This window comes from Pleurodeles waltl, chromosome 9 (assembly GCF_031143425.1).
Source record: "Pleurodeles waltl isolate 20211129_DDA chromosome 9, aPleWal1.hap1.20221129, whole genome shotgun sequence".
NCBI lineage: Eukaryota > Metazoa > Chordata > Amphibia > Caudata > Salamandridae > Pleurodeles > Pleurodeles waltl.
Window position 1 is genome coordinate 448,052,725 of NC_090448.1, and position 144,179 is coordinate 448,196,903.

Consider the following 144,179-nt stretch of genomic DNA (forward strand, 5'->3'; position numbering starts at 1 on the left):
TGTGGTTTATAAATCACAAATAAGGATACCTTATTTGCGATTTCTTATTTCGAGAATCGCAATTTGTGATTCTCGAAACGGGCTCGCAAATTGAAGGAATCGCTATTTCAGCGATTCCTTAAATTTGCGTTGCGAATGCCTTTCATAAATACTAAAATGCATTTTTGCATTCGCAAACGGGTATTCGCACCATTTGCGAATGCAAAAAGGCTTGATACATCTAGCCCTTGGTTCTTGAGAAGGTGGGGCTGTCCGTTTGTGGCAGATTTTGTTCACCCATGCAGGTCGTTAGCCAACAGATAATGCCACAAAGATGTGCAGGAAAAATCGTGCCCTGCTAATAAAAAAAAAGAGATCCAAATTATATTGGAAGTGTATGTTTTGTCAAGGTTATTTGGTGCACTGCGTAGAGGTGTATTACATTTTCTAGAAAGTTCTCGCTATGGATACCTTTTTCAACCTTACATGTTCGTGCTAAAACCGCACCAGTTTTAAGAACAATGAAGCTCAAATTCCAAAGCATTTATATTTCTCTTTGTACCAATGACCTTCATTTCCATCTCTCATCCTTGCCTGTCATTCTTTGTTAGTTATGATTTAGTCTAGAGAGTATAGTTATTGTTCTCATTACTTGATTATTATTTCTAATTGTCTAAGATTTTAAAATCATAGGATGTGTCATTTAGATGCACTTGTTGTATCATTAATTACCCTTTGAAATGACTATAATAGGATTTGCAATAAGATTTTGTTTTATCACGCTGTGTAGCAAATCTTCAGGTTTGAACTCCCCTTGCAACTACAACCACAAGGTTTCAATGAAAGTGTAAGTATGAAAAAAGTGTAGTCTTTTACCTTTCATCTGTTGTATTCTGTTCCTCTTCCTCTTCCACCCCATGTTCCCGGCACTCTTTAGTTCAAAGATACAGTGCTCTTTTGGATGTTGTTACCTAACAAAATGTGCCTTGACAAAATGTGTTTACTTTGGCAAGTAGTTCCATCCCTTTGTTTATCCCTGTTTCACTAAAATAAGTTAGGACTCACGAGTAACAAAGAGCTGGTGGTAACTATTTTTCATTTGCATTTAATTAAATGTTAATGTATAATCATTGCTTTCATGTTGTTGGACTTGACCCTTTCTATTGTGTCACCCCCAACATTTTTGCCTTAACCCTCCTGTTTTCTGAATCTTTTTTTTCGGGCTTTAAGGACTCCTTGCACTTTACCACTGCTAATCAGTGCTAAAGTGCTTCTGCTCTCTCCTTTAAACATAGTGAAATAAGCTTACGCACAATTGGCACATCTCATTTTTTTGTAAGTCCCTAGTAAAGTGGCAGTACATATATCCATGGTCTGTAACTTAAATAATACCATTAGGACTGCAGCACTGATTGTGCCACTCACTTAAGTAGCCTTCAAACATGTCTCAGTCCTGACACTGCAGCATGTGTGAGTAGTTTTAAGCTGCCATTTTGACCAAGCATAATAAACATTTTGCCAGTGCTAAACCTTTCCTTCTAATACATATGTCAACCTAGGATAGGTCCTAAACAGTCCACTGGGCAGGGTGGAAACGACTATTAACATGTACATGTCCCAGTAGTGAAAAATTCTTATATTATGGTTTCACTACTTCAAAGCCTGTCTCTCCCATAGTATAACATTGGATTAACTTATTGCATTTAATAAGTGATAACTTTCAATTGGAAGTAGGTAAGAATGTTCAATTTGATTTCTATAGAATTGTAATTTAAAACCGTCTTTCATGCTAATATGAGATTTTAAATCAAAGTTCTGAAAATGAAACTTCTAGAAAGTTGGCGTTTTCTTGTTTTAACCATTCAACTAAGTGTAGCTGGCAGGTGGTCTTTGTGTAGGCAAAGAGGGATAGTAGCTGGCAGAATGGGCCTTCCCTGACTTGGGGAAGGAGCTGTCACATACCACACTGACACATCACAAAGGCTTTGCCTACCACATTCACAAAGATTGTTGGCACTAGTATTTTGTGACCCCAGACAAGCTGGGGCCAGGACAGGGATGTATCACATTCCAAACACCTCTGGGGTGGAAACCTCCAGAACTTTCTCCTACTTCAATGCTGGCACCAAGCAAAAAATATTGGACTCTCAGACCCCACTCTTCAGTACACCTCTTGACCTGTGGAAGTCTCAGAAGGACTGCTGTGCTGCTACTCTGCTGCCCTTCTGCCCAGGTACTCCTCTGCCTAAGTAAGAAAACTGGACCTGCATCTTGATACCAGGACCACTTGAGTGATGTAGGGGCTAGTTGGCTGGCCTTCTAATCAAAGATCAAGGGACAGAAAAGGCTTGATCCATCTTGAACCCAGCACCTGAACTCTGCTTGCCCTGAGTCTTGCACCCCAAACAATGCTATATCAGTCCTGAACCCTTGGAAGTAGGCCTCACGGTGCTGTGTTAGCCCAGCTGTGGTCCTGTGAGCAGAACTGGTGCAGCTCTACATATCTCTTCATAGCAACTTCAGAAACGTCACAGTGGGATACATCCAGATGCTGGACTTTGCATTGCAGCCTGAAGTCTCCTAGGAACGGCCGATGCCCGATGCATTTTCAATGCAAGACTTCAGATCGCAAGCCCCTTGTGAAGTGTATTCCTAATGACGATGCAGGACTGCGCATCGCAACCCCACAGCTTCCTCAGAACCACCACTGATTGAAGCATCCTCAATGAGAATAAAAGGTACTTTGTTTAAGGTACTTTGTTCAACTGGTCTGGCTTTGTCCCTCGATCTGACCCTCCTCTATAACTGGTGGCCTGAACTTGTGGCTTTGTCCCTGTCGGGGGCAACCAGATAACCACAGTTGGTGCTGTGTGCTTCAAAGCACTATTTACCTATAAAAGTTTGAAATTGCATGTTTCCTGTCTAGTGGTTGGATTTTTGGCATTTCGATCTCAAATCATTTATTCAAGTTTCTTCTATTTTTCTAAGCTGGTTTGGGATTTTTCTTGTGTTGTGCTTTCACTTTATTACTTTTTGAAGTGCTGCATAAATACAGTACACATTGCCTCTAAATTAAGCCTCACTGATTTGTGCCAAGCTACCAGAAGGTTAAGCACAGGTTAATTTGGGCTTTGCTTTTGAATCCATCCTTAGGGAAATTGTGGCTACTGCTTAAGTAGGCTTGAGTAGGATTTCACCTCCTCAAACATTCAATTTCCTAGATCTAGGAATTATATAATTATTTTTATTATTTGGTGACCGGTTGAGTGTAAATAAAGTTATGTGTACACCAAAAATACAAATAAATACAATTCAAAAAATGTGTTTGACATGTTACTAAAATCCATGTAATGTTGATGTGTTACTAAAATCCATATAATGAACTCTGCAAACAGAATTGTGAAATCATTTTAAAACATATATATATATGCAGCAATTATTGAAGCTACATTAGTATGAAGACCTAATTTACTTTGGATATGAAATAGCCGAGCCTGTTAAAAGATGCAACACGCCACTCTGTAGCCAAATCTACCAATAAAAAACAAAAACTGCAGTAAGCAGGGGAGTCATAAAATGAAGTAAATGGTGAATTTTACCAATAAATTCCAGATTCGTATGGTGTAATCTCTCAGAATTGTCACTAGCAACCAGTACTGATTTCCGCTTTCAAAGTTGTTAATTTTTGTTTGCATATTCATTGGGTGTGGGTGTGTTTGATCCATGGGGACTTTACTGCCATTAGCTACTTGACCTGCACACACAGCAGAGATGGTAGTGGCAACTGTTGTCAATATTACATTCCACTTGCAGATATGGCCTGAGACTGTTCATTGAGCCCTAGTTAGTGTAGGGAGAATACTAGCTGTCGTGTGACAGCAGGCCAGTTTTCTGTTGAACCCAACCCTCTTGGACTGGCTTTACCTTTCCAACATCCTTGGCATGGAAGCATACCCCCATGCAAAGGTTGTTGATGTCGTGTAGTACTGTGCCCCAGGTTTCCTCTGAACAGCCCATGCCCCCGTGCTGTACCCCTTTACCCATGCCATTCCCTGAATATCATGACTTACAAGCATTGTGTAGTAGGTAGGTCCCCCCGCTTACAGTTAACATTTGTGCATTTTAATTCCCCATGCGACTTTCCCTGAATCTGTGTTGTCTCCTGGTAGCCTGCACTGTCCTTTCCTTGATTCCCTGTGGCGATCTCCTCAGGGATGATGGCTGCCACCATCTCCTCCGTCTGGTCCAGGGCCTCCTGCGGTGCTGGACTTCCACCTCCAGTCTGCAGTGCTGCCTTCCTGTTCCTAGCCATCTTTTCATTGGCCCTGCGCTTGCATTCATGCCAGCATTTCTTGCACTCGATGACTGTTCTCCGTACTTCTGCCACACTGTTTATCTTGTCAACAATTTGTTGCCATATTGCCTCTCTCCTACTAATTGGCAATTTTGAGGTGACAAAAAGTTGGTGCTGGGTTTCCGTTAAACAGAAGACTTTTAAAAAGTTTTCATTTAAAGATGCCAGTGATATCTATTCCAGCTCCACCTTGAGACTTGTCTCTGGACCTGAATGTTTTGCAATTACCTCGCTATGAACCACAGGAGGACTCCACTCTGGGTTGGTTGTCTGCAAAGATGGCATTCTTGGTGGCTACTAACTCTGAAGAATGTTTGGGGAGTTGTCTGCACTGGTGGTATTTTTTCCTTATTTATGTTTTTTTCTGTTTTGAGGTTGGATCATATTCTTTCCTGAGGCGACATCTTCTTTTCATCTTCCTCTGGAAATAGTTCTCCCTGTCTTACAGTCAGAAGATGATAGCACAATTTCTTCTTCCATAGATGTAAAAAGGGCTTTTTCAATGTATATGTCATGTACAAAAGAAGTTTGAAGATCTCAGTGACTTTTTGCTTCATATGGCACTGCGAATAAGGGCATGAAGGTCACCTCTTTTGCGGAACCCAGTCCGATGATTTCTGAGGGACCTACCGACACAGAGGTGATTCCTGAGAGGCCCAACCCACAGCTACTAAGCCCGGTCTTTGAGGAAAAAGGCATATCAATTATGACATGGAATTTAGCTGGCCTTGGGAGGAAATTAGACGATACTGACTGGTGTTCGTACATCAACACCCAAGACATATGTCTTTTTCAAGAAACATGGGCTGAAGAGCTGACTACCCTAGATGGGTTTCTTTCCTTTGATGTGGCTGCTCAACCCTCCACAAAATTGACGGGTCGAGCCAAAGGAGGACTTTTGATGTTAATAAACAAAGCTGTGCAGTGCACATACAAGACTCTAAAGTTTGATAGCCCAGACCTGATGGGGCTACAAATCACGTTCCAACAGGATTTTACCATAATTTTGGTCAATGTTTATGCCCGTTCGGTTTCGCGAGGGGTTGAGTCCCAAGTTTTAAAACAGCTTCTTCATTTTCTAGACACCTTACAATCAACCTCCTACCTAATAATAGCCGGGGATGTAAATTGCACCTTTGAACCCTCTGTGATACTAACCGGTCTCACAGAAGATGAAGATCAAACATGGGGGATTGCACAACTGACTAGTGATAACAACTGCTCTAATTCCCGTGTAGCTATCCAATTGGCATCCCTTTGTTTGAAACATGGTCTCAGGGCATGTAATGGCCGCATGCCCTCTGACCTGGATACTGCACCCACTTTCAAACGTGGTTCAATTACAAGCATAATCGATTATTTTCTAGTGGATGTGAGATTGTGGCCCTTTTTGAATGATATGAAAGTGGATGTTAGAACCGAAAGCGACCATTATCCCTTGCTACTCTCTATGTCAGGCGATGTTTTTGGTAGGACCTTGAACAAACAAACTACTTTGGTCCCCATTCCTACCATGAACATCACATCTACAAAGGTCAAGTGGCCAAAGGTCCAGTCAAATCCTTATCTGCTAAGCGAGATTTATCAGGCTTTCATAGACATCCTTGCTCCATACAGTGACCATGATTCCAATGATATCCCCTTCTTATCCATACATGAAAATTTGATCATTAGATTACAACGTATATTTTATAGGAAGGTTGGTGCAAGACACCAAGGAGCCACTTCTAGCTCATGGTTTGACGAGTCCTGCCATACGGCCAAGAAAGGATTAAAAGGTGCCCTCATGGAAGGAACCCATGGGGAAATACTACTAGCTAGACGTATCTATAAAGAATCCATTACCCGAGCAAAACAAATCTGGGAAGACACTACCTGGCTGGAGTTGTTGGATGCTACTCAATCCAACAACAATTAATTGTTTTGGGAATTGTTACGGAAGCGAGAGAAAGAGGGCAAGATTGGTGTGAGAAGCCATATACAGCCAGAAAGACGGGTCGAGCATTTTTCGGGCCTATATGAAAAAATTGAGACCCCTACAATTTCAGTTACAGGGGAAGCACGCCAAGATTTTCTCTCTACTCTTGATGAGCATCACGGGCCAGCTCCCCTCGTAGGGGGCCCACAGGATGCTAAGAGCCATATCCGCTTTACTACCAAAGAAACAGCCAATGCTATTAGTACGTTAAAACTAGGGAAAGCTCTGGGTCCAGACAAAATTCCGGGGGATCTTTATTCGTCAGAACCAATAGTCTGGACCTGGTACATCAACACACTCTCCAATAAAATTGCTGAAGGGGGGCAGATTCCCACGACATGGAAGGGTGCAGAAATTATCCCCATCCATAAAAACGTGCAAATGTACACACAAATGGAATTACCGTTTTTTAATAGTAAGTCAGGCCATGTTCAATATAAAACAGTAAGATAACGTCCAGCTGGTAGCCCTGGAGGGTTGGGGACTCCGCACCATAGGGGCTGCAGGGGCCTTCATTACTCCTCTGGTATCGTCTTGGGTCGCTATGCTAAGATGCATTTTCTGTCAAAAAGACTCTTTATTTGAGAAGTGTTGATTTTCTGATATTTAGTTCAGTTTTCCCTCTATCTTCCTCTGTTACTCAAGCCGGCGTTATTACAAATTAGACTTTCAAAGAACTGATTGGCGAAATAGTGCTAACTACATCAAGTTGGTATTTCAGTCCCTGTGCATTTTATACCATTGTGGTTTCATGCTTCACATGTGAAACATGCACAGTTCTCGCGTGCATATGAGCATTCACAAGATTAGCATAGAGCCCAGTAGTACTTGGGCGTCATACTGATTCATCACTTAGAAGAAAACAGGTTGTTAGTCTCAGCATCTTGGAGAAAGGCATATGAATGGAGATCGAGGGAAAGATCCTGGATTATCTTCTTAATAAATGGTTTCTCTGATTTCCCCAATCATGTCTGAGCCTACGCAGTCAATCTACCTGTTATTCATATTTCATCATTTTAATGGAAGCATGGTTCACCTATTATTGTCCAGTGGGTGAAATATTTTTGCTTCCTGATGACAGAACAGAGCATATGAAACACCAAATGTAAGGCAAATATAGAATGAAAAATAACTCAACTTACTATAGAATTAGTGTACGTTTATGTTCATAAAAACTGCTATTTGTTCAATGTTGCTTTTTTGATATCTTGTTTTTAAAATATGTTACCCATACACTTTTAAATGGTTGCGTAGTTTAAAATGCCTTCTATATTGCTGTATTCCAGACCATGTTCGTGTGATCATCAACAAGCAAACAGAGACTTCTGGACCTCAACCATGAGGGTTAAGGTTGTTTCCCTCTGATATCCTGCAGTACATCCTAATATGGTTCTGCAAACAGGGACAAGCACAGTCCCTTCACTTTACTCTCACTGGTTCTGATGACAAGCAGACATAGGCTTCTAGGGATGGAATGTTGGTGGGGGTCATAGTGAGCAATGGGAGTCCAGTCCATTAAAGAATAATATAAAGCAGGAACATTTGGAAAACAGATTGCAAGGGAAGCTAGGATGGTGAAAGGCCAGGCCATTCATTACTACTGCATTTGATTAACGGAGAACTGTCAACCCCTCATAAAACCTAGGCATCATAAAGAGAGAAACAGAGACTGAACTACAGAACGAGGTTCCTTTAGTCACCCTAACAAGAGTACATTTGTACAAGGAAATCCACATTCATGATACATGGAATTAAATGGGCAATCCCTTTCAATTTGTATTTACCTGGAAGGTGTGAAGCACTCAGGTAGTTGCATTGCAGAAGCAAAGGCCTTTTTGGGGTTCGGAGAATCAGAGGAAGACAATAGCTAACCATGTAAGAGATCCACCACGAGAGGCCTGAAACCTGTTGGCAGAAAGTCTGATATTGGCAGAAAGGAATTCTATGACCCAGATTTAAGGGGGCCTATCTCTTTCTTGTGCCATATTAGTGTCATGTTTTTTAAGCTAATGTGGCCTAACGAGACCAAAATCACCACGCCAGATTTACAAAATGGCACAATGCATGCATTGTGCCACTTTGTAACCCCTAGAGCCACATTATGCCTGTGCCAGGCATAATGTAGGCAAGGGAGGCATTCACCCTTTTTGGGGGCCGAAACAATGGTGCAAAGAAATCTAAAAGATTTCTTTGCGCCATTTTTTCAGCATTTTTAATGCCTGTAAAAGGGGGCACACCATTGGTTACAATGAGCCCTTATGTACTGTTTAGGGTAAGCGCCAAAGTTTTGGAGCTAACCCTGTACAGTACATCAATACCGTCAAAAATGTTGACTCTGATGTCCCATCCATGTGCCATGGTGCACCATATTTTAAAAACGGCACACACATGGTGGTGGTACGGGCGCTCTAAGGGGCGCAAGAAAAGTGGAGCTGAACTGGGGCAGCACCATTTTTCTTAAATCTGCCCCTATGTCTTTAGATTCTAACAGTGAAGAAAAGCAGTGGTCTTATTCCTGATAACTCAGTGGAGGAAGACTTTAAGTTAGACAGCACCAAGGCTTACAACATGACGAACAGCAAAGTACATATTATTCTTTTATAATGATTACCTTGGCTGAACTGGATAGTGCTGGGAGTAGTGCTATGGGGGAGTTTAGTACCTCAATAGACTTCACCGCTCAGAAAAGCGGAGGAGGAAGCCATCTTGAGGTGGTGATGCTATATATTTTTTATATTGTGGATTTGTTAGACTGTTGGAAGAGTACATTTTAACTCCATTATACATGATTGTATTGGAGAAATGCATGTCCATTTTCATTATGTGGTACATCATTAGTGAGTGAGGATTGTGATACTCAATGTTGAAGGGCTTACTATTCCAGTAAATGTTTAGATATCGTTCATTTTCTGAAGGAATGCAGCAGAAAATCAGCCTGCTCCACGAAACACACAACTACATAGATGAGACTGGCCTAAGCTGTACTCAAAATTGTTTTTATAGAGCACTCTCTTCAGCCTCATATAAAAAAGGTGGGAGTGGGTATGTATTTCAAGAAGGGAAGAGCTGACCAAGCTGCTAGATTTCTTAGTGTGGTGATGTACATAGTGCTTCACACATATACACTAGTGGCATTATATGCCATCAAAGCTAACAAAGAATACTTCCTTAAATTTGTCATTCTTGACATCTTCACCTTTGCAGAGGGACAGGTGGTGGTAGGAGGTGATCATAATGTGCTTAAAGATGGTTCTAAGGACCTCTCCCATCAGAGGTTGAGAGATGTATGACAGCAACTCCCCTATTTAGTGATTGGCATGATTCTGTAGATTTCGAGTATGTCTTATTGTGTCAAAACAAGAAATCTTTGATTTGAAAAGTTGCTTAGCTTCTGGCTGCACATACACAGACCACTTCTTGATAGAGGGTAAAGAGTTCCCCCTTCTCCGAATGATCCCTGAATAGTTCTCCCTGTCTTAAATCGGGAGGACATCAGGAAGAGGTGGAACGACCTACTCCCCCACAACTAACAACATGGGAGGAGCAAGTCTTGACCATCATGCATCCAGAGGGCCTCGGAGGAGTCAGTGGAGGAATGGACACTGGTAAGACAAATCTTAACTATCATATCCCCCACCCTACCTGCATACTATCACACACCCCCACCCTCACACCCTCCCATATCACCCCAAATCCTCAATAATGTACTATTAACACAAACCACTCATCCCAACACCAAGCCCTGCATAACACAACTAAGCATAGTCATCCCTCACCAAAGCATGCTCACTGCACATACCCAGAACAACCCCCTAACCATCATCACACAAGCCCCCACACAGGAAAGCTAGCACTGGGGTACACAAACACCCACCTATTGCACACCATCACACACACACATGCAATAATCATGCTCTTATGCCCCTGCAGGATCACGAAGGACCGTCACCACACCGGAGGGTCCAGACATCTCCACTCCACCCACAGAAGAGGCCCACAGTGACGATAGCAGCTCTGCCCTACTGGATCCAGATGACCAGCCCGGACCATCGTGGGCCTCGGGACAGTCGGTTCCCCTCGCACAGGCACAGCCCAACACTGACCTTCCACCCTCTGGTAACACCAGCACAGCACCCACCCAGCGGGCCCAAACCTCCGTACCCAGGACAGGTCAATCAGCTGTGTGTCCACCACTACAGGGAACCCAGGATAACCCACCACCCCAACAACAACAGGGACCTGGGGACAGTGGTAGTGGGCACACAGTCCAGGGGACGGAGGCACAGGAACACAGGGGGAACTGGGAGGACTGCTGTGCGACAGGGGGCAGACAGGCCAAGGGAACCCAGTCTCCACGAGGCCCTCTCCTCCATCATGGGAGCATACCACCACTCCCAGGAGACAATGGCGACGGTCCTGGACAAGTTTCAGGAGACCCAGCGCATGCAGGACGAACTGTATTTGGGGTTCAGGGAGGGGCTCAGGACCATCAGCTCCGCCTTGGGCACCATCGTAGGGGTGCTGAAGAACATACAAAAGACCTTGAGGGACACCGTGGCACTCCAAGGGGCCCCTGACACTAGCCAGGACGATGAACTGCCCACCACCTCCGCCGGCGCCGGCCCGCCACAGGACCACCACACCAGCACCCCACCCCCTGCAGACGGACAACCACCACGCAAGCCGTCCCTGAGATCCAGGAAGAGGACAGAGCAAGATGGCAAGACCCCGCCAGGAAATGAGACCACCCTGATTGTCCCCCCACTGTCTCACTTTGTTACCCTGTCCATACTTAAACTGACCCAGCTCCACTTCCTATGCCCAGATGGGCAGTGCACCTGTGAGACTAATAGACTGGACTCTGCCATTGACATTCCTCCACCATCACCCATCACCATTTTACAACCCCCCTCCATTTTTGAGCACTTAAATAAACACCCTTGAACCACAAAACATTCTGGAGTCAGTCTATGATATTGTAAAATGTATTATCAATGACATTGTCAAAATGCTTTTATAGTTGTTAAGGCAACATACCAATGTCACACATCACAAGTCCTTGAAGGATGCATGCAGATGACACACATTGGTAACCACACCTGTGAAACCGTAATGGAAAGTAACAACTCAGTTACCAAATAATCCCAGTACATTACACACAGGATAGAGTAAGACGTGTGACAGTGAATGTAATGTAAAAAATGAAAATGTTCTCACCTGTGTGTCACTGGAAATATTGCTGTATGACTGACTCCCTGTTGTCTATGTCTTCTTCCTCAGCTTCCTCCTCATCACTGTCCACAGGCTCCACAGGCTCCACAGCTGCCACAACACCGTCATCTGGACCATCCTCCTGCAGAAAAGGCACCTTGTGTCGCAAAGCAAGATTTTGAAGCATTGAGCAGGCGATGATGATCTGGCACACCTTCTTCGTGAGTAGAATAGGGAACCACCTGTCATATGGAGGCACCTGAACTTGGCCTTCAGGAGGCCGAAGGTCCGTTCGATCACCCTCCCAGTCCGCCCATGGGCCTCATTGTAGCGTTCCTCTGCCCTGGTCCTGGGATTCCTCACTTGGGGTCAATAGCCAGGAAAGGTTGGGGTAACCAGAGTCCCCTAATAGCCACACACAGTGCCTCTGGAGTTGAGCCATCATATAAGGGATGCTGCTATTCCGCAGGATGTAGGCGTCATGCACTGAGCCAGGGAACATAGAATTTACCTGGGAGATGTACTGGTCTGCCAAACATACCATCTGTACATTCATCGAATGATAACTCTTACGGTTCCTGTACACCTGTTCACTCCTGTGGGGGGGGACCAGAGCTACATGGGTCCCATCAATGGCCCCTATGACGTTGGGGATATGTCCAAGGGCATAGAAGTCACCTTTCACTGTAGCCAAATCTTCCAGCTCAGGGAAAATTATGTATCTCCTTACGTGTTTCAGCAGGGCAGCCAACAATCTGAACAGCACGTTGGAAAATATAGACTGGGACATCCCTGATGCCATGGCCACTGTTGTCTGAAAAGACCCACTTGCAAGGAAATGGAGCACTGACAGCACCTGCACGTCAGGGGGCTTCCAGTGGGATGGCGGATTGGTGATATCAGGTCTGGCTCCAACTGGGTATATAGTTCATGGATTGTGGCACGGTCAAACCTGTAGGTCACGATTAAATGTCGCTCCTCCATTGTCAACAGGTCCACAAGCGGTTGGTACACCGGAGGATTCCGCCATCTTCTCAAATGTCCAAGCTGACGGCGCCTAGGAAGGACAACAGCGAGGATCGGGTCAGCTTTTTTCCAGGTATGTACCCACTGTTACAAAGAACACGACACCAAACACAAAACCCTTCCTGTATGTGTGTTGAGTGTAGGCCTAGCTATGTGTGACGCAGAAGTAAATGAAGACATGTGGGCCCCTGAAATGGCGGCTGCCTGACCTCTAAACTGGGACAATGGGATTGTGGGGTAACTGCGTTGCTGTTGCACACCGTCGCGGTAGGCGGTCGTAGACCGCGGCGCAATGCTGCATTGGTTAACATTGGACCCTATGGGTCCCACGAGCTAATGAGGAAGTGCGCCGGCGGTGATGATACGCACCGCCGCGGACGTCACCGCCGCGGACGTCACCGCCATTTTCTACCCGTTGAATCACTAGATACCTGATCTTCAACAGGAGAGGACCTACACTGCAAGTGCTGTTGTGACCTCGGTCTGGAAGAGACAATGGCTGCTGCGTCTGGGGAAAGGGCCCCTGCCTTCACTGCTCAGGAGTTGGAGAGACTGGTAGACGGGGTCCTCCCCCAGTACACGCTACTCTACGGTCCTCCAGACCAACAGGTTAGTACACAGGTAGCACGTTGTGTGGGCTAGGCCTGGGTGGAGAGGGCTGGTTGTAAAAGGGAAGGGGGCAGAGTTCAGGGAACATTAATGCATGTGAATGAATGTGCCACATGGCTAGGGTAGGGAGGGGGGCCACGCACATTGACGGTGCGGTTGTTAATGACTTCTCTTCTTCCCTTGTGCATGTCATGTAGGTCAGCGCCCACCAGAAGAAGGACATTTGGCATGCCATCGCCAAGGACGTCCGGACTCTGGGGGTCCACCAGAGACGGGGCACCCACTGCCGGAAAAGATGGGAGGACATTCGCCGCTGGAGCAAGAAGACGGAGGCTCAGCTGGGGATGGCCTCCCAACGTGGGAGGGGTGCCCGTCGCACCATGACCCCCCTGATGTTCAGGATCCTGGCGGTGGCCTACCCTAAGTTGGATGGGCGCTTGAGGGCATCACAGCAGACACAAGGGGGTGAGTACAACATAATTCTGCGGACTTTGCGCGCAGTGGAGGGGTCTGGGTGGGGGAGGAGGCCTGTGGGTGTACCTAGGCCAGGCAGAAATAGGTAGACTAGGCCCCTCCATAATGCAGGCCATGTGGCACCCTACCCCACCACAGTAGAGTGCCATGTACAGGTATAGATGCCCCCGTGGCATCCATGTGTGCAGATGTCCACCATAGCCATGTAGGCCAGATCCCAGGAATTGCATCTGTAGAGGCCAGGAGCACGGCGTAGTGCAGGGGGCTGCTGTGTCTGTATTGTCCGCCAACGGTCGCGGTATGCCGTGCACTCAACCTGTCTTTCTTCTGTCTGCCCCCCCCCCCCCTTTTTGTGCTCTCCCTGTTCTTTTGTGCATCAGCATCATCAGGCGGAGGTACAGTGGTACCAGGGCACGAGGGAGCTGCATCCCACATGACCATGGAGGGCCGCACCACGGACTCAGAATGCACCAGTGGGACTGAGGGCGAGGGGAGCTTCACGTTGGCCACCGGATCTCCAAGCAGCGACACGGACTCGTCCGCCGATGGGAGCTCCCTTGTGGTGGCGGCACCATCTGTGCGCCCCACTTCTACAGGTACAGCCTCCATCTCCCCTACCAGCACCACCCTCCCAGCAGCCCCTTAGCGTTCGCCCCGTGCCCACTCACCCAGGAGGGTGGGCATCACCTTCGCCCCAGGCACCTCATGCCCTGCCCCAGTCACCCCTGCTGCCCTCAGTGAGGAGGCCATTGACCTCCTCAGGTCACTCACTGTTGGGCAGTCTATCATTGTGAATGCCATCCAGGGTGTAGAAAGGGAGTTGCAACATGGTAATGCATTCCTGGAGGGCATTCATTCTGGTCAGGCTGTCCTTCAGCGAACCCTGCAATCTCTGGCCTCAGCACTGATGGCAGCCATTTTCCCTGTGTCTAGCCTCCCCCCTCCAACCTCCTCCACCCAGACCCAGTCCCCTGTACCCCAGCCTATCCCAAGCACACCATCAGACCAGCATGCACACACCTCAACACACAAAAGTAGCTCAGGCAAACATAGGCACCACACAACCCACAGGCACACACACAAGCATCACCCACGTGCAGACACAGCAACATCCACTGCCTCCACTGTGTCCCTCTCCTCATCATCTCCCTCCTCCCTCCCAGTGTTGTCTACACTGTCACCTGCATGCACTACATCTACAGGCACTAGGACTCGCAGCAGTACACCCTGCACCTCACCCCGCTCACCTGCACTCACCACCTCCACTCCCATTTACACGTCCCATGTGTCCTCTCCCAGTGTGTCTGTGACGCCCCCTCCCAAAGTACACAAACGCGGCCACCCACACACCCAACATCCGTCCACCTCACGACAGCCTCCAGTACCTGCACCTGCACCCAAAACACCTAAAGTGACACCTCCTACAACCACCTCCTCTTCCTCCACTCCCAGACCCCCTCCAACTACCCACCCCAGTGTTCGCCAGAAACTGTCCCTGTGTAAAGTTGACCTTTTTGCCCCCCCCTCCAATTCATCAGTCGCGTTGTAGCGCCTCAGCCAAAAAGCCTCCAAAACCAGTGGTGCCTGTTCAAGGTGTATGGAGTGCACCGGCCACCAGGGCAGGCAGTGTGACCCGGAGCCAAGGCACTGGCAGCCCTCCCCTGTAAAGGCTCTGAAATTGGAAAGTGGGCGACGGGACCCTGTGAAGACTCCTGGAGGCAAAACAACTCACAGGGGCTCCAGGGGGATTGCAGAGTCAGCTATGACTCCTCCAAAGGTGGGGAACGGCCAGAGGAAGTCTGCACAGCCTAGTGTGAGCAGCACGGCGGAGAAGGGCGGCATCCTTCCCGGCGGTCAGGACGCCACCACCAGCACCGTCCTCACTGGTCAGGAGGCCATCGCCGGAGTCAGTGCCCAGGAGGGCCCAAGTATCGTCACTGGTCAAGAGACCACCGCCACCGCCGGAGTCAGTGCCCAGGAGGGCCCAAGTATCGTCGCTGGTCAGGAGACCACCGCCAGAGTCAGTGCCCAGGAGGGCCCAAGTATCGTCACTGGTCAGGAGACCACCGCCACCGCCGGAGTCAGTGCCCAGGAGGGCCCAAGTATCGTCACTGGTCGGGAGACCATCGCCAGAGTCAATGCCCAGGAGGGCCCAAGTATCGTCACTGGTCAGGAGACCACCGCCACCGCCGGAGTCAGTGCCCAGGAGGGCCCAAGTATCGTCACTGGTCAGGAGACCACCACCAGAGTCAGTGCCCAGGAGGGCCCAAGTATCGTCACTGGTCAGGAGACCACCGCCACTGCCAGAGTCAGTGCCCAGGAGGGCCCAAGTATCGTCACTGGTGAGGAGACCACCGCCGGAGTCAGTGCCCAGGAGGGCCCCGGCTGCCACAGCTCCGCTGTGCAATGAGGGAATGTCATGCCACACACCAATGCCCAGTCCAGAGAACGTCATGCCACACACCAATGCCCAGTCCAGAGAACGTCATGCCACACACCAATGCCCAGCCCAGACATCTCCATGGTAAAGCACCGCTGAACAGTCCAGACACCGCCATGGCAAAGCACCGCTGAACAGTCCAGACACCGCCATGGCAAAGCACCGCTGAACAGTCCAGAACCGCCATGGCAAAGCACTGCTGAACAGTCCAGACACCGCCATGGCAAAGCACCGCTGAACAGTCCAGACAAGGCCATGGCAAAGCACCGCTGAACAGTCCAGAACCGCCATGGCAAAGCACCGCTGAACAGTCCAGACACCGCCATGGCAAAGCACTGCTGAACAGTCCAGAACCGCCATGTCAAAGCACAGCTGAACAGTCCAGACACCGCCATGGTAAAGCACAGCTGAACAGTCCAGACACCGCCATGGCAAAGCACCGCTGAACAGTCCAGAACCGCCATGGCAAAGCACCGCTGAACAGTCCAGACACCGCTGTGGCAAAGCACCGCTGAACAGTCCAGACACCGCCATGGCAAAGCACCACTGAACAGTCCAGACACCGCCATGGCAAAGCACCGCTGAACAGTCCAGAACCGCCATGGCAAAGCACCACTGAACAGTCCAGACACCGCCATGGCAAAGCACCGCTGAACAGTCCAGACACCGCCATGGCAAAGTACCGCTGAACAGGGCATGCACCGGGGCAGAATGAAAAGGCCGCCACTTCAAGCATCGTTATCCCAGGTGCAGGTGGGACAGTGACGGGACAGGAACTTCCACAGGGAGACCAATCCAGTCTGGGCACCAGTCCCCCTCCAGAACCAGTGGAGGCTGTTATCTACTTGCGAAACTGTGGCTTTGCACTCCCCAGGATGGTACAGTGGGCACACCACCCACTGTAGAGACTTGAGAGACTGTGGCTTAGCACTCCCCAGGATGGTACAGTGGGCAAACCACCCACTTGTGAGACTTGAGAGACTGTGGCTTTGCACTCCCCAGGATGGTACAGTGGGCAAACCACCAACTGTAGAGACTTAAGAGACTGTGGCTTTGCACTCCCCAGGATGGAACAGTGGGCAACCCACCCACTGTAGAGACTTGAGAGACTGTGGCTTTGCACTCCCCAGGATGGAACAGTGGGCAACCCACCGACTGTAGAGACTTGAGAGACTGTGGCTTAGCACTCCCCAGGATGGGACAGTGGGCAACCCACCCACTGTAGAGACTTGAGAGACTGTGGCTTTGCACTCCCCAGGATACATCAATGGGCATGGAGCCCCGTCGTGGATCTGGCTTTGCACTCCTCCGGCTGAGGTGCCCCCCCTTCCCTTCCCCCTGAGATGCCTGTAGTATTTAGATCTGATGACCCAGCAGTGTTCTCTCCGTGTGTGGACAGGTATCTTTTGTGGGCCTCGCCCATGCATTTTTGGACTAGTGGTGCACGGACATTGATATGTGCATATCTGCACTACTTCTCTGAATGTATCTACTTTTGTATGAATTTCTAATATATGTGTATATTTTTGAGACATGTATATTGATACATTACAATGTTTGGACTGATTTTGTTTTGTCTTTGCATTCTTCCGGGGGGGTTGTGGGTTGTTACTGTGATTTTTGTGAATTCATTGGTGTGTGTGTTGTAATATGCGAGGGTGGGGGTGGGGGTGTTGCGTGTGTGTCCCCCTGACTTTTGCCTCCGACCTCCCCTATGTCATAGGTGCAGTACTCACCGTTGTCTTCGGCGCCTACATAGGTGGTGATCGTAGAGGAGCAGAAAGACAAGCGCAGGGAGTATTTGGAGTTCCGGCACCATGGAGTCCTCCTTCCTTGTGGGATGTGTTCAGGTGAGCATTTTCCCATTGAAATGGCTGTTTCCGCCGTGTTTTTATCCACGGTGAATCCGCCCCGGAAAAGGTGGCGGATTTGCGGGTTTTGATACTATGGGTGGTACATTGTCTTCCGCCTGTCTGTTGGCGGTAACCGCCGCGCTGTTTGTCTGTACCGCCGTGGTGGGCGGTGTGTTAAAGTGGCTGTCTTTGTTGGCGGTTTCCGCCAGGGTCATGATTCCCTTTTTTGCTCCACCGGCCTGTTTGCTGTATTACCGCACCTTTAACACCGTCCGCCAGGGTTGTAATGACACCCTGAGTCTTCTTCAAGGGATGTCTAAATAATATTGCCTTCAAATTATTGTACTAGACAATCTTTACGTATGTGACATTTGTCACAATTTCTTCCACACACACCATACAGGAATGGATTTGTATGAGTGTATGTACAAATAAGTAACCTGGCCCTACAATGAAACAAAAGATAGGTGTGAGTCATGTATACTGCGCTACTTGAGAATATACCATCACTCACCTTATAAGGCTTCACTTGAACATCAGGCTGCAGGCAGACGTAACACATTATCCTCAATACCAAATCTGGTCCCAAAGTATGTGAGATTGAAAACAAACATCATAAATTAACAACACATTGGGATCCATAGTAACCTTGAATGGTGGGTGCAATGGATGGCAGATTCTTAGCAAAGTAGCTCTGGTGTAGCTACCAATGTGACAGCTCAATTGGGATTTGTTTGCAGGATGGGACACAAATGCAAATACTAAAGGGAGACTGTTCACCCATGCCAAGGCCCTGATCCCCAAGCATATGACACTTACTGTAAAGGAGTACCTAAACATTTATTTAACAGTAAAAAAGGATAATAAAACCTCAGGAAACACCTTAACTAACCTAACCTATCCTAACTACACATTACCCACAACTGGCCCTAACTAACCTAAGCTAAACTTACTTATCACATTTAACTAAACACTGTAAACATCAACCCCCACCCCCCTTATAAGACGTGACACATGAAGGACAACATATACTAACCTAAACACATACTATCTTATACTAAACAAATATATATTTTTTTGTATTTTTATAGTTTTTAATTTTTTTTTAAACACCAAAACCCCAACATCATATGCACACATAATAAAATAAAATTTCTAAATATCATACCCCCACCCCCATCCCACTACTACTAAGTAAACTAACAGCCTTTTCTAACCTAAAACTAAGCCCACTAAACGCACTAATTAAAAGAACCAGGAAAGAGGAGGGATGGGAGGGAATCATGGCAGAGGGTATAATTGTTACAAATTCGCCCTCTTCAGGGTCTTCTTGATGGCACGCACCCTCTTATTAATTTGCAACACCTCCTGCTGCAGCCTGTTCAGTCTCCGCAACATAAGTTTAATGTCACGTTGCATCACTCTGAAATCTGCAGGGTCAATGACTGCAGCTGGGGTGGTCTGAGTGCCAGTTGTAGATGTGTGTCTGATTGGTGGTGCCATGCTTGTAGGGGGAGGTGCAGGTGCTACTGTCAGTGGTCCTGGAGCAGTGGAGGTCGATGGTCCTGCAGTGGTGCCTGATATCCTTGGAGCCACCTGGGTGGTAGTAGTGGTGCTGGTGGTGGCGGCTGTTGTGGACACCGAAGGGCCCCATTGGGCAAATGCCCTCCACACTCCTGAGGCTCTTTCATGACGATAACGTCATGCCATGTGGCGGAACCCAGACTCCACATCCAAAATGTGGCGGTAACGCATCGCCTGGCGCTGAAACTCATGAATCTGTATGGCATTCATATTGGCAGCTGTTAATAAAGATAAAGCCCAACATTAGGTACTTCATTGTGTGATATAGCTACTGATGAGAATCAGACAATACATCTAATGTAGCTTAAACAGGCCATATCACCATAGAGATCACAGATTCTCCCTGAGGAAGTACATGCCAACGCAGCCTACACATGTCCTATCTAACAGCACAGCAATGCTCTAAAAGATGTGTAACAACTTAAATGACCCATGCATCATTGTTCAGCCATTAGTCACGTCAAAAATGCTGCAAGTCCTCCACACATGATAGGCCAACTAATGACTATCTTCTGGATGACAATCAAGGGCCACAAGATCTGTGGTTTGTAAATGGTATTGCCAGGATGGAATGCAGTTGCTAATCATGAGTGGGTACCCTAGGTTTGGACAAGTGATTTACAGATTTACATGTCTGTGTGCTAAACTTGGACCATCACACCTAGTACACATTTCATAATCCTAAGCCTGTTCCTCGGGGGGTGGACAAGCAACACATACTTTCAAACATGAAGAACACGCAGGAAGCTTTGGACAACTGTACATGGGTTTGGGCAGTCCACCACAGGTAAGGAGGATGTCCAAATAGGATACACCCAAACCTTGGACAATCCCATCCACAGTTATGTTTGTAAATGCAGTCAATTGTCAACATCATTTAATACCACTAATACCTGTCTTACAACAAGCAGATAGATGCAAGCACACATCTGGCCGTGAGCTGCATGCACACCTATGACATTGTATTCAAGTGCCACATACACGTAGCATAACATGTAGAGCTAGATGCTGATAGGAAGTCAAATATACAGTTGAACATGTTCATTAGTGAACAGGGAAGCTCAAGTCTGTGGGTAAAACTTTGGCATCCCTATTCTGTGAGATTCAGGGTCTGACTTGCCGACTAAATCATGAATATGGGCCTCTGCTAATTTTTCTTTATAAAAATTGCAAATACAAATTTCACCCTCTTCACATGGCCATGCCTACATGGCTGCACTACAATCCCAAAATATGACTATACGCTACTAATTGTCCAATTCAAAGATGGAAAAAAGTGATACTCCACTCAAGTAACATATCCGATCATTGACCAGCACATCATACCTTGCTATGTGTCCAACACACAGGAGTCAGTCACACAACAGCTGCAAACACAACACAGAACTGAAATATCAACACTTACTGGATGTGTCTTGGTCCGCAAATCGAGCCACGTCTCCGATTGTGTAGGGGGCAGGTCCACCTGTGAAGCATGGAAGGGAGAAATGCGCTCAGTGTTTGTGCACTGTACAACACTTTCAAATAAAATGACTTTGTGTAACATTAAATCTGAAAGTTCAGCCTCTCAGGCATGATGATACTCCAACAGACATACCACTGCGAACATGTACAGACCCGGTCACTCCAGTGAGTGATACACACATATCTGCACACATGCAGTGGCCCTAACTATCATGTGGTGACAAACATGCTCCATCAGTTGGTTGCAGACTCATTTATGGAGTGTACACCTCTCATCATTTGTAGTAATGAGAGACATGCAAAGCCACTTTCTGGGAGCACTGCAATACCAGTCACTCAGGTATTGTGGCTTGTGCATCCAGGGACAATCATTTACTGTGTGACGCACCTGTGGGTTGATTTAAGGTCATGATTTATCATGCTTTCTATGGTCCCTTACATGCAGGGCCTGTGTTGTGTGTAGGTTACATATGCTACATTAACAGTGTATCCTGAGCCACATATGCCCCCTATGACACCATAATGGCAGGGATCCTGTGCATTAATTGGTGACAGTTTGAGGCTAGCCACGGATTGACCAGTTTTAGTATTTGGATACAACAAGGAGATATATGCTGACAGTGTATATTGTACTCATCCATGTCAGACTGCATGGGCACAGGTGTAGTCATTGCACCTGAAATGTGTCACTCATTGCCCTGTGTACCCATTATGGGTTTTGGAAATCACAGTGAGACACATTCATCATCTTACATTTGCCAAGTTGGTTGATCAGCGGCTATGCAGCAAACTGACACTGTCATATTATTAACACATGGTTTAGCAAATGTACCACTGTGTCAATCATGATGATGAAGGTTTCAATTTTTATGTACCTTCGGAATAGCAGCAGTCACAGGAATGCTGGTCTTCTGATCTTAGCATATACCCACGTCTGTGATAGCCTCCATACTGGGAAGTTAGTTATTAAACATATACTGCACTAGATCAACAGGGGTGTACCAAACAATACTAGCTAAGTATTAGGGAACTTTATATGTATGATGAATTTGGTCAGGGGTCCCTTGCACAACATTATGCACATAATACATTGTAACCATGCATTCCTCAACGTCAGGTATCCCATGATGATCCCATAACTTATGAGAAGTTCATGGCTATAGAGTAACACAGATGGCAAATGCATTACCTCTGTTCCAGCTATTGTGCCCAAGACCAATGTAAAACACACAGGTATGATGAACAGAGGGCAATGGACAGTTGTTATCCCTCAATAAGTGTAATTTGCTTCATTGTATGTGCTACAGCTATGGAAAGTAGCACCAAACATTTAGATATGAACCTGTGTGCATTACTTTGGCATCTATCCCTAATTTAATTGCGGCACAACCAAGTCAAGCTATCAGCCTAACATGTTACCTGAGGTTAGAAAGAACTTGGTACGTATGGGTCAGAATACAGTTCGGACATGTATCAGAAATAATTGGGGGACACATTAATTCTTGAAAATATCTGGTGAAAAACAAGTCTTTCCTGGTACACTCACAGAACATGCCTAAAACATATGTTAGAGCCACATTTGCATCATCTATTGACGTGAAGGCATCACTAATTTACAGGCTCCAGTTGTGTTTTGTAATTCAGTGCAGCTGTAGCGTCAACAAATGACGGTAATGTGTAGCAGTTATTGTATAACTCAGGACCACTGTATGTTTAACATGCATTCCACATGTCCAAATACATTGCCTGCAGAATATGAACAAATCTGCTACTGTCACTACAGAGCATTTAAATGTGCACATTACTCTGAATTGTACTCACCAACAGGGCCACCAATCACAATCCCCAGGTGGTCCAGCAGGTCTTGCTCCCTGGCAACAAGGTCAGCCCAGCGGTGCTTTAGTTGGTGGTCATTGCGCGGTGTGTTGTAGATGCGTTGCAGATGGTACAGGACCTTTGACCACCGGAGCCTCCTTGCCTCTGTGTGATACCCCTGTATCACCCTGCCACCTGCTTCGATCATCAATGGGAGGAAGTGGTACACCAGCCATATGAATCCCCCTAGTTCCTCCTCACCCATTACAACGACAGAATTAGATACCAGAAATGACACAAATACACTTACACAGGATACCACAGACACTTAGAAAACACCAAAAGACAATATAAAGAGCACACAGGAGCCAAATTCACAATATTCACAGAGAGAAAAGTCCAAACACAGCCAAACAGTCAAGAAAAATCAGACTGCAAAGTGAAAGTTAAAGTACACCCATTGTACCAATTATGTAAACAGGATATCCTATTACATCACTTCCTGCCTCAAATGCGGTGCGTTTTTATTAAGATGCGTCAAAATATTATAACACTTACAGTCTGTGTGTCATTTTTTTTTACGAACATGCTTAGAAATTACCCCGCATCCATATATTCAAATATTTTTCATTGCTAACCAATTTAATGCGGTACAGTGTGGGAATTACCGCTCAGGGCCAATGGATGTATCATGGCAGTGAGTGTCATTTTTCTACACATATGCGGTGTTTTTTGACCCATGTGTGTCTTTTTTGATGAGTATGCATCAAAATTTATGTCTTTTACAGGGTTTGTGTCATTTCTCACAATTTTATAGTACATGACAGCTGTAACTATACAGAGATAGGCTGTTTACACCTACATTGTGCATTCCAGTGTATGGGCACATGTGGCAGGTCACACTACTGCAGACCATGATCCTCTAGTTGTTGTACCAGATTTGCACTCTTCACTGACACAATAGATCCCCAAACTTTTGGAATACAAATTGGTATTACCCAGTTTGAGCAGGTTGTGCGTCAATAGAAGATAGCAAGGCTACGAAACTTAATACAATAACTCATTGCCTGTGTGTCAATGTGTGTGAATTGGCTATTACAATTTTAGTTGTCCCACTGTGTGAATATTACAAGACATGTTTTCATAAATGTGCTATTATGCATGTGTTGTCAATATGGATAACCATCAGATGGTATTCAGTGTGGAAATGAGAAAGGAAATGTGTTTGTCATACACGTAGCAACAAATGCTGTGTGAACTTCCCAGATTTTTAGGACAAAAGTTTCTCCCATGACAAACCATGCAAAGGATAGATAGCGGACGGTTGATTATGGCAATGTTCCAAGACTAAGCCATCACATGTCCCTGAACGTTGGATACCACTGTCTGGCCACTTGTTTCGATACTACCCATAAGTCAGGCATTTGAAAATGCTGTGTGGGTACGGTGTTTGTGACACAGAGTCCCAAAACTAATCCACAAATGTAATGTCACTCCACAGTTTGAATCATATAAATGACCTTTCTTTCTCTTGTGGCAGTGGAGGACCAGCAGACCAAGGAGCACGTGTTCACATATTTCCAGTGGTTAATTGCACAGGTGTCCAGTTCAAGTGTGTGAGCCCATGTGTAGCCTGTGTCATTACTGGGGTCCATGTTGTCACAGTTACGTGCAGGTCTAGTCATGAGTCTGTGGAGCCATTCCCTGCATTAACAAAGTATCCTTCACAGCTGAATTGAATGAAAGCCAAAGAGGAATTGACAACACACATGGGGATAGTCCAGCTATGGCACTGCAGACGTTTTATGAGACTGACAACAGGGCAACCTTGGTGTGCTCACAGAGTTAATGGATCAGTCATTTTAAACCAGCAGGTTTCCTCACAGCATTTGTACACAGGGTGGCCCCTAAAATTCCCACTGCAGCTGGGAACATCAGTGCCTCTGTGCTGATTAATCTCACAGCTATTCACCACGCAAGCCCAATCAATAGGTTGGGGGTGATGTGAATCAGTGTGTCAGGGTACAAACATGTGCTGACATTTCATGCACATTATCAAACGTTCTTTGTTGTGCTGGAGCCACCATACCCAATCCATGCATACAGCCATGGTACATTGTCAGTATTTGTCACTCATGCATACATGAAACCCAGACAAAGGATGGGCCGTGATTAGGCTATTTGAAGACATGTCCCACCCCATGATACAGTAAGTAAACTGATTACGCTCTACAATGTATTAGAGTATTCATTGTAGACCTACCTGACACAATACCCCAGGAGGAAAGTGAGGGCATGAAAAGCAACTATGAGACAAATGTAGCCACGGGGAACCTTTATGGTAACACAAAGACAGGAACCAGTCAGGCTAACAGGTTGCAGGGTCGGTCAGGAACAAAAATGAACAAGGCAAGTACACAGTGAGCAGACTGAGCCTGGTCAAAGCTGGAAAAACACTGTGGAAAATGTAAACTGTATTTGTCCTGTGTGCTGCAACGTTACACAATAACCAAAGGCCTGTGTTACACAAGTGATTTATACGGCAATGCATAACAGGGATATACATATAATGGCAGCTTCTATGCAGTTCCAGGCAGCAGCATGTTCAAATGGCTGGTCTGCATGGAAGTGCTCACAGGTGTGTACAGCTTCAGTCTCTCACCAGTCATGTAGGTGTGAATCAAGTTCAAAGGGCCAACAGTGCCTTTCAGATAGGAAGCTATGGACTGGTGATTACAGTTCCTACAGACTACCAGGCAGTGCATTATCTGACCAGAAGTCCATGCAGACAGATGAACTATGACTATGGCATACCATACTAAAGAGGGAAGCACACTGGAGTCAGAATGTGATTCTGTGTGTGTGTAGATGAAGGATTATCTGGATACAAACAGTCCATTTCCAGGGCCCCCTAGAGAAGGGTGAGGAAAGACAGAAAACATGGCAGTGGCAGGACTTAAGACCTGGGATGGCATGTGCAGGGGATGTCTTGTGAGCAATGCTCGTCATACCTGAGGTAATTGTGCTATCCATTTGCAGCTTACATGGACTTGTTGTCACACATACTCCTAGCAAAGATAGCTGATGTCACACTTATTGCTGTCAAGGGTCTGGTCATACATTCCTGTTAGTAATACAATAGCACATCCACTGCCTCATGTATGAAGCATTTTTTTTCCTTATTGAATGATGGTGTCTTTGTTGTGTGCCATATGCTGCAATGAACCATGTTGCCAACATGTATATGTGAAATAGCTGTGGTCCTTTGATATTGCCCATCAAATGTGAAATGGACAGAATATATGTCATTTACAGTGTGTGTGAAGTTGGGTGTACATTCATAGCCATCAAATGTGATGTGGATTTTTCAGGATCCTAATCTGTATTTCTGCAATGCTCCATGAGGCTCCACTCTGATTATGAATCTTAGGAATAATGTGATGCATAAATGATTACCCAGATCATGATAGAGTGATTGGAATAGGTGTTTAATGACATACAGTAAGACAGTGGTGATGGTGACTATAGTTAAAAGAAGTTTTGGACAATGTGTTGTCTCCGACGCAATCCTGCAGCAGTGTTTGGATGGTCCCCCTCATGTTGATGGACAACTTCCTCCTCTTCAGCCATTTGTGGGTCTGGTTCATAGACGGGAATGTTCCTCCTTACACAAATGTTGTGCAGGTTGGCACAGGTCAAAATGATCTTGCAGACTATTCCTGGTGAGTATAGGAGGCTGCCTCTGGTGATGTTGAGGCACCTGAATCTTGACTTTAGGATGCCAAAGCTCCTCTTGACTATGGTGCATGTCCTCTGATGTGCCTCATTATAGGCATGCTCTGATGCTGTGCTTGGGTTTGCAAATGGGGTCATGATCCATGGCTGGATCCCAGACCCATGATCAGCTGAAAGAGAAAATGAGTGAGAAAATGTTGATGTTGCTTGCACCATGATTATCACTTTGCATGGCAGCTGTTCTCTTGTGTTGTCTGTGACTCATCTGTATTTGTGTTATTGTGTGGAATCCCAGGCTTCTAGGATGTACCATCAGCATTGGGTTGTTTCATTATCTAAGCTGGTGTTTGGCTGATTGACCAGATGTCAGCGGTATTTTTGTAGACTTGCAGTACATTGTGTACTCCCATGCCTTATGTCATGTGAAAGAGATGTCCATGTGTCTTAACTTGGGGCGATATGATACTTCCATACAGAGAATCAATTCCACAGTGGTGGTTATACGGTTGCATCTATATGGCCTGGGCATCCCATCCAAATTAACATATGCAATTGAATTTGTTAAACATCAGTGAGGACCTTTGATTTGGCTAGGTGACAATGTACAACACATCTCCATAAGTTGTCAGCACTGACGTGTTGACAATTGACAATGCACAAATATCCCATGTGTGACAAGTTCTCTGCAGACCTATTTATCTGCCCTTACCTAGTTGACTCATGTTCAAACGTGTACCTATACTACTGAACCTGGTCCAGGTAAGATAGCTAACTTGGTTGTGAGTTTGACGGTTTGAGTGTCAGAAGGTCCATATGCCTGTACATCTGTTGTGTATATGTGTAATTGTCTCAAACCATATGTGCAGGAATGTGGAGTTTCAATATTGTCACATCAATATGTGTTCTGAACACAGTCCACCTGCTTATTGGTAGTGGGCAATGTCAGAGCAGGAGTGATGTAAGATATTGGTACTGCCTCAATGATTCCATGTCACCATCATTAGAGTTATCATCATCATGCTATGTGTCTCATGGTGTTTGACCTGCAGCGAAACACATTACACACCCCTTACACAGTACTTATTGCCTGGAAGGGTGTTTGATTGACTGTTATTGATGTGATATTGAAAGACTCATCTTCCAAGTTGTACTGCCAGTTAAGGCCATGTCATTGTCATTGTGTTGTTTTAAATTGGTCCCTTGGGTCTCTGGATAGGCATCTGTTGTTATTTGCATCTGTCATTTGTCCATAGGTGTGCATCCAAATGGGTCAGGATATCACACATGACTAGCAGTGTCACAACCACAGTGTCTTCCTGGCCACGTGTCAATGTAATGGTGTATGTGTTGTGTGTCCTACAGGGTTGCTGTGCTGTGTGTATATAAGTAGGTTTATGTACTTACCCACAAGTAGGCCATTTCCATATCGTCCATCCTGGAAGTGTTGATTGATGGTGCAGTAGCGGAAGATGAATGAATCATGTACACTCCCAGGATACTTTGCCACGATGTTGGTGATCAATCCCCGGTGATCAACAATGGCCTGGACATTGAGGGAGTGTGTGTGCTTCCTGTTGCGGTATAGATGTTCGGTTGCAGCAGGTGGCACAATGCGTACATGTGTGCAGTCAGTGGCACCAAGCATGTGTGGGAAGCCGTTGATTTGGTAGAAGCCCTGTTTGGTCTCCTGCTGCTTCTGCTGTGTGTTGGGGAAGCTGATGTGGCAGGGAGTGAGGGAGATGATGGCATCCAATACCTTGGGTAGGAAGTCAGAGAATGAGGCCTGTGAGATCCCGGCAACCTGGGCACCAGTGGCTTGAAACAAGCCACTTGCCAACATGTGGAGGACAGCTAGCAGCTTGGTCTCTGGTGGAATGATGTTGGGTGTGTGCAAGCTGGGTGCCAACTGTGGCTCAATGCTGCGCAACAGCTACTGAATGGCTTGCCAGTTGAGTCTGTACCTCTGGATGATGTCCTGTTGCTGGAGTCCCAGAAGGGTTGTCCTGGTCCTGAATATCCTCTCCTGCCTTCTGCATTGCCTTTGGGGTCCCTGCTGGTGATGTGAAAGCTGCTGGTGTTGGTCCTGTGCTCTGCGTCTTTGTGCATGCTGGATCAATAGCACCTGCATGTCTTCCTTTTTGAGCTCTGATGTTGCTTCTGTGTGTTTTCCTTAAGTACTGGTGTGTTTGCCCCATTTTAACGCCTGCCCTGATCCAGGTGTTATTTTTTGAGGCAAATCGGGCTGTGCGTCATTTTCTGACTCCACCTCTCCGCCATACAGGATTTTTGCATGGTAGCATAAATATGGCGCACAGGTGTTTAAGTCATTTTTTGGACGGGAACGCCTACCTTGCATGTCATTAATGCAAGGCGGTTTCCCAAATCCAGAAAATGACGCACACAGAGGAATTTTGACGTTCGTGGGGTCGGGCGTCATAGTATAAATATGGTGCAAGGTTTGCGCCAAATGTGCGTCAACATTTTTGACGCATATTCGTCGCAGACAGAGTATAAATATGCCCCTACTATGGACTGGGATGAGAGGGCAAAATGAAGGGATAATGTTAAATTTTTCAGTTTAAAGCAATTTACTGAATGGAGGTTGAGGCTACATTACCCAGGTCTGTTAGAAGAGTTTAATTAATCAAATTATGTTACATTGGTCTGTTAAAGAAAAAGGATCAAGTAGGGGCCTATGTTTTGGTAAGCAGGGTTTAATGTTAGCAATCCATGAGGCCTAGCAGAGCGGAAACCAAAATCAAGTGGCATATGATTCCAGTATTATCAACATGCAGTATTTAGATTTCCCTGTCAGACAGCTATCTGTTGTTGAAAACACATATTTGAACTTTTTATCCTCTCCTGCCTTGCGTCTCCAGTGCTGACATACCCCTGCCAGCACCCTGTGTAACTCCTTCTTTGCTACCCCACTCCTACTTTTGCAGTACCTAATAAAAATGATTTTTTCAAAAATGTTGCTGAAGGGTCTGGCAGCCATCATTTGCTGACAGGCTGCTATATTTTTTAAAATACACTTTTTTGCACATTTAAATTCATTTGTTTTATTTACCACTCGAAGTAGGTCTTTCATCTTGGCATCGTAAGTAAAGAAAAATGGTGGCTGTGTCATGCCTTATGCACACACATGCACGGTGATGTCATCACCCTCTTTTTCATTTGTTTCTTTTATTAACTGATGCTACACAACATCAGAAAATAGCGTTGCGAAATCCAGTAGGATGAAAAGGTGAGACTTATTGGCTCTGCCAATGCTTGTTTAGGTTTGGCCTGAAGATCAGCTTAAAATATTCAACAATATAGAGAAAAATACATACACATGTGCATTAATAAAGGGCTTTTGTTCGGCCTTTTTATGGTCTGGCAAGACAGCAAATATGTTGCCAGACAATAGGATGAGCATCACCAGAGAGGGGCTTTGTCTCTGATCACGTTTTGATAGAGCAGAGGTTGTGTGCTTCCAGAAAAATTTACTTGCCTGCCACAAGCAGTGGTCATCTTGTATATTTATCCATCTGCTAAGCTTGAACTTTCAGGGCACACACATGACATGTGGATGCTTTTAAAGAGTCTTACAGAACTGGATAATGTAAGTTGTTTTTCTCTGGCAGCAGCACTAGCACAGATGGGAGGTGGACAGTCATTAACCCACTTGGATTTCTAGGTCTGGCTTCTTCTTTTAACCTACACCAATATTATTATACGGTTCTTAGCTTCTACACAAATACATATCTATTCCCATGCTATTTACTTGTAATTAATTATATTACTATAGTATTATATATAAAATCCATGTCTGTTAAATTATAGCCTAAACGTTTGTGGTCTTCGGTGACGGACGGTGGGCCATCTCTTCCTTAATTTCTCTTTTTTTTTGCTAATCTACATTTTTGGATTTGCCAATTTTTCATTAATAGAGACATGGTCTAGCATTTATTATGTGCAATTATTTTTTTACTTATAAAATCTTCATTATGTTTGCATATGACAAAAAAAAAGCATTAAAAAAGTTTCAGGTGTATCAGTGCCACACTTACTGGCTTTGCCTTTGCTTCTTTGGAATGTTTAATATTACACTCGATGTGTGCTCTATAAATGTCCCCGCATTCTTTCAAACGGTGCAAGGAAGAGGTGCATTGCAAAAACTAAAATTTATTAGGTGAGCATGTTGACTCTAAATGATATATTTTTTTTCTGCTCGTGAGGTGTTAGTGGAATGGAATTGGCTGCACCATGCTGTCGGCCATGAATAACATATTTCAGGGTTTTAAATGACCAGTTTCAGTCGTAAATAAATAGAAAATTTGAGTAAACATAGTGCGTTTTAATCACATTAGTAAACCTTTAAAATACAGCTGTGCAGGCAGAGAGGAGATTGCATTTCGAAAATTGTGGGATATATTGCATTCATTAGCTGCTTTATTTATATTGTATTTTGTGATTACCACAGCAATTGCAAATCAGTATTGTATTTGTATTAAAAGCGGTATTCATTAACTCTAAGTCATTTTTATGTAATGTTCTATCAATATGCCTGACCTCTGAATGCATAAAGCTGTCATTGATCTTTACATACTGCTCAGTGGTACCTAGATCAAAGGCATGTTAATTGAAGTTAACCAGGCTCATGAATTATCAACTATCCAGGGTGCATTCTGCTATTCCTAATCACTGGAAAAAATAAGCACATATTTTATCATTTAAGTTAATTGCCCTTGATTTTTCTCAGCTATATGTGCATTATTACTGTTTTGACACAAGCTAGCGAGTGTCAATAATAATAACTTTGCTTATCAAGGAAAAAAATTGTTCAAAAGGGAATCTCTCAGCAAAAACGAAAATAACTGGTCCCATGCTCATGAGAGTTCAAGGAAAGATGGGCCATTCTTCCCAAGGCTATGTACTTTTTTTTAGATGCCCCACGCTCCTCCTGCAATATATTTATAATTTTTTTTTAAAATAACATGTTTATCGATTTTAATCACAAAACTTTCATGATCGGTACATCACACATATAGAGACAGTGTATAAGTACGACAGTACACATCTGGAAAAGAAACCCATGGCCGTGACTTGACAGATGTAAATAAACAACACAATGGGGGTCATTCTGACCCTGGCGGTCATTGACCGCCAGGGTCAACGACCGCGGCAGCACCGGCAACAGGCTGGCGGTGCTCCCAAGGGACCGCTGCGGTCAGAAACGGAAAACCGGCGGTCTCCCACCGGTTTTCCGCTGCCCTGAGGAATCCTCCATGGCGGCGGAGCTTGCTGCGCCGCAATGGGGATTCCGACCCCCTCACCGCCATCCTGTTCCTGGCGGTTGTGACCGCCAGGAACAGGATGGCGGTGAGGGGTGTTGTGGGGCCCCTAGGGGGCCCCTGCAGTGCCCATGCCAATGGCATGGGCATGGGCACTGCAGGGGCCCCCGTAAGAGGGCCCCTAAAAGATTTTCAGTGTCTGCCATGCAGACACTGAAAATCGCGACGGGTGCTACTGCACCCGTCACACCCTTCCCACTCCGCCGGCTCCATTCGGAGCCGGCTTCCTCGTGGGAAGGGGTTTCCCGCTGGGCTGGCGGGCGGCCTTCTGGCGGTCGCCCGCCAGCCCAGCGGGAAACAGAATAACCGCGGCGGTCTTCTGATCGTGCAGCGGTATTCTGGCGGCTCCCACCGGCACCGCAGTTACCGCGGCCAGCGGGAGTCAGAATGACCCCCAATGTGTCTATGCAACTCTGCCCCAAAGAGTCATCCAGCCTGGCAGTCGCCCCAATCCACCCTGCCATAGCGCACATCCCCATTCATGGACCAAGATTTAACCGTGCAGGGTTCTACTAATATCCTCCTGTGGTCGGCCCAGGCCTGTCATATCTTGTGATGTTTCTGGGGGAAACCTCTCGCCAAGTATATATGGTGCTCTAATCCCAAACAATAGTCCCTTCCTGTGGCCCATTTATTGATAGAGGATTCCTTGGGATTTTTCTAGGCCTGCACAATGTCACATTTGGTGACTATCAAGCCTAGCATGAGCAGTGCCCTCTGGTACCTATTCCCCTCTGTGCCCTCTGTAATGTGTAGGAGAATTCATTTCAGGTCACTACGTATCAACAATCCCAGCACTATCTCCATGATACCCAGCATTACATATACGGTGTAGCTGTTTCAGTTGGATTAAACAGAACTGGGAGGCTATCACTGCCTCCTTTGGAGTGGTCACTGCCTCAATCCAGTCCTTGTTAAGTGATCACAGATCTCCCTCCCGCAGGACCCTCACTCCAGCCATCAAGTCATTCTGATTGTGAAGCAACATTCGATAAATGGCAGACAGTTTGTGTTTGTTAATGTTAGTGAGTAGGATCTTAGCTTCCAAGGGGAAAAATTCAGGAATATCTTCAGCGGACTGCGAGTACAATGCAAGTGCATGCCGGAGCTGAAGACAATGGAAGAACTGAGGGGGTCATTATGACCCTGGCGGTTGGTGGAAATGTGGCGGTAGTACCGCCAACAGGCTGGCGGTACGTACTGCCACATTATGACATTGGCGAGTTGGCTTCAGTGTACCACACCGCCGTCATGACGGTAGCAGCCGTCGGGCTGGAGATAACAATCTCCAACCCGACGGCTGCTACTGTCCCGGCGGCGGCATTATGACCCTGCCTACCACCATGGTTTTCGTGGCGTTCGTAATGCCACGAAAACCATGGCGGTAGGTCCTACCGGTAGCAGGGAATTCTTTCCCTGTCACTGGTAGGAGGCCCACCCCGTCACTCCCCAGACAACCCCCACCCCCTCCATCCATGCTGCCCCATTCAAAACCTCCATTTAAAACCTCCCCCCATACTCGCACACTCACAGGCACAGACCATGCATTAGCACACTGACTCACACAGGCATACACGCATTCATACATGCATGCATCCATTCATTCATTCACACACACATCCGTACACACATCCAAACTTACACGCAGAAACGCATTCACATTTTCATTCATACACACATTCTCACACATGCATACACACATGGAAGCAACACTACACATTCATTCACATGCACGCACACACTCACACATTCATAAACACACACCCCCACACACACACAGCACCCCCAACCCCTCCCCTGTCAGAAACCCGACTTACCTGAATCCAGGGGGTCTTCGGCAGGGGACAGGGCACTGCTATCGCCAGCACCGCCTGCCAGCAGAACACCGCCAAGCCGTATTATTTTTCATAATACGGCTCGTGGCAGTCTACTGGCGTGGCGCTGCTGGTGGTAGCAGCACCACCTAACACCATCCGCCAGCATGGCCAAAGCCAGATTTCTGCCCTTCTTGTGGCTGAAATCCAGCTGTGGTCAAATCATGGTGGACAGATGTTAGCCGCGGCGACGGTCTTTTAGGGGCCATTGCCGTGGTGGTAGGCGGTACTTACCACCAAAGTTTTAATGTGGGCCTGAGTGTGGTGCTTTTTAGTTCCTCCTGGAATTCCCGAAAGGACTTCATTGAACGATGGTGAAGCATGTCTCCCAACAAGGAGATGCCTATATTGTCCTAGGTGGAGAAGCCTTGGAGGGCTACAACCTAAGGGACCTTTTTTCTCCTCCACAAAAGATTTTCCAAGTTAAGACTGCCCACCCAGCCCATGGATTTCGCCACCTCCATCCTTATTGTCAGCATAGCTCTTGTTGCAAGTGGAAGGAAAGCCAAAAATCTCCTCCATAGAGCAAGTGCAGGAAGTTGGTATGGCGCATGGTCCAACTCATAGTCGCCTAAGCCAGGTCGCACTGGTCGTCAAATCTCTCAAACCACTAATTGTTCAATAAAAGGAGGTGTGCAGGTCTTTAATAAAGGAACATGTCAGGGGTAGCAATCCCGCCATCAATGGTGGGACAGCAACATTTAAAAGGGCTATCCGGGGAACTTCTTCACCCCAAACAGATTACGTAGCAGGGCACTGATTTTAACAAAGAAGGACCAGCCCATTGGGAACAGGTTGCTTTGGAGCGGGTAAAGAAGATGAGGCAGAGAAACCTTTTTAAAGATGGCCGATCAGTCCAGGAGGGACAGCAGGAGACTAGACTAAAATGTGATATCTTTAGTGAGACCATTGAGTTCAGATAAGAGGTTGAACTAGTAAGTCCATGGCCTATTGTTGATGATGAAAACTCCCAGATATTCAAAACCCAGTGAAAGCACCCACAACTTAGGTGCTCAAGATATGGACATTGTGCACGGGGCTATGGGTTATATGGAATATTTAGTCCTATTCATGAGGAGTCTGGAGTAACACCAGAAGACCTGAAGGATCTGAAGCACCCGATGTCCTAGTTCCTGGACATTTTCCAAAAGTAACAAGAAGTAATCGGCATACAGTGAGATCTTATCACTCACCCCTGAAGACTTTTTGGGGCAGATTTAAGGAAAGTGGCTCTGCACCCAGTGCAGCAACACTTTCCTTGCGCCCCTCGGCACCTCCCTACTGTCACCATGTGTGCACCGTATCTAACATACGGTGCCCTATGGTGCAGCTAACCCTGAACAGTACATAAGGACCTATTGTAAACAATGATGTGCCCCCTTTTAACACCTGCTCTCTTAGATTCCCTTGCACCATTTTTTTGCCCCATTAACGGCGGAATGCCAGCTTTGCACACATCATGTCTCGTGCAGGCATAATAAGAATTACAAAGTGGCACAATGCATGCATTGCTCCTTTTTGTAAATCTGGCATGAGGAAAAGGCCACCTTAGCATAAAAGAAAATTATGGTAAGGTGGCGCTAAAGTAGCGCTAAGCCCTCTTAAATCAGGGCCTTTGAATACCTGGAACAGGAGATGCATATGCACCCATTCTGCCAAAGGCTCAACGGCCAAGGCAATCAACAAAGAGGACAAGGCACACCCTTGACTAATGCCCCTTTCGACCAGGAATCAGCCTGATAAGTTCCCTGCAACCCATACCCGGGCCTTAGGAATAGTGTAAAGAAGGTGCACAGTATTGATAAAATTAAGTCTAAAACCAAAATGGACCAAAAGTGAGAACAAATAGTCCCAATGAACCAAATCAAATGCCTTCTTAAAATCTATAATAAGCAAGGCTAATGTCCACTCAGCTGTATGGAGTTGTGAACAAGGCATATAGGGGCAGATTTTTACTTTTTGTCACAAACCTTCGTTAGCGCAGGTTTGTGTCAAAAAGTATAGCGCAGGCTAGCGCCATTCCTAGACGCCGGCCGGGCGCCATATTTAAGGAATGGCACTAGCCGGAGGTAAGGCCCTGTTAGCGTCCTTTGAAAGGATGCTAACAGGGCCTGGGAGTTGTAGGCACCGGAGCTTGTGCTTCAAATTATGGCACTACACTGTTTAGAGACAAAAAATTGCCTCTAAGCAGTGTAGCACCATTTTGTGGTGCACAAGCTCCATGGACATGGCTCCTGTCTTAGTAAAGATAGGAGCCATTCCCACCGCCCGAATGGCCATGCCCAGGGGACCGGGAAGGGCACCTGTGGGCAAATTCCATGGTCTCTGACCATGGAAATCTGCCTACAGGTCTCATTACGGCTGCCCATACCCAGGCATTAAATAAAGGCGCTAGGCAGGCTTGCACCATTACTTAAGGCCCCGGAGAATGAATAAGGTGCTAGGGCCTTTGAGGCATTTTTTGCCTGGGAACGCCTAACTTGCATCTCATTGACGCAAGGGAGTTTTCCACAAGCAAAAATGTCATTAACTCCAATATTTTGGCGCTAGACATGTCTAGCGACACAATATAAAAAATACACAAATCCGGCACAAACAGAGTATAAATATGGGCCATAATGTGCTGCATGGCGCAGCCAGGTATAAACCTTGACTGTTCTGGGTGAACCAAAGGTGTAATCACTCCTGTAAGCCTATTAGCCAGCACTTTAGCCCATATTTTAATCTATTTTAAGATCTCGAGGTAATTTGCCTCTTGTTATGCCTCCATTTAATGTTCTCAATAACAAGGGGCCCACCTGTGGTGAAAGTAGCTGGCAGAATAACCACTGGGTCCCAGGTGCCTTACTCACTTAAAGTCATGCAAGAGCTGCACTGAGTTTCTTGCAGGGGATCTCAGCCTCCAAGGACATGCGCTCCATTCAAGAGGGACATGATATCAAAATTTATGAAGGTCCAGCCGAAGGCCCACAGGATCTGTGCTATAAAAGTCCTTATAGGAGGCTGCATTGGTTATGACTTTGACACCGGTTATTCAAGAATAAGAATTGTTTTCTAGGTATGCATCAGGAGAACCTGTGGCCTGCCGGGTGCAAAGCCAGTGTAATGTCTTGCTGGTCTTGTCGCTGTATTGGCGCAGTTTTGCGTCAAAAAGTATAAATATGGGCCTAAGGGTCTAATCCGGGAATACCATCACAGGGGAAGATGGACATGTTAATGAACCTGCCTTAGTGCTGTGCAAAGAATAGCATCTCTGTCTGCATAAATGTGCACTAGAACAATGAAGACAGGGCACCCACCGGTGGCTTCGCAGTCAGAGCTTGGTATGCCCACTCAATTATGCAACACGCTGAGACCTTGATCATGAGCAACAAGCTCTTTAACCAATCAGAAATAAAGGATGTGGGTGGAGACCCATCTGCCCCCTCGGGAATGCCCACGTTGCGTAGGTTGTTGTTCCTTGATATGCCCTCGGCATCCTCCACACGAGTCTCCAAGTGACCCAACAGGGTCTGGAGGTTCACAAGGCAGGTTTTGTGAGATTTTACTGCATCCTCAGTCTCAGAAATCCTATGTTTCACCTCCGTGACACTGTGTGCAGTGTTTCGTAGATCTTGTCTAATGAGAACTAAGTCCACTTTCAATTCTCTCGTCTTCCCCTCCATTGTGTCTTTGAAATCTTGAATCGCTTGTAGAATGGAGGAAGTGTTAGAGCCCTCCACCACAGATCTCCACTCCTAACCGCACCAGCATCATCTGCCGGGGCTGTCTGTTTAGTTAATTTACCAATCTTCTGTTGTGATACAGAGTAAGGAGATTTGTCTCTTGCCATGTTGTGATTCAGTGGGGGCCCCAACAGGGCCAGGCATCAGCAGAGAATCGGAGTGGGGTCAGGTAGATGGGAACACCGCCAATGTGAATGCCACGCAAGAACCAAGTACTCAAGGAGACTCCCCCGCCAGCTGCGGAGCTCACTCAGTCAAATGTCTCCCCTGCCATCTGCGGCAGGATAATCACAGGGTCATGCAAAGTATTTGCAGTCCACCAAATCATTACAACCTGAAGACTAGGCCCTACAACTCCACGGCCCACTCAAAAAAGTCTCTCAGTGGCAATCCCACAAGGAGAAGACCCACAAGACTCACTTCAGATGGGACCCCCCCCAGCTAAGACAAAGCACCACACATCCCAAATGTACCACCAACTATGGTGGATCTCAAGTGGGCCCACAGGAATCAGGAATCCATCTAGAGGCCACCTCATGCCTTTGATGTACCCATCACAATTTGCCTATCTATGGAGAGTAGAGAGGGGGGCCACATGCAGCATGAAAAGCAGTTCCAGGCCACACCCCAAGGTCCAACTATTCGGCGCACAAGCAACGGTTTCCCCTACGCTAACAGGACATTAGGGCTGGCTACCACCATTCTATAAATATGGCACCTGGCGGGCATCCAGGAATGACGCTAGCCGGTGCTATACTTTTACAATCAAAATTGCACTAACGCAGATTGCATGGAAAAGTTTAAATATGGGCCTATATTTCTTGTTGGTTGATATCCTTCATTTAAAATCACTGCTATAGTTGTCTAACAAACTTTAATTGTAATACAGACTGACAGATACTTGCCATGCAAATGAATGTAGTAGTACAGTAGATAATAAATACAGACCTAGCAGTTTTTTTTAAGAATACAAAAAGGCCATGCATACATAAATAAGGTCCAAGCACCGCATTATGACCACAGTGGTCGTGCCGTGGTCGGACAGCCAGCACCACTAAAATTAGTTATCCCAGCTTTCTGGTGGTTGTGGCAGTCTCAATCCACCAGGGAAGCTCCAAGCAGAGCTTCCGTGGAGATTACGACCTCGTTCTCCCCCAGCGATTTCATGGCAGTAACACCGCTGTGAAAAGGCTGGTGGAGAACAGGTGACGGGGGTCCATGGGGGTCCCTGCTCTGACCAAGCACTTAGCATGGGCAGTGCAGGGGTCCCCCTGGCCAGCAGACAGTGAACACTGCAAGGGTGCTGGTGCACCCTACATCCTACAGCATTGCCGCCAGCTTAATTACCAGCTGGAGACAGTGCTGTAGGGTGTATGCCGCTAGGCCAGCAGGCAGAAACTCATGTTTCTGCCCACTGACCGAGCTGGAAACTCTTAATGGGTCCAGTGGGGACATAGCCACTATGGCGGCAACCTCCCCATCAGAAGTTCAGTGGACGGGCAAAACAGTCCTCCGAACTCGTAATGAGGCCCATAGTGGGCAAGTAAATTGCATATTTACATTCCTAAGCTCTATAAAACGTTCTTACAATTAGCCTGCTTAACAGTACTCACCTTCCCAAGTTCAAAAGGATGAAAACCTAACTTGCTCTTTAGACTGGTGACCTGCATATAAGTGTATGATAATCAAATCAAATAAAATGTTTTTTTCAGATTTACAATTTAGAACTTTGATTTGGTAAACATGGACAAGAAGTATGAAGCACTGTATACTCTCTGAGTCAAACACAAAATGTAGAATATGAGGTTGCAGTTTACCGATAAAAACATTTAGGGCCATATTTATGAAATGTTTGCGCCACCTTTGCGTAATTTTTTTTGCGCAAAAGTGGCGCTATCCTACAACCACATTTATATTTTGACGCTAGACCCATCTAGCATCAAAATATCTGAGTTAGCGTCATTTTTTGAGACCACCAACTCACTTTGCATCGTTTTATGACAATGATTGGCAAGGTAGGCATTCCCTTCCAAAAAATTACGCTAGCCCTCCAGTGCCATATTTATACCCCAATGCTAAAATGACACACAGAAATGAATGGTCCCAAAAAATGATGTAAAGCCCGATTTGTGTTACAATGGAACACCTCTACAGGAACCGCAAATACACCCATTCAATAAATGTGCAGGCCATTGTGGACCACCAGGGGCTCCTCAGAAACATCCTAGACAAATATCCTGGCCATGTCCACAATGCCTATATATTCCAGCATTCCACCATCAACAAGAGGTTCCAGAATTGTCAATATGGCAGTGGGCTACTCGTAGGTAAGCCACCATACCAATCAGTACACAGACAACATACCAACCTTGTAGGGCAAACAAGACATACACCACAATAAACACACCTGGGCAAGGGAACACATATGTACAGACAACACATATGCCACATGCCACACTACACTGCATTCATTGCACATCACACGCACACACACACATCCATATATAAATAATACAGCCACAACCTGACTGGCACACGACATGAAGGACAAATGGAGCTATGGCCTCTTTCCATACAGAAGCTGGGTCCAAACCACTACAAGTGTCCTCTGGTTGACAACTAAATACAGATCCCACACACATTACACCGAACAATGAATAGCTCAGCTATGTGAATGGCATAGGTCATGTCAATGTAAAGAAAGTTACATATAGGCACAGTCCCACATTTGTCCTTGTATTCAAGTCTCTGGCAGGACCCATATCAAATGTCACCCTAGTGTTGCCATTACCAATTACATAGCACCTACACATACCTGTAGTATGTACCTTCACCTGTGTGCTGCATTGTGCCGCACACATAGGAATACAACATCACCAGCCATGAAAGACCATGGTGCAGATAAATGAGAAGTGGTGCAGCGCCCAGTCCAGTGCCACTCCACATGCGCCACTTAACTCCCCCTAATACCACCATGTGTGCATCATATACAAGAAATGGTCTAACATGGTGCAGAGTAGTTGCAATACTATCAAGATAATGGATGCCATAGTAGGACTCCTTAGGAGTATTGAGAACATACCTGGCCTTTCATGCACCATACATAGGGACCCATACAAAAATATGGTGTTCTCCCTCCCAACGCCTGCACTGTGCATGTGTTGAAAGTGTGTGTGATAAACCATGTATATGAACCTTGGAACTTCCATTGCACCTATTTTGCTACAACTCCAAGTGTGTGAATCACACCCTTCCACACATGATGGCTGGCAGAGCCATCATCTGCCACAAAGGGTCACTAATTTTTTCACTGAACTCCTTAACCTTGTCTCAGGCCTGCCATTGCAAGGCCTGTGTGTGCAGCTTCACTGCCAAATCGACTTGGCATTTAAAAGAACTTGCCAATCCTATAACTCCCCTTTTTCCACATATAAGTCACCCCTAAAGTATGCCCTAGGTAACCCATAGGGCAGGGTGCTGTGTGGGCAAAAGGCAGGACATGTACCTGTGTAACTTACATGTCCTGGTAGTGTAAAACTCCTAAATGTTTTTTTACATTGCTGTGAGGCCTGCTCCCTTCATAGGCTAACATTGGGGCTACCCTCATATATTGTTTGAGTGGTAACTGCTGATCTAAAAGAAGTAGGAAGGTCATATTTAGTATGGCCAGAATGGTAATACAAAATCCTGCTGACTGGTGAAGTTACATTTTATATTACTATTTTAGAAATGCCACTTTTAGAAAGTGAGCATTTCTCTGCACTTAAATCCTTCTGTGCCTTACAATCCACGTCTGGCTGGGTTCAGTTGACAGCTCCCTTGTGTATTCACTCAGACACACCCCAAACACAGAATATTTGCATAAATCTGCATTTTGAATGGGTCTGGGCGGGTGGGGGCTTCTGACACTTACATGTCAAAGGACAGTAGCCTGCCCTCACACAAAGGACTGCCACATCCCCTAATGGGTCCCTGGCAGACAGGATTGAACTGAAGGGGGACCTTGTGCACTTCTAAGCCACTCTTTGAAGTCTCCCCCACTTCAAAGAAACATTTGGGTATTTAAACAGGGCATCTGCCCCTACCATTCAGACACTTCCTGGAGAAGAGAACCTGAACCAGAACCTGCATCCTGCCAAAAAGAACTGCCTGGCTGCCCAAAGGACTCATCTGACTGCTTTCTGTGAAGGACTGCTGCCTTGCTGTTGCCCTGCTGCCTTGCTGCTCTCTGGCTGTGGTGAGAAGTGCTCTCCAAGGGCTTGGATAGAGCTTGCCTCCTGTTCCTTGAAGTCTCACGACCAAAAAAACTTCATCTCTACATGAAAGACTCCTTGTGCAGTGAAAATTGACTCACAGCCTGCCAGAAACAGCAGTGAACAATTCACCGTACGCTGAACTGGAACAACGCAGCCCGACTTCGCAAAAAGAAGATCGATGCAGCGCCAGCGCAGCAACCGTAAATTTGACGCACAGCCCACTGGATCGATGCACAGCTGAGCCGGAACGACGCAGGCATACTTCCAGAGATTAATCGATGCAACGGCTGTCGTGTGGTAGAAATTTCCATGCAATGCCCACTGGATCGACGCAGCCCCTGTGACTTCATCCTGTCAGCGCCGGAAATCCACATATCGTCCCCATGGCATCTGAAAACCCCACAACCCGAAGATGATCCACAACCAAGCAATGGAAATCAATGCACAGCCATCCCTGTGTGAAAACGAATTGACACATCGCTGTGTGTGGCCCGAGAAATCGATGCACACCTCCTTGTTTCCACGCTTCTCTTCCTCTGCGGTTCTTTGCAGAGATTTTGAACACAAACCAGGTACTTCGTGCTTGAAAGAGGCATTTATTGCTTTTAAAAGACTAAAGACACTTTATATCACTTTTACAGTGATATCTCAACATATACTTATTGCATTTTAATTGTTTTGTTTTGACCTGCAACTTAAATATTATATATTTTTCTAAACATTGTGTGATGTATGTTTGTGGTGCTATACTTATTGCTCAAATACTTTACACATTGCTGTCTAAGTTAAGCCTGACTGCTCAGTGCCAAGCTACCAGAGGGTGGGCACAGGATAATTTGGATTGTGTGTGACGTACCCTTACTAGAGTGGGGGTCCTTGCTTGGACAGGGGGTAACCTGACTGTCAACCAAAGACCCCATTTCTAACAGTAGTTATATAAATTTATTTTTTTGGCATCTTACATTTGCAGTTTGCTCATACTGCATACTCTTTGGGAAAGGGGGGCAAGGTAGATGACAGCAGATGAACTGGGAAGGTTCATGTCGCTGGTGCAGCATTACCTTCCTGTGATGCTAGTTTTGGGTGGCCGCATAATACTGGGCTACCCCACAGATGCACGGAAGCTGCGGTGGAGCAAGGTGCTCCACTACCTACACAGAATATTCGCAGTTGTGTGCATCCCCACCAGTTGAAACACCATTGGGCTGACCTCATAGCATAGGAGCAAGATCTACTGGATCACCTGGGGATTCAGATTGGTGGACCAGTTCGTAATTACCCCATTTGCATAGCAACATCCTTATTTGCATGTGCATGACATGCAGACATAAGCTTGAGTGCAGCATGCTTGATCAAGGGTCAGGACAGTTTGTTTTGGGCAAGATTTAAGAGCCCTAGCACCACCTTAGGGCTGCCATTGTAAAATTCATAAATGACGCTAAGGCAGGGTTGAAGTGCCATTTACCCACAATTTATATTAACAAAGTGGTGTGATGCATGCATAACACCACATTGTTAAGCCTGCACAACATGATGGCTGCACCAGGCATCATGTAAGGGAGTGGGTCCTATCCCTGTAAGGGGGCAAAATAAATGGGGCAGGGAACAAATTTAGATATCCTTGTGCCATTTTTACTGCACTTTGAATGCCTGCTCAGAGCAGGCGTTAAAAGCGGACATACCATTAAATATAATGTTGCCCTAGGTACTCTGCAGGAGTAGTGCAAACTTTTTGGTGCTAGTCCTGCTGAGTACATCATTTGCATCTATATAAAATGACATGATTGCCTCTACCCTGCACCATGGTGCACCATATATTTCATTTGGCGCAGACATGTTGGGGGAAATGGGGGTGCTAAGGGGCGCAAGACAGTTGTGAAGCGCTAGGTGCAGCACCACTTTCCTTAAATCTGCCCCTTTGTGTCTTTGGCCAACAGAATTTAAGGGAGCGTAGCTAGGCACAGGGTCCAGACTAATTGCACATTCCTCTTTGTGTACATTGTGTCTCACATACACCTCATAATGTTTCTATTATCTGACACACATGTGCTAAATTTGTACCACAGGTCTTCCTCGTTTTACAGACAGTATGGGGCAGGCCTGCATCTGCACCAGCACTAGCACATTACTCAGAAGCCTGCACCAATGCAGACATACTTGGACCACAGTGCAAGTGTGGCTGTATTGAGGGGAGTATATATGCACAGGTTGGTATCCCTTCCTGGAAATAAATGGTCTACTATGGTGACAATGGCTGCCCACACAGTATTGGCAAGACATCCATAATGTTATTCAGTTAATTTGCAGGAAGGGACAACTACGTAAACATAAGGAAACTGCCATAACATTTTAGCTCTAGTGTGTGTGCCTTGAAATGGCACACACATATTAGAAACAAGAAACAAGGATGTATCAATGCTTTCCTCAACACTTTGCTATGCTCACACCACCCCTGGGCAGTAGTTAGTCTTTTAGCATTGATAATGAGTAAGATGTCTTCAACATCTGATGCAGAATACTGTGTCATGCTGCACCATAGGGACATGGAGGTGTAACACAACTAAACAGCTGCATGAAAAATCCATGTACATATGTTGCAGTGAAATGCACCACAGGAACTTCAGGGAAAGTGAGCTTTTGTGGTGTCAGGGTCTCCCTCATCTGGCCCTTTATCTCACAAACAGATTATAAACGCTTGGCAGTTGTTTTGACCTACAACTAAGTTGACTTGCTTATTCAGCTTAACAAGTTGAATGTGAAACTGTTGTCTATGCACAGAAATGTGCAAAAATCACTAAGCTATGTTTTCCCGTCACGTATTGCAGGTGGGCCTACACCCTACACCAATGGAGAAGTGCCCCGATTTGAAGACCCTTATGCAGCCAGTAAGTGTCTCATTGAGCGTCACATATGTCATTACAGGGTTTTGTGTGAGAAGGTCTGATGTGTGCAATACAATGATTAAATGTATTGTGTGACCAATGAGATGACGTCATCTGAGGTAGGGTATGGACATCATGTCTGATGCTATGTTGAGGATGGAGAATGAGTTAATTGTTTCACAAGTGCCAACGTGTGCTGCTATAGAATAGTGGGTGTTAGAAAAAGGAAAGCATGCCCACATATACATTGAAGTCAATCATGATATGTGTCTGAGTTGTTGTTTATCTGATTAGCATGTCTGTTGCCAGCATATTTTTCACAGCACCTTTGACAGCACTGTGTGTCACACGTAGCTTTCAGTTACTCAGGAAATGGTACAGACAATGTACATGTTTTGAGGTCTCTAAATGGCTTATGTAGGAGACACTTGCACGACTGGTGCCTCAATACTCTTCAGATTTTAAGTGACGCAGTGGTCATGCAGGGACCCTTATTATGCTGGGCAACAGTCAGTTGAGTACACAATGAGAATATAACTTTGGCCAGAGAGATGTGGGACATGTCTACAGATTGTAGCAAACTAGTTGTGTGCAGAATTACCAACATGGTCTACCCATCATGATATTTGTGAGTGATCTTAGTCACATTTCAAAATTTGCACAACACAGCACAGAGTGGGGGAATTGGTACAAAATCTGTAGAAAACATAGATGTACTTTTCAGGCTTTGGCTAAACTATATGGGCACAAAACCAGAACTGTACTTGTGGGCCCACTGGGAGCAATGGTGTGCCCCCATGTACTGCGTGCTCTGAGCAGGTGTTAACCCAAGGACACATGAACGATGCTTTGCCAAATATTAGAATTGCCAGTGGGAAGTTTCCTGTCCCCCTATTAGATGACCCCCACCTTGCATCTATGATGCCTGGCCAAGGCTTGATGTAGCTCCAGGGGTGTCAAAGTGGTGGAATGCATACATTGCGCCGTGGACTGACAATGACACAAGGATTCTGGACTTGTAGAGCCACTTGATCCTCACTAGTATGATGACTCATATATTTAGCAAGGATGTAGTAGTCCACTTACTTCTGGGCCCTGATGGTCAACAATGAATAGTCGTTACCCCAGTGAAATGTACATATGCCATAGATGGCTGGTAGGAAGTTAGTAGATTTGGAGTTTGTCAGTGTTGTAGAATGTGTGGTTGACAGCATGTATCATCTGAGGATACTGTGTACATTTCATGTCTGTTCTACCCCCACCCAATGCTGTATTTAATGCCATGTTCTCCTCACGTTTCAGCTGCCAATATGACCCCAGCTGAGAAACATGTTTTTGAGAAGAGGGCTGACAGGCACATCATGGAGGTACAGGCCGGGTTCCAAAGGATGGAGAAGAAATATAGGAGGAGGAAAACCACTGGTGCTTGGTGTGCATTTTCTCATGGGGGACCTCTGCTACTGCCCATAACTGAGCAGGTCACATAGGGGAAGAAATCTGGGGTCAGGGTGGCCTCTGCTGGTCTTACCCCCTCCACACCTACTGCACCTATCCACAGCCAGGCATCCCAACAGCCACCTGCTCCAGCCACAACCTCAACATTTGAGGTCAACATGAGATGGGGCATGGCTGCCGTGATGGCAAGATTTGATAAGTTAGAGCCAATGCCAGGAATTAACTTAAGTACTGCAAACGTAAATTGAAGAAGATGTGAACTATTTGTGCTACAGTCTCCCGGTTCCTTCCCTCTCCCTTTTACTAATGTTAACTTTTTTAGTGGGTTTTAGGGGGGTAGTGTTAGGTTAGTAAAATAGTGCTGGTTAGGTGTAGGTTATTGTAAATATTGTTGGGGTGGCTTTTAGTACTTTGATATTTTTGTAGGGGCTTGGTAGGGGTTATGTTGGGGTTTCTGTGTTAGTTGAAAAAAAATCTAAAAAACCCATACAAAAATATATATGTTTAGGATATGGATTACATTAGTACATGTGTAGTCTTAGCTTATGTTGTTCTACTCATATCTTTTCTCTTAAGGGGGGTGGGGGAACAATGTTTAGAGTGTGACACTACATGTGTAAGATACATTTAGAATAGAACAGATAGGTGTAGGTGTTAGTTAATATAAGTTAGTTCAGATTAGTTTAGTGTAGGGTAGTGTATAGGTTAGGTTTTGAAATGATGCTCTTAATATGTTTTAATAAATCCTGTTTGTATAAGACAGTTATCTCTCCTTGTTGATTGAGTATCTGGGTGGTTATAACAGGGGAGTACAGCTACTCGTATACCCAGGAGACAGACCGGTTCTTCTATTGCAGAGGAGCCGTCCTCCTCGACTGAGTGCACAGCTTCGAGAAGACGCACATGGAGCGGTAAGGGAGACAGATCAGATGAATCAACCCTAGCGATCAATGGGGTGACAGATGTCACAGCCAGATCGCCCTCACATCCACTGCCTACCATTTAGTGATCATAAACCCATCCACATCAGTCTGTTTGGTACTTATCATACAGCCTCACCAAAGGCCACTCATTTACCTATTGCATATAAGGCAAATAAACGGGTTCACCTGAAGTGAAATAGTGTAAACCCAGAAGCCCTCCTTAATAACATAATCAAAGATGGGAAGGATGATTTTACTTCTTGTTTATCCCTATTTTCAATAATATCAGTAGGGCTGTGGTGAGTAAATAAACCTCCAGTATGCAAATAAGAGAAGGTGCTCCAAAATCCTGGTTTAACCATGAGTGTACGGCGGCACTTAAAGGTCTAAAAATGGCCATTGCCTCTATGCCCCGTAACATAGATGCTGTAAAGTGCAATAGAAAGATTTATAAACAAGCCATACAAAAAAATAAAAATGAGCTGAGGATAAAGGCCTGGGAGGATTCAGATAGAGCTACAAAGTTAAATGATAGTAAACTCTTCTGGGAGACGGTTAATCAACCACTTTTTATTTAAATGCCGACATTGTGTGCCATATTAGTACCCAGCATTGGTTTGACCATTATTCTGTTATCTTTAGCAGTGGGGGAGTGTCAGTTACTCAGAGGGAAGCCTCAGTTTCCTCATCTAAAAGAGTTAGTGATGAATGGCTTGCTGATCTTACTAACTATGCTGCCGTTGTCAATGCAATTCAGAGTGCAGCCAGTAACAAAGCCCCACATCCAGAATGGGTCCCGATTCATTTATATAAACACAATATTGACCTCTGGGCCCCAATATTAACTAATGTCCTTAGGGCAGCTGTTACAGGCAACCTGAAGGACTCCTGGAAAGAAGCTATGATTGTCCCCATCGTTAAAAAAGGTGACCGGAGTTCACCTACATGCTTTCATCCGATCTCCTTACTAGACTCCGTGGTGAAGATCCTTGGTCAGGTCATCTGAGATAAATTAGAGATTTGGGATGAATCCCCTGCCTTCCTTTCACTAGTACAATGCTACTTTAGATCTAAATTGTAGACAGTGAAGCAGGTATTAAATCTAACCTTCATTTGGGGGAAGTACGTGAAAGACAGGAGAGGTTTGCTACATATGCCTGGCTTGGATCGATTGTTCTCTTATGGATTTAGTGCAACATCTACATACTGGTACAACTATTAAGGTGTGTTATGCTCTTTCTAGTGATTGTACTGAATGAATGGGGGTATCCAGAGGAGTGAGACAGGGCTGTATTTTTGCTCCTTCTTTATTTTCATTATATATTACTTCCTTAGGTCACTTTTTAGTGTTATACAGTCTAGACATCCCTCGAGTCAGTATGCAGGCCATCCCAATTCTTCTTTATGCAGATGATGCAGTTCTTTTGGCGTTAACCGCCAACTCCTACAAAAATTGTTAGATGGGTTTTATGACTTTATGTCTGAATTAAAACTTAAGGTAAATTTTCAGAAAATCGTCTATTATGACCTGCGGCCCAAAAGCAACTAAAAACAAAGACCCTCGACATTGGAGGGGCCAATCTAATGAAAGTCCCCTCCTTTTGTTACTTGGGTATTCTGTTTGATGCTTGTGGGTCTTGGAAAAGGCAGATCACCCAACAAGCAGCCCCGACACCATATTTAGATTTGCTAGCTGACTTTGCCGCAAACCTATTAGGGAATTAGTCCAGGTGTACAGGGGTAAATGCTTCTCGTTCTGGATGTATGGCGTTGGGGTGTGAAGTTGTATAATACTGGGGTGGCTATGGCCACAGAAGCTATATGGTTACGGGGTCTGAATGTTTAGTCAGTCTCCAAAATTAATTTGTTTAGGACAAATGTTTTAAATATTTATATATAGGTGGTCATTACAACCTCAGCGGTCTTTTAACAAGACCGCCGAGGGACCGCCGTGCGAAAGACCACCAGTAGTGGCGGTTTGCCGCTCGGCGTATTATGACCGTTGGCTGCCCTCCGTCGTTTTTCTGACGGAGAGCTGCCAACAGCCATACTTGCGGACGGCGGGGAAGTGGAGGTTGCTCCACCTTCACCGCCACGCCAACAGAACACCGCCCAGCTAATCACGTCCTGTGATTCTGCGCGGCGGTGTTCTGTTGGCGGAGTTGCCCCCATGGCTCCCGTCCCCTCCAGGCGGATCGACGGAACAGGTAAGTCGATCATCCGTTAGGGGACGCGGGTGGGAGGGTGTTGAGTGTTGTGTGGGTGCATGAGGCTGTGCGTCTGTGTATGTAGGGGGGGTGAGTGTGTGTATGCTTGCGGGGGTGTTGCATGATTTGGGAATGAGTGCGTGTATGTCTGTAGGTATGTCTGTGTGGATGTGTGCATGAATGTGTGAATGTGGGTGTACGTGTCTGACTGTGTGCGTGGATGTTGGCATGTATGTCGGTGTGTGTGCGTGTATGTGTGTTGGTGGCGCCTGCGTGCGTGTCGGGTGTGTATGTGTGAGGTAATGTCGGGGATCGGGGTGGGGAAGGGGGCCCTGCCACCTTTGGGGGGTGGCAGGGGTGGTGGGAGGTGTAGGGGAGGGAGTCGGGTGGGGGTGGGGGAGACGCCTATCAGTGCCAGGGAAGGAATTCCCTGGCACTGATAGTGCTTACCGCCATGGATTTCATGGCGGTTCCTACCGCTGGAAATCCACGGCAGTAAGCCGGGTCAAAATACCGGCGGCAGTATTGTCACGGCCGCCGGGCTGGAGACCCAGATCTCCAGCCCAGCGGTCGTCTCCGCCCTGGCGGGCGGAACGGAGAAGTGGCGGATGACCATGGCGGTAACCGCCATGGTCATAATACTAAAAAAAAAGACCGCCAGCCTGTTAGCGGTCTTACCGCCGCTTTAACACCGTCCGCCAGGGTTGTAATGACACACATAGGCCCTCATTCCAACCCTGGCGGTCTATGACCGCCAGGGTGGAGGTCGCCGGAAGCACCCCCAACAGGCTGGCGGTGCTTCATATGGCATTCAGACCGCGGCTGTAAAGCCGCTGTCGCCCAGCCGGGTCCGCCATGGGGATTCCGACCCCCTTCCCTCTAGCCTGTTTCTGGCGGTTTTCACCACCAGAAACAGGATGGCGGGAACGGGTGTCGTGGGGCATGGGCAGTGCAGGGGCCCCCTAACAGGGCATGATTTTCACTGTCTGCATAGCAGACAGTGAAAATCGTGACGGTGCAACTGCACCCGTCGCACCCCTGCAACACCGCCGGCTCCATTCGGAGCCGGCTTCAATGTTGCAGGGCCTTTCCCGCTGGGCCTCGAGCAGCCAAGTGGCGGTTACTGCTTGGCGGGCGGCACCCGCCGCCCGCCAATTTAGGAATGACCCCCATAGTGTTTTAATGCATTTTCTTTAACAATGATGATGATTCCTTTGTGTTTTGTCAGTTCTACAGGCTGTACTGCATATGTACTTTTAGGTGGGAAGTAATTCGCAAACTTGTCCACCTTATGAAATATTCAGATAGTCTAGTTTTAGTGATCAATATGTAGAATGTCTGTTTCTAATGTTTTATGTTTTTAGTATTCTGTTCTTAAATTGTTTATGAACATGTTGTTGTTTATGTGTTTGTATGGCCCAAGTAGGGCCGAATAAAATTCTTTGATTGGGGCTGACTGGGAGTGTCTGGGTGTTCTAATGTGTGTCCTGGCCAAGTAGGAGGAAGGCCTGAGGGTATGCTTTCTGTCTTTATTTCCATGGATGACCATGTGCATCCCCTGACCAAGGGGCTGTCAGATTGGCTGCTTAATGACATCAGCTGCTCAAAACATTTGTCATCCACAGTTCCAGCCATTCACATTGTGTATGGATACGGAATATTGAACAGGTAAGTATAGAACTTCAACTGTCATCTCTGGGGTCTAGTAGAATTATTGGTGAAATGCCTGGCACATATGACATCAGCCATTTCAGGGTATTGATCCTGCCACACTGACAGCTGTCCATCACTGATGACATCCGCCTCTTCTTAACCACACATATTAGTTGTACTGGTGCTCTCATTTGGGTAAATTACCAGACAGATGGTTCTGACACAACATGCCATATGTCAACTTCCAGGGATATCTCTTCAATACATGCATTAAGGCTCTGTAAGTTGGTTGTAGCCCACAACACCATCATTAACCTTTTTCGTGTTAGGATCCTAGTGTGTGGCTTTGTGTCGGACAGTAATGCACATACGTAATTAGGTTCTGTTCACATTGACATAGCTTCACACAATGCATACATTTAGCTGAATTGATGGTTCACAGTAAACACTGAAATGTTACATGTGAACAAGAAGTTTATTTTACAGGTACAAGTGTATATTGGAATGCAATACAACGTCCAGTTCACAGACCCCATGAGAGTTAAGAGCAATTTGTAGTACATTCAGAGTCCAAGGGTGAGGGCCATGTCATGTGACATGCTAGGCGAAGTGTGCATTAGTGAGGAGGTGTCCAAATTGCTAATAGGCATGATTTGAGACAATGACAGCACATAGCAGACAAGTCGACAGTGGCTGAGTCAAGAGGGCACATTGCCAGCTGTCACATTAGTGGCATGATCTTAAGCACAGAACTAAGGAGCTACTGTCCATGTGGCTCAGACTGGTGCTACCGGGTGGTTTTCCTTGTGAGTGTTGTTCCTTCCACATCTTCATCCTCTGATGTGTGTGATGCCCCCTGTGGCATGGGTGGTGCTGTTGTTGAGGTTGAGATGGGCACACACACATCAGGAGATAGAAATGTGGAGTCAACGGTCCCAGCAGCTGCCATTTGTGGGAACAAATAAGGCATCACTGTAGTAAGGAGGAACTGCTGATTTCTCAACACCGCAGCAACATTACAGTGGTAGGCAGCCATGTTTTTCCTATGGGGGGCAACTTCCCACTGTATGGACTCCAGCATAATCTGCATAGCCCCCAGCATGTTGTCTATCATGCTGCTGACATTTTGGTAGAGCAATTGTTGAAGCCTCTGCCTCATGACAGTAGCTATGTCGGCCAGGGACTGCAGGAGTCCACGTAGCGGGGAGTGGGTGCCTCTGATGGCAGCTGAGTTGTCCTTATTTGGACTGAGGCACCTCTGCACTCCCTCTAGGTGGCCTGCCATGGTCTCCATCCCCACCCGCACCTGCTTGGACAGCTCCCACTAGACTCCTTGAAAGGTGATGTCTGGGTCTTCGGAGTCCAGGGGTGTGTCATGACTGGCTGATGACGTGTGTTGATAGCTGGGTGGTTCATGTGGAGACCCCGCAACTGTGTCTTCCCTAGGCCAGGAGGTGGTGTCTGGAGGGAACTTAGGACATCATGGAGAGTCCATTTATTGATGGTTGGCAGCTGGTCATCCATGTCATCTGTAAAATGCAGGACAGGCAGATCGACAGGAGGTAAGGCATCATGCTCTGCAATGCAATAGTGATATGTCCGTCTTTGACTGTGGTGGCTGTTGATATGGAACACCATTTACTTGCTACTGGAGACTCAGTGACATGTTACAGACCCCAGGTTGTACTTATAAATTATGGGTTGCATTGTGCTTCACACATTGGGCAAACTTTCAATGTATTTTGTTGCTTTGATCCCATACCACCAACTTCGCTGCAGGCTCCTTGCCTCTGCCACTGACACCATGGTGGCACATAATTTACCAATTTACCTTCCTATTCACTATGGTGGACATTTCCACAGTAGTGCAATCTGTGCTGACACTCTTTTGGTCCTATAATGCTTAGGCACCATGAATGATGGCACTAGTGCAGCAAAGCACAGGTAGGTGCATTGCTTACAATGCTTGTGTTATATTCATATATGCCTCTAGCAGGCCCCATACATGTGCCAATTGGAAAGGACAGTCCAACCATTAGGGATTATCTGCCCCATTAGTTTGTCTCGCCCTACATTTGGGACATTTCCTTGCATAAAGCATATCTGCTACAGTGTTACAGTGAGTATAGCACTGTAATACTCTCAGGATAGCCACGATAAATATATGTGGGCTAAAGGATTTGGTGAAAAGGCGTCTTGTCACTCATGGTCGAAAAACACTAAAGGCAGATGTAATCTGCCTGCAGGAGACGCATGTTATCCCGACTAAAAAACACTTTTTGGATTTTCAGGGTTTTCAAGTATTGGCCTATGCCACCCAAGGCACTACAACAAGAGGGGTTGCAGTGCTTGCAGGACGCAACCTCCTTATGGTCGCTAAAAAAATGGTTGATAGGCCGGGCCACTGAGGTATATTAGAGTGTATATTGGGGCAATTTAATTTTAATCTGTGCTCTCTTTATGGCTCTAACTTTGACGATCAGGATAGTATTAATAGTTTGAACGTGGAGCTTGCTGTTTGGCCTTTACCGCTTATTGTGTGTGGTGACTTGAATATACATATTGGGACTGGTACACCATTGCAGAATCAGGACTCATATGTGGGGAGGAAGCCAAAGGTGTATCGTGCTTTACAAACTTTAGTGCAGACCCATGGCCTTGTGGATGCCTGGCAGCACTGTATGCCTGCTGATCCGGGGTACACCTTTTTCTCTTACCCGCACAAGAAGTCTGTTCGGTTAGATAATTTTTTGTTGTCAGCCTATTTGTGTGAAGGGCTTTCTTTTGAAAAGTTTCCCAGGGTTATGTCTGATCATAATCCTTTGGTGGCACAATTTTCTGTCTTGCATAAAGAGCGATGTCTTAGACCCTGGTCTTTTGACCAGGGGCTTCTTTTAAATTCAGCTTATGTGTCACTGATGAAAAAATGGATACCAGAGTTTTAGAGTTTTAATAGGGGCACGGCTCCTCCTGGGATGCTTTGGGACACCCTAAAAGCAGCTGTTCGAGAGGAAACTTTAAGCTACGCTCTAAACCGCCAAAAACAACGTAGCTCAGTTATATCGGTGGCCCTGAAGGAGCTGGCCTCTTTGGAATGGCAGATAGTGGGGTTGACGATGAATGGTCACTCTATACAGAGCACACTAGAGAAGATTGCTGCTATGAAAGGTGGGATCACCCAGGTGTATTTAGATCAAGATATTGTTAAGGCCCAGACGCGAAGACAGGAGTGCTATGAGTTCAGCGAGAAGGTGGGCAAACTGCTTGCATACAACACTAGGCAGAGGGTGACCCAGGATATTATTTCTGCTATCAAGGACAGTCAGGGGCAGACCGTACGGGGGCTCTGGCAATACTGGAGATGCTGTATCAGCAGGAAAACCATCCCTTTTGTGATCCAGGAGTAAAGATTAGCCAGTACTTGAGTGAAATTCCAGGCCCCAGACTATCGATAGATGAGAGTTGCCAGTTGGCCACCCCTATTTTCCTGGGTGAGATTAAAGCAGCATTAGTCTCTCTGCCTAATGGGAAAGCTACCGGGCCGGACATGATCCCATTGGAATGTTTTAAGACCTTTTTAGAGGAATTGAAAGATGACATCCTGGCGCTGTTTGTGTCAGTCCAGGATGGAGGGCAGGCACTGGGCTCATGGCTAGACGCTACCATTATTGTATTTTTAAAGAAAGAGAAGGATCCATTATTACCAGGTTCCTACCATCCTATTTCGTTAATAAACGCAGATGCCAAACTGTATACGCAAATTCTCGCAACCAGATCGAGTAGAGTAATTGGTGGACTTGTTTCCCCATGGCAACATGTGTTTATTCCTGGGCGGGGGACCGTTGATCATGTTAGGCGGGTTATTGCCATGCTGGATGCATCCCAGGTTTCTGCGGCCCCCATGTCATTAATCCTGCTAGATGCCGAAAAAGCCTTTGACAAGGTGAGCTGGGAGTATCTCTGGGCAGTGCTCCTTAAAGCCAATATAGGTCCCGGTTTTATTAGGGCTATACAGGTTTTATATCAGAAACCCATGGCGCAAATTCAATCATCTGGGGTAGCTTCTGACCCTATTTTTATTACAAGGGGTACTAGACAGGGGTGTCCCTGCTCGCCTTTACTTTTTGCTCTTTACATCGACCTTTTTAATTAGGAGGCTTTTTCATAGCAATTTGATTCCGCCCATGGGAACGGTAGAGGGCACGCTTAAAATTCTGGCTTATCCTGATGATATAGCCGTTACCACACCCGATCCTGGGCTGGCTATTGAAGAAATAGAGAAGCTAACGGCGGAGTTTGGCAAGGTAACGGGCTAATTATTAAACAGGTCTAAGAGCCAAATTTTGGGTAATGAATGGACTTCTATCGTTGATTATAGATGGGTTGAACAAGTGACCTACTTAGGTGTTAGATTAACGGCTAACTTGGAGCAGATTGTTGAGAAAAAGTTTGCCCCTGTACGAGCTAAAACTAGGAAAGAGCTGTACCGCATGGATTATTTACATCTAACCATTATTGGCAACATTATTAAAATGCTACTTTTACCCAGGGTTCTGTATCTTTTTCGTACCATCCCATTGGAAATTTGCAAGGATTGTTTTAAACATATAGAGAATCTAGCAAATACGTTTATATGGTCTTTCTCTAAAACACGGCGGGCATATAAGTATTTAGTGCTCCCAAGAAAGAAAGGTGGGTGGACTTCTGCTAATTTTTTATTTTACTACTGGGAAACTGTTTTGCAATTTATTCAACCATTAATTACTCAAGATTTTGATAGTGGCAGTGCCCGGGAAATGTGCCCATCTATTTATAATATGATTTGGTGAAGTCATGCTAAAGCAGCTTTTATGAGAAATGTTGAGCCTAGCTATTTAAAAAAAGTTATGTTTAAGACCGTCTGGGTGGCCTTTAAGGTGTTGGCCAGCATTAAACCCCGAATTGGAATAGAACAAATTAACTTTTACACCCTGATTTCGAAATCATCCATACCTCCTGATATTTTGAAGGATAAACGATGTGCCAAATGGGCAGGCGGGGTGTCTGATATACTGATGATTTTTATGCGGGTACTCATCTTAAATCCTTTGAGGAGTTGATGAAAGAATTTAAGATTGATAGTAAAGATTTTTTTAAATTCCTACAAATCAGGGATTTTTTGTTGACAACCTCTACCTCCGTATGTGGGTCATTGGGGGACAGATTTCCTATCCTTTAGGTACTACATAAGCCTATAAAACAACGTGTTCGGTCTTTATGCCCTCTTTTCTTGGACTTACTGGTAGACGATTTGGGTAACCATGCTGCGAGGTGGGCCCGGCGCATCGGGGCTTCTGATGCTTCATTTTTGGCCTCTTTAGATATGGGTCAGCATTTTTTGCTTGCGGCCCGCCATCAAGCACAGCATTATAAAACAGTATTCCATCTATACTACACTCCTGCCAAGCTAGCTAAATGGGGTAGGTCGAGGGGGGTGGTGTGCCCCCGCTGTAAGAGTGAAACGGCTGAGCTAGTACATATGTTTTTTAGCTGCTGTAGACTACATTAATTTTTTAAGGATGTGGCTAAGTATTTGTCTAGGCTCATTCATCAGGAGGTTGTGATTACACCTCAACTTGTATTATTAGGAGTTGATGGAGCTGTGTATCCAGTTCAGCTATGGAGGTTTTTGTTTTTAGCCATGTCAGTGGCTCGCTGTTGTATTACGTCTGATTGGCTGGAACCCATACCTACATCTTTCAATCGTCCGCTGGCCCGGCTATGCTCAACGTTTTACCTTGAGATGAGTTCCTATGCGTTTAAGGGTCCCACCCGCAGATGGATGATAATTCTATCTGGGTCCCACTTGCATAGTGGCTTGATGATAGTTGAGCATTGGACGCAGGGGATTTGCACTAGGTTTAATTAAAATCTTGCACTTTACTTGCACTTTATCTCCTTATTACTACTTTTTTTAGGATGGTTTTATCGAATCTAATTATTAACTGCTGTTTCTTATATATGGATGTGATAATTTATATGTATGTATTTGTATTTATATGCCTTCTTTCTGTACTGTGCTTTTTGTATTTGTTGTGCATCTTCATTAATAAAACATATATATTTTTTTTTTAAACATATCTGCTACATGCATATGTTGGGCTAAGGATGTAGAATGTGGATCAATGCATGCATTTTGAGACTTTGTTGATGGGGCACCATGGGAATGTGCAGCTTGGATCCACAAGGGCAACTATTTGTATGTTGGTACAGTTGCATTATGGGCTAGTGACATTGTGCCTGTAGTACAACTTTGGTGCCACTTGTGCCAGTTCTTACACATGTAGATGTCCCATTAAACAGTACACCAACCACTCACACAACACAGTCAACCCTGTTACATGGTGAGATTGCAGCTACTTGTATAGCTGCATTGATGGTGGTCACAGATATACCACATGTGTTATATGAGTTCACTTTTGTGCCCATTACCAAATGGCATATGGAGGTGTATGTGGTTGTTGTTGGGCCCCCCTATGCGGTTTTCGTCCCACAAGTTGCACACTTAGGGCCTGATTTTTTCTCAAGTGACACATCTCAGTGCAGCAGGAATATATGTTGCACGGTGCTGCGCCAGTTGTGAAATGCAGGGATGCGCCATATTTACTAGAATGCGGCACACCCCTGCATTTCCCTGTGCCTGCACAAATTTGTTCTCCCTGCACCACGCAAGCATTGTTGCGCATAGTGAAGGGCTGCCTGCGTTGAGGGGATAGATGTTTTATATGCAGGGCGGAGTCCCATCCTGCACATGTACAAGCAATTATGGCAAGGTGGCATTTAGCACACATGAGAAGGGCAATGACACAAGGAAGAAGGAAAGCATTTTGCCTTGCTTTCATCCTGGAACCACCCTTAGGGTGGGGTTGACTTTAATCATAGTCTCTGATAAACATGTTGTATTGGATTAAGGGCAATAACAATATGCAATGGGTGTTGTTGTGTCACAGCCACACTAATTGCATATCCGTTCTAGGAAATGTACTACATATTTACAAGGTGGTGTAAAGCCATAGTAAGTGGCTTATGTCCACATTGTGTATATGACGGAGTGCATTGTGCAACCAGTGCATCACTACAAGTGTGGCTTGGGTGGTGATGGGAAGTTTTGATTCAGGGCCTATGTGTCCTAATGCAACCCTTTAGCATGCATTGAGTGTGTCCTATGTGCCTCCACCTTCTGCCATTTGTGAGATTCCAGATAGTTCCCACTGCAACTTACCCGGCATCGGTGGTAGTTCTTGGTAGTCTGCACTGTCCAATTGTGCGATTCCGTGAGCAGCTCCTCCAGGATGACCACTACCACCATCTCCTTCAGCTCATCCAGTTACTCCTGTGGTGCCGAACTTCCACCTCCAGTCTGCAGTGCTGCCTTTCGGTTCCTGGCCAGTTTCTCCTTCGTTCTGTGCTTGCAATCATGCCAGCGCTTCTTGTAATCAGTGACAGTCCTCCTCACCTCTGCCACGTTGTTGACTTTTTCTACTATTGCCTACCATATGGCCTCTCTCCTACCTATTGACAATTAGGGGGTGACCAAGATGTCATGCTTCTCCTCACTAAAGCGACACTTCTGCTTCTGCTTCCTCTTCCTCTTTTCCTTCTCCTGGGACTTTTCTGGACTGGCTGGTACTTGGCTGATTGGGATCTCCCTGGGGTCTCTCCTGGCCTGCATTCTCCATCTTGTCTTCCCAAATGTATGTTTCCTGCCTGAGCATTTTTTTAATGCTAATGTGATTAAACATGGCGCTAACCTGTTTTGCGTCAAAAACACACCGCAAACCAGTCTAGCATCACTTTTGCAGCATTAGCGTAATCTTTTCTTATAGCATGTCGCAATAGTTAGCGTAAATGTTTTAGCGCTAACCATTCCTTAGCACCATTGTGCGTCATTTTGTAAATATGGCGCACTGATGATGCTAGGGAATTATGTTAGCTTTTAGTACATTTTTTGAAGCACAATTGCACTAGCGTAGTTGTGAGTCATTTTTCTTAAATCTGGGCCTTAGCTGAATCAGTCATAACAGCATTGGGTAATATTACTTGTGCTTTGCACAGTGCTTAATTGTCAATAATAAGTATTAGCGCCCATGTCAGGAGGCTACTGCAGCTTACACCACTCATTGCCCCTGCCAGTGATGACAATGACAGTACCAGAAGAACTACAAACCATCACACTCCTGAAAATATGGAAATAATGACCATTCTAAGTCCCGATGTCTTTAAGAATAGCTTGGATGGTAGGTATTAGTGTTTTTTTTATACTTGTGTAATTAGTAAATAACTGTTGTTGCGTTCATCTCTAAATTAGACACACACCACCATGTGGCGCACTGTCATAAGTGCCAGGGTTGAAAATTAAGTACCAATGCCGAGCACAGGAAAACACTCGCACAAATTAAGCACGGACTTAGTTTGCATGTATTCTTCATAAGTACTCTATGGATAGCTGGTATCATACTTATATCTGACCCAGAAACTCACACAAAACGAATCCTTTGAAAGTCGCACTAAACGTTTTGTTTGGAGACACGGGAGCACATATAATGGAAGGAAGGTGAGAAACAGAGTGCTTTTATGGAGCAGAAGTCATTTGCCCAAAGAGAAAGGTGAAAAGTGGGAAACACATTTCCATATAAAATATTGCCTGGAAGTACAAATTGGAATGTGTGAGACAGATAACAATACCCTGGCTGGGTTTATTTTATTTCGATGATACTTACTGCACAGCCGAAGAATGGCTCGAAATTGAAGATTGCCTTTTATGGTTGCAGTAAGAGAGTAAATCCTTGTCTGAAAAATAGACCAGTGATGGGAAGATGAGGGATAATGACTGAAACTAGCTGAATCACATTTCATAGAAAGGCTTTCTCTCATGCCACGATATTTTCTTGCCTTCCCACAACCTACCAATAAACAGAAACAATGCCCTTCCCTGTTTGTCAACCCCACAAGGAGAAACACCACATATTTCTGGCTGCCATGCAATCAGAAGAGAGATCTGCAAATGTGATTCCACACAGTGGTGACAGGCTGCGCTCAGATGATGAGGCATTAGTAAGAAGTGGAGGTCACTGCGGCCTCTTTATGGATTGCTAATGCGTTTCAAATATTGCTGTTTTCGGGTCATAAATATAGGACTGGGAGATTGGCTGGGCTCATTAATGTGAATGAATGCAGGGAGTTGACATCATTTACATTTAATTGACTTGTTTATCGTTTATGTCTACATGGTTGTTTTAATAAAGGGCACAGAAAGATAAAGGGTACATTTGCATTCTCTAAGGAGGATCTGACAAAGGTCTATGATAAGGTTGACATTTATTGTTTTCAGAGGCGATACAGTTCACCTTCATTCCTCAGTTTTTTGGTGTTATAATTTTACTTATAAGAAGTATACATTTACTGCACGCAACCACTTACCGGGACAGAGACTACGACACCCTTCTTTAGTGTAAAAGTGCCATTTATTAGGACAGGCTTGCTCAAAGATCAGAACATGTAGAATACAAACAAAACTTTATAATAACCTTTATACCTTTATTTTAACATTGTAATTCCTTTTCGTCCATTCGCGATTCAAACCTCCCACTTATCCTTCGCATCTCACCCAATCCACTCCTATTTCCACGTATCTCCCTTTCCCCTTTTACCACTTGCCTGACTCTGACCTCCCCACCGACTGTCATCCTTCTTCTGCTTCTTTCTCCCCCCCGGAAGGGTGGACAAGCCCACATCTGACTCTCCACCCTCCCCCATCCACTGCCCGTACCGAGCAATCCTGCCCTAAGCTGGCAAAAGAATTGTCCCCTTACACCACCCCCTCCTAATTCTCCTTATACCCTCATTGAAGACTGTCATCCAACCTTTCCTTACTGCAGGGCGGGTGGGTGGCCAACTTCCGCATATCGTGACGGATGCTGGCGCCGAAAGAGGCCGGTCCCTCCCCACCCTCCCCTTTTAAACCTACACTACGTCCCGCCCAGCAAGCCACCTATCCTCTCCCAGGCCGTCTACATCCGACACGAAAGCTCCCGTGGATAGACTGGACTGTGTCCAGCTATCCACGGGGCCCTATCGGGACAGAGACTACGACACCCTTCTTTGGTGCAAAAGTGCCATTTATTAGGACAGGCTTGCTCAAAGATCATAACATGTAGAATACAAACAAAACTGTATAATAACCTTTATTTTAACATTGTAATTCCTTTTCGTCCATTCGCGTTTCAAACCTTCCACTTATCCTTCGCATCTCACCTAATCCACTCCTATTTCCACGCATCTCCCTTTCCCCTTTTACCCTTTGCCTGACCTCCCCACTGACTGTCATCCTTCCTCTGCTTCTTTCTCCCCCCCTGGAAGGGTGGACAAGCCCGCATCTGACTCTCCACCCTCCCCCTTCCACTGCCACTCAGCAAAACCCACTTGGCGTTTTGCTGCCCCACCAGCGAACCCACTGCAACTCATGTTTCTCCCATTATGATCGCTTCCAAAAGCTTTCACCCCACAAATTTGTGAGTAAGAAACGCATCTCCATCAAATAGTGTGCATTTCCCATCTCAGAAAGGTTCACACCATCATTCCTGAAAAGCACCTGCTCTTCCTCCTTCAAGCCTTCGTGCCTCAGAACCTTAATGTCATGTTCTCCGCAAAAAAAACGTGCATGGCCCTATTTAGCTTCCTCCTAGCCCTTTCGATTGCCCCATGCTTCTGTGCCCCTCGCCATATCCTTCTTGGAAAAAACTCTGTCCACACTAAACAGGTTCCATGCATGTTGCGCTTCATCATGACCAAATCTCGCTGCATGTGTTGCAGTAGGGTGAGCCCTGAAAGACGTACCAAATCATTTTCCCCAAGGTGTATGACCATCATATCCGGGAATCCCCAAGTCGGCAACAAAGAAGTGATAAAAGGAAGCAGATTACCCCACCTCATGCCACTCTTCACCTACCACAGCACTTCGTGCCGGCTACTTGGTAGTCCCAATGACCGTCCGTAGATCTGTTTTTCCGCATATTTGGCCGCCCAGTGTAAGAAAGAATGTCCCACCAGCCACATGATTGACTTCATAAGTTCCGGACCCTTTACACAACCTGAAACGAGAAAAAGTATTAGTCTTCTTGTACATAACTCCCCCCTCACTCTGTTCACTCCCCCTCAGTTTGCTCCAAACCACACTCTTCTCCGACGAACTATGTTCTGACATAGCGCTCACAACACCTTGATCGCCATTGCCCAATGCGCTTGATCCTATCCCAGTCCCAACCTAACCTGGCTGCTTCAGTCGCTGCCCCTATTCTAAAAGAGTGTGTGCCAAAATTACACTCCTGCCTTCCCAGTCACCTCAACACCATCCTCAAAACACACAGCAACTGAAAAGCTGTAACCTTAGTGCCGTTCCTGTGCTGAAAGACCCACTCTCCTTGTAACTCGCAGCCTGCAACAAACTTGTCCCATTCTCGCACCGGGCAGGCTTCCACAATTTCCCCTGATTCCAGCCAAGTCCACTTACCCCTGCCCAGCTGATCCGTTTTTGAGTGCCTCAGCCATATCCCCAATCTGTCTCCCGTGTGCCGCACCTCACTTTTCCTCACTCCACAAGCTGTGCCCACCCCCAACAATTCAGACACTCGGAAAGCCCCAAAAAACATCCAAATCATACATAACCTAAATAGAGTCACTTTATGTGCATTGAAACAACAAACCCGGCAAAACGTGCAGAATGTTTAACAGCAATTCGAAAGTAATAGCTTCCCGAACCGCAACCGAACTAGCTCGAACTCTCCCCCAACCTTTCAGCATTTTCCCCATAATATCATTCTTAGCTGGATCCCAACCAAAAAACAACCTCCCGTAAAAAGACACTCCTGCCAACTTGCCCCTAATCGTAGTGGGCGATAAACCTTTGTGAATCAAAAACAAGACAAAACGCATCCAGTGCCCCCCGTCCCTGGCTCCAAAACTGCCCCTTATACACTTCAAAGTCCTGAAACTCCAACCACGCCAGGCGGTAACTCCTAAAGGTGGATTCTGCCAGTGGCCTCTCCACCAGTTTCCTGACCATCACGCCCCCCACTCCCAAATGTCCTTCGGGACTGCTGTCTTGAATTCGTCCATGCTGGGTGCCAACTGTCGTAAACGTTGCCACTGCAAATGAGACAAAGAATCTGCGATGGAGTTGTTTGCCCCGGGGATGTGTGCTGCCTTAAATATTATGTTCAGAGTCAAACAACGCAACATAAAGATTCTAAGCAATTTCAGTACCCTGAAATCCCTAGCTTTCTGGTTGTTGACCAAGTCCACCACTGTCAAGTTATCCACATGAAAAATCACTGTCCTGTTTGCCAATTAATTTCCCCAAACTGCCAGAGCCACTAGCAATGGAAAAAACTCCAAGAAAGCAATGCTCCTACCTTGACTGAGCCATTGCACAGGCCATGCCTCCGCACACCAGCGCCCATCCCAAAAAATGCCAAAGCCAACATCCTCAGCAGCATCCGAAAAGAACTTACCACACTGTATCCTCCTCTCGGAAGGCCATGGGAGCCCCATTGAATTGTGTCAAAAAGATTTCCCAAATCCTGATGTCCTCCCGCAGGCCAATCGTCAACCTTATCCTGTGATGCGGGAGCGATGCCCCTGACATTGCTAACCCCATGCACCTGCAAAAAGTCCTTCCTACACGGACCACACGGCATGCAAAATGTAAGTAACCCAGCAGTTGTTGTGCCACTCTAAGTTCAGTTTTGCGCCTCATCTTGACCTCCCTTAAGAAAGATAGCATCTCCCCAACTTTTTCCGCCGGCAACCGAGCCATGAAGGAGTCGTGTCCAATTCAATCCCCAAGAATGTCAACACACAACTGGGTCCCTCCGTTTTCTCTGGCGGCAGAGGTACTCCTAAATCCTGAGCCATCTGTTCGAACAACCTAAGAGCCCTGCCACAAGAGCCTGACTGCTCTGTTCCCACAAAAAGAAAGTCATCTAGATAGATTGACACCGTCCGGTGCCCACTCCGTTGTACAAAAACCCACTGCAAAAATGTGCTGAACGCTTCAAAAAGGGGGCACAAAATCACACACCCCATAGGAAGGACTCTATCTACATATATCGCCCCCCCATTTGCATTCCTAGCAAGGCGAAGTCCTCTGGATGGATCGGGAGCAACCGAAAAGCTCCTTTGATATCACATTTGGCCATTTCTGCTTGTCTTCCACACCCCCTGAAGATCCGTATGGCATCATCAACTGAAGCGTATACCACCTTGGTGTCCTCTGATGCGATGAAATCATTCACCGATTCCCCTTCAGGCCAAGACAAATGGTGTATAAGCCTAAACTCTCCTTTGCTCTTTTTCGCCACTACTCCAATGGTGAAATTATCAAGTTCTCCAATGGTCACTCGTAAAAGGGGCCCGCAATCCTTCCTTCCAATACTTCCTTCTGCTCTTTCTCTGACACTACCTCCGGCATGACTTTTGCTGACTGCAGATTCTCCGCCCATCTCCTTTGCCGTGGACCCTGGTAACCCACTCGAAACTCTTCTCTAAAACCCCACTCCAATTTGAGCGCTGTGTCCGTGTCAGGGTACACGCGCAGCCAACGCAATAATGCCTCAAGTCTAATTGGAGTAGGTGCCCTTTGGTGTAGTAGTGCCCTGGCTCCCTCTACCCCATGCCGCTCTCCACTGTTCTGCGGGACTATTGAGTGCGAAACACTGCGTGACTGGATGTTTTCCCCCACATTTGGAACACTCATTCTTGAACCTGCAAGGGTGCCGTGAGCAGAATCCCTTATTGAAGTTCCAGCAAGCTCCCGATGTGACTCCCTGTGTTCTCTGAGGTACTCCCGCCCCTCCCTGAGCGGGACGCTGCTGAAAAGGCTTGTACACTACAGGGAGACCACTTGCTGTATGTGTCGATGCCGCCAAGTGTGACAATGCCATCCATTGCATCCGCAACTCGGAGTCCACATCCACCCAGGGTTTCTCTGGGTTAATGCTAAGTCTGGCTCGGAACTCCTCATCATAATTTAACCAGGCAAACCCCCCAAAATGTAGTTGAGCTTTCCTAATTATGTCCATGTATTTAAACATGGCAATTGCCCTGTCAAGATATCTCTCACAATATATGCTGGCATAGATGAGAAAAGCTGAAGTCCAATTGTCCATAGTAATCGGAACTCTGGGCCTCCGTGCCAGTTCCCATTCCTCCTCTTTGGAGCCCTCTTTAGCCTGTATATCCCTGTGCAAGAGCTTGAAGACATCGACATACTCGTGCCTCCAAATTCTTGCCTTCGTCTTTTCCGCCAGGTGAGACCCTAACGGCATCGCGAGACCCAAGTAAGGCAACCTCTTCTTGTGTCCAGCCAAGGCTTTGTCCTCCTCCTCCTCCTCCTTGCTACCCTCCCCCCCTCTATCCTAACCCCCCTTTATTGTCTCCACTGTGTCATTCCCTTTACCTGTTCCGCTCGCCACGTTGCTACCTGCTTCCCAACGAGTGTAAACTGAGTCCTCCCCTACCCCCACTGACTTATATCGGGTTGCGCCCCCTGTCCCTTTCTTGGACTCCCACGGCGCCCACCATTCTCCTTTACCTTGAATCCCCTGAGCCGTCACTCCAACGTCCATTGTGATCTTGCCTCTGCCACCTTCTTTGCGTGACACCACATGTCCTTGCCCCGCCGTAGGCACCTGCAAAACAGAAACGGCAGAGGGGGTTGCGTCACTCTTGCACCCTTTATCCTTCCCTTGTATTCCGCTCACTTCTTTTTCCTGAATCTCGCCTTCCTCCCACTCATCCAGTTCTTCTTCATAATCGAGCTCAAGCTCCACTTCTTCATCCATCTCCATACCTTCATTTACTCCACACACTTCCTCTATGCAGTATTCCGCCCCCGCATTAAACCCCCTCTGGCGCAAACCAGTTGTGTCCTTCTTGCACTCCCACAGGGTAGAGAAAGCTGCCGGGGACCCCTCTATCGCTTCTGACCAGCGTCCCGGGGCCGTAGTGCGCCCCGTTGGCTTCGCCACCTTTCTGTCCACCTCTGATGCAGGCATCACCTCTCCCCGCCGTGACTGGCCGTGTGCGCCAGGCGCTACCGTCACGCTGCCAGACCCCCCGGCCGCACTAGCCTCCTGCGCTATCTCCTGTTCCTCTTGCGGTATCTATACCCAGCTACCTTTCTCTGGCCAAGGACCTTCATCTGGGCAACCTCCTGCCTCACCAGCCTTCCTCTTCGCTTTCTTGGACCTGCCTTCCTTCTCACCTCTTGCCATACATAATTGTTCCCACCTACGCTCTGTCTCCTCCACCAACTGTCTTTGTTCCAATATTCGCACCTCAAAGTCTACCGCCGCCCAATCCGCAAATGGTTGGCGGCCTGTCCCCTTCTTGTGTTGCGATGGCCCAATGTTCGCAGCACGGCCATCTGTTCTCAACTTGCCTGAGGTGCCCGCTGTGCCAACTGCACTTCCTATGGCGGCCCCTGCATTGCCTGCCTTTTGTGCCTGTGCTGGCCTTTCCTCAACGCTAGCTGGCGGATCCTGGGCGGCCCCTGCCACTGTGGTCCCCACCCTGGTCAGGTCAAGGGGCTGTTGGGTCCCCACTGTGTCCCTTGGCACCTGTCCTGTGTTGTCCTGCGTACTTTGTTCCCTCACGGCTGGCCCTGAAGGGCCTGCTGCCTCTTCCTCTATGCCTTCCTCTCCTGTGGCCCCACCCTTGTTTTCTGTCCCCAGCTGGGCCTCTCCTTTTGTGCCCAGATCCATAACTGAGGGAATGGGGGCGACCGCGGCACGTCCCCGACCTTTTTTCCCTTTGTTCCCATTTTGTTTTATTGGAGAAAGACATGCGTCAGTTGCCGCTGCCATGCCCCGTGCCGCGGCATGCGGCGTGCACGTGAAGCCTACCCAGGCTTCCTCCAGGACACCGGGCCTCAAGAGGTCCGCGCGTCCTGCTTCACCTAAAACACGCAAAGCGGCCTTGACCACTTCTAAGTCAGGCCCCACGGGCATGCTCCCGAAGGCAGAGCGGCCGGTTTATTCTGAACACGCGCGTTCCTGAACGCGCGACTATTTCCGCCCCTGAGCAGGAAACTATAATTAAATTACATTGAACACACACCCCCGCTGGTTGGTGCACCAGCGGGAGGCCCACACTTGCCTGCCTGCCCTGACATTACTCTGCGCTCCCTCTCCCACCCAACTTCCGCGCAGCGTGACGGATGCTGGCGCCGAAAGAGGCCGGTCCCTCCCCAACCTCCCCTTTTAAACCTACACCTACGTCCTGCCCCCACCCAGCAAGCCACCTATCCTCTCCCAGGCCATCTACATCCGTCCGAGAGCTCTCGTGGATAGACTGGACTGCGTCCAGCTATCCACGGGCCCTAAAAAAGTGTTGCACTTTGCTCCAGCAGTGCTGATTCGATAGCGCAAATTTTATGTTAAATGGTTTTTACAAAGTGCAGCATTCACTTTTCCCAATGCTTCTTTAGTGTGCTTTGGAGATTAAAGCCCTGTGAATTGGTTAGCCCACTTTGGAGGGTGCTCTTCTGGGCAGGGAAATTAGGTATTGAGATCCTCAGCCTCAAACAGTGACTGTGTTTCGATAACTCTTTTTAGGTGTGGAGTTAGCCAAGATCTTTTTTTGAAAACAAATATACATACACTGGTGTTCAATTAGCCATTTTTATCCTTTGGTCTGTTGGGTGTGCACACTATTCCACCGAAGCAGGCAAGTAAGTCTCTTTCTGTGTAGCGCCAGGAACTGGTTGGTGAATGCTTCAGGATTTTATTTTTAATGAAACAAACAGGTTTTTTTTCCCTTTTTTACTTTTATTAAAATGTTCAAGAGACCAGTACTTCCCTGGCACTGTTACCAGGATCTTATTTTTGAAACAACTGTCATGAGTATGCAGGCAGCAACAAATGTTAAATGGGCTTTCAGACATTCAGAAATGGTTCTCCATGAATGTTCATCCATACTGAGTGGTGTTTATTAAAACAGAACAAAAACAATTCCAAGATCACCTCCCTTCATGTACATGGGTGCAAACACGTAGGGGGCTACCTTGAATAGTTTCTAATATTCTTTAGAGCAAAGGCCTTTACAAGATGGAAACCTGTACTTCCACAGACATGTGTCCCCATGCCACTGGGGTCAAGCTAGCCTGGCTGATGAAGGGTGATACCCTGAAACCGGTCCTAGGATGCTTGTTTCCAGTCCAGAAAGGACCTGGTTTTGCAGTTCGGCTGGACTGTTCCCAAGGGGAACAGGGTCAAGACTGGTTTGCATATGGCTGGGTCCAAACTGGAATGGCATGGGTGGCAAAAAAATGATGGATTTAGGCCCAGATCTCTGTACTGGGGGTGAATGTTTGACATTGTTCAGCGTTCCGTCCATCACTTGTTCTTTTTGCATTTGCTGCACAATGTGGGAAGGGTATGCCCAGATGTGGGTTCCTTGCTCACCATGCCACTGGAGTCAAGCTAGCCTGGCTGATGAACGGTGATACCCTGAAACCGGTCCTAGGATGCTTGATTCCAGTCTAGAGAGGACCTGGCTTTGCAGTTCGGGCTGGACTGTTCCCAAGGGGGACAGGGTCAAGACTGATTTGCATACGGCTGGGTCCAAACTGGAATGGCATGGGTGGCAAAAAAATGATGGATTTAGGCCCAGATCTCTGTACTGGGGGTGAATGTTTGACATTGTTCAGTGTTCCGTCCATCACTAGTTCTTTTTGCATTTGCTGCACAATGTGGGAAGGGTATGCCCAGACGTGGGTTCCTTGCTCCCCATGCCACTGGAGTCAAGCTAGCCTGGCTGATGAAAGGTGATACCCTGAAACCGGTTCTAGGATGCTTGTTTCCAGTCCAGAGAGGACCTGGCTTTGCAGTTCGGGCTGGACTGTTCCCAAGGGGAACAGGGTCATGACTGATTTGCATACGGCTGGGTCCAAACTGGAATGGCATGGGTGGCAAAAAAATGATGGATTTAGGCCCAGATCTCTGTACTGGGGGTGAATGTTTGACATTGTTCAGCGTTCCGTCCATCACTAGTTCTTTTTGCATTTGCTGCACAATGTGGGAAGGGTATGCCCAGACGTGGGTTCCTTGCTCCCTATGCCACTGGAGTCAAGCTAGCCTGGCTGATGAAGGGTGATACCCTGAAACTGGTCCTAGGATGCTTGTTTCCAGTCCAGAGAGGACCTGGCTTGGCAGTTCGGGCTGGACTGTTCCCATGGGGAACAGGTTCAAGACAGATTTGCATATGGCTGGGTCCAAACTGGAATGGCATGGGTGGCAAAAAAAAAGATGGATTTAGGCCCAGATCTCCGTACTGGGGGTGAATGTTTGACATTGTTCAGCGTTCCGTCCAACACTTGTTCTTTTTGCACAGACATGCGTAAGAACAGGCAGCCGTTTCTGAATGTTTTCCTTTCAAAAAACACTAAAAGGAAATACGCATTGTCAAAGCCAGTAGACCTATTCGTTTTGCCAATGCTCGTTTATTTTTGTTGTCTAAAACCATTTGCTCTTGTTAGACTACTCTGATTTTAGGTGTCTACTATGATGCCTCGTAGATGGGTGTGTGTTCTTGACTTCGGTCACCATGTGTACCCTGACAGCTTTTTCTAATTTGTGGGTTTTCATCATAGATTTCCTGTAAAAGGGCACTGTTGTCACCAACATATAGAGAGTAGGGAGAAGATTGTGCCATTGACTTCATCACTGGGATGTGTTATGCGTGTCAGTGTCCCTGCTTCCTTGAAAGCAGTGAATTACACAATATTGTTGCAAGATACTCCACAGCTTAATGCCCGGATTGCTGACATCCTTATGTCCTCACTGGTTAGAGGATATGGGGAAGAGCAACGGGGATGACCTTTTGTATCTCTCTTTTGCATCACTTTATGCCTCAATCTAGGGCCACCATTACGAGACAAGACGTAAATAACAGTCTGAGGGCAGACGTGTTTGCACAGGCGGCGACTTTATGAGTTGAGCGATAATTATCACAACCTTAAAGTATCTCCTGATAAATTACAGCAAATCAAACTAGCCACATTTATTAGGGGACAAGGTCCAGAAAAAAGGAAAATCGTGAAACATTTGGTGTGCTAAAAATGGTTCTGTATGTTATGCCTCCTTTTCCTGTTGAACACTTTGAAAAAAAGGTCTTTACCCCATAGTACATATCTCATTCTGGGGTAACAGTTTTCACTGTGTGTTGTAAATATTCCACCCTATTGCAACATATTTACAATGGGGCCTTCTTTCCTTCTCTGGCACATTTTGGGATGTGTTGTCAGACGTCTGCCCAGGAAAACCAAAGAAAAAGGTAGGCCATTTCCCATAACTGATACATATACTGGGAGACCTTACAACTTTGAAGAAATGTTTGAAGTATGAGAAGACTTGCTGATGATTGCAAAGTCTCTCGTTACGCTGCAAGCTCATGCCTGAAACTGCTCAGGGACATGGGAGATTGAATTGATAATTGCTGAGTGAGAGGCCTCAGTTATGATGTGAAGTGCAGCTAGCTTCAAACATCTCAATCTAATGTCTAAAAGTAAAAGCAGTTTATTGTTAAGAATTCTGGCTCATACCCCATGGCAGGTTCGTAGAAGTGCATATGCCTCCCTGAGAAAATAAATAAATAGTATGAACAACAGGTTAGCCAGGAAATAAACACAATACTATCCACACTTAAAAGAACACATTTTAACCATTAAATGGCATGCAATTGAAGCAACTTCTATTTAGGGATATGTTCAACAAACTAATTTGGATTTTTTTGGTTTGAAAACAATTTCTAAACAGTACAACAGTGAATTGGTAATCAGTTTTCAGCGATTGTTTTGGTGTTAAAACAAACAATTCCCTTAAAAATCTTAAGTCACTTCAATTCTATGAGGCAGATTTAAGAAAAGTGACAATGGGCACAGTGCAGCACCACTTTCGTACAGCCCCTTAGCGCCCCACTACCGCCAACATATGTGCATCATATTTATAATACGGCGTACCATGGAGCAGGGAAGGGGGGAATAGCATCATTATTTTTTACGCTATTGATGTACTGTTCAGGGCTAATGCCAACATTTTGGGGGTCATTCTGACGTCCGCCGCCCGCCAAAGTAACCCCGTCGAAAGACCGCTCTGCGGTCAAAAGACCGCGGGGTTATTTCGACTTTCCCCGCTGGGCCGGCGGGCGACCGCCAAAAGGGCGCCCGCCGGCCCAGCGGGAAAGACCCTGCAACAATGAAGCCGGCTCCGAATGGAGCCGGCGGAGTTGCAGGGGTGCGACGGGTGCAGTTGCACCCGTCGCGATTTTCACTGTCTGCAAAGCAGACAGTGAAAATCATTATGGGGCCCTGTTAGGGGGCCCCTCCACTGCCCATGCCAGTGGCATGGGCAGTGCAGGGCCCCCCAGGGGCCCCACGACACCCGTTCCCGCCATCCTGCTTCTGGCGGTGAAAACCGCCAGAAACAGGCTGGCGGGAAGGGGGTCGGAATCCATGGAGGATTCTCCGGGCCAGGGGAAATCCGTCGGGAAACCGCCGGATCCCCTTTTCTGACCGCGGCTTTACCGCCGCGGTCAGAATGGTCCTGGAAGCAACGCCAGCCTGTTGGCGGTGCTTCCGTGTCCCTCCACCCTGGCGGTCCATGACCGCCAGGGTTGGAATGAGGGCCTTTGTCTTTAACCCTGACCAGTACATAGGGCCCCATTGTAACCAATGGTGTGCCCCCCTTTAAACACCTGCTTTGTGGAGGCATTACAAATGTAGCAAAAAAGGACCCATTTCTTTGTGCCTTTTGTACGCCCCACCCCTCCTAACGGGGGAATGACCCCCTTGCATACATTATGCCTGGCTAAGGCATATTGTGATGCAAGGGGTTACAAAGTGGCTCAATGCATGCATTGCACCACTTTGTAAGTATTACGCAGCAAATTTGGCTTTGTTGAGCCACATTAGCGTAAAAAAAAAATGCAAATGTGACACAAGGAGGCGCTAGGCCCTCTTAAACCAGGGCCTATGTGTCCAAAACACAGTCTTACTCAGTTAAAGCAGCAAATTTGTGTATCTTTGAGGGGTATTGAAAGCGAATGTTACTTGTTCCCGCTTCCAGGGCTTCTTTTCGGGACTCCAAGACAGGTTTCAATGAAGAGCAGTTTCTCAACCACTGTCTTCAGGACGTTAGCTGAAGCCAATTTCCTAGCGATTCTGTGGATTTTTTTGCAGGTCAGCACACATTTGCTGATCGTTATGTTTCTCCCTTTCCTCAGCTCTGTGAAAAGCAGTTTGTAGAAGTAGGTAGAGTATCAAGAATTCTTCCACATAAGGGTCTACCAGCAACATTTTTGCTGCTAGGTGGAGGAAGCTTTTCTTTTTACGACTAACCTACTAATGATTGTAAGATTGCATAAGGCTTTCAATTGAATATTACAACACAAACCCCACACGCTTTTGCAGTTCTTCCTTTGCTGTATGGCACAAGCTGACCCTGAAAGTACTATGTTACATTTTTTTAAGATAGCTTCAGAGAGGCATATTTTTGCCTGCTCATTAACTCTGCAATGGGACTGCCAAATGGAGATCAAAAAGAAACACACTGTGATCGGTCACCCCACAGTGTTATCTCACACAGAGTATAGAGCCATAGCATCTATAGGTTAGTTGGTACCAAACTCACTTCCTGGATTGTTCTCCTTTTCAAACGCATGGGTAAATAGGATAGATCAGGTTAGTTTGGTGTGGCCAAGTTGTCAAAAATATCTGTCTTCCTTTACCAAGTGTCTGCTGAGCACAGCTTTTATTCTGACCCGTTAGTATCAACACTCAAGTCAATGTACTGTGTTTTTTTTTATAGCGTGGACACAGAGGGGACAAGTGAGCTGCGAAGCCATTTGTCTGGAAAAACAGTCACCTAAAAAGGATGAATACGGTTGAAGAATTATCTGTACACATTTAAAGCTGAAGTTCTGTAAAATTGTGACTTCTTATCGGGTATTTGGTGGCCTTTTGATTCATATTTTTTTACTGTAAAAAATCTTTGCAGTTCTTCATGGCGGTCACTTTAAACTCTATAGGTTCACGCACCACACATTACCTCTAAAATGCAGTTTTACACATAAATGTCTTATCTTCCACGTAGGGAAGAAAATATGGCCCTCATTCTGACCCTGGCGGTCAGTGATAAAGCGGCGGCCAACCCGCCAACAGGCCGGCGGTCCAAAATATGCAATTCTGACCCTGGCGGGAACCGCCAACACAGCCCGCCGCATTAACACTCCGCCCGCCACGGCGGAACAAACAAACAGCGCGGCGGTCCCCGCCAACAGCCAGGCGGCAGACAATGTACCGCCCACCCTATCACGACCCACCAATCCGCCACCTTTTCCGGGGCGGGAGCACCGCCGATAAAAACACGGCGGAAACAGACTACGAACGGGAAAACGCTCACCTCCACATACACCACGCGAGATTCCGGCAGTATGGAACCCGAGTTGCAGGTCATCCCCGCACTCCTATACCTGCTCCTGTACCAGGAGCACGCCCGGCGGCGCGGAAGACATCGGTGAGTACTGCACCTACGACACAGGGGAGGGAAAAGATTACCGGCACACACCCACCCACCCACACCCACTACAACACACACACATCAATGCATTCCCACAGATCACTGTCACAACCCACAAACCCCCCCCTTCCGAAATAATGCAAAGACCAAAAGAAGAGATCTCAAACGGGCAGATATATTGAAAAATGGACAGCAGTAATCCAAATAAATAAATAAACTATGTACAAAATATATACATCTACTAAATGTAGTCCAACCACTGTCCGTGGACCACAGGGGTCCTGAGCAAAGGGGCAAGGCCCAGTCCCACGACAAGATCTCCACGGAGAGAACACTGCAGGGGCATCAGAAAGAAAAAAGGACAGGCACCTCAGGGGGAAGGGAAGGGGGGGCACCTCAGCCACTTGAGTACACGACGCCAGATCCACGAGGGGACTCCATGACCACTGGCCCTTCCTGGGGAGAGCAAAGCCACAGTCCAAACAGTCCATACAGTGGGTGGCCTGCCCACTGGGCCATCCTGGGGAGAGCAAAGCCACAGTCCATACAGTCCATACAGCGGGTGGCCTGCCCACTGGGCCATCCTGGGGAGAGCAAAGCCACAGTCCATACAGTCCATACAGCGGGTGGCCTGCCCACTGGGCCATCCTGGGGAGAGCAAAGCCACAGTCCAAACAGTCCATACAGCGGGTGGCCTGCCCACTGGGCCATCCTGGGGAGAGCAAAGCCACAGTCCATACAGTCCATACAGCGGGTGGCCTGCCCACTGGGCCATCCTGGGGAGAGCAAAGCCACAGTCCAAGCAGTCCATAACAGACTCCACTGCCACTGGAGGAGGCATGTTGGCCAGAGGACATCCTGCAGCCCTGCCCGAGACAGATCCTGCCCTGCCACGTCCGCCAAAGGGCCAGCGGTTCCTGCCTCGAATGGCCCAGTTCAGCGGTCCTTGCCTTGAAGGGCCCAGTTCAGCGGTTCTTGAGACGGCGGGCCCCAGCGGAGCGGTGCTGGAGACGGCGGGGCCCAGTTCAGCGGTTCTTGCCTTGAAGGGCCCAGTTCAGCGGTCCTTGCCTTGAAGGGCCCAGTTCAGCGGTTCTTGAGACGGCGGGCCCCAGCGGAGCGGTGCTGGAGACGGCGGGGCCCAGTTCAGCGGTTCTTGCCTTGAAGGGCCCAGTTCAGCGGTACTTGCCTTGAAGGGCCCAGTTCAGCGGTTCTTGAGACGGCGGGCCCCAGCGGAGCGGTGCTGGAGACGGTGGGGCCCAGTTCAGCGGTTCTTGCCTTGAAGGGCCCAGTTCAGCGGTTCTTGCCTTGAAGGGCCCAGTTCAGCGGTCCTTGAGACGGCGGGCCCCAGCGGAGCGGTGCTGGAGACGGTGGGGCCCTGTTCAGCGGTTCTTGCCTTGAAGGGCCCAGTTCAGCGGTCTTGAGACGGCGGGCCCCAGCGGAGCGGTGCTGGAGACGGCGGGGCCCTGTTCAGCGGTTCTTGCCTTGAAGGGCCCAGTTCAGCGGTTCTTGAGACGGCGGGCCCCAGCGGAGCGGTGCTGGAGACGGCGGGGCCCAGTTCAGCGGTTCTTGCCTTGAAGGGCCCAGTTCAGCGGTCCTTGCCTTGAAGGGCCCAGTTCAGCGGTTCTTGAGACGGCGGGCCCCAGCGGAGCGGTGCTGGAGACGGCGGGGCCCAGTTCAGCGGTTCTTGCCTTGAAGGGCCCAGTTCAGCGGTTCTTGCCTTGAAGGGCCCAGTTCAGCGGTCCTTGAGACGGCGGGCCCCAGCGGAGCGGTGCTGGAGACGGCGGGGCCCTGTTCAGCGGTTCTTGCCTTGAAGGGCCCAGTTCAGCGGTTCTTGCCTTGAAGGGCGCAGTTCAGCGGTTCTTGAGACGGCGGGCCCCAGCGGAGCGGTGCTGGAGACGGCGGGGCCCAGTTCAGCGGTTCTTGCCTTGAAGGGCCCAGTTCAGCGGTTCTTGACGTGAAGGGCCCAGTTCAGCGGTTCTTGCCTTGAAGGGCCCAGTTCAGCGGTTCTTGCCGTGAAGGGCCCAGTTCAGCGGGTCTTGAGACGGCGGGCCCCAGCGGAGCGGTGCTGGAGACGGCGGCCATTCTATGGCCAACTGCTCATTGCCTGGTGGTTTGAGTACATGGATCACCGGTACAGTTAGCGGACATGACAGACACAGATGCCCCCTGCACTAAGTTGCGCACTTGGGGTCCGCTACGCATTCCGTGGAACATGCCCTACACGCCTAGAGTTGACAACTGCACCCATGGATGACACGGCCCAGGGATGGCTGTACTGACACACTACTGAGGGTGGTGGCTGGGGACACAGGGGCTTACGGGGGTGCCCAGCCTACAGATATCGCCCTGGCCTAGGGGGACCCACAGCCCTCCTCCCCCACCCAGACACCTCCACTGCGCGACAACAGAGTAGATGATGCTTGTACTCACCCCCTTGTGTCTGCTGTGCTGCCCTCACGCGCCCATCCAAATCAGGGTAGGCCACCGCCAGGATCCGGAACATCAGGGGGGTCAGTTGACGGCAGGCACCCTGCCTACGTTGGGAGGCCATCCCCAGCAGAGACTCGGCGGTCTTCTTGGTCCCGCGGCGGATGTCCTCCCACCTCTTGCGGCAGTGGGTGCCCTGTCGATGGTGGACCCCCAGGGTCCGGACTTCCTTGGCGATGGCACACCAAATCCCGATCTTCTCATGGGCGCGGACCTATGTGACACGTACAGGGAGGGAGAAATACCACGTTCAAGTTTGTCTGCATTATCGTTGCCAGTGGCCCAACGCCCCCCATCCCCGCCAGGCCCCCCGCCAGGCCCAACATGCCCCCCATCCCCGCCAGGCCACCCGCCAGGCCCAACATGCCCCCCATCCCCGCCAGGCCCCCCGCCAGGCCCCCCGCCAGGCCCAACATGCCCCCCATCCCCGCCAGGCCCAACATGCCCCCCATCCCCGCCAGGCCCCCCGCCAGGCCCAACATGCCCCCCATCCCCGCCAGGCCCCCCGCCAGGCCCTCCGCCAGGCCCAACATGCCCCCCATGCCTGCCAGGCCCCCCGCCAGGCCCCCCGCCAGGCCCAACATGCCCCCCATCCCCGCCAGGCCCCCCGCCAGGCCCAACATGCCCCCCATCCCCGCCAGGCCCCCCGCCAGACCCCCCGCCAGGCCCAACATGCCCCCCATCCCCGCCAGGCCCCCCGCCAGGCCCCCCGCCAGGCCCAACATGCCCCCCATCCCCGCCAGGCCCCCCGCCAGGCCCCCCGCCAGGCCCAACATGCCCCCCCATCCCCGCCAGGCCCCCCGTCAGGCCCAACATGCCCCCCATCCCCGCCAGGCCCCCCGCCAGGCCCCCCACCAGGCCCAACATGCCCCCCATTCCGCAGGCCCCCCGCCAGGCCCTCCGCCAGGCCCAACATGCCCCCCATCCCCGCCAGGCCCCCCGCCAGGCCCAACATGCCCCCCATCCCCGCCAGGCCCCCCGCCAGGCCCTCCGCCAGGCCCAACATGCCCCCCATCCCCGCCAGGCCCCCCGCCAGGCCCAACATGCCCCCCATCCCCGCCAGGCCCCCCGCCAGGCCCAACATGCCCCCCATCCCCGCCAGGCCCCCCGCCAGGCCCCCCGCCAGGCCCAACATGCCCCCCATCCCCGCCAGGCCCCCCGCCAGGCCCCCCGCCAGGCCCAACATGCCCCCCATCCCCGCCAGGCCCCCAGCCAGGCCCAACATGTCCCCCATCCCCGCCAGGCCCCCCGCCAGGCCCAACATGCCCCCCATCCCCGCCAGGCCCAACATGCCCCCCATCCCCGCCAGGCCCCCCGCCAGGCCCCCGCCAGGCCCAACATGCCCCCCATCCCCGCCAGGCCCCCCGCCAGGCCCAACATGCCCCCCATCCCCGCCAGGCCCCCCGCCAGGCCCAACATGCCCCCATCCCCGCCAGGCCCCCCGCCAGGCCCCCAAGCCAGCCAGTGGCCCCAAATCCATATTGAATTAAACTCACTTGTTGGTCTGGAGGACCGTAGAGTAGCGCATACTGGGGGAGGACCCCATCCACAAGTTTCTCCAACTCCTCTCCAGTGAAGGCAGGGGCCCTTTCCCCAGTCGCAGCAGCCATTGTCCCTTCCAGACCGAGGTCACAGCAACACTTGCAGTATAGGTCCTCTCCTGTGAAAGTTCAAGTCGCAAGTGGATAAGTAGATAGGAAATGGCGGTCACGTCCACGGCGGTGCGTACCGCGGCGGTGCGTACCGCCACCGCCGGCGCCCTTCGCCATTGGCTCCTGAAACCCATAGGCTTCAATGTTAACCAATGCGGCTTCGCGCCGCGGTCTTCGCCCGCCGACCGCCGCGGTGTGCCACGCCAGCGCATTGACCTCACATCCCATTGTCACACTTCACAGGTCAGGCAGTCGCCATTTCGAGGGTCCACATGGCTCAATTTCAACTGCGTCACACAGGCCTAGGCCTTGCATAGCCACTCAGACACGCCATTCACTGCATAGAGAATCGTTTACTGTGCAAGCTGTGAGTATGTACCTGTGGGTTGCTTGACTGTGTGCTCCATGTTGTCCTTCCTAGGCACCGTCCGCTGGGTTTGGCGAGGAGACGGATGAATCCTCGCGTGTACCGACCGCTGGTGGACCTGTCGACAATGGAAGAACGCCACATTATCCTGACCTACCGGCTTGACCGTGCCACTATACATGAACTGTGTGCCCAGCTGGAGCCCGACCTGATGTCCCCCATCCGCCAACCCACAGGGATTCCCCCTCTGGTGCAGGTCCTGTCAGTACTCCATTTCCTGGCAAGTGGGTCATTTCAGACAACAGTGGGAATTGCTTCTGGGATGTCTCAGCCCATGTTTTCGAAGGTGTTATCCAGAGTGTTGTCTGCCCTGATGAAATACGTGAGGAGCTACCTCATTTTCCCTGAGGTGGGCAAATTGGCTACAGTGAAGGGTGATTTCTACGCCCTTGGACATATTCCCAACGTCATTGGTGCCATTGATGGGATCCATGTGGCTTTGGTTCCCCCAAGAGACAGGGAGCAGGTCTACAGGAACAGTAAAAGTTACCATTCCATGAACATCCAGGTGGTGTGTTTGGCTGACCAGTACATCTCGCATGTAAATGCCAAGTTCCCTGGGTCAGTGCATGACGCCTTCATCCTGAGGAATAGCAGCATCTCTTACGTGATGGAACAGCTAGAGAGACACCGTGTATGGCTATTGGGGGACTCTGGGTACCCCAACCTGTCGTGGCTACAGATCCCAGTAAGGAATCCCCGGACCAGGGCAGAGGAACGGTACAATGAGGCCCATGGGCGTACTAGGAGGGTGATCGAACGCACCTTTGGCCTCCTAAAGGCCAGGTTTAGGTGCCTGCATATGACAGGTGGGTCCCTAATGTACTCACCTAAGAAGGTGTGTCACATCACCGTGGCCTGCTGCATGCTTCACAACCTGGCTTTGCGCCGCCAGGTGCCTTTCCTGCAGGAGGATGGTCGAGACGGTGGTGTAGTGGCAGCTGTGGAACCTGTGGAGAGTGACGAGGAGGAAGACGACGGGGCTGAAACAGACAACAGGGACAGAATCATTGAACAGTACTTCCAATAGGACACAGGTAACAATTCAAACATAATTTAGTGAATGTGAACTACTCTCCTGCATCTCTGCTGCCTGTCTATTTGCCCCAGTGTATGATGACTGAGTTGTGGCTTTTCCCTCCCTATTTCAGATCTGGGGTCCCCACTACGAGTCCTGTGCTTCGTTTCCCCATGGACTACAGCTTTGTGGCAGCTGTTTGTTGACTTCACTATGTACAAGGACATATTTGCAATGTCATGTCAATTACAATATTTTGAAATCACAGCCAGACTCCAGATAGTTTTGTGCTAAATGGGTGTTTATTTAAGTGCTCAAAATGGGATGGGTGGTTTCAAGTGGGTGGGGGCTATGGTGAAGGAATGTCCATGGCAGAGTCCAGAGTAACAGTCACACAGGTGCATTGTCCAGAGGCCTGTGGAGAGATGGAGCATGGGCAGTTCAAGGATGGACAGGGTGACAATGTGGGACAGTGGGATGACATCAGGTGGTATCCTTTGCTGGCGGGGGTCTTGACATCCTACTCTGTCTTCTTGCGAGATCTCAGGGCCCTCTTGCGGGGTGGTTCTTCTCCTGCAGGAGGTGGGGGTCTGGTGGGCTGCTGTTGTGCGGGGGCCTCCTGACCACTAGCGCCGGGGGAGGTGGTTGGCTGTTCTTGGTCCAGGCTAGTGGCAGGGGCCCTTTGTTGTTGTTGAGTGTCCGTCCTGGTGTTGATGAGGTCCTGCAGCAGCCCGACCATGGTAACCAGGGTGGAGGTGAGGGCTCTGATGTCCTCCCTGTACCCCCAATAGTGTTCCTCCTGCAGTACCTGGATCTCCTGGAACCGGGCCAGTACCGTCGCCATCGTCTCCTGGGAGCGGTTGTATGCTCCCATGATGGTGGTGAGGACCTCGTGGAGAGTGGGTTCCCTGGGCCCGTCCCCCCCCTGTCGCACAGCTGCCCTCCGAGTTGCCCTGTTTCCCTGGGCCTCTGCCCCCTGGCCGGTGTGCCCACTACCACTGCCCCCAGGTCCCTGTTGTTGTTGGGGTGGTGGGTTATCCTGGGTGCCCTGTAGTGGTAGACACACCGCAGATTGACGCGCCCTGGAGACAGAGGCATGGGCCCGCTGGGTGGGAGCTGTGCTGGTGTTCCCAGAGGGGTTTGGGTCTGTGGTGGCCTGTGGCTGTCTGAGGGGAACCGACTGTCCAGAGGTCCCCGATGGTCCGGGCTGGTCATCGGTGTCCAGGTCGACAGAGCTGCTGTCATCGCTGACGGCCTCTTGGGTGGGGGGTGTGGAGAATTCTGGGCCCTCCGTGGCGGTGTGTTGGCGGTCGGGTCCTGCAGGGGTATAGAGGTATGGTTATAGTTTCAATGTGTGGCATATGGGTGTATCTGTGGGTTCCCGTGTCCCCAAGTGCTGGCATTCGTGTGTGGGGGCTTTGGTGAGGGTGGCTTGTGGGGGGGATGTGTATATGCATTGGGCATGCTTTGGTGATGGGTGTCCATGCTTAGTGGACGCATGCAGGCCTAGGTTTTGGGATGTGTGGGTTGTGATGGTGAGACATTGGCAGGGAATAGGTGTGCTGGGGGTGGGGGTGAGGATGGTGGTGGGGGTGAGGATGGTGGTGGGGGTGAGGGTGAGGGTGGGGGTGAGGATGGGGGTGGGGGTGAGGGTGGGGTTCGAGGATGGGGGTGAGGGTTGGGGTATGATTTGGCATGCAGGTGGGGGGGAAGCAGTAGTGAAGCTTCAACTTACCAGTGTCCATTCCTCCGCCGACTCCTGCGAGGCCGTCAGGATGCAGGATGTTCAAGACTTCCTCCTCCCATGTTGTAAATTGTGGGGGTTGAGGTGGGGGTCCTCCGCCAGTCTTCTGCACGGCGATGTTGTGCCGGGATACCATGGAACGCACCTTCCCCCGTAGGTCGTTCCATCGCTTCCTGATGTCTTCCCGATTTCTGGGGTGCTGTCCCACAGCGTTGACCCTGTCGACAATCCTCTGCCATAGCTCCGTCCTCCGGGCAATGCTGGTGTATTGGACCTGTGTGCCGAAGAGCTGGGGCTCTACCCGAACGATTTCCTCCACCATGACCCTGAGTTCTTCGACTGAGAAGCGGGGCTGTCTTTGGGGTGCCATGGAGTGGTGTGTATGATGTGTGGGGTGGAGTATGTGTAGTTAAGTGTGTTGAGTGTGGTGGTATGTGTTGTTTTGTGTGTGGATATTGTGTGGGTGATGGTGTAGTGTGCCTCTGTGTGATGGTATTCTGTGTTCGATGATGTGTCTCTCGGTGCTTCTTTCTGAATTTTTTGTCGTAGGGGTTTGTGGGTGATGTGGGTGTGTGTTTTATATTGTATTGTGTGTGTGGGAGTGGTGTGTGTATGTGTATCAGGTGTGTGGAATTCAAATCGTCCAATGTGGCTGAGTTTTGTTCGTTTGTGTGTATTCTGACCGCGGCGGTGTGTACCGCCAATGGAAAACCGCGTTTGAATGACCGCCGCGTGGATTCGTGGGTCGTAATGGCATGGGCGTATTTCTGTTGGCGTGACGGTAGAGGTTTGGTCACCTCCACTTTTCCGCCGACCGCTGGTCTGGCGGTCTGTTGTGGCTGTCGGATTTTCGGAGGTTTGGCTGCTGCGGGTCAGAATGACCGTGGCGGGTTACCGCGACCGCAGCGGAATTATGGAGGATTTCTGACCGGCGGTGGGCGCCTTTTACCGCCGAGGTCAGAATGACCCCCTATGTCTGGTGTTTGCACGAGAAGGATTTTCTTTCTTAAAATTAACCTTGAGACATAAGAGAAGAGCTTCCATCACACCATGACATTATTTGTTTTGCAAACCGCACTGATGTCACACTTCGAAACTGAAAGCAGTCGGTTCCATTAGTATTATGCGCCCCCTGCTTTTAGTTTGATTGGTGATTGGAAGGCATTTCTTAGCCCCTCAAGCATTGATCAAATAAGGAAAGGCACCATTTGATAGGGGTCAATATCTGCCTGAGATGACAGATTTGGTGGTTACTTCCAATCTGCTCTCCCGCCTGGAGGAGGAAGCCTGGAATTATTTTTAATACAAAACATTGTTGAGGCAGTCTTCCCTGACATTCAGGCATACCCCGGAAAGGCAGCACGATCTTTCAATGGCCCCTGGGAGGCATATATGGAGGTTAACCACCAATCTACACACCCTGGGGTACAGAAGGCCCACTAGTCACTATGGAAATATGTATTGACATGGATAGATTTTGTTTTAAAAAGAAGGTTAGGGGCAAGCCTGTCCTGCCATCAGGCTGTAACTCCACCATAAAAGCCCAAATAGTCTCTCTGAACCCTCAGGGCCTAATGTGTCCCCTTCCCTATGGTAAGCAAGGGAACCTTGAATTCTATTGGGTGTAAGTTGGACATATAGGTCAGCAAAACTATTGAGGTTCTGGGTCAGCTTAAACTATTGAGGTTCTGGGTCAGCTTGTAACTATGGAACCCACCAATCCTATGCATTTCTGAAATCCAGAGACCTTATTGAATGTACAGTGGAGAGGCATACAAGGATCCCTGCATGTTCTGTTACCTAGAGGAACTTCCAGTCAGTGACCAAAGTCTTACCATCTTACACACCAACACTCAAATTCAAATGAAACATTGCCTCCCATGAGTGGGTGGAGCACACCATTGGAACAGACCAAGTCTATGACCATATGAAGACCTCATTGACACCACACTACCCCCACATGGTGCAGATTATAACCAGTTCCTATCAGGGGCAATAGGCACAGCCACACATGTTGAATAGTGTTTGCATCAGGAGAGGTGTGGGAACACTTAGCAGTAAGAATTTTGTGGATCCACACAGGTTCTAGAACTTTCTTGCACAGAAATATAATTTTTGCCAAAGTTTGACATTTGCAGGGCATTCTGCCTAAAGAAACCTAGTGGGATCCATGAAAGTTCCATCACCCCGTACTCCCCTGAGTATCAAGCTTTCAAAAACGTTTCTTTTAGGGATGTGCAAAATTCACATAATGTGCATTTGTGTAGTTACGTAAACTCCAGGAAAATTATATGACTGTATCCCAAATTATGTGCAATTCTGTGAAATCTAAAACATGCAAGTCGCAGAAAAAGCAGAAGTGTCAAAAGCGCATGTGCCACAAAGAGAAGCTACTCACATTCTGGTCATTCATGTTTGGCCCATAAGGTCAGTGTTAAATGTTTGCAACAAATTGCACTTAATTAGGTGACTCATCATGATAGCGTAATTTCAGGAATTGGATTAGAGGTATTATGAAATTTAGTGAGATTACACTGGCATAATGGAACTTTTCCCTGATTCTATAGGTTTCTTTTTGTGGTGGAAAAGCCCAGGCTCAAATGGTGCAGTTACCCATCTCCCTAGAATGGGTCAATTTACTAGGTGAAATCTTCATTTCTCCACATTGTGTTTTTAGGCTTTTTCCTGTTTCAGGTGATAGAGCCGGCCACACATGTGCAGTGGTGTTTTCATAGGATGAGTGGAAACACTGTCCCTTTGAATTCCACATTTTCTCTCCCAAAAATCTAAGGAAAATATGTGATTTTTGCATTTGCTGGGCATTATGGGCATGAATGTAGTTTCAGGGAGTGTATTGGTGGGAGGGGTGTACCCCCTAATAACATTCTAGTTAGGTTTTGGCTAACAATGACGTTTGGACTAACCAAGAAATAGTTGGTATGTTAATTATGCAATAAATATCATGCAAAAATATAAGGAAGTAACTTAAAATTTCCAAAACAGTGCATTTCTCTAACATGTGGCAGCTTTCACCTGAATAATTCAGATTAAATGACTGCAATGAGACACATCTATTAAAAGAGATAGTTTTAAAACATGAACTTTGACAAATACATGCCTCCTCCCACTCTGATGACAATCCCACTAATCAGTTGTCCTGTGTACTTTGCACATGGCCTAGATTTCTATTATAAGTGAACTATTGTTATAGCAGTTGAACTGAAACATAAAAGCCCAGATTTAGAAAACACTTTGCATCATATTTGCATTAACTTTTTAATGCAGGCCCAACAGAAAGTCAACTTGTTGGATCTATAATCCAACTCAAATTGCAATTTGCATTGGATTGTGACCCAAAGTAATGCAGCAGAACGTGCTGCCTTTGAGCTAGTTTGCATCAAAGGGGCATTCCATGTGTGTTGAGTGGGCTTTTCAATGCACAACTTATGGGTTTAAAAACAATTCCCTATCTGCAAAAAACTGTAGACAGGGATTTGCACCGAAATCCTGCACCTCCTTGATGCAGGTGTAACGAGGAGAAATGTTTTCTTTCTCCTCTTTTCCCTCTTTGCATATGTGCTGCATTCTACAAAGTGGGGAATACATTCAAACAAAGCTTTTGCAAAAACTATGCTTAATACATAGCAGACACCCTTGCATTATATTGATCCTTACCATTGTAATTCTGCCTCTGTTTGCATTAAAATATTTAGAAAAAAGTTGTTACATCTCTAAAATATTTTGAATTATTTTCATCTTGATTTGCTGCTTTAGAATAATATTTCAAAGAGATAAATACCATATTGTAGTTATTTTCATAATTTTATTATCTGATTGTGGCATGAAAATAATGGCCGAACCAATGGTAACAGAATCAATCCTCTTAAGATAACTTAGATGGACATTATACAGCTTCAACACATCCTCCTCGATAACGACCTCTTCAACAAATTCATTTAAAATAGTGATTAACTCACAAACCACTTTTAGGAGTCGGTAAACAATTACTGACTCCTAAAATGTCATTAGCACACGGCAAAAAATGTTATTGTCACCACATACAGCTATTTGAACTGTTTTTATGACCTTAAAAATGTTTTAGACATCTGGCCTATAGTGATGCAACTCTGAGGTGACACTCAAATGCCTCAAATGTCCAATTTAGACCCTTACCATGCTTAATAATACTAAATTGTGCATGCCACATTTCTGTCAAAGAGTTTGAGTTCAATGTTTTCTCTTATCATAGATCTTAATTTGTTACCTAATAGACATACAATCAACACTGCAATATAACCCTGGGCACTGTGACAATATTAAAACCATTACAGAGTGACAACACTATATTCGAAGAACGCCAGTTGTCTAAACAGATGATTTTGCACCTCACTCAACTGGTATAGTGTGTTAGTTTTCTTAAACATTTTGTGGACAGGTGAAAAGAATAAATAGGCTTCCTCACAAGCTTGAGGCCACGTCCAACTGTTTGCAACATAGAAGTCTTCACAAAAAGCCTTCAGTACCAACTTATTTCCCAAAGAAAGGACTGAAATAATAGAGGCTATATTAAGTGGCAAGAGAATGATCCAACATTCCTTTAAATTACCCACGCAGGGAAGAATAGCATCACTGGTGTCCCTAATAATACTGCTAAGGAAACAAAAAAAGGGTTTCCTCATTGTTTAGGTCTTCGATGTGCAAAAGATGCAGCACCGTTCCTCATAGTTTTTATTTTATTGAAACCGATCTACGCTGATCATCAGGTCTACAGGGCAACAACTGAAAAAAGCAGTACCCACTGTTTAGCAAGTATTCACAGTGTGAAAAATAAGTTGGATCCCTTCTTTTGTGTTCCACAAACAAATGTGTACTTTATTTGGCTATTGACATCCAGATGCTAAGGGATAAAACATTCACTTCCATCAACCGCCCCATCGAAACCACCACCTTCCTCGATGCCTGGGAATGCGCAGAGATAAACTCCCTCCTGAAGAAACCTTCCACAGACCCGACAGAGCTGCAAAACTACAAACCAATCTCACTGCTCCCTTTTCCAGCCAAGGTAATACAAAAAGTGATCAACGCACAGCTCACCAATTTCATCGAAGCCAACCACATCCTAGACCTCTCCCAATCTGGATTCAAGAGAAACCACAGCATCAAAACTGCACTCCTAGAAGCCACAGATGACAACTGCAACCTACTGGGCCACAGCAAGACAGCTGCCTTCATCTTCCTCGACCGCTCTGCTGCCTTTGACACCATCTCCCACACCACCCTGTGCACCAGACTACACAACGCCGGCATCTGTGCCAAAGCCCTGGAGTGGATCCACTCCTTCCTCACCACGAAGATGATGGAAACCAGATGTGGAGTTCCCTAGTGTTCCTCCCTGAGCCCCACCCACTTCATCATTTACATGATCCCGCTCACTGAGATTGTCAGACACCACGGGCTCAACATAGTCTCATACGCCAACAACACACAGCCCATTCTCTCACTCACCGACGAACCATCAATAGCCAAAAAGAACTTTCACAGCAGAATGAAGGCAGTCGCTGACTGGATGAGGGACAGCTGCCTCAAGCTCAACTCAGACAAGATGGATATTCTCATCCTGGGCCATGCCACTTCCACCAGGGAGGACTCCTGGTGGCCCAGTAGCCTCGGAAGTGCCTCTCCTCCAACTGACCACGCCAGCAACCTCTGCATCATTCTGGACTCATCACTGTCCATGGGCCGCCAAGTCAAAGCTCCCTCCTCATAATGCTTCCACACTCTTCATCTGCTTCGGAAGATCTTCAAGTGGATGGCCATCGACACAAGAGGAACAGTCACCCAGTCACTTGTAATCAGCAGTAAACTTGATTGTGGCAATGCACTCTGCTGGAATCAACAAAAGACTCTAATCATGGCTCCAGAGAATACAGAACTCTGTGGCCGGACTGATACTGGACATCTCCCACCACAGCCACATTTCCGCCCAGATCAGAGACCTACAATGGCTCCCTGTCAACAAACGCATCATCTGACCTACGCATACAAGGCCCGCCACAACATCAGGCCTGCCTACTTCAACCATGCCTCTCCTTCTACACCTCCTCCAGCCAGCTCTGCTCAGTGCAACAGGTACTCAATACAATCCCCAGGATCCAGAAGACGATCCTTCTCCTACCTCACCGCACAGACCTGGAACACGATGCCGCTCCACCTCAGGCAGTCCCTTTCACTGGCTCAGTTCTGGAAGGACCTCAAGACCTGGCTCATCGACTGAACCGCATCCCCCATCTATCGCCTTGAGACCCCCTGGGTGATAAGCTATGCTTTATAAATGTTGATTGATTAATTGATTGATATCCTTAGGTCCTGATTTAGAACTCTGCAGACAGGTTAACTCTGTCACAACGGTGACAGAGTAATCTGTCCACTGAGTTCTAAATCAGGCCCTTAGTTCTGTCTACAAATATTTGTATTGTTCAAAATGCTTTAAGACGACCTAAATTTATTGGCAAGTAACAGACACACATTAACACACTTAAGGCCAATTTATGATAAGTGGCACAGCACCCAGTGCAGCACTACTTTTGTTGCACCCCTTAGAGTCCCTCTAATGCCATCATGTGTGGGCCAAATTTAAAATACGGCACACCATGGCTGTAGTTAGGGAACTAGCATCATACATTTTGATGCTAGTTTGGCGCTTTGCAGGCATTACTAATCCCGGAAAAAATGATGCAAATAAATCTTTTAGATTTCTTTGCCTGATTGTTTCGTCCACCCCGAATGGGGGAATGACCCCCTTGCATACATTATGTCTGGCGCAGGCCCTCTTAAATCTGGGCCTATGTCTTGTCATGTGGAACTCTTTGTTGCTCAGTATAATGATTTGGATATGCTCTATTGATTTAGCTTGCATATTTTTTTTACGCAATGTATGTACTGTGAGCATACCATTTTACTGATGATTGATAATAATCTTTGTTAATTACATTACTACTATAGAGTTAACTATATTAACTGAATAAATCTAATATTTTGAAAAGTCGAAGAGAGTGTGTTGATGAAATTCTTCGTGGTGAAGTTTTTGAGCCTGCTTTGCCTCCCACTGATCCAGCATCTCAGCCCTTCTTAGTAGGACAGAAGAGATGACAAATCTATGTCTTGAAATTTAACCAATGCTAACCTCATTTATACTGATGGAAATTGTGAAATGCGATGCTCAATCATACACCTGAAAAGGTCCTATATTCTTTTCAGTAGGAATGCTTTGAATTTTTGGGACAACATGAAATAAATGATACATTGGATAGTATAGATTCAATCCATCCAGTTGGTTTTTCACACCTCTTTTAGAGGAAGCACTGACTGAGCCCAGTTGCTGGCAGACTAATGTTAATAAGCATACTCAAAGTTCATTTAGACAAGGGCTAGATTTTTAAGAGTTACTTTTCCTAAAGATTTATGAAATATCTGACTTCACCGGTGAAATGGATTTTTAATAAACATGAAAAATAATGGTCGAATCAACAAAACATAGCAGGATTACTATTTTATCTGAACTTTAGTTTTTCTCATGGGAAAAGCAACAACACAGTATAATGAAAATAGCTTTTGGGGGTTAGTCACTGTAAGTACATGCCAACACTAATTTGTTGCATATACAACTTTTAAATGCAAGACACCTATGTGGTAGGCTACGAGGTATACTCAGGGTGACTTATTTAATATTAAAATAGAGTTATTTCTTGTCAAAAAGGGCTATTTGTACATGTTCATTTTCAGGATTTAATGCTGAAGCAGCTAGACTAAACAGGTAGATTTGAAGCTATGTTTCCTTTGTTAGCCTTGTGAACAGCACAGCATTTGCTATAATCAAGAAGTAGCATTTGACTTCTCCTGCCATTGTTATCATTTTTCTGCGCTATAAAGTATGGCCGTATAGGAAATTAAAATATTTCAATTGGGGACTGGCCTATTTTAACATGTTTTTAAAGTGGTATGAAGCAGTTTAGAGGGCTAAGCTCTCACTACTGAGAATCAGTGTGCCAGCTGAAGTACGGGTAAATGCACTTCATCAGGAGCGAGTGGCAAGAGGCACACTAATTTTGATATCCCTTGTGTTTAAAGCACAGCTGTACAACTAAATGTATAGTTTCATTACTACGAATTACATAAAGCAAGCATTGGTAAATCCAATAGGGCTGGATCCAGTGAGCTATTCTATGCAAAAATTGGCACGCAGAAACAATGCATTCATTGACACATTAAGAGCAAATGTATAGATATTGGCATGGCAAGTGCATGAATGGCCTTACAATTCATCATAGGTTAATTTAACATTTTCGGATATTGAATTGTATATTGTACACAAACTATAATGTTAAACACTTTCAAACTCTTTAAAGAACAGCAAAAGCACGACGATATTCAAATTGCAAGAATATCACAGCTGAACGATTCCCATTATGATGATTGTTTGCAATCTTTAAAAGATTGCTGGAGATTATACCCTGGAACGCTGGACTAATATAGTAGCATTTTATTTTTATGTAGCACTTTTGTTCAAAGTGCATTGGAGAACATTGTTAGGTAAAATTATTGTTACTCAACTGGGTTTGATACTCATTTTGCTAACCTTGGAAAGATGAAGGACTGAGCCGACCAGGCTGGGACAGAGACATGCAGTTTGCGGATCAGACACAGATTTAAATAGTGAGAACCAAAGTCACTGAACTATTTTACGTGATCTAATCGCAAGCTCTTAAATATCCTACAATTATTACTTTAATAGTGTGGGCTGCGTCATTGTGATAATAATCTTGTTGTCTCTGATGCCAAGTGCATTCAAGCCAACCAAGTTATGATCACCAAACTCATGTATATGTAGATTTATACTACATGTGCCACGTCAAGGTCCTATTTGTTCTGCTATGTTAAGTTAAGTGAAGCAATTCCAAGTACGTTACTAAATCGTTGTATTGTGGAGGAATCCCATAGTTTTATCGGGGCATGGGAAATATGACTTGGCAACTGCCAATGAATTATTATTTTCTATCAGTGCTATCAGCAGCGAGTCGAGCTAGTTCCTTCGCAGTTTTCATTGCTTGCCATGATGCAAAATGTCCAGTGTCATCTTAAAGAGTTTTGGGGCCCGCGAGGAAGACATATTTTGGGGGTCCATCCCTATACTGAAGACATTTGAAATTGTTTATTCATTTTGGTCCAGTGCAGGCACACATGATGGCAAATGACAGTAAATTATATGTTAAACATTAACAAGGTCACACAAAAACTGTTTAAATATGTCTTGCCCAGGACTACAACAATCCTTAAGGTTACAAAGGATAGAAAGACAGAGTCAATGGTACCTATAAGCAGAGAGGCAGAAGAAATAGAAAAGGCAGATCAAACAGAGAGAAAGTTCTCCTTCCCAGAGGGCACCTGGAAGTTTGGGTCCTAGGTAGGTGTCCGCTATGCCTATGCCTTAAAAAGTCTCGAAAAATGTAACATCCCCAGTATAATATATTCAATTTGTGTAATCCATGAATATTACTGATGAGGTTCACCAGTGTAATCTATATTACACAGACTCCTTTGCCTTTGGATGCTTTGCTGGCATTATGGAAACCATATTTCATACCAATGTACTTCGAATTTGTTATACCATAAAAAATGCATTCACATAATCAAATGAAAATCTTAAAATATCACAATGTCAATTGTCCCATTGCTGCTCTTTTTTTCTGAATATTTAAGCCAAGAATCAAGGCACGGAGATACACAGCCACTGACCCTTCTAGGGCTGGTTGGGCCCAGAGGATTGGCACATGTCTATAGAGAGTTTAACCACCAAGAAAGAATGTACTCGGCTGTGCACAGTGATAAATAGTCTTTCACCTTAAGGGCTGAACTCTTTTAGGGGGTTGAGAAAAGTATACAAAGCCATCAGCTGAGACATGAAAACTGTGCAGGGAAATGGCAAAAACACACTATGGCCCTCATTACAACCCTGGCGGTCGGTGGAGAAGTGGCGGTAATACCGCAAAGAAGCTGGCGGTCAAAAAAATTGGAATTACAAGCATGGTGGTGACTGCCATGCAAAACCACCACATCTCCTCTCCGACCGCCAGGGTGGTAAAGACCGCTGGGCTGGAGACTTCGGTCTCCAGCCCGGCGGTCGTTACTACACTGCTGGTGGCATCACAACCCCACATACCGCCATGGATTTCGAGGGGTCCTGTACCGCCACGAAATCCATGGCGGTAGGCACTATAAGTGCCAGGGAATTAGTTCCGTGGCACTGATAGGGGTCTCCCCCACCCCTTACCCCTCCCCTCAAACCCACGCCCCCCTACCACCCCCAAAGGTGGTAGGACCCCCCTCCCCTCACACTTACCCCCTACGCTCACACTTACACTACAACTACACATACATGCAACCATACACACATACAGACACACTGACACACAGACAGACACGCACACATTTTCCAAACACACAACTCCCCCACATGCATACACGCATTCACACACCCCCTCTACACACTCACACACACACCCCCATGCACGTACACAACAGATAACACCCCCACCCCTCTCCCCTAACGGACAATCACCTTACCTGGTCTGGTGATCCTCCGGGAGGGAAGGGGATCCACGAGGGCTGGCCGCTGCCAGCTCCCCGTCACCAAAACACTGCCACACCGAATCATGGGACGTGATCCGGTGGGCGGTGTTCCCTGGTGTGGTGGTGGAGGTGGGGCAGCCTCCACTGCCCCACCGACGCCAGTATGGCTGCTGGCGGCCGTCCGTCTGAAAAAGGGTGGAGGGATGCCAGCAGTCATGATACGCTGTGCGGAAAACCGCTTGCACTGGCGGTCTTCAGCAGGGTGGTACCTCGACGGTCTTGCTTAAAGACTGCCAAGGTTGAAATGAGGCCCTATGTCTAGCCATGATACTGAAGGGGTCAGTAGCAGCTGGTGTCAGGAAAAGGTAGTGGGGCAGCAGGGGGAGGAAGCAATAATAAAACATAAAAAAGAACTTACCTGCCTCTTGTTTCTCATCGTACTTCTGCTGTGTGTGCACAGGCTGAGGCTCCCAGACTCCCCTACTGCCAATCCTGATGCTGCTCTCATTCAGGTAATACCCATGAGAGCAGTAGTAGAGTTGGATGGAGCTGGCTGGTTTTGAGCTTACAGGAGGACTGGGAGCAGGTGTCTGCTGTTGCTCTCCACCTAACAATGTGTCTGGGTTCAAGAGATGTCAATACGCATGTCAGTTTGGCCGTCCTAAGATGGCTGGCCAAACTGTTATGCGCACTGACAGCAGTGCCCACCACTTCTCCACCTTTTGTTCTATGGCCCGCCCCCTAGACTTAGCCCCTCACAAAAAATAAAATGATAGTAAGCCTGATATTATATATTTTTTTTTGTTTGTCTAAGCTGGCAGGGGTGCAACAATCATCCGCCATAATAGAAGAGCTGCTGCTGGAAGGGCTGCAGATATAGCTGGTTAACTCAAAAGAAAGAAGAAATAGGAACTGTGCATAGGCATATGCAGTGGGTCTGAAGTACAAGTAGAGTAGCAAAAAAAACCAAGTCACAAATCTCTATGTATTATTGCAACTGACACAACCTAGGCATTCAGAGTTGAAAATTATCCAATTGCTAGTTGCAATTTAAGGAGACTCACAACTTGACAATATCCTTCTGGCAGTGACTAATAGCATCACAACCAGGAAGTAGATCACTGCATACTCAGTACAGGCCAGAGAGAACATTTACTAGGAGGGACTGAATCCAGAGGAATTCAAGGGCAGTTGGGCTAGCCAGGATCCAGAGAAAGAGAAAAGAGCAAGGAAAAGGTAAATAAAGCATAAGTTCATTGGGTAGGAGTGAAAGATCCTAGTAGATAAATGTGTGGCTCAAAAAGAGAAGTTATTTGGGAAATCATCACTAACTGTGTCCGAATCCCACCAAAGGAAAATATGGCTCAGTACCAGAGAGGATATGTGCTATAGGAGTTACACATCATAGCATGAATAAAATGTATACAAGATGGCATGACCTTCTTTCCAGGATGAATGAGAAGCTCACAAGTCAAACAAAAGAGATGAGTGGCACTATAGACAGAACTTCAATGGAATCTCCAGCTACTACCATGGAGGAATTAATAGAATGAACTCTACAGTCAGAGGCTATAAGTAGAGCGAGCACAACTGTCACGTTTACTCCACCATCAACATTCACTGGATAACAGTCTCCCCTATTAACACATATCCCATTGAAAGGGGCCCAAAAAAACTGATGTCACATGTGAATGTCTAATGTTTGTATATCTGTAGCCCATACACACATGCTAGAAAGTCCATATCCACATTAGTCATGACTGAAGAAAAGCATAGTGGGCTCTATTGTGCCAACAATGTAATGTAAAGTATAAGCTAGCCATGAAGTGCACTATGGACACAATCATGGCGGAGTATGTAAAATAAATCATTCAAAATAATTTATACCACCAATAGGAAAAATTTGATGCTTAAGCAATTTGTGTAGAATCAGGCATGTCACTGAAAGTAAAGAGTAAACAATGCACTTTCGTGAAGAAATCCCAGCACCTCAGAAGGAATGAGAAGTCAGGGAAGAAGGAGAGCTTGACATGGATATTGGAGAGCCCAGAGAACCAACTTCCATTACCATTCCAGTTGAACAGCTTACAACAACATGGAGAAGTCATCTGGTGCCCATGCACAAAACCTGAAGACCCACCACCAGTTTAATTACAGGCACAGCTATTAGAAAGATGAAGATAATACTGAAGCAGGCTTTTTTGTAGGTGTCATGCACAAATTACACCACAAAGCTCGAGAACTAGAGACATCAATGCATGGTATACAGCACTGACAATAAAAGGCCTTGAAGGGTATCAATAAGTAAGTTGGGATCCTTAGGGCACATACAAAAGAAGGGTACCAGGCTATGTACAACACCACCAGTAATGGTTATTGTTCATTTAATAATATGGAGGCCTTGACAGAGAAAATCATTTTTGGGTGTACTACATTACAGGTGGGGTCACATTATGAAAGGTCTGTGAACTGGTTGGCTAATGTCACGTCCTCCCCAGCCCGGTGCCATGCACAAGAACACATCACACATGGAGCTCGTAGGTAACGTCTTTCTCATTAGCATACAACATTCAACTGATAACTCAATATCCCAATAACCAATAAAGACCATACCCTAAAACCTCACAGATCAATTGGGTAATGTCCTTCATAAACCCACCCCTAGTCACAGGGGCCTAATGCTTACAGCTCTGAGATACTACATCTCCCACTTGTTCACTAAAAAGACATAAAAAAGATATGAACAAATATCAGCATTACATCTCGCTCAGAGTGGGTGATTTGAGGTAGTTGAGATGGACCCGGGGTGGGCCCCAAGGATACAGGGTCTAATGTCTGATCAGAGTCTTCAGGTGGAGCAGTTTCTCTGAACCTGTCAGGACAGATGATCAAGGAGACAGATGTCTGATTTACCGGAACAATGTGCCATTATCATATGTCCCTTTCTAGTTACAACTTTTAAAGACACAACATCAAATGAAGGATCTGTCTTTAACTCCGCTTTTGTTTGATGAGAACCAAGTCATCCCCACCAAACACGATCTCTTGAGTTTGTTGACATCAATCAGCACACGTCTGATGCTTCTGAGTAGCGTCAGTAGTGCGAACCACATCATCATGTACGATTCACTCAGGGGTCCACGCTGGTAGTTTGGTTATCATGGCTCTCCCGAACATCAGGGTAGCAGGGCTCTCACCTGTGGTGAAATGAGGAGTTGACCGATAAGCATGGAGGGCTTGGCATAATGTCTGACTCAGATCAAGACTCTCTATCGATGCACATTGAATCATTTGTTTGTTTCAAGGTCCCCGTAAATCGTTCCATGACACCTTTGGCTTGAGGCCTCAAAGGTGTGCTTTTCTGATGTTTGACGTTAAGGCCGGCTAAAAACTACTTGCACTGCTTGCTGTTGAATGGTGGACCACTATTAGACTTGAGTATGCCCACTCTACAAATATATTAACTGGGAGCTCAATTACTCTGTCGTGGGTTGTGGTTGACATGTCTTCTACCAGTGGAAATCGAGATTGCTCGTCAATTGTCACCATAAGGAGGTGTCCATTCACCAAAGGCCCAAAGAAGTTGACAGCAAATCTGTCTCACTCATTCACAGGGAGATCAGACATTATCAGGGGATGCTGGTCACCTCGGAAGAGAGGCAATTTCATAAATGACACTACTTTAGCTCCTTCCCTATTTCCTCATCCAAGCAAGGGAACCAAATGCAATCCCTAAATGCCATTTTGGTGGCCACAATGTTATGATGGCCTTTATGGATGAGTTCAATAACATTCTGTCTCAAACTCACATGTATGACAATCCCGGATCCTCTTAGCACAATCCCTTTTTTAGTGACTGACAGTTCATTCTGGACACTGCAGTATTTTTTTTAATTTAGCATTGTCACTTAGACATCAGACACTTTGGGCCTGATTACAACTTTGGAGGAGGTGTTAATCCGTCCCAAAAGTGACGGTAAAGTGACGGATATGCCACCAGCCGTATTACGAGTTCCATAGGATATAATGGACTCGGAATACGGCTGGTGGTATATCCATCACTTTACCGTCACTTTTGGGACGGATTAACACCTCCTCCAAAGTTGTAATCAGGCCCTTTGTCTCCATGGCTGGGCTGAAATAATGTCTTTAGGGACACAGTTGTCCTTATCAGCACTGGTGGCAGCAATCGTTTTCTCAATGGACAGAGATACCAGCATGCTGTACTTTACAATGAAGTTGATTTACTACTCTGTATTCTTTGACATTGAACTGTGCCACTATAGGGTACTCGTGAGAAATAATCTGCAGGGTTTTGATTCTTGCCTGACTTGTGAACAATTGTATAGTTCTACTCTTGTAGGAGCAACCCCCACCTCTCAATGCAAGGGGGCATCTTGACTTTCGGATTGCTGAAAATGGTGAGTAACACCTGGTGGCCAATGGTGATTGTGAAATGCTTTCCATACAGAAATACGTGAAAATGTTCACAAGCCAGTACCTCTATCTGACTCTCATTTTCAGGTTGTTCTATGTCAGACAAACTTTCGACTGGTATATGACACAATGTGTATCTGAGCATTCGGTGTTCACAATGCTGAGCAAGGATTGCTCCCAGCCCCACAAGGCTTGCATCAACAGTAATCTCAGTGTGCAATTTAGAATCAAAGTAAGCCACCTCAGTCACATTTTCAATTGTATGTTTTATATTTTTGTAACTGATGTCACATTCAGAGGTCCATCGGAGCTGAACATGTTGCTTTGTCAGGGCTCACAAAGGGGCACACACTGTGGCAAAGTCACAAATGTACCTTGAAAAATAGCTGGTCATGCCCAAGAAGGACCATGCTATGATGTCATTTGTGGAGGACTGGTGGCTGACAGTGCTAGTACAGTGAAAGGATCAGGAGTCATACCTCCATCAGAAAATACATGTCCAAAGAACTTGAACTTTGTTTAATGAAATTCACTCTTCTTGGCATTTAAGGTAAGGACTGCATTTGTAAGTAGTTGACGCATTTGATTGAGGGCTTCATCACGCTCCTTTGGTGTTATCAACACTGTAATTGAAAGCATGTGTCACAGGCTGAATAATCACAGAGGATTATAAAATCTTCGAATATTTCTTCAGCAGAGGATACTCCACAACTTAATCGTTTGTATCTAAATGAACATGAGTCAAAAAAGGGGTAATGTATCTGCAGTTCTCTTCCAGGTCAAGCTGATGCTAGCCCTTGTTCAGGTCAAGATGGGAGAAAATGTTTGCTCCATTCAAATGCATAATCAAATCCACCATGTGCGGACTAGGATTCCTCTCTCTCGCTCTCTCAATTGCTTTGTTTGCTTGCACCACACCTCCACTGCCCTTTTTCGGCACTACCATTATGGGCGACACCCATGGTGTGAAACCAGCAGAGCACTCAATAATGTCATGTTTCAGCAAAGCCTGTAGCTCCTTCTTGACTACTTCTTTTATATGAAATGTTATCCTATGGTGTTGCTTTGCAACAGGTCTGACGTCTTCATTAATGTGAGGTTGCACCTTCATCATTTTGAGGCTTCCTAGACCATGAGGCAGTGTCAGGAACTGACTCACAATTTCAAGTTGTGTATTCAAGTTGTAATTGATGTATACCAGCCCCATGTCAACAGCAGTTGCAAAGCTAGGCAGGCATGCACTAGTTGGAGGACCTTGAAGAACGTGAATTTTGGCTTGCGCAGACATGTTCTTATGCAGCAGGGCTGCTATGAATGATCCTTGACTCTGCAACAGTTTGGAAGCATCTATGTGTACACCTTTGTATTTGATTATTTGAATTGCGGTACAGGTGATGGACTGTCTAATTGTTCAGGTGGCATGATGTTGATCGATGTACTGTGATCGATTATAAAAGTTACAGGGCAATCATTGACTTTCAGTTGGATTTTGGGGCAATGTCCATATGAGTTCTTTTGCTTTCTCAGCTCATTTGTTTCTGCCTACTTTTGTCTTTTGCAAGGCCCACTTGTGCATGTTATTCCCTTTTATCTACGATCACTGCAAATCACCCTCTTCAATGTCGCTCAATGGTGCTGTCAAGGAACTCTTGCAGGATTAACTTAATGATGATCGACTTTATTTAGTCTCGACCTGCCACAGCTGAGGATGTTTTTTGTCTTTGTGAGTGTGGTAACAATGTTCCTGAAACCTACTGACATCCATTTTCTCATTGTCCCTTGACAAACTTGGTTTCTCTTTTGCTTTACCAACAGTTATGAAATGTTTCTATTTTCCCTGACCTTTACATGTCTGTCTGAGGGCTGGATATTGTTTCTCATGTGGAAATGGAAATCCACATTGGAAACACAGGTGGTCATTACAATCCTGGTGGACGTTGTTAAAACGGCGGAAAGACTGCCAACAGGCCGGCGGTAACATTTTTGCAATTATGACCGTGGTGGAAACCACCAACAAAGACAGCCACTTTAACACTCCGACCGCCACGGCGGTACAGACAAACAGCACGGCTGTCACTGCCAACAGACAGGCGGGAGACAATGTATCGCCCACACTATTACAACCCACCAATGCGCCACCTTTTCCGGGGCAGATTCACCGCGGATAAAAACACGGCGGAAACATGAATTCCGAAGGGAAAACGCTCACCTCTACACACCCCAAGAGGAACGAGGACACCATGGACCCGGAACTCAAAATTCTCCCTGCAATAGTCTTCCTGCTCCTCTACCAGGAGCACGAACGCCGGCGGCGAAGACCACGGTGAGTACTGCACCTACGACACAGGGGAGGGGGGAGGGAAAAAACAGGGACACACACACGCAATACCCCCACCCCCACCCTCACCCACTACAACACACACACACTAATACATATTGATACATCACAGATACACCCCCCAACCCCACCGGAAGAATGCAAAGACAATAGTAAATTAGTGTAACTATTGTAATATATTAAAATCAAGTAGGCAAAAAAAAAAAATATATATATATACACCATTTACAAAATATATACCAAGCATAGTAGTCCAGGTAGTGCTCCAATTAAGTCCGTGGAACACTGGGCCCACACGGTATGGGCGAGGCCCACACAAGATCCCCGACCTTGACGGAGAGAACACTGCAGGGGCATCAGAGAGCAACAAAACAGTCACCTCAGGGGGAGGGAAAGGGGTTGGCACCTCAGCCGCTTGAGTGCACGACTCCAAATCCACGAGGGGGCCACATGCCCACTGTACAATCCTGGGGAGTGCAAAGCCACAGTCTCTCAAGTCTCTACACTGGGTGGTTTGCCCACTGTTCCATCCTGGGGAGTGCCAAGCCACAGTCTCTCAAGTCTATACACTGGGTGGTTTGCCCACTGTTCCATCCTGGGGAGTGCCAAGCCACAATCTCTCAAGTGGATAACAGTCTCCACTGGTTCTGGAGGGGGCATGGTGTCCAGAGTGCTTCATCCTGCTATGGGCAGAGGTAGTGGATGGATCTCTCCACTGGTTCTGGAGGGGGCATGGTGCCCAGAGTGCTTCATCCTGCTAAGGACAGAGGTAGTAGATGGATCTCTCCACTGGTTCTGGAGGGGGCATGGTGCCCAGAGTGCTTCATCCTGCTAAGGATAGAGGTAGTGGATGGATCTCTCCACTGGTTCTGGAGGGGGCATGGTGCCCAGAGTGCTTTATTCTGCCCGTGATGGACTCAGTACCTTCAGTGCCCTTGGCGCTCATGGGCCAGCCGTGCATGAGACGGCGGTGCCATATTCAGCGGTGCTTGAGGCGGCGGTGCCCTGTTCAGCGGTGCTTGAGGCGGCGGTGCCCTGTTCAGCGGTGCTTGAGACGGCAGTGCCTGTTCAGCGGTGCTTGAGACGGCTGTGCCCTGTTCAGCGGTCTCCATTGCAGTGACTCAGCTGCTGGCGGACCTTCATGGCCCAGGGGGATTTTGCTGGCGGTCCTTCATGGACCAGCGGGGCTTGTGCTGGCAGTGGCCTCCTGGACAGCTGGGCTTGTGCTGGCGGTGGCCTCCTGGGCAGCTGGGCTTGTGCTGGCGGGGGCCACCTGGGCAGCTGGGCTGGTGCTGGCGGTGACCACCTGGGCAGCTGGGCTTGTGCTGGCGGTGGCCTCCTGGGCAGCTGGGCTTGTGCTGGCGGGGGCCTCCGGGGCAGCTGGGCTTGTGCTGGTGGGGGCCTCCTGGGCAGCTGAGCTTGTGCTGGCGGGGGCCTCCTGGGCAGCTGGGCTTGTGCTGGCGGTGGCCTCCTGGGCAGCTGGGCTGGTGCTGGTGGTGACCACCTGGGCAGCTGGGCTTGTGCTGGCAGTGGCCTCCTGGGCAGCTGTGTTTGTGCTGGCGGTGGCCTCCTGGGCAGCTGGGATGGTGCTGTGGTGGCCTCCTGGGCAGCTGGGCTTGTTCTGGCGGTGGCCTCCTGGGCAGCTGGGATGATGGCGGTCTTCTCCGCCGTGCTGCTCTTCCCAGACTTGCTGACCTTCTTGTGCCCCTTCCCCACCTTGGAAGCTGTCGCAGCTGACTTCACACTCCCATCTGTACCCCTGGGAGCCGTTTTGGTGGCTGGAGTATTCCCCCTCTCCTGCCGGGCACTGGCCAACTTCTGATGCATCACAGGTGGGGGACTGTCTGTGCTGTGGCTCCGTGCCACACTGGCTGCCCTGGTGGCCGGTGCACTCCAGATTCCAGTGACTACAGGCACCACTGGTCCCGGAGATGTTGTGGCTGAGGTGCTAGTTCAGGACCTAGGAGACGGACGGGGTGGGGGAGGTGTGGGAAAGAGGTCAAGGTTGGACAGGAAAAGTTTTTTGGACACACTGGGACGGGTAGCTGGAGGGGGTTTGGGAGTGGAGGAAGAGGTTGTGGTTGTAGGCGGTGTTTGTTTGCTGACTTTGGGTGAAGGTGCATGCGCTGGAGGCTGTCGTGAGGTGGATGGCTGTTGGGTGGGTGTGTGCCTGCATATGTGTATCTTCGGAGGGGGCGTCACAGACACACTGGGAGAGGACACAGGGGATGTGTGAATGGTAGTGGGGGTGGTGACTGCACGCGAGCGGGGTGTGGTGGTGGGTGTGCTGGAGAGGGACGTAGTGGCTGTAGAGGTAGTGCATGCAAGTGTGAGTGTATACAAGACAGGGAGGGAGGAGGGAGACAAGGAGGAGGGGGACACAGTGGAAGCAGTGGATGTTGCTATGTCTGATGTGTGTGATGCTTGCGTGAGTGCCTGTGGGATGTGTGGTGCTTATGTTTGCCAGAGCTTCCCTTGTGTGTTGACGTGTGTGCATGCTGGTCTGTAGGTGTGCTTGGGATAGGCTGAGGTACAGGAGATTGGGTCGGGGTAGAGGAAGTTGGAGGGGGGAGGCTAGACACAGGGACAATGGCTGCCATCAATGCTGAGGCCAGAGTCTGAAAAGCTCGCTGAAGGACCGCCTGACCAGAATGAATGCCCTCCAGGAATGCATTGATTTGTTGCAACTGCCTTTCTACACCCTGGATGGCATTCAAAATGGTAGACTGCCCAACAGTGAGGGACCTGAGGAGGTCAATTGCCTCCTCACTGAGGGCAGCAGGGGTGACTGGGGCAGAGCCTGAGGTGCATGGGGCGAAGGTGATGCCCACCCTCCCGGGTTAGCGGGCACGGGGCGATGGCTGAGAGGCTGCAGGGAGGGCGGTGCTGGAAGGGGGAGTGGCGGTTGTAGATGGGGGGCACAGATGTTACCACCACCACAAGGGAGCTCCCATCAGAGGACGAGTCTGTGTCACTGGTCTCAGCTCCTGTCCCCGCCGTGGAGCTCCCCTCGCCCTCCGTCCCACTGGTGAAGTCTGATTCCATAGTGTGGCCCTCCATGGTCATGTGGGATGCAGCCCCCTGGTTCTCCAGTGCCACTGCTCCTCTGTCTGATGATGCTAATGCACACAAGAACAGGGAGACCACAAAAAGGGGGGGCGACAGAAGAAAGACATGTTGAGTGCATGCATTACCGCTACCGTTGGCGGACACGACAGACACAGAAGCCCCCTGCACTACGCCGCGCTCTTGGGCTCCACTGTTCCATTCCTGGGAAATGGCCTACAAGGCTATGGATGACATGTGCACACATGGATGACACAGGGGCATGATTAGGTGTAGTTGGCACTCTACACAGGTGGGCTGGGGTGCCACATGGCCTGCCTTATGGAGGGACCTTGCCCACTAAACTCGCCCTGGCCTAGGGAAACCCACAGCCCACCTCCCCCACCCAGACCCCTCCACTGCGGGCAAAGTCAGCAGAATGCAAGTGTACTCACCCCCTTGTGGCTGCTGTGATGCCCTCAAGCACCCATCCAACTCCGGGTACGCCACCACCAGGATCCTGAACATCAGGGGGGTCATGGTGCGACGGGCACCCCTCCCACGGTGGGAGGCCATCCCCACCTGAACCTCCGCCGTCTTCTTGCTCCAGCGGCGAACGTCCTCCCATCTTTTCCAGCAGTGGGTGCTCCGTCTGTGGTAGACCCCCTGGGTCCGGACGTCCTTGACGATGGCACACCATATACATTTTTTCTGGTGGGCCCTGACCTACATGATTTGTACAGGGGGAAGAGAAAGTTATTACCAACTGCACCATCAAAGTGATTGGCCCCCATCCCTACCCTTCCCTTGTGGTATATGCACTCACCGTCATTTCATGCATGTCGCACTCTCCCCCCTTCCTTCTTACATCCACCCCTCTCCACACAGGCATAGCCCATACATCATGCTCCCAGTGTACTTACTTGTTGGTCTGGAGGACCGTAGAGTAGCGTGTACTGGGGGAGGACCCCATCCACGAGTTTCTCCAACTCCTCCGATGTGAAGGCAGGGACCCTTTCCTCAGACACTCGAGACATTGTCTTTTCCAGACCGAGGTCACAGCAGCACTTGCAGTGTAGGTCCTCTCCTGTCGAAGATCAGGTATCGAGTGAATGAACAGATAGAAAATGGCGGTCACGTCCACGGCGGTGCGTACCGTCACCGTCAGCGTACATCGTCATTGGCTCCTGGGACCCATAGGGTCAATGTTAACCAGTGCAGCATTGCGCCGTGGTCTTCTACCGCGTACTGCGACGGTGTCCGACGCCAGCGCAGTTACCTCACATTCCATTGTCCCACTTTACAGGTCAGGCAGCTGCCATTTCAGGGGCCCACATGGCTTCATTTTCAACTGCGTCACACATACCTAGGCCTAGACTCAACACACATACGGGCCACTTTTTGATTATGAATGGTGTTCTGTGTAAGCTGTGGGTACGTACCTCTGAGTTGTTTGACTCTGTGCTCGCTGTTGTCCTTCATAGACACCGTCTGCTGGGACATGTGAGGAGAGGGCGGCATCCTCCGGTATACCGACCGTTGGTGGACCTGTCGACAATGGAGGAAACACATGTGATAATCACATACAGGCTTGACCGTGCTACAATCCAGGAACTATGTACCCAGTTGGTGCCAGACCTGATGTCAGCTTTCCGCCATCCCACAGGAATCCCCCTTCAAGTGCAGGTGCTGTCAGTACTCCATTTCCTTGCAAGTGGGTCATTTCAAACAACAGTGGCCATAGCATCAGGGATGTCCCAGCCTATGTTTTCCAACGTGTTGTCCAGAGTGTTGTCTGCCTTTCTGAAACACATGCAGAGCTACATCGTTTTCCCTCAGGTGGAGGATTTGCTTACAGTGAAAGGTAATTTCTATGCCCTGAGATGTATCCCCAACATCATAGGTGCCATTGATGGGACACATGTGGCTTTGGTACCCCCCCACAGGAGTGAACAGGTGTACAGAAACCGGAAGAGTTATCATTCGATGAATGTACAGATGGTATGTTTGGCAGACCAGTACATCTCCCATGTGAATGCCATGTTCCCTGGCTCAGTGCATGACGCTTACATCCTACGAAATAGCAGCATCCCTTATGTGATGGGTCAACTCCAGAGGCACCGTGTGTGGCTATTAGGTGAGCACATGGAAGCTAGTCAGGGGGAATGGTTGTCTGGGTCTGGGGATATCCCTCCAGGTTAGTGTGTGTCTAACAGTTGTCCCTCGCCATTTGCAGGTGACTCTGGTTACCCCAACCTGTCATGGCTACTGACCCCAGTGAGGAATCCCAGGACAAGGGCAGAGGAACGCTACAATGAGGCCCATTGGCGAACTAGGAGGATGATCGAGCGGACCTTCGGCCTCCTGAAGGCCAGGTTCAGGTGCCTCCATATGACAGGTGGTTCCCTATTCTACTCACCAAGAAGGTGTGCCAGATCATCGTGGCCTGCTGTATGCTTCACAACTTGGCTTTGCGACAACAGGTGCCTTTTCTGCAGGAGGATGTTCCAGATGGCGGTGTTGTTGCAGCTGTGGAGCCTGTGGACAGTGAAGACGAGGAAGCAGAGGAAGAAGACATGGACAACAGGGACTCAGTGATCCAGCAATATTTCCAGTGAGACACAGTTAAGCCTACTACATGTACTTTAACACTACTACCTCTCTACTGTCTGTCGTTTTCACCCAGTGTATGGTCACTGAGTTGTCACTTTCCCTTACGATTTCACAGATGTGGGTCCCACTGTGTGACATCTGCTTTGATTCCTCATGGACTAGAGCTGTGTGACATAGGTATGTTGACATTACCAATGAAAACGTTTTTTGCCACAGTTATTGCTAATACAGTATTCTGAAATCACAGACTGACTCCAGATTGTTTTGTGCTTTAAGGGTGTTTATTTAAGTGCTCAGTATTGGAGGGGGTTGTAAAATGGTGAGGGGTGATGGCGGAGGAATGTCCATGGCAGAGTCCAGTCTATTAGTCTCACAGGTGCATTGCCCAAATGGGCATAAGAAGTGGAGCTGGGGCAGTTAAAGGATGGACAGGGTGACAAAGTGGGACAGTAAAATGTCAATCAGGGTTGTCTCATTTCTTGGCGGGGGTCTTGGCATCGTTCTGTGTCTTTGTCCTGGATCTCAGGGACCGTTTGCGGGTGGTTCTCTGTCTGCAGGGGGTGGGGTGCTGGTGTGGTGGTCCTGTGGAAGTGCCTCCTGTCCAATAGCGCCGGGGGTGGTGGTGGGCAGTTCATCGTCCAGGCTAGTGTCAGGGGCCCCTTGTTGTGCCACAGTGTCCCTCCTGGTGTTGAATACTTCTTCACCCCCCCCTTCGATGGTGCCCAGGGTGGAATTGATGGTTCTGAGTTCCTCCCTGAAGCCCAAATACTGTTCCTCCTGCAGCCGCTGGGTCTCCTGAAACTTGGCCAGTACCGTTGCCATCGTCTCCTGGGAGTGGTGTAGGCACCCATGATGGAGGAGAGGGCCTCGTGGAGAGTGGGTTCCCTGGGCCTGTCCGCCCCCTGTCGCACAGCAGCCAGGTCCCCTTTGTTCCTGGGCCTCCTTCCCCTTGACTGTGTGCTCACTACCACTGCCCCCAGGTCCCTGTTGTTGTTGGGGTGGTGGGTTAGCCTGGGTTCCCTGTAGTGGTGGACACACTGCTGATTGACGTGTCCTGGGGTCGGAGATATGGGCCCACTGGGTGTGTGCTGTGCTGGTATTTCCAGAGGGGGGAAGCTCTGTAGTGGCCTGTGACTGGGTGTGGGGAACTGACAGTCCCGAGGTCCCAGATGGTCCGGGCTGGTCATCTAGATCCAGTTGGACAGAGGTGCTGTCATCACTGTGGGCCTCTTCTGTTGGTGGTGTGGACATGTGTGGACCATCCTGTCCGGTGACATTGGGTAGGGGTCCTGCAGGGGTATAAAAGCATGATTATTGCATCTGTGTGTGTCAAGGTGTGCAATGGGTGGGTGACTGTGTACCCCAGTGCTAGCATTCCTGTGTGGGACCTTGTGTGATGATGGTTTAGGGGGGTGTATGGGTATGTGCAGTGGCATGCTTTAGTGATGGGTGTCCATGCTTTGTTGTTGCATGCAGGGCTTGGTGTTGGGATGGGTGGGTTGTTATAGTGGGAAATTTGTGAGGAGTAGGATTGATGGGGTGAGGGTGAGGGTGGGGGTATGTGATGGCATGCAGGTAGGGTAGAGGATGTAATAGTTAAGATTTGACTTACCAGAGTCCATTCCTCCACCTACTCCTGCGAGGCCCTCAGGATGCAGAATCGCCAAGACCTGCTCCTCCCATGTTGTTAGTTGTGGGGGAGGAGATGGGGGTCCGCCGCCAGTCCGCTGAACCTCCAGGTGGTGTCTAGAGACCACGGAAGGCACCTTCCCCCGTAGGTTGTTCCACCTCTTCCTGATGTCCTCCGGATTTCTTGGGTGCTGTCCCACTGCGTTGACCCTGTCCACTATTCTTCGCCATAGCTCCATCTTCCTGGCAATTGAGGTGTGCTTGTGTGCTAATGTGAGCAGGTGTAGACATGTGCTTCTAATTGGGTGTGGTGTAGACAGGTGCTTCTAATTGGGTGTGGTGACTCATCCACATGTAGAAACTCAACTGCTTTCCTGATTGACTATAAATAGCAGAGTGAAGCATGCCTCCCTGCTTGGCTTTGTTTTGCTTCCTGATCTCAGCATCTGATTTGGCAGTGCAGCCCCTGCTGTCATCCTTGTATTCAGGCCCTTTGAGGCAATTCTTTCCTTCATTCCTGCACCAGCTGACACCAGGCATTTCTTCAGCACTCCAGAAAAGACTGCAGCTAAGTGACTAGTATTTTCCAGGGAGTTTGGTCTTTGAGCGTCACGCTTTCCTAGAACAGCTGGTGTATTTACGACCTCGTATTTTGGCAGAGTGCTTATCTTGAAGACACAAATGCATTTCTGAACATTCTACATTATTATTGTAGATACTTGCCTAAATGTGCTTCAGGAAATCTGCCTGAGCTCATGTATTACAAAAAGTGACAACTCAATTTTAAAAGACCATTTACGTGACTTTTCTTTCTCTAATAGCATAACTCTTGGATTTAAATTGTGTCATTCATGTCTGTGTTTCAGGTATGAGGAATTTGCTTTTGAAGGGTTTTTCACACGAACAGTGAAATCAAACCGAACTGTGCCACCCTAACTGGTTAAACCCAGAGTGGACATTTGTATTTCTTGGATTGTTTTTGTTCCTTTTAGTTTAACCCTATGCATGCAGGAAAGTTGTACGTGATATAATTAATGCCCTTGTTTGTCTTTCTTGTTCATGATAAGTGCAACCACAGTTCTAATTGTAGTGTGCAACAGTCAATCTCTGTGAAGCCAGTCCTAGTGTTGCAGTACTTATTGTTATGGTACTCAGTTTGGGTTTTTGGTAATGCAGTGATAGTAAGTGTGCCAACAGTTATTATCATCCAAGAAAAGTGCTGGAGCATCCCAGTGGTGTTCTACTGCTCCCATACCCATATCAGAAAGAGAGATTCAGTTTCAAGGAAGTTGAGTGCACTAACTGTACTATCACTCTGTCAACAAAAACCTGCCCCCCGAAGATACAGGGTGCCTGGCTGGACCAGCAAAACGTGGCCGTTCTTGTCTCTTTCTCTTCCACTCCCCCTTTCCTTTTGAGACACATGCCAGGGTTTCTGTGTCCACCAGGAAGTGCCGAGAGTTGTTCTAGGAGGTTGGGGGGCATACCATCGCCTGCAGACATCCGGCTTTTCAGGTGAGTGGCCCCGTCTCACCAGTCTGTAACAGTCTGCAAGATTCTTTAAGTATTTATTGACTTCTTATCACTTTCTTTTTCTAGAGCATCTATATTTTCATGGAAAGTCTTGATCTACATACATGGTCCATCTGGTGCCAATATTCTGTTTTTTGGTGGTATGGAATGGTGGCTTCAAGAATGCAGCAGCACTCTATTCCATCTCTCTTGCGGCAGCTACAGGACATTTTGACTATCTTGAAGACCTTATGAGGTGTGCTGAAGGCCTCTAGCTGCCTTCTTCCCGGCCCTCTGCACCTTCTTTGTGGTTCATCAACGTGTCAAGAACAACCTTTGTGTTCGTTCTCAAGTCACCTTGTCCAGTCTGAGGTGCTAAGGCTGGTAAGTATGCTTTTCTGTTTGTGCCTATTTGTCACTGCCTGCATTGTACCTTTTTGTCACTGCCTTTAGTGTTTTCTTTGTATGACTGATGGCTCTGTGTCGTGGTCCAGCACCTTCTTTTTCTCCTTTGCCTGGTCGGCAAGTCTTAGTGTGCTTTTCCAACGGTGCTCCCTTGTCTGGCCTTCAACTTCTCCACAAGGCCTTGCATGGACTGGAGTGGACTTTGAAGTCCACATATGCCAACTGCATGCTTCTTCCTTTTGGCTTGGACGCACATGGCATGCTTGAGCAGTTTGCTATTTTTTGCAAACTCTCAGGCAGAGCACTTCTGTTTCTTCGGGGCAAGTATCCCTTACTCATTTCCAGTTGTCAAATCCTTCCCAGCCAGGTAGCATGCACAAGAACACTCCACACTTTGAGCTTGTAGGTACTGTCTTTACTTATCAGCATACAACATTCAACTGAACTCTCAATATCCCAATAAATGTTAAAGACTACACCCTAACACCTCCCAGATGAATTATGTAATGTCCTTCATAAGTCCCTAGTCACAGAGTCCTAATGCTTCCAGCTCTGTGACACTACAGCAAATGCCACTGCTTTGCTGTCCAGAAGCACTGTCAACTCCCAAGTTGAGATGAGACATTGCAATGAAGATGTTGTACATCACTGAGATCAGGTTAGGACATCAGTTGAAGAATTATAGGCAACATATATTTCAAAACAGAAGCAGCTCCAGAAGGTAAGAGGGCTTCCAGCATTAGTAGTACCTTCGTGCAAGAGGGACCGAGTGTACACTACAATAGCAACCAGACTGGTAAGGGAGATGGAGGTTTGGCAACAACATTTCAAGGAAGAATTATGTAGGCAGAGGGAAGATATCAAGGGCCAGATGAGTGAATATTAAAGAATAGTGATTTCAAAATAGCACTTTTTACAGAATTGCTATTTGGTAATCACTATCCCTAATGAACTAACTTTTGAATTTTAAAATTGAAATTTCTACTTGGTCGCAGATCAACCTACCTCATAAATATTAAAGAGGTAGGTCACTGTTTTGGACCCTTTAGGAAAGATAGCTATCACAGGGATGGTGGCCTTGCTGTTAAATAAAGCAATATTTTTTTCTTAGAAATGCATCCCATTTTTCTTAAAGGAAATCAGAATGATTTTAAGAAGAAAAAATGAAATGTTTAATTTTTTTCCCTGTCCCTGTTTTTTTCCTTGTTCCCGGGGCCACTGCCAGTTCTGAAAACATATTGCTTTAAAAATTCTCAAAGTGGAAGGGATCCCATGGGGACCCCTTCCTATTTGTGAATGGTTACCACTACCTTTAAGTAGCTGGCATACAATTTATGTTTTGCGCCATGATTTTGGATGCAAAACATTAATACATTAGGTAAAAAATCAGTATATAGAAAGGGACGCCCTTAACACACCCATTCCAAAGACCAATGCTGTATTTATTCTAAAACCCAAGTAACAATTTGATAACATGTCAAAGAATTACATTTAAAAAAGCAATTTTGGGGTCACAAAGTCTCAAATTTAAACTTTGCAACTGTGAAATCAGTTAGTACTTGTGACCATTGATTCCTTCCTTCCATTACTAATTGTGTGCTCTCGGTTACTTTCATGATGGAGTACACGCCAGCACTGGCAGTTGTGTTTTAGTATAGTTAGACCTCTGAATAAATAGGCAACTATTGTTAAAAATCCTACCTGTCTTTAAGTATCATTCATATTTCAAAATTCATATTTAGGTGGTCATTACAACCCTGGCAGTCGGTGTTAAAGCGGCGGTAAGACTGCCAACAGGCTGGTGGTAAAAAATTTGGAATCATGACCGTGGTGGAAACCGCCAACAAAGACAGCCACTTTAACACTCCGACCGCCATGGCGGTACAAACAAACAGCGCAGCTGTCACCGCCAACAGACAGGCGGGAGACAATGTACCGCCAACACTATTATGACAGGCCAATCCGCCACCTTTTCCGGGGCGGATTCACCACGGATAAAAATACGGCGGAAACAGGAATCCCGAAGGAAAAACGCTCACCTCTACGCACTCCACGAGGAACATGGACGCCATGGAACCAGAGCTTCACATTTTCCCAGCCTTCATCTTCTTGCTCCTCTACCAGGAGCCCGAATGCCGGCGGCAAAGACCACGGTGAGTACTGCACCTACGACACAGGGGAGGGGGAAGGGAAAAAACAGGGACACACACATGCAACACCCCCACCCACACCCTCACCCACTACAACACACACACTAATGCGTATCAATACATCACAGTTACACCCCCCAAACCCTCCGGAAGAATGCAAAGACAATAGAAAATGAGTGTAACCATTGTGATATATTAAAAGCAAGTAGGCAGAAATAGATATATACACCATGTACATAATATATACCAAGCATAGTAGTCCAGGTAGTGTTCTAAGAAAGTCAGTGGAACACCGGGACCACACGGTATGGGCGAGGCCCACACAAGATCCCCGACCATGATGGAGAGAACACAGAAGGGGCATCAGACAGCAACTAAACATGCACCTCAGGGGGAGGGAAAAGGGGGCACCTCAGCTGCTTGAGTGCACGCCGACAATTCCCCGAGGGGGCCACATGCCCACTGTTCAATCCTGGGGAGTGCAAAGCCACAGTCTCTCAAGTCTCAACAGTGGGTGGGCTGCCCACTGTTCAATCCTGGGGAGTGCAAAGCCACAGTCTCTCAAGTCTCTACAGTGGGTGGGCTGCCCACTGTTCAATCCTGGGGAATGCAAAGCCACACTCTCTCAAGTCTCTACAGTGGGTGGGCTGCCCACTGTTCAATCCTGGGGAGTTCAAAGCCACAATCTCTAAAGTCTCTACAGTGGGTGGTTTGCCCACTGTTCAATCCTGGGGAGTGCAAAGCCACAGTCTCTCAAGTCTCTACAGTGGGTGGGTTGCCCACTGCTCAATCCAGGGGAGTGCAAAGCCACAGTCTCTCAAGTCTCTACAGTGGGTGAGCTGCCCACTGTTCAATCCTGGGGAGTGCAAAGCCACAGTCTCTCAAGTGGATGCCTTCTCCACTGGTTCTGCAGGGGGCATGGTGCCCAGAGTGCTTCACCCTGCTAAGGACAGAGGGAGTGGATGTATCTCTCCACTGGTTCTGGAGGGGGCATGGTGCCCAGCGTGCTTCATCCTGCTAAGGACAAAGGGAATGGATGTATCTCTCCACTGGTTCTGGAGGGGGCATGGTGCCCAGAGTGCATCATTCACCCCGTTGCGGACTCAGTAGCGTCAGTGCCCTTGCCGCTCATGGGCCAGCGGTGCTTGAGACGGCGGTGCCCTGTTCAGAGGTGCTTGAGACGGCGGTGCCCTGTGCAGCGGTGCTTGAGACGGCAGTGCCCTGTGCAGCGGTGCTTGAGACGGCGGTGCCCTGTTCAGCGGTGCTTGAGACGGCGGTGGCCTGTGCAGCGGTGCTTGAGACGGCGGTCCCTGTTCAGCGGTGCTTGAGACGGTGGTGCCCTGTTCAGCGGTGCTTGAGAAGGCGGTGCCCTGTGCAGCGGTGCTTGAGACGGCGGTGCCCTGTGCAGCGGTGCTTGAGACGGCGGTGCCCTGTTCAGCAGTGCTTGATATGGCGGTCTCCATTGCAGGGTCTCAGTTGCTGGCGGTCCTTCATGGCCCAACGGGGCTTTTGCTGGCGGTCCTTCATGGCCCAACGGGGCTTTTGCTGGCGGTCCTTCATGGCCCAACGCGGCTTTTGCTTGCGGTCCTTCATGGCCCAACTGGGCTTTTGCTGGAGGTCCTTCATGGCCCAACGGGGCTTTTGCTGGCGGTGGCCTCCTGGGCAGCTGGCTGGTGCTGGCGGTGGCCTCCTGGGCAGCAGGGCTGGTGCTGGCGGTGGCCTCCTGGGCAGCAGGACTGGTGCTGGCGGTGGCCTCCTGGGCAGCAGGGCTGGTGCTGGCAGTGGCCTCCTGGGCAGATGGGCTGGTGCTGGCGGTGGCCTCCTGGGCAGCAGGGATGATGGTGGTCTTCTCCACCGTGCTGCTCTTCCCAGACTTGCCAGGTTTCTTGTGGCCCTTCCCCACCTTGGAAGGTGTCACAGCTGACTCCACACTCCCACCGGGACCCATGGGAGCGGCTTTGGTGGCTGGAGTCTTCCCCCTCTCCCACCGGGCACTGGCCGACTTCTGATGCTTCACTGGTGGGGGACTGTCTGTGCTGTGGCTCCGTGCCACACTGGCTGCCCTGGTGGCCGGTGCACTCCAGATTCCGGTGACTACAGGCACCACTGGTCCCGGAGATGTTGTGGCTGAGGTGCTGGTTCTGGACCTATGAGATGGACGGGGTGGGGGAGGTGTGGGAAAGAGGTCAAGGGGGGACAGGAAAAGTTTTTGGGACACACTGGGACGGGTAGCTGGAGGGGGTTTGGGAGTGGAAGAAGAGGTAGTGGTTGTAGGAGGTGTACGTTTGGTGACTTTGGGTGAAGGTGCATGCGCTGGAGGCTGTTGTGAGGTGGATGGCTGTTGGGTGGGTGTGTGCCTGCGTTTGTGAATCTTGGGAGGGGGCGTCACAGACACACTGGGAGAGGACACAGGGGACGTGTGAATGGTAGTGGGGTGGAGACTGCACGTGAGCGCGGTGTGGTGGTGTGTGTGCACGAGAGGGACGTAGTGGCTGTAGAGGTAGTGCATGCAGGTGTGAGTGTAGACGTCACTGGGAGGGAGGAGGGAGACGAGCAGGAGGGGGACAAATGGAGGCAGTGGATGTTGGTGTGTCTGCATGTGTGTGATGCTTGCATGAATGCCTGTGGCATGTGTGGTGCTTATGTTTGCCTGAACTACCCTTGGAGGTTGACGTGTGTGCATGTTGGTCTGTAGGTGTACTTGGGATGGGCTGAGGTAGAGGGGATTGGGTCTGGGTGGAGGAAGTTGGAGGGGGGAGGCTAGAGACGGGGACAATGGCTGCCATCAGTGCTGAGGCCAGAGTCTGAAAATCTTAGTGAAGGGCCGCCTGACCATAATGAATGCCCTCCAGGAATGCATTAGTTTGTTGCAACTGCCTCTCTACACCCTGGATGGCATTCAAAATGGTAGACTGCCCAACAGTGAGGAACCTGAGGAGGTCAATAGCCTCCTCACTGAGGGCAGCAGGGGTGACTGGGGCAGGGCCTGAGGTGCCTGGGGCGAAGGTGATGCCCACCCTCCTGGGTGAGCGGGCACGGGGCAAAGCTTGAGGGGCTGCTGGGAGGGCAGTGCTGGTAGGGGGGGTGACGGCTGTACCTGTAGATGCAGGGAGCACAGATGTTGCCACCACCACAAGGGAGCTCCCATCAGAGGACGAGTCCGTGTCACTGGTCTCAGCTCCTGTCCCCGCCGTGGAACTCCCCTCGCCCTCCGTCCCCCTGGTGAATTCTTACTCCATAGTGTCACCCTCCAGGGCCATGTGGGATGCAGCTCCCTCCTCCTCCGGTGCCACTGCTCCTCAGCCTGATGATTCTAATGCACACAAGAACAGGGAGACCACAAAAAGGGGGGGAAGACAGAAGAGACATGTTGAGTGCATGCATTACCGCTACCATTGGCGGACACAACAGACACAGAAGCCCCCTGCACTACGCCGCGCTCTTGGGCTCCACTGTTCAATTCCTGGGAAATGGCCTACAAGGCTATGGACGACATCTGCACACATAAATGACACAGGGGCATGACTAGGTGTACTTGGCACTCTACAGAGGTGGGCCGGGGTGCCACATGGCCTGCCTTACGGAAGGGCCTTGCCTACGGAACTCGCCCTGGCCTAGGGAAACTCACAGCCCATCTCCCCCACCCAGACAACTCCACTGCACGCAAAGTCAGCAGAATGAGAGTGTACTCACCCCCTTGTGTATGGTGTGATGCCCTCAACCACCCATCCAACTCCGGGTACGCCACTGCTAGGATCCGGAACATCAGGGGGGTCATGGTGCGACGGGCACCCCTCCCACGTTAGGAGACCATCCCCAGCTGAGACTCCGCCGTCTTCTTGCTCCAGCGCCGAATTTCCTCCCATCTTTTACAGCAGTGGGTGCTCCGTCTGTGGTAGACCCCCAGCGTCCGTACGTCCTTGGCGATGGCACACCAAATATCTTTTTTCTGGTGGGCGCTGACCTACATGAAATGTACAGGGGAACAAGAGTAGTTATTAGCAACTGCACCGTCAAAGTGATTGGCCACCATCCCTATACTTGCCATGATGCACATGCACTCACTGTCGTTTCATGCATGCCTCAATCTCCGCCCCCATCTTTCATACACCCCACTCCACACAGGCATAGCCCACACAGCATGCTCACAGTGTATTTACCTGTTTGTCTGGAGGACTGTAGAGTAGTGTGTACTGGGGGAGGACCCCATCCATGAGCTTCTCCAACTCCTCCGATGTGAAGGCAGGGGCCCTTTCCCCAGTCACTCGAGCCATTGTCTCTTCCAGACCGAGGTCACAGCAGCACTTGCAGTGTAGGTCCTCTCCTGTTGAAGATCAGGTATCGAGTGATTGAACAGATAGAAAATGGCGGTCACATCCGCGGCGGTGCGTACCGTCACCGCCGGCGCACATCGTCATTGGCTCCTGGGACCCGTAGGGTCCAATGTTAACCAATGCAGCATTGCGCCGCGGTCTTCGACCGCTTACCGCGACGGTGTCCAACGCCAGCGCAGTTACCTCACATCCCAATGTCCCACTTTAGAGGTCAGGCAGCCGCCATTTCAGGGGCCCACATTGCTTCATTTCCAACTGCGTCACACATACCTAGGCCTAGACTCAACACACATACAGGCCACCTTTTGTGTATGATTGGTGTTCTGTGTAAACTGTGGGTACGTACCTCTGTGCTCGCTGTTGTCCTTCATAGGCACCGTCCGCTGGGACATTTGAGGAGATGGCGGCATCCTCCGGTGTACCAACCGTTGGTGGACCTGTCGACAATGGAGGAGCGACATGACATAATCACATACAGGCTTGACCGTGCCACAATCCAGGAACTGTGTACCCAGTTTGAGCCAGGCCTGATGTCAGCAATCCGCCATCCCACAGGAATCCCCCTTCAAGTGCAGGTGCTGTCAGTGCTCCATTTCCAAGCAAGTGGGTCATTTCAAACAACAGTGGCCATAGCATCAGGGATGTCCCAGTCTAAGTTTTCCAACGTATTGTCCAGAGTGTTGTCTGCCCTTCTGAAATACATGCAGAGCTACATCGTGTTCCCTAAGTGGAGGATTTGCCTACAGTGAAGGATGATTTCTATGCCCTGGGACATATCCCCAACATTATAGGTGCCATTGATGGGACCCATGTGGCTTTGGTCCCCCCCCACGGGAGTGAACAGGTGTACAGAAACCGGAAGAGTTATCATTCTATGAATGTACAGATGGTATGTTTGGCAGACCAGTACATCTCCCATGTGAATGCCAAGTTCCCTGGCTCAGTGCATGACGCGTACATCCTGCGGAATAGCAGCATCCCTTATGTGATGGGTCAACTCCAGAGGCACTGTGTGTGGCTATTAGGTGAGCACCTGGAAGCAAGACAGTGGGAATGGTTGTCTGGGTCTGGGGTTACCATACAGGTTAGTGTGTGTCTAATACTTGTCCCTCGCCATTTGCAGGTGACTCTGGTTACCCCAACCTGTCATGGCTACTGACCCCAGTGAGGAATCCCAGGACAAGGGCAGAGGAACGCTACAATGAGTCCCATGGGCGAACTAGGAGGGTGATCGAGTGGACCTTCGGCTTCCTGAAGGCCATGTTCCGGTGCCTCCATATGACAGGTGTGTGATGGGTCGCTCCATTCCGACCCACACAGTTCTCTTACTTGTGCTGACTCTGCCACACACGACCTGGTGCATACTGTAGACCCCGGCGATTTGATTGGTCACTTATGGCAACCGCGGGACCAACTGCGGGTTAAAAGCGGAGCGTCAGAGAGATCGCGGGAAGAGGCGAGAGGGAGTGGAGACATACGAGTGACAAAGGAGGAACAAGAGGACGAGGAAACCACCATCGAGGAGGAGGACGGCCGGAAGACGGAGCCGACGGGAGCTGGAGTATCACAGAGGAGATTTGGAGACAGCTGGCCCGGGGAGCCCGCTTATACGCCGCCACGCTTCCGGAGAAGTGTGGCATCTCCAGGTACGGAGACGGAAACGGGGAAGGGAGGCGGGAAGTGAGGAGCGGGGAAGAGGAGGGGACAGAAGGGAGAGGGAAGAAAGGAGAGGGTGAACGGGCACTTGGGATGGGGAGCACTGCGGGGAAAAGGGGACGGGGCAAGAAAACAATAGCAGTCATTCAGATACAGAAAAGAAAGGGAAGAGAAATATAGGAAATACGATACCAAGAAGATAGAGCATACACAGGAAGAGATTTACGATTAAGTACACTAAACGAATAAACGAGAGGAAGAGAGAGAGAGAGAGAAAAAGAAGGAGAAAGACGGAAAACAGTACATAAGCAAGAAACGCAGGACGCAAGGAAACAGGCAGGAAGGAAGTCTGGCAGGAGAGTCGGAAGAGGGACAACACAGGCGAAAAGAAGTAAGACAATAAGAAGACAGCGGAGGCAGGGACAAAGAGAGTGAGAGAGAAAAGGGAAAGACGAGAACAGTTAAGCCTTAACAAACCTCCCCACTTACCGTATCTATTTATTTTCTTGTTTCCATGCTCCCCGCGAGGCCTGGGAAGGAAGAAGAAGGACGAGCCAAGAGGACCTACTACTATTCCATAAACTTTGTACATATTACTCATCGTATAAACTGTTTCAAGAACCAATAAAAGACAGTTCTTTGAAACCACGATATTGCTATTCAGCGTCATAAATTTGCCATCCTCGCACAAGTGGTGTCAGAAGTGGGATTTGAACCCCACACACACACGGAGAAGACGATGGAAGAAAAACCCACCATGGCGGATGTAATTGCTCAGCTCGCAGAAGGACAACGACATCTACAGTTGATGTGGGAGCAGCAAATGAAAGACGCCAAAGAGGAGAGAGAAGCGTTACAGACGGCCCTTAAAAGTCAGGCCACAATTATGGCCAACAATCAACTAGTCCATGAAACTGCCATGAGTAAATTAACAGAGACCATTGCACATACCAAAGTACATCCGAATGTGCCGAGCAGTGTTCTACAAAAATACCAGGATCAGGAAGATCCGGATTCATTTTTTCTTAATTTTGAAAGGGTGGCCAGTACAGCCAACTGGCCCGAAGACAAATGGGGCCAATATATAGCCCCATTATTGACTGGACAATTGCAGGCCACATATCAAGCCATCAATCCCATGGGCACCCTCCCCTACAAGGAGATCAAAAAGACTGTCCTAGAAAGGATAGGACTAGACCACGAAAGTTATCGGAGCAAGTTCCGGCATATGAAATGGGGATTACAAGAAAATCCTCGTGCCTTATACTACCGGGTCCAAAACGCGGCGGGACGTTGGTTAAGGCCCACCGAAAAGACTCGGGAAGAAATGTTTGATGTGATTGTATTAGAACAATTCCTGGATGCACTGCCCTCAACCACAAGAAATTGGGTTCGGCAACACCCCGGATTAACTAACGAAACAGCAATTGACTTAGCCTGTGCCTTCCACAGGAGCCCAGATTTCAAAACCACCCCTTATCGGAACCCTGGACCATCTCCTGCACGGCCAAATATAGGGAAAATAGCACCTTCACGACCACTAAGTTCCCATGAGCCAGAGAGAATTCGTAGTCCCCCTCCACCTCCAGCCTCTTATACGTCTAGCGGTCCTCAATGTTATAATTGTTCTGAATGGGGTCATATCGCCCGCTTTTGTCCACAGAAAAAAGACATAGAAGAACCCATGGAAGTTGGCGTCACTAAAGGCAGGGTTTTCTGGGCTGGGGAGGCTAGGCCTACCTATACGCTTCCCATATGTCTAAATGGACAAGAGAAAGTAGCTTTAATTGACTCTGGCTGCAGTCAGAGCGTCATTAGACAAAACCTAGTAGAAGCAAGGCACACCATACCCCATACCCAGGTATTGATAGCTTGTGTCCATGGTGATCAGTCATATTACCCAGTAGCTAGCATTCGCTTTCAGTGGAGGGGTGAAGAAGAAATCCTCAGGGTTGGAGTATTGCCACATCTTGAAGAATATATTATTATTGGGACCGACTATGTAGCTTTTCCACAATTATTGCACAAAGCCGGAGAAGAACATCTGATGAAAAAATGGTGGGAGGAAGTACCCTATGATATTGAAATAGCTGAGACTCGCCCTCTAAAACCCCACGTAAGCAAAAGACAGAAAAGAGTCCAGAGACAGCAATATTGGGAGGAGAATCCAGAAAACAAGAACTCACAAAAAAGCACCGGAAAGGTATACACCGTTGCCGGGGATTTTAGACAAACACAGAGAGAGGATCCATCCTTAAAGAATGCCTGGGAAAAGGCCCTTAATCGGGAGGAAGGAGGGGTAGGACCCACATTTCACATACATAATGAACTGTTATATAGACTACCCCAGTCAGGTAATATGGACCGGAGACAATTATTAGTCCCTGGGAGGTACCGAGAGCAGGTCTTACAACTAGCCCATGGGGAGACAGGGGAAGGGCACCTCGGAAGAGATAAGACTGAGGCAGCGGTCCTCCAGCGATTCTATTGGCCTGGGGTATATGGGGATATACGGCGGTACTGTCAAACCTGTCAGAAATGTCAGTTCTATAACCCAGGAATGCAACCCCCTGCCCCTTTACAACCCCTCCCGATTATAGAAACCCCTTTTTCTCGTGTAGGAATGGATCTTATTGGTCCCCTCACCCCATCTACTAAAGGAAGACAGTATATATTAGTCCTGGTGGACTACGCCACAAGGTATCCCGAGGCAATCCCACTTCCTAGTATGCATACAAAGGTAATGGCCCAAGCTATGATCGAGTTCTTTTCAAGGGTCGGGTTCCCTAAAGAAATTCTGACTGATCAGGGTACTCCTTTCATGTCTAGATTAATGAGGGAGGTCAGTGACACGTTGGGGATAAAACAAATCCGAACCTCGGTTTACCATCCCCAAACTGATGGACTTGTGGAACGATATAATCGGACCATTAAGTCGTTACTTAGGAAGAGCGTGGCAGAGGACGGAAGAGACTGGGAAAAAAAACTACCACTCGTATTATATGCCATACGTACACATATCCAGGCTTCCCTTGGACATAGTCCTTTTGAGATGTTATTTGGTAGACCTCCTCGAACCCTCCTTGATATGTTGGTAGAACAATGGGAGGAAAGAGATGAGGACATAAAGGATCTACTGACCTATACTAAAGACTTAAAAGAGAATCTACAGGCTGTATGGGATAGAGCCCATGAGAATTTAAGAGAAGCCCAAGACAGGCAAAAGAAGAATTATGATGCTAAAAGTGTGTTTCGTACTCTTAAGGTGGGAGATAAGGCTCTAATCCTTCTCCCCAGTAGTGAGAATAAATTGTTAGCCCGATGGCAAGGACCATATGAAGTGTTAGAACAAATCAACCCAACAACATACCGGTTGGCTCTTCCCCATCGACCCCAAAAAGAACAAATCTATCATATAAACTTGTTAAAAAAATGGCAAGGAACTGAGCATAGCCATAAAATCCAACATATCGTGACAGAGCAGATAGAAGACATTCCTTATCCCGCTCTTTCCTTTTTCCCCAATGAAGGAGATGATAAACCCCGGATCAATACCTCTCTTGCTGACAGTTATCAAACCTCTCTCTATCGAATACTTACCACCTATGCAGATATATTCTCCCGACACCCTGGCCACACTAATTTAACCGAACATAGTATCAGAACCAAGAGCGAGGCAGTTGTAAGACAAAGACCCTATAGGATTCCGGAAGCCAAGAAAGCTGTAATCGAACAGGAAGTTACTAAAATGTTACAATCCGGGATTATTGAACCATCCAGTAGTCCCTGGTGTTCCCCTATAGTGTTAGTACCCAAGCCAGATGGAACCACGCGCTTCTGTGTAGATTATCGGAAGGTGAATGAGCTCACCTATTTTGACGCTTACCCTATGCCTCGCATCGACGAACTGTTGGAGAGAATAGGGCATGCCAAGTTCATGTCTACTTTAGATCTCACAAAAGGATATTGGCAGATCCCCTTAAAAGAAACAGACAGGGAAAAGACCGCATTTTCAGCACCCTCTGGGTTATATCAGTTTACAGTTCTCCCTTTTGGACTACACGGAGCCCCTGCTACCTTTCAACGGCTAATGGATATGATTTTAAGACCCCATCGCTCCTATGCCTCAGCCTACTTAGATGACATTGTAATATTTAGCGACTCATGGACTGACCACCTCCAACATTTATCAACAGTACTACAGACATTGAGGGAAGCTCACTTAACTGCCAATCCTGAAAAATGTATGTTAGGCTGTACATCAATCAAATACCTGGGGTATGTCTTAGGACAAGGAAAAGTCTACCCTCAAATTGAAAAAATTGCAGCCATAAAACAGATTCCAGCACCTAAGTCAAAAAAAGAAATACGCTCGTTCCTTGGGCTCGTCGGCTACTACAGGCGGTTTATTCCTGGGTTTTCGACCATAGCTGAGCCTCTTACAAATCTGCTGAAGAATGGGTCTCCTAAAACATTCTCCTCCTTACCAGAAGCAGGTATGCACAGTTTTTTGAGGCTTAAGGAGGCCTTGGCTACCAACCCTGTGTTGTGCTGCCCGGATTTTGGTCGTCCTTTTATCTTACAAACCGACGCTTCTGATGTTGGTCTAGGGGCCGTGTTATCACAAACCCAAACTGATGGGTCGGTTCACCCGGTTCTGTTTATCAGTAGGAAGCTTCTTCCCCGTGAGCGTCCATATCCCACTATTGAGAAAGAATGTCTCGCCATTAAGTGGGCCATTGAGTCTCTCCGGTATTATCTCAGTGGCCGTCCTTTCACCCTCCTGACTGATCATGCCCCACTCACTTGGCTGTCTCGTCATAAGGATACGAATCCTAGAGTCCTGAGATGGTTTCTTTCCTTACAACCCTTTTCGTTTCAGGTGTTTCATTCTCCGGGACGTCTCATGGCCAATGTTGACTTTCTCTCCAGATGTCCTTCGGATGAGCGTCGTCTACAGACGCTCTCTAGGGGGAGTGTCTGTGATGGGTCGCTCCATTCCGACCCACACAGTTCTCTTACTTGTGCTGACTCTGCCACACACGACCTGGTGCATACTGTAGACCCCGGCGATTTGATTGGTCACTTATGGCAACCGCGGGACCAACTGCGGGTTAAAAGCGGAGCGTCAGAGAGATCGCGGGAAGAGGCGAGAGGGAGTGGAGACATACGAGTGACAAAGGAGGAACAAGAGGACGAGGAAACCACCATCGAGGAGGAGGACGGCCGGAAGACGGAGCCGACGGGAGCTGGAGTATCACAGAGGAGATTTGGAGACAGCTGGCCCGGGGAGCCCGCTTATACGCCGCCACGCTTCCGGAGAAGTGTGGCATCTCCAGGTACGGAGACGGAAACGGGGAAGGGAGGCGGGAAGTGAGGAGCGGGGAAGAGGAGGGGACAGAAGGGAGAGGGAAGAAAGGAGAGGGTGAACGGGCACTTGGGATGGGGAGCACTGCGGGGAAAAGGGGACGGGGCAAGAAAACAATAGCAGTCATTCAGATACAGAAAAGAAAGGGAAGAGAAATATAGGAAATACGATACCAAGAAGATAGAGCATACACAGGAAGAGATTTACGATTAAGTACACTAAACGAATAAACAAGAGGAAGAGAGAGAGAGAGAGAAAAAGAAGGAGAAAGACGGAAAACAGTACATAAGCAAGAAACGCAGGACGCAAGGAAACAGGCAGGAAGGAAGTCTGGCAGGAGAGTCGGAAGAGGGACAACACAGGCGAAAAGAAGTAAGACAATAAGAAGACAGCGGAGGCAGGGACAAAGAGAGTGAGAGAGAAAAGGGAAAGACGAGAACAGTTAAGCCTTAACAAACCTCCCCACTTACCGTATCTATTTATTTTCTTGTTTCCATGCTCCCCGCGAGGCCTGGGAAGGAAGAAGAAGGACGAGCCAAGAGGACCTACTACTATTCCATAAACTTTGTACATATTACTCATCGTATAAACTGTTTCAAGAACCAATAAAAGACAGTTCTTTGAAACCACGATATTGCTATTCAGCGTCATAAATTTGCCATCCTCGCACAAGGTGGTTCCCAATTCTACTCACCAAAGAAGGTGTGCCAGATCATCGTGGCCTGCTGTATGCTTCATAACTTGGTATTGCGACGACAGGTGCCTTTTCTGCAGGAGGATGGTCCAGATGGCGGTGTTGTTGCAGCTGTGGAGCCTGTGGATAGTGAAGACGAGGAAGCAGAGGAAGAAGACATGAACAACAGGGACTCAGTGATCCAGCAATATTTCCAGTGAGACACAGGTAAGAGTACAGAACTGCCTACTACATGTACTTAAACACTACTACCTCTCTACTGTCTGTCGTTTTCACCCAGTGTATGGTCACTGAGTTGTCACTTTCCCTTACGATTTCATAGATGTGGGTCCCACTGTGTGACATCTGCTTTGATTCCTCATGGACTTGAGGTGTGTGACATAGGTATGTTGACATTACAATTGAAAGAGCATTTTGTCACTGTAATTGCTAATACACTATTTCGAAATAACAGACAGACTGCAGATTGTTTTGCGTTTTAAGTGTATTTATTTAAGTGCTCAATATTGGAGGGGGTACTGAAATGGTGAGGGGTGATGGTGGAGGAATGTCCATGGCAGAGTCCAGTCTATTAGTCTCACAGTTGCATTGCCCAAATGGGCATAGGAAGTGGAGGTTGGGCAGTTTAAGTATGGACAGGGTGACAAAGTGGGACAGTAGGATGACAATCAGGGTGGTCTCATTTCTTGGCGGGGGTCTTGGCATCGTGCTCTGTCTTTGTCCTGGATCTCAGGGACCGTTTGCGGGGTGGTTCTCCCTCTGCAGGGGGTGGGGTGCTGGTGTGGTGGTCCTGTGGCGGGCCGACCTGTCTACTAGCGCCGGCGGAGGTGGTGGGCAGTTCATCATCCATGCTAGTGTCAGGGGCCCCTTGTGGTGCCACAGTGCCCCTCTTGGTGTTCACGAGTTCCTTCAGCACCCCTACAATGGTGCCCAGGGTGGAGCTGATGGTTCTGAGTTCCTCCCTGAAGCCCATATGCTGTTCCTCCTGCAGGCGCTTGGTCGCCTGAAACTTGGCCAGTACCATTGCCATTGTCTCCTGGGAGTGGTGGTAGGCTCTCATGATGTTGGAGAGGGCCTTGTGGAGAGTGGGTTCCCTTGGCCTGTCCTCCCCCTGTCGCACAGCAGCCCTCCCAGTTCCCCTGTGTTCCTGGGCCTCCGTCCCCTGGACCGTGTGCCCACTACCACTGCCCCCAGGTCCCTGTTGTTGTTGGGGTGGTGGGTTAGCCTGGGTTCCCTGTAGTGGTGGACACACAGCTGATTGATGTGTCCTGGGGGCGGAGGTATGGGCCCGCTGGGTGGGTGCTGTGCTGGTGTTTCCAGAGGGGGGAAGGTCTGTGATGGCCTGTGCCAGTGTGGGGGAACCGACTGTCCAGAGGTCCCCGACGGGCCAGGCTGGTCATCTAGATCCAGTTGGACAGAGGTGCTGTCATTACTGTGGGCCTCTTCTGTTGGTGGTGTTGACATGTGTGGACCCTCCTGTCCGGTGACGTTGGGTAGGGGTCCTGCAGGGGTATAAAAGGATGGTTATTACATCTGTATGTGTCATGGTGTGCAATGGGTGGGTGAGCGTGTACCCCACCGCTTGCATTCCTGTGTGGGAGCTTGTGTGATGGTTGTTTAGGGGGTTGTATGGGTATGTGCACTGTGCATGCTTTAGTGATGGATGTCCATTCTCTGTTGTTGCATGCATGGCTTGGTGTTGGGATGGGTGGTTTGTGATGTTGGGACATATGTGAGAAGTTGGGGTGCTGGGGGTGATGATGGGGGTATGTGATAGCATGCAGGTAGGGTGGGGGATGTAATAGTAAAGATTCGACTTACCAGAGTCCATTCCTCCGCCTACTCCTGCAAGGCCCTCAGGATGCAGAATCGCCAAGACCTGCTCCTCCCATGTTGTTAGTTGTGGGTGAGGAGGTGGGGGTCTGCCGCCAGTCCGCTGAACCGCCTGGTGGTGTCTCTTTGACCACGGAACGCACCTTCCCCCGTAGGTCGTTCCACCTCTTCCTGATGTCCTCCCGATTTCTGGGGTGCTGTCCCACTGCGTTGACCCTGTCCACTATTCTGCGCCATAGCTCCATCTTCCTTGCAATGGAGATGTGTTGCACCTGTGATCCGAATACCTGTGGCTCTACCCGGACGATTTCCTCCACCATGACCCTGAGCTCCTCCTCCAAGAACCTGGGGTGTTTTTGCCGTGTCATGGGGTGGTGTAGGTGATGTGTGGGGTGGATTGTGTGGTGATAAGTGTGCTGATATGTAGTGGTGTGTTGTGTGAGGTGCATGGAAGTTCTGTGGGTGATGGTATTGTGTGCCTGTGGATGCTGTTGTTCTTGCTGGTGTTGTCTCTCTCTGGCCTTCTTTCAAGATTTTTTGTCGTAGGGGTTTGTGGGTGATGTGGGTGTGGGTTTTATATCGTAATGGGTGTGTGGGAGTGGTGTGTGTATGTGTATCAGGTGTGTGTATTTGTAATTGTCCAATGTGGTTGTGTTTTGTAAAGGTGTGTGCATTTTGAGCGCGGCGGTGTGTACCGCCAATGGAATACCGCAGCTGAAAGACCGCCACGTGGATTCGTGTGTCGTGATACTGTGGGCGTATTTCTGTTGGGGTGACGCTGTCGGTTTTGTTTTCGCCAGTTTATCACTGACCTTTGGTGTGAAGGACTTGTGTGGGTGTCTGTATTTTGGCGGATTCCGAAATGTGGGTCATAATATCTGTGGCGTTTGTCCACGGCCGCAGCGGTGTGTTGGCGGTCTTCTGCACGGCGGTAAGCGGCTTTTACCGCCAATGTTGTAATGAGGGCCTTAATCTGTAAACTACAGCACATACCGCAGAACTACTTTGTTGTGATGTATGCATGAACTGCCCTTCTCTACGCAGCAATGACTTCAACCTGCCTTGTTGTAGAATGTAGAGGGGGATTAATTATTCATCATATGAGCCTTCACCAACAACTTCTGACAAAAGGTATTCATATGAACCTTCACCAATGACAAAAGATCTTTCCTTATTGTAATGATATGTATCATTAAGCAGAAGGCTGTAATTTTACTTGATGTTTCTGGAATTAATAGCAGTGTCTCACTACTCTTCTGTTGACATCTGCATTAAGCACTGGTGAGATTTCGATTTTTATGCTTGTACATGAAAATCCTCAAATGATGAGTTGCGACACACAACATAATTGTGCGCCATTCACAGCAAAACTTTAGCGTGAAAGGACACAAAAATGAACGACCAGAACACAGACAGCTACTGTTTGCAGTACTTGTGTATTTTATGTTAGGGTTATGATATATCTTTAACACCAAATGTGGCCTTGTATCCAAAATGGAAGTATTGTAAACACAGCACCAATTGTCAGTTTTATATTTTGAGTAATCACCCATATTTTTTCTTGATTCTCCTGAAGTTTTGCACAGTTTTAAAATTATGAAATACAAACATTTCTCACACACCTACTCTGAGTATTCCTTTGAGTAGAGCAAATTTGATCTCCACAACTGAACAGGTTTGTCTGTGTGCGCAATTATATCTTCATTCTCTCAGGATAGGTGCATTGACGTATGGCCTGAAAAGGCAGGGAAAGCTGGCATATGCACTGTCACCTACAACGTTTTTAAAGTTAGATAATTGCTCCATTATGGCTTAGAAGCTGTGGATTTTATACACTGCCTAACAGGCAACCATCACCAAGCTCTCCTCATGCAAAGCAGTTGCTCAGTCCACAGTGCTTAAATGAGTATGAGACACCCTGTGTTAGAAATGGGGTCTTTGGTTGGCAGCCAGGTTACCCCCTGTCCAAGCAAGCACCCTCACTCTAGTCAGGGCAAAGGAGAATCATACCTGGTTAACTCCCACTCACCCCCTTGGTAGCTTGGCACAAGCAGGCAGGCTTAACTCAGAAGCAATATGTAAAGTATTTGTACTAACACAGAGAGTAATACAGTGAAAACACTACAAAATGGACACCACACCAGTTTAGAAAAATAGGTAATATTTATCTAAATCAAGCAAGACCAAAGCGACAAAAATCCACCATGCACAAGTCAACAAATGAATTTTCAAAAGAATAAGGGGGTGATTCTAACCCTGGCGGTCGGTGATAAAGCGTCGGCCAACCCGCCAACAGGCCGGCGGTCCAAAAAATGGAATTCTGACCCTGGCGGGAACCGCCAACACATCCCGCCAACTTAACACTCCGACCGCCACGGCGGGACCGACAAACAGCGCGGCGGTCACCGCCAACAGCCAGGCGGCAGACAATGTTCCGCCCACACTATCATGACCGGCCAATCCGCCACCTTTTCCGGGGCGGGAGCACCGCCAATAAAATCACGGCGGAAACAGACTACGAACGGGAAAACGCGCACCTCTATGCACTCCACGAGGAAGGAGGACAGCATGGAACCCGAATTAAACATCCTACCTGCTCTCGTCTACCTGCTCATCTACCACGAGTACGAACGCCGGCGCAGACGACAACGTGTGGTTCTAAATATTCTGGACCCATGTAAATTACTTTGCCACAACAGTACGATTTTAGTATCAAAAGACTGATAATGACTAGTACACTAAGCATGAGCATTTTCGCTCAATTCCAGCAGCGTTTTCACCTCGAAATCGCCATCTTCGTCCTGCACTCGTGGCTCCCATTTTATACACGACAGCCATTTTAAAAGTTGCCCTCACATAGGCTTATAATACAGTCGTATTTGATTCCAAGGACACGTACACCTTGATTGACTTTTCTCTGACCTGGGCAAGCTGGAACCATTGCCTCAGGCCAAACCTGTTTGGTCAGTCCCTCTCCCAGTGGCCGAATCAGATAGCATCAAGGCACACCATGCCATAAAACCCTTATTGTCGCTCACACACCCTGCCTAATCTTACTCCCACCTGCACCTGCTCTTTTCTTCTTCTTACTTTACGAGGGGGAGGTGCCCGTTTTTATTGGGGGTCCACACTTATCTGATGTGAAATACTAGGCCTTGCCGGGTAATTTATTATGGATTGGATGACATGAAATATGAGGTTTCATCATGTCACTGTTTTTTCCTTTGTAGTGAAGACATGTGAATGACCAACCAAAATGTCAAGAATGTTTGCCGGAAGCTTAAAAAACTGTATATAAGGAAACCTGATTTTGCATTGACACACAGTCTCCTGAGAACATACAAGTCGTGCTGTTGTACTTCTAGGACGCTTGTCAATTGGTTGCAGCCAATAAATTCGATCTTTTACTTCACCTAGAAGACTCTGAGTTTCTGTAGTCTGAATCAGGAAAGTACCCGAGGTCTTTGGGTGTACCCTGGCACCGCTGGGTTACCGGATCAGTACCGGTTCTGAAAAACCCAGTACCTCAAACGGTGAGTACTGCACCTACGACACAGGGGAGTGGGGAGGACGAAAGGTCACGTGCACACAAATACGCGATACACCCACCCCCCCAAACCATGTACACCAATGCAGAGCAACAAGTCACAGTGAAACCACCCAAACCCCCGTAAAGAAAACAAGGACATAATTAAATAGTGACACGAAATTTATGGGAAATAAAAACCACTGATAAGTCACGGTCAAATAGCAATAACAACTCTAAAATCCAAAATCAATATCCAGTGCATACGAAAAACCGAGGCAATAAGTCATGCACAACTAACGAGATTCAAAGTGTCCGTGGGCAAAGCCCACACAGGAGACCTGAGTCCTTTGGAGAGAACACTGCAGGGGCATCTGATGAAAAAACTACAGGCACCTCAGGGGGAAGGGGGGGGCACCACAGCCACATGATTCCACGACGCCAGATCCACGAAGGGGCCACCATGCCCACTCGGCCATCCTGGGGAGTGCAAAGCCACAGTCTCTCAAGTCTCTACAGTGGGTGGGATGCCCACTTGGCCATCCTGGGGAGTGCAAAGCCACAGTATCTCAAGTCTCTACAGTGGGTGGCTTGCCCACTGTTCCATCCTGGGAAGTGCAAAGCCACAGTCTCTCAAGTCTCTACAGTGGGTGGGTTGCCCACTGTTCCATCCTGGGAAGTGCAAAGCCACAGTCTCTCAAGTCTCTACAGTGGGTGGGTTGCCCACTGATCAATCCTGGGGAGTGCAAAGCCACAGTCCATCAGGTGGATTACAGTCTCCACTGGTCAAGGAGGAGGCATGGTGGGCACAGTGAACCGTTAACAGTGCATGACAGGAAGGGCCCAGCGGAGCGGTGCTTGAGATGGCGGGGCCCAGCGGAGCGGTGCTTGAGACGGCGGGGCACAGCGGAGCGGTGCTTGGGATGAAGGGCCCAGCGGAGCGGTGCTTGAGACGGCAGGGCCCAGCGGAGCGGTGCTTGGGATGAAGGGCCCAGCGGAGCGGTGCTTGAGACGGCGGTGCCCAGCGGAGCGGTGCTTGGGATGAAGGGCCCAGCGGAGCGGTGCTTGAGACGGCGGTGCCCAGCGGAGCGGTGCCTGGGATGAAGGGCCCAGCGGAGCGGTGCTTGAGACGGCGGGGCCCAGCGGAGCGGGGCTCATCTGCACGGCGGGGCCCTCTTCAGCGGTGCTCTTCTGCACGGCGGGGCCCTCTTCAGCGGTGCTCTTCTGCACGGCGGGGCCCTCTTCAGCGGTGCTCTTCTGCACGGCAGGGCCCTGTTCAGCGGTGCTCGTCCAGTAGGTCAAGGGAGTCAGACCTGGCCTGGACTCCCTGCTCACTCGCCCTCTGACCGTGCTGTTGCTGGACCCTTCGGTGACGGAGTCCTGGGCCCTTTGGTGTCCTTCCTAACACCCGGGATGGGGCTTGTGGGCCCCTCCTGCTCCGCGCTCCTGCTGGCTGACTTTTCCGCCCTGCTGCCCTTTCGCTCCTTAGATGGGGCTCTCGGGCCCTTGCCTCTCCTAGCTGTTGTGGATGGTGATGTGGGAGAACTTGGCTCCTTGGGGGCAGCGGTGTCAGTCCTCTCACGGCGGCCCTTTAGCTTCCTGGTCTTCTTGCCTGGTGGGGGGCTGGCTGTCCCCTTGCTGCTGATTGAGGTGTCACTGCTGGCAAAGGGTGGGCTCCAGAACCCATGCACCACAGTGACACTCGAAGCTGGGCTGGTGGTGGTTGAGGTGCTCTTGGGACTCTTTGCAGATGGAGGGGGTGGGTCAGTGGAGGGAAAGAGGTCAAGATTAGCAAGGAAAACTTTCTTAGGACCAAGGTAAAAGGTAGGAGAAGTGGTGATGGGAGTGGAGGAAGAGGATGTGGTTGTAGGAGAGTCAGGTGTGCTGTCTTTGGGTGCAGGTGCTTGTGCTGGAGGCTGTCGTGAGGTGGATGGCTGTTAGGTGGGTGTCTGCCTGCGTTTCTGTGTCTTGGAAGAGGGGGTGACAGACACAGTGGGAGACGACACAGGGGAAGTGTAAATGGTAGTGGGGGTGGTGACTGCACGTGTGCGGACTGGACTGGAGGGTGTGCTGGTGATGGAAGCACTGGCTGATGGTGGTGTGCATGCAGGTGTGAGTGGAGACGTCACAGGGAGGGAGGAGGGAGACGAGGAGGAGGGGGACACAGAGGTGGTAGTGACTGTTGGAATGTCTGCATCTGGGTGTTGCTTGCGTGAATGCTTGTGGGTTCTGTGGTGCTTGTGTCTGGATGAGCTGCCCTTGGGTGTTGAGGTGTGTGCAGGCTGGTCTGATGGTGTGGATGGGATAGGCTGAGGAACAGGAGACAGAGACAGGCTGGAGGCAGTCAGAAGAGGGAGGCTGGAAACAGGGACAATGGCTGCCGTCAGTGCTGAGGCCAGAGCATTGAACGATCGTTGATGGGCAGCCTGACCCGAATGTTGCCCTCCAGGTAGGCATTGCTCCGATGCACCTCCCTTTCTACCCCCTGGATGGCATTCAAAAGGGTAGTCTGCCCAACAATGAGTGTCCTGAGGAGATCAATGACCTCCTCACTGAGGGCAGCAGGGGTAACAGGGGCAGGGGCTGAGGTGCCTGGGGCGAAGGAGACGCCCGCCTTCCTGGGCGAGCGGGCACGGAGCGTAGGCTGAGGGGCTGCTGGGAGGGCGGGGCTGGTGCGCTGGGTGGCGGCTGTACCTGTAGAGGAGGGGGGCCCGAATGTTGCCGCCACCGCTAGGGAGCTCCCATCCGAGGACGTGTCGCTGTCGCTGGTGTCACCACCGGTCCCCGTTGTGGTGCTCCCCTCGCCCTCCGGATCACTGGTGCCCTCAGTGTCTGTTCCTGGTCCCACCGGGGCCTTGTGACTTGCAGCTCCCTCGTGCTCCGATGCCAATTCTCCTCCGCCTGATGATGCTAATGCACAGATGCACAAGAAGACGAAGAAGAAGGGTGGGGGGAGAAAAACGAAGACCAGGTTGAGTGCATGCAATGTCAACACCATTGGCGGAGAGGACAGACACAGGAGCCTCGTGCACTAAGCCGCGCATTCGGGGTACACTACTCAGTACTTCTGACTAGGACTACAGGTCTAGAGACGACAAAGGCGCACATGTGTGATGCTGGACCATCGATAGCTGTACTTGTCACCCTACAGAGGTGGGGTCCGGGAGCACAGGGCCAAGCCTAAAGGAGCGGACTACACAACAGAAAGCGCCCTGGCCTAATGTCACCCCCAACCCTCCTCCCCCACCCAGACGCCTCCACTGCGCAGAGAGATAGCAGAATGTGCTGATACTCACCCCCTTGTGTCTGCTGTGATGTCCTCAAGCGCCCATCCAAATCAGGGTAGGCCACCGCCAGGATCCGGGACATCAGGGGGGTCAGGGTACGACTGGCACCCCTCCTAGGTTGGGAGGCCATCCCCAGCAGTGACTCGGCGGTCTTCCTGGTCCCGCGGCGGATGTCCTCCCTCCTCTTGCGGCAGTGGGTGCCCCGTCTGACGTGGACCCCCAGGGCCCGGACTTCCTTGGCGATGGCACGCCGTATGTCCACTTTCTGATGGGCGCTGACCTATTTGACATGTACAGGGTGGGAAGGAGAAATCATCATATTCCTGCATGTTAGATGCGATTGGCCCCCCCTCCCCAACCTTGCCATATGGCACATGCTCTCATCTGTCGTGCGTTGCACTCCTCATTCGCCCCCCACCCCACCAACTTAGCATCCACCCCACTCCACACAGGCATAGCCCATTCAATGTGCACCCAGTGTACTTACCTGTTGGTCTGGAGGACCGTAGAGTAACGCATACTGGGGGAGGACCCCGTCCACGAGCTTCTCCAACTCTTCGGAACTGAAGGCGGGGGCCCTTTCCGCAGTCGCAGCAGCCATTGTCACTTCCAGACCGAGGTCACAGCAGCACTTGCAGTATAGGTCCTCTCCTGTGGAAGATCAGGTCTCGAGTGATTAAGCAGATAGAAAATGGCGGTCACGCCCGCGGCGGTGCGTACCGCGGCGGTGCGTACCGCGACCGCCGGCTCACCTCATTATTGGCTCCTGAAACCCATAGGCTTCAATGTTAGCCAATGCGGCTTCGTATAGCGGTCTTCGACCGCCTACCGCCACGGTGTGCCACGCCAGCGCATTGACCTCACATCCCATTGTCCCACTTCACAGGTCAGGCAGCCGCCATTTCAAGGGCCCACATGGCATTATTTGTACTGCGTCACACAGGCCTAGGCCTTGCATTGCCACACATACACGCCTTTCAATACATAGATAATCGTGTGCTATGCATGCAGTGGTGAACGTACCTGTGACTTGCTTGACTCTGTGCTCCATGTTGTCCTTCCTAGGCACCGTCCGCTGGGACTTGCGAGGAGAAGGATGAATCCTCGCGTGTACCGACCGCTGGTGGACCTGTCGACAATGGAAGAACGCCACATCATACTATGATACCGACTTGACCGAGCCACTATACATGAACTGTGTGCCCAGCTGGAGCCAGCCCTGATGTCCCCCATCCGCCAACCCACAGGAATTCCCCCTCTAGTGCAGGTTCTGTCAGTCCTCCATTTTCTGGCAAGTGGCTCATTCCAGACAACAGTGGCCATGTCATCTGGAATGTCTCAGCCTATGTTTTCAAAAATCCTGTCTAGAGTGTTGTCTGCCCTGACGAAACACATGCGGCGCTACATTGTATTCCCTGAGGAGGTAGATTTGGCCACTGTGAAGGGTGATTTTTATGCCCTTGGACATATCCCCAACATAATTGGTGCCATTGATGGGACCCATGTGGCTTTAGTACCCCCAAAAGACAATGAGCAGGTGTACAGAAACAGGAAAAGTTACCATTCGATGAACGTTCAGGTGGTCTGTTTGGCTGACCAGTCCATCTCCCATGTGAATGCCATGTTCCCTGGGTCAGTGCATGACGCGTATGTGATGCGAAATAGCAGCATCCCTTATGTGATGGAACAGCTACAGAGACAACGTGTGTGGCTAATTGGTGACTCTGGTTACCCCAACCTGCCTTGGCTATTGACCCCAGTGAGGAATCCCCGGACCAGGGCAGAGGAACGGTACAATGAGGCCCATGGGCGAACTAGGAGGGTCATTGAAAGAACCTTTGGCCTCCTGAAGGCCAGGTTTAGGTGCCTACATATGACAGGGGGATCCCTGATGTACTCACCAAAGAAGGTGTGCCAGATCATCGTGGCCTGCTGTATGCTTCACAATCTGGCATTGCGACGTCAGGTGCCCTTCCTGCAGGAGGATGGTCCAGATGGTGGGGTTGAAGCAGCTGTGGAGCCTGCGGAGAGTGAAGAGGAGGAAGACGAAGAGGACGACCCAGACAACAGGGACAGAGTTATCCAACAGTATTTTCAGTAGCACCCAGGTAGGAATCACCCACGCCATTTAACATTTACTGAATGCCCCCTGCATCTTTACTTTGGGTATTCCCCCCCAGTTCTTTTAAACTGAAGTTTACTTTTCCCTTCCCTTTTCAGTGCTGTATGACCCACTGCGTGACTTCTGCTTGGTTAGCCCATGGACTAATGCTTATTGACATCGGTATGTTGTCCACACATAAATAACAGAACATTATTGATAAGTAATGTGTTATACATTTGTAATTAATACAGGCTGACTCCAGAATGATTTATGTGCAATGAGTGATTTATTTTTTGTGCTATATTTTGGTACATGATATTAAAACGGTGAAGGGTGAGGGTGGAGTTATGTCCATGGCAGAGTCCAGTTCTCGGACGCACAGGTGCATTGTTCATATGGCTGTGGAAGGATGGAGCAGGGGCAGTTCAAGGTTGGACAGGGTGACACTGTGGGACAGTGGAATGACATCCGGGGGGATATTAGGCTGGCGGGGGTCTTGGCATCCTACTCTGCCTTCCTTTGAGATCTCAGGTTCCTCTTGCGGGGTGGTTGTTCTTCAGCAGGAGGTGGGGTTCTGGTGGCCCGTCGTTCTGTGGGGGCCTCCTGACCACTAGCGCCGGCGGAGGTGGTAGGCTGTTCCTGGCTAGTGACAGGGGCCCTTTGCGGTGCCACATGGTCCCGCAATGTGGTTTCTATCCGGTTGAGGGCCTGGACTATGGTCCCCATTGCGGTTGCGATGTCCCGGAGTTCATTGCTGAACCCCATGTACCGTTCCTCCTGCTGTGCCTGGATCTCGGTGAACCTGGCCAGTACCGTCGTCATCGTCTCCTGGGAGTGATGGTATGCTCCCATGATGGTGGTGAGGGCCTCTTGGAGAGTCGGTTCCCTGGGCCTGTCCTCCCCCCCCTGTCGCACAGCAGCCCTCCCAGTTGCCCTGTTTCCCCGGGCCTCTGTCCCCTGGACGGTGTGGCCACTACCACTACCCCCAGGTCCCTGTTGTTGTTGGGGTGTTGGGTCAGCCTGGGTGCCCTGTAGTGGCGGACACACCGCTGATTGACGCGTCCGCGAGACAGAGGCATGGGCCCGCTGGGTGGGAGCTGTACTGGTGTTCCCAGAGGGGTTTGGGTCTGCTGTGGCCTGTGTCTGTGTGTGGGGAACCGACTGTCCAGAGGTCCCCGATGGTCCGGGCTGGTCGTCAGGTTCTAGGTCGACAGAGCTGCTGTCCTCGCTGGGGGCCTGTTCTGGGGGTGGGATGGACATCTCTGGACCCTCCGTGGCGGTGTGTTGGCGTTCGGGCCCTACAGGGGTGAAGGAGTATGGTTATTGTTTCTGTGTGTGCCATGGCGTGCATTTTGGGTGCCCTTGTCCCCCAGTGCTGGCATTCCCTTGTGGGAGGTGTTGTGAGGGTTTGGGGGGGTGTATGGGTATGTGCAATGGTCATGCTTTGGTGGTGGCTGTCTATGGTTTGAGTTGGCATTCAGGGGTTGGTGTTGTTTAGGGTGGGTTGTGCTGGTGAGACATTGGCAGAGAGGTTATGTGCTCGGGGTGATATTGGGGGTGAGGGAGGGGGGGGGTTGGCATGCTGGTGGTTGGGGGGGTGAAGTAGTTGAGATTCGACTTACCAGAGTCCATTCCTCCGTGTACTCCAGCGAGGCCATCAGGATGCAGGATGTTTACCACCTCTTGCTCCCATGCTGTGAATTGGGGTGGGGTGGGTGGGGGTCCGCCGCCAGTCTTCTGCACAGCGATGTTGTGCCTGGAGATCATCGAGCGCACCTTCCCCCGAAGGTCGTTCCATCGCTTTCTGATATCTTCCCGATTTCTGGGATGCTGTCCCACAGCGTTGACCCTGTCTACGATCCTTTGCCATAGCTCAGCCTTCCTTGCTATGGTGGTGTGCTGCACCTGTGTGCCGAAGAGCTGGGGCTCAACCCTCATGATTTCCACCACCATGACCCGGAGTTCTTGGTCCGAAAACCTTGGGTGTCTTTGGGGTGCCATGGGGTGGTGTGGATGAGGTGTGGGGTGGTGTTTGTGGTGATGTGCGTGGTGATATGTGGTGATGTGTGCGTAGATGTGGTGTGGGTGATGAAGTTGTGTTCCTGTGTGTGTTGGGGTTTTCTATTGCTGTGCTCGCTATCTCTATCTCTCTCGCTCTCGCCTTCGCTCCGATTTCCAACTAGTGGGGGTTTGTGGGTGATGTGGGTGTGTGTTTTATAGTTGATTGGATGTGTGGGAGCGTTGTTTGTATGTGTCTCAGGTGTGCGTATTTCAAAATGTCCAATGTGGCAGTGTTTTGGAGCTGTGTGTGTATTTTGACCGCGGCGGTGTGTACCGCCAATGGAATACCGCGGTTGAAAGACCACCGCGTGGATTCGTGGGTCAGAATGGCATGGGCGTGTTTGTGTTGGCGTGACGGTGGAGGTTTGGTCATCTCCAGTTTTCCGCGGCCCGCTGATGTGGCGGCCTTCCTTGGATGTCGGATTTTTGGCGGTTTCACAGTTGGTGGCCAGAATGACCGTGGCGGTCTACCGCGGCCGCGGCGGTAGAATGGCGGACTTCTGACCGGCGGTAAGGGCCTTTTACCGCTGAGGTCAGAATGACCCCCTAAGAGTCTTACTCTATAGAGTCCGGTTGGGTAGGCATTGCGCCACTTTGTTCTCCCACAAGAGAGTGATGCGTCGATTTGCAGATGGGCACCTCGGATCTGCACAGGCTTGCGTTGCCTTTTGACTCCCAGCAATGATGCAAAATCTGGCCTCACGGTGATGGAAAACCGCACTACTTGGGATTTGTGTCATTAACAGCAGCCACAAGAGGGTGTTGTGTTGTTTCTCCAGATGCAATGCATTGATCTCCTAGCTGCAATGCAGGTGGAGCGTTGATTTTTGCCGCAAAGCGGGCGGCGCATCGTTTTTCAGCTGTGTTGTAGGTGGTGCATCGAAAATTTCCCCACACAGAGTTCTGTGCCTGGATTTCAGTCCTTGTTCTGCCAACCCCACCTCTCAAGGGCTCAGGGAGTGAATAGGACACCACTTGGCAGGGCAGGAGTCTCAGCAGAGAGTCCAGGTGCTGGCCGATGAAGTCTTTGATGGTCCTGAGACTTCAAACCAGGAGGCAAGCTCAGTTCAAGCCCTTGGAGATTCTTCTCAAGCAGGAATGCACAACAATGTCCTGTCTTTATTGTCTTTCATAGACACAAGCAGCATCTGCAGGACAGCTCAACAAAGCACAGTTACATGCAGACGCAGCACTTCTCCTCCGGTTTTCAGCTCTTCTTCCTGGCAGAGGTTCCTCTTAATCCCAGAAGTAATCTAAAAGTCTGGGGTATTGGGTCCACTACTTTTACCCCTTTCTGCCTTTGAAGTAGGCAAATTTCAAACGAAAGCCTCTGTTGTTCACAAGATCATGCCTTGTCCAGGCCAGGCCCCAGACACACATCCGAGGGTTGGTGACTGCATGGTGTGAGGGCAGGCACAGCCCATTCAGGTGTAAGTGACTACTCCTCCCTGCACTCTAGCTCAGATGGCCCATCAGGATATGCAGGCTACTCCCCAGCTCCCTTCGTCTCACCATCTAGAGGGGATTCACAAACAGCCCAACTGTCAGTCTGATCCAGGCAGGGAATCCACAAACAGGCAGAGTCACAGAATGGTTTAAGCAGGAAAATGCACACTTTCTGAAAGTGGCATTTGCAAACTGACAATTTAAAAAATAACTTTACAAAAAAATGTGTTTTTAAATTGTGACTTCAAAGACACCAAACTCCACATTTCGATTTGCTCCCAAAGGGAATCTGCACTTTAAAGTTATTTAAAGGCAGACCCCATGTTAACCTATGAGAGAGATAGGCCTTGCAACAGTGAAAACCAAATCTGACAGTATTTCACAGTTAGGACATGTAAAACACATCAGTACATGTCCCACCTTTAACATACATTGCACCCTGCCAATTTGTGGCACAACCAGTGATGCAGACCCACTTGTAGCATTTGATTTACAGACCCTGAGCACATCTAGTGCACTTTACTAGGGACTTACTAGTAAATCAAATATGCCAATCATGGATTAGCCAATCACACAAGCATTTTACACAGGGAGCACTGGTTAGCAGTGGTAAAGTGCCCAGAGTACCAAAAACAGAGTCCATCACCCAGTCAAAACCTGGGAAGCAGAGACAAAAAAGGCAGGGGAGACCACGCCAAGGATGTCAGGTCTAACACCCTGCATTGTAGATTACCTGCATATATAGACTGTTTTGATTTTTGCTGCTCCTGTACAAATATTCACTTGCAGAAGGGGACCTGTATTAATATATGTCCCATCAACACAGCCTATAGCTTTAGGCAATATTCAATTCCGTAGAAAATTGGTGTCCTGCAATTCTTTCTGAGTATTAGGCAAGGAGCTTTTCTCCCCATAGCTTGCATGGCACATGTCACTGGCAAAACTGTGAAGATTATTTCAGTTACATGAATAAATTACATAGGCGACTGGCCTAGAGATTTAGATGTTTTCACTTCATGGTGTATAAAGCTAGATGGTGCTCTTTGGCCCAATGTTCTCATGAACAGATCAGAGTGTAAAGCATCCCACATATGGTGCTCAGTAGTACAGAGCTTCAGAAAATGAGTGAAAGAATGTAGAAACTAGACCGCAAGTATTAGTTGGTACAGATAACTATCACAAGCTAGATATCGAGGTTGCCACCTCTATACCTAGATTGTCTCATTAGATTGTTACAGGTAAAACAACAAAAAAATGCTCTAAGACTCTAACACTCTGCCCACGTCTTCCACATTTAGTAATAAGCTGAGGCCCATATTTATACTTTTTGACGCGAATCAGCGCTTGGGCAGATTTGCGTCAAAAATATTACCGCCTCCTAACGCCATTCCAACGTGCCAGCCGAGCGCCTTATTTATGAAATGACGTTAGCTGACGCTGCAGCCTGTTTTGCATCAAAATAAATGACTCAAACCGGGCAGCAGAGACGCAGGGAAGAATGGGGGTTGTGCGACAAAGAATGGTGCAAGTCAGGTTAGAGTCAAAAATATTGACTCTATCCTAACTTGTGCCATTTTGTGACGCACAACCACCATAGAAATGACTCCTGTCTTAGCAAAGACATGCCCCCCTGCCCAATGGCCATAACCAGGGGACTTCTGTCCCCTGGGCATGGCCATTGGGCACTGTGGCATGTAAGGGGGCCCAAGTTAGGCCCCCCTATGCCACTTAAAATACATTTTTAAAAAATACTTACCAGCACTCAACATAGATGGTTCCCCCCATCCATGGATGTCCTCCACGTGTGGGATAGGGTGGCAGGGGGTGTCCCTGGGTGCAGGGAAGGGCACCTGTGGACTGCTTCCATGGTCTTCCACCATGGAAAAGAGCCCACAGGTACCTTAACGCCTGCCCTGACCAAGGCGTTAATTTTTGACGCACACCGGGATTTATGTCATTTTCCGGCTCCGCCTCCCAGCCATGCGCCATTTTTGCCCGGTTGAATCAATATAGCACAGAGCTGTTTAAGTCATTTCTTGGACGGGAACACCTATCTTGCATGTCATTAATGCAAGGCGGGTTCACGCATCCAGAAAATGACGCACACTGAGAAATGTTACCATTCGCTGTGTCGGGCGTCAAAGAATAAATATGGTCTTAGTGTTGCGCCGAATTTGCGTAAGAAAAACTACGCAAATCCCGGGCAAGCAGAGTATAAATATGCCCCTGAGGGGCTTATTTACAAGCCCCTAACACCACCAGAGCATCACTTTTTGCAATGCTCTGCTGATGCTGTACACTGTGCCGTATTTACCAGGCAGCATCAAGCTACTTTTTGTGGCTTAACGCTACCTTGTAAATGCGGCCCCTTCAAACGCAGCACTTTGCGTAGAAGAGGTGTGCAATGAGTGTTGCTGTGGGCATTCCACAGCAACTCTCATTGCATTTTGATGCTGCCCCAGATTTACAAAAAATCGTAAATCAGAAACAGCGCCAAAATGTAATGCCACCCCAGGGATGGCGTTAGTATGGCGCAATGAGGAGAATGCTTAATTTCTCCTAGTTTTTTGCTCTTTCCATGTGTGCTGCATTCTGCAGCAAACAAAGAAAGAGCATATCACCATTGAAGATTGTTTTTGTGCAGGAGGGTGTCCCAGGATAGCACACCTTACCACCCTGCATGTCTCAAGGCACTGATTGTCAGTCGAAGAGCCAGGTCTTGAGGTCCTTCCTGAACTGACCAGCAAGTGGGACTGCCTGAGATGAAGCCACAGCGTGTTCCAGGTATACACGGGGAGGTAGCAGAAAGATCTTCCTACAGCACTGTTTTTTTGGATCCTACGTATGGTGGCGAAGGCCAATTGAGTAGAGAAGAGTTGTCTGGGGGGGTTGCGTAGAAGGAGAGTCAGTATTTGAGGTAAGCCGGTCTGATGTTGTGAAGGGCCTTGTAAGCGTGTGTCAGGAGTTTGAAAGTGAGGCGTTTGTTTAAGGGGCCCACTGTAGGTCTCTCAGGTGGGCGGATATGTGGCTTTGGTGAAAGATGTCCAGGATGAGTCTGGCAGCGGCATTCCGTATTCTCTTGAATCTTCTTTTGAGTTTCTTGTTAATGCCGGCTTAGAGTGCGTTGCCCACATAGGGATTATTGCTGATGAGTGCATGGGTGACTGCTCTTCTCGCATTGATGGGAATCCACTTGAAAATCTTCAAGAGCAGGCAGAGTGTGTGGAGGCACAAGAATGAGATGGCACTGACTTGGCAGGCCATGGACAGCGATGAGTCAAGAATTATGCTGAGGTTGCATGTGTGATCGGTGGGAGTGGGGCCTGTTCCGTGGGCAGTGGGCCACCAGAAGTCATCCCACGCACTGGAGGTGGGACCTAGGATGAGGATTTCCGTCTTATCCGAGTTGAGCTTGAGGCAGCTGTCCTTCATCCATTCGGCAACTGCCTTCATTCTGTTGCAAAAGCTGCTTTTGGCTGTCAATGGTTTGTCAGTGAGGGAGCAGGTTAGCTGTGTGTCATTGGCATATGAGATGATGTTGACCCTGTGGTGTCGTGCGATCTTGGCAAGCAGGGTCATGTAGATATTGAAGATGATGGGGCTCAGAGAGGATCCCTGGGGTACTCCGCAGCTGGTTTCTGTTGGTTTTGAGGTGAAGGGTGGGAACCTGACTCTCTGAGTTCGGCCGGTGAGTAAGGAGCAGATCCACTCCAGTGCTTTGCTGAGGATACCGGCATCATGTAGTCTGGTGCACAAGGTAGTGTGGGAGATAGTGTCAAATGTGGCGGAGAGGTCGAGAAGGATGAGGGCAGCTGTCTTGCCGTGGTCCAGTAGGGTGCGGATGTCATCCGTGTCTGCTAGGAGTCCGGTTTTGGTGCTATAGTTGCTCCTAAATCCAGATTGGGAGGGATCTAGGGTGTGGTTTGTCTCGATGAACTTGGTGAGATGTGTGTTGATCGCTTTTTTTTAATTACCTTGGCTGGAAAGGGAGCAGTGGCATTGGTCTGTAGTTTTTCAGCTCCAAGTCAGCAGGCCTTTCTCATTTATGAACCCAGTATTTAGAACAATATCCCGTATTCATCAGGACATTCTCAAATATGTTCCAGTTTGGGAAAAAGTTGAAGACTCACTTCTTTAAAAAATACTATATCCCAGTGCATTAGCAGTCAAAAAACCTTTTATCTCTCCCATTGCTCATTGACTTTATGCTTGTCTATGAGCCTGTACAGTAATCTGCTGTCTCTTGACTTGGATCGCTACAGAATTACCACATGCTTATGTTCAAACTGTCACCTAACTCTAAAACAATGCTTGGAAAGCAGAACACCAGCTTCATTCATTAGATCTGAAATGCAGGCTGTGTTTTAGGCAGCTTCCAGAAACAATCAGCACAAGTTAGGTAAGAATTTTTTTTTTTTTACAGCTGCAGTTTTATTTGTGTTTTATCAGCAAATGCTAAAGCTCTTTGTATAGAGCACAGTTCAAACAACAAACAAAAAGTGTGTCACACATGACAAAAGCCAAATGGGTCTCTGTCACGTGTGGCAGCTTCAGCCAACTCTCCCTGTTTAGGTGTGTATGCATATTGAGACATGTAGTTTTGTTTTCAATATTGAAAATTAGGGTGTTAAATTCCTAGCACGTAAAGTGTTTTGGCTACAAAGTCACAGTTAGCTGAAGATGTCGCACATGCTTCTTGGCAGCTAGCAAGGCCCAGGTATTGGTTGGGATTAAAAAACTACTTTAAAGGATATTTAAGTCACCTCAAAATTTAGTGACCATTAAAGGGACTTTGCGTGTGACCTTGTGCCTCCATGAAACTCCTAAGTGACATGCAGTATCCTGATAATGTACAGAAGTGCCCTTTGTCACTTTTAAGTTATAATTATTACCACAGGTTGACTATAAATCTTTGCCACAATGTATTTGACCTCACACAAGGTACGTTTGTGATCTAGCCCCATAGTATTTGTGTACCAAGAAAGGTTCCAGATTAGATATTGCATTGGAGAAATTGCACAACAGGCAGGCTGAGTGGAATGTTTTTTCCTTTAACTTTTTTCTGTCTTAAGTAGCCGAGGAGACTGGTGATCAGTTCTCAAAGTAGTCTCAATTTGCTCAGTATGATAATAATATGTTTCTGCAATTCATAAACCTTCTTGTAAAGAGAGCTTTAGATGTTACCACGCAGGATGTTGTTGAATGGAGAAGTATCACCAACTTGGTTAGCAAATGATAATTGAACTGGTAGGTCAGCAGGGATTGGACCTTGGTTTCTCAAACAATTTGTATTACAGCGAACCTGGCTGTACTAATACTTTGTGAATTTGGACCATTTGAGACTGATCGCAGTAGAATCACCTACTTTAAGACAAGTTCTGTCCTTCTTGGACAACGATGAGGATCTAATGTGCAAAAAGTTCACTATGCTCTATTTTTCTGTTGTTCAATTCAAACATGCACATAATAAATGTAAAGTGATTTTCTTATGACTTCTGATATTGTTGTGTGTTTTTGCTTGCCCCACAACTGTACCATTTTATGCATTTTGAATGACTTAAAAAGTCAATGGCGCATAAGTTTTCTGGGTCCACTCAAGGTTTTTATCCCTAGTTTTACTGTTTTAACTTCGGAAGTTAGGAGTTACTTTAGGGGCCTTTATTGATCATGCGGTACACCCTGAACAATCTGGGTTTGTCTGAAACATCAGCTGTCATTTAGAACTCATTACTTGTTTAAAACTTTTTTTGCAGTAAAATAGGAGACAATCCTAATAACTGTTTTGTTAAATACTTAGAACTCAAAATTATTATGATCGTTTTTTTTTTTATTTTATTGATTTTTTAAAAATGTTTTTATTAATGCTTTTTAAATATTCCATGAATACATCATCACCAAAAAGAAAAAAGAAAAAGAGGTACGGGTCAAAAAAACAGACACAGTGTAAGTAGATTATACTCAGCGGTTCATCAAAAAATAATATCAAAATCAGCATCCAGGAAATCAGCCATCAAGACTGAATAGAAAAAACATAGGCACATTATTCATATATAATAGATATAAAAATTCCAAATGCATATATGTCTTATGCACACTGAGTTATACACCATAATACAATAAGCGGGCATCCAAATCGTCAGTCTTAAAGCGCTAATTATGTACATTTGCCTGAGTTCTTAAGTGCATAGGGGGACCCACAACAAGAAGTGAGATATATTTGACAGTTCATGGAAGTAAGACTTAATACCAGCGTCTTAATATAAAACTTTCAGGCTAAGTAAAAAGCATAAATGAATAATTCATAACTTAGTAGGCATAAGGCTACCAGAACATATAGGTCTAAAACCTAAAGAAAGTGCAGTGCTATGCTACCAAAAACCTATTTCCACAGCTTCATGTCTTAAAGTTCTGAAGTGCTGTGAGCGTATATTTACTTGAGGTGTAAAGTGCTTTACACTTGCAGATAACCACTTAATGACCTTTCCTACAGTATCTTAAAAAGGCTCTAACGTAATCCTAAATCATCTGATTTGCCAGACGCCAGCCTGCTGGCAGGAATTTACCCAATCTATAAGGGGCTCCCTGATTGTCCTCTCCTTCTGCCTAGCTTTTCTTCCCTTAGACTCAAAGAAGCGCCCTGGCAATCGATGGAAGGAGGGGGGTTGAGGATCGAGGTATGCCAAAGCACACAGATACCACAAACAGCCATAGCTGTAAATATTAAAGACTCTAGAGCAGTAGAGTCTGTTGCCTCTTGTACCCACAAGAGCATAATTTGCAGACTCAATATCAAAATATTATTTAGGACATCCCCTAAGAATTTGGAGATCTCTAGTCTAAGCCTATTTAACTTTGGGTATGTTGAAAACATACGGATCGTATCCACTTCCATGGTTCTACAGCGAGGACAACAAGTCCCTTCTGTTTCCCCCACCCCCCCTTAGCAGTCTTTACTGGAGTAACATATAAATCAAAAAGGGTTTTCTAGTGCTGTGCCTAGAGTCCTGAGGAACGAAGAATGGTATGGATGAATTCCAGAGACTCATAAAAGCTAAGGTCTCTGGAGTCAAGTCTCTGCTGCCACTTACTATTATGTTTCTTGAGCTCATCAGGTAGGCTAGAGCCCAGGACTGAACTAATCAGACTGATTGTACACTCCTCAGGCCCTAGCAACAACTCCTAAAGCGAGACCCTAGAAAACTGGCAAAGTCCTAATTTTCCTATGCAAGAAATAATGGATTTGTAGGCATTTAAAACTGTGATTTAAATCAAATCTGACCCGAAGCCCCTCGAATGATCCCAAGCTCCATCCTTGAAAAAGATCCCCTAATATTAAGAGCCCCTGCCTCTCCCACTTTAGCAGACAGGCATCTTGAAATATATTTGGCAACAGTGGATTCCTCTGTACTGGAGTATGCCAATTGAGCCTGCCTAATCCATCCTTTTTTCTGCCAAGCAGCCCAATTGTTAAAGGCTACCTCTAGCACTTTAAACCAAACCTTTTTGTAGCAGCTCGATTCCACCAACTTTAACAAACAGCCCTTAGCATCTGGTCCAATTAACAACTCATGGATGGATGGGGTATATGCTTTGGGCCCATACACCTTGGCATTACTTCCTATGAGAGGTCTCATATATTGGAGGGCGGAAGCCAGCTGATGCAATTTTAAATTTGGTAGAGCCCTTCCCCCCTCTCCCTGGGAAAAGTCAGATTCTTGTTCACCTTCCTCGTTTTACAATATAAATCTGGAGATCACAGCATCTATTAGTTCAAACAACAAGTTTTTTGAACTCTAATGGAATAGCGCTGAAAAGATAAAGAACCTTTGGCAGGAATAACATTTTGACAATGTTGTACGGACTCATGATAGATAAATGTAGGTTGTTCCATCTTCCAAGATCCTGCCTTGCTTTCCCGATTTTCGGGGCAATATTGGACTTAACCATCTGATCACGCTTATCACTAATATTAATCCCCAGAGACATCCTGGGTATTAATTTGCCTTTTCACCACCAATTGCATTTTGTTGCTATTCAGTGAAAACCTGAAAACTCCCCAAACTTGATGGCTTCCTCCTCTATTACTGGCAAGACTACATCCAGGTCTGTGGTTACAACTGCAACATCATCTGCGTAGGCTAAATATTTTGTCTCCCAGCCGTATCGTCCTACAGGTGGCATAGCTGGATTAGCCTCTAGCTTACAAATAAAGAGGTCGATGTATAGTGTGAAGAGGAGAGGGGAGAAGGGATACCCCTGCCTAGTTCCTCTCTCAATATATAGACCCTGACTGACCACCCATCAATTGCAGCCAGGCCACAGGTATGTAGCAAATTGC